This window comes from Heteronotia binoei, chromosome 7 (genome assembly GCF_032191835.1).
Source record: "Heteronotia binoei isolate CCM8104 ecotype False Entrance Well chromosome 7, APGP_CSIRO_Hbin_v1, whole genome shotgun sequence".
In the NCBI taxonomy this organism is placed as follows: Eukaryota; Metazoa; Chordata; class Lepidosauria; order Squamata; family Gekkonidae; genus Heteronotia; species Heteronotia binoei.
Genome location: NC_083229.1, coordinates 26,007,439 through 26,151,617, shown reverse-complemented (window position 1 = coordinate 26,151,617; position 144,179 = coordinate 26,007,439). Strand labels below are relative to the sequence as shown.

At 44.9% G+C, this 144,179-nt stretch overlaps 2 protein-coding genes across 6 annotated transcripts in view; one reads left to right on the top strand and one right to left on the bottom strand.

Moving 5' to 3' along the window:
* The window catches only part of CCN3 (cellular communication network factor 3), a 16,605-nt gene extending 6,354 nt beyond the window's left edge, over positions 1 to 10,251 (top strand). The window contains exons 4-5 of one of the 2 annotated variants that reach the window (XM_060243277.1): positions 4,391 to 4,599; positions 7,740 to 10,251. In XM_060243277.1, the coding sequence (XP_060099260.1) occupies positions 4,391 to 4,599; positions 7,740 to 8,009 (479 nt within the window). In that variant the 3' untranslated portion in view covers positions 8,010 to 10,251. Of the gene's footprint in view, positions 1 to 4,390; positions 4,600 to 7,736 lie in introns of both variants that reach the window. The other variant, XM_060243275.1, reaches the window with a different exon arrangement.
* Positions 10,252 to 33,685: 23,434 nt separating this feature from the next.
* On the bottom strand, positions 33,686 to 141,382 carry ENPP2 (ectonucleotide pyrophosphatase/phosphodiesterase 2). Of its 4 annotated transcripts, XM_060243271.1 has the most exons (27): positions 141,146 to 141,382; positions 140,691 to 140,793; positions 125,302 to 125,457; positions 112,020 to 112,145; positions 108,395 to 108,455; positions 102,050 to 102,147; positions 100,245 to 100,324; positions 98,029 to 98,148; positions 93,564 to 93,619; positions 90,778 to 90,843; positions 90,129 to 90,201; positions 78,697 to 78,852; positions 74,962 to 75,070; positions 74,146 to 74,271; positions 71,116 to 71,147; positions 66,621 to 66,748; positions 65,034 to 65,121; positions 63,829 to 63,916; positions 61,732 to 61,904; positions 57,849 to 57,897; positions 56,772 to 56,861; positions 54,511 to 54,647; positions 50,751 to 50,886; positions 48,991 to 49,068; positions 43,843 to 43,975; positions 41,672 to 41,828; positions 33,686 to 34,324 (listed from the first exon to the last, which is right to left on the bottom strand). In XM_060243271.1, the coding sequence occupies exons 1-27, from the start codon at positions 141,176 to 141,178 to the stop codon at positions 34,154 to 34,156; spliced, it is 2,823 nt and encodes a 940-aa protein (XP_060099254.1). In that variant the 5' UTR covers positions 141,179 to 141,382; the 3' UTR covers positions 33,686 to 34,153. The 4 variants fall into 4 exon arrangements, with proteins under 4 accessions (XP_060099254.1, XP_060099255.1, XP_060099256.1 ...); XM_060243272.1 differs by lacking the exon at positions 56,772 to 56,861 and having other exon boundaries at positions 141,146 to 141,381; XM_060243273.1 differs by lacking the exon at positions 78,697 to 78,852 and having other exon boundaries at positions 141,146 to 141,378.
* Between the last annotated feature and the right edge of the window lie 2,797 nt (positions 141,383 to 144,179).

The window sequence follows — 144,179 nt, the reverse complement described above, 5'->3', positions numbered from 1 at the left end:
CTTCCTTCCGAGGTGGGTAAAATGAGTACCCAGTTTGCTGGGGGGAAGTGTAGACGACTGGGGAAGGCAATGGCAAACCACCCCATTAAAAGTCTGCCGTGAAAATTTTGTGAAAGCAACGTCACCCCAGCGTCGGAAACGACTGGTGCTTGCACAGGGGGCTACCTTTACCTTTTTTTTTAGCAGAGATATAAACTTTTTAAAGGCAAACAAAGTTAATTTTTAAGCTTAAAATAAAACATGCTTAAAACATTAACACTTGTTGGTCTAAAAGGGACGTTCTTTGTATTTCTCCCTTGAGATCCAGGCAACTGGGCAAAGGAAGCTCTGGCTCTTTACCTCTCTTCTCAGAGAACCAGAAGGGGGAGGAGCCTCAGCCAGTGGAGAAAACAGATGTTTTGCTCTGTAGCTCCTGTGCGATTGAGCAAGCCTTGCAAAGCAATCTGAGATGCAGAAGGAAACAAGAGAGAGGGAGAAGGAAGCAGACAAGAGTCAGTTGCTCGGGGGCCTGATTCAGCCCCTGGGCCACATGTTCGACATCCCTGATCTAGACCTTGTAGCTAATAACCACTGATGGACTTCTGCTCCATAGTCTTGCTCTTTGTGTTCAGTGATAGAAAAGTGTGCTGATGGCCCAGTGATAACATTTGTTTGCCAGGGGTAGTCTTTAAAACCTTTGAAACCAACTTCTGGCAAATGTGTCTCACTACAATTGTCTAATGACCTGGGTGACAACCTAATTGATGGTTTCAGAGGGTAGCTGTGTTTGTCTGTGGTAGAAGAGCTAGATTTGGGCCCAGTAGCTCCTGAGGAGACCAACAGGTTTTTAGAATAGAAGCTTTCAAGAGTCTAAGCTTGTATCAGTTGAAAGGACTCTGAAAAAGATGACATTGGATTTGTATCCCTGCCCTTCACTCTGAATCTCAGAGTGGCTCACAATCTCCTTTCCCTTCCTCCCCCACAACAGACACCCTGTGAGGTGGATGGGGCTGAGAGAGCTCTCCCAGAAGCTGCCCTTTTAAGGACAGCTCTGCGAGAGCTGTGGCTGACCCAGGGCCATTCCAGCAGCTGCATGTGGAGGAGTGGGGAATCAAACCCAGCTCTCCCAGATAAGAGTCTGCACACTTAACCACCACACCTATCTGGCTTATAACCCCCCAAATCTTGGTTTCTGAGGTTCTACTGGATTTGAACCTAGCAAACTGAATTGATGGCTTTCTGCCTGGTTTCTTCTGGCAAGCAAGAACTGGCAAGGCAACTTTCTGTAAGTGAGAAGAGTTGATGGTTTGGGCCCATTAGCTCCTGAGAGACCAACAGGCTCATGGGGGCCTATAAACAGGCTGGTGTCAAGTCCCCAACAGTTCAGAGATAAGAGACAGACCATTGCAATAATAGCTGTTTATTGATTCACGCCAGGTCAGGGCAGGCAACCTTTGCAGAAACTGACTTGCCGGGCTTTTTGCCCCTCTCTTATAGCCTTGGAGCAAACGGTTACACTTGCAAAGCCAGTTTGGTGGTGTGGTTAAGTGTACAGACTCTTATCTGATTCCTTACTTCTCCATTTGTACCCGCTGGAATGGGCTTGTGTCAGCCATAGCTCCGGCAGGGTTGTCCTTGAAAGGGCAGCTGCGGTGAGAACCCTCTCAGCCCTACCCACCTCACAGGGTGTCTGGTGTGGGGGAGGAAGGTAAAGGAGATTGTGAGCCACTCTGAGTGGAGGGCAGGATATAAATCCAATATCTTCTTCTTCTTCTTCTTCAAAGGAAAGCGGGAAGCAAGCGGCCCTTCCCTCCAGAGTTTTTCCCAGACCCTGTTCGCAGGTGCAACATAGCCAGCCAAGGATGGCCTCCAAGGCCAGGCAGAAAGGAATGCTTTAACTGTTGCATGAGATAACAGGCGCGAAGCAGAGACAGTGCAAAGCGAAAGCTCCCTAGAGAAATAGCAAGATGCATCTTGACAGCTGGTCACTCTTGTGGTCTTGATGTCAAGGCATGCTCTCAGGATATTAGCCATAAAGTAATTTTCATATAAAGTAAAGTCCGTATAGTCAAAGCGATGGTATTCCCGGTAGTAATCTATGGCTGTGAGAGTTGGACCATAAGGCCGAGCACAGAAGAATCAATGCTTTTGAGCTGTGGTGCTGGAGAAGACTCTTGAGAGTCCCTTGGACTGCAAGAAGATGAAATCAGTCAGTCCTAAGGGAAATCAATCCTGGCTGCTCCCTGAAAGGTCAGATGCTGAAGCTGAAGCTCAAATACTTTGGCCACCAAATGAGAAGGGAGCACTCCCTGGAGAAGATCCTGATGCTGGGAAAGACAGAAGGCAAAAGAAGCAGGGGACGGCAAAAGATGAGATGGCTGGACAGTGTTACTGATGTAACTAACACGAATTTGAGCAGACTTTGGAGGATGGTGGGAGACAGGAGGGTCTGGTATGACTTGGTCCATGAGATCGCACAGAGTTGGACTCGACTGTTCAACTGAACAACAACAGTTTCCATCTGGCAGGTTCAACTATTACAAATATTTCCATTTTCATTGAGGGGGGAATCATAAAACAAGTTTTTAAATCCGACTTTCCACTGGTCATTTGGATGTGAGTATCGCTCGGCTAAGGGTGGTCCATTCCACCGGAGGAAGAGCTTCTCCTGTTAGCTTCGTGCTGCTGGAACATGCCGTTCTTGGTTGAGTGGGGTGGAAGGATGCGACCCTTTTAAGTCCAAAAGCCACTTGAAATTACACATACCTACAATCTCAAACACATTCCAAGGTCCCTTCTCATTCTTGCTCCTTCCCGTGTGTTTCATAACACTACTCTCCTCTGCTCATAAAGTTGGGGTAATGTTTACATTTTACAGCATCAGCGTATGCAGTGATGTCACCGGACGGGATCATAAACCCCCTCTGAGTGTCTTGGCAGCATGCGTTTCTCAGGATCGGCCTGAGCGATGTTTTGTAAAACTGTTCAACAATAGGCTGTTTAATGAAATGATTTTATGGCTCTGGACATAAAGCAATTAAGGTTGTGGGTGGTTTTTTTTTTGCTCACTGGCATGTCACACATTTGCATAAAAAAGCTGATCGAGAAACTGAGTAAACAAGTTGGGTAGATGGAGCAGGGCAGGAGATGCATTGTTATGCCAAATGAAGGTTGTTGCGCTTGTAAGTTGCCTTGGTGAAGTGGAGGTAGAAGAGAGCATTTGGATGTCACATGTGAACTTCTTGTCTGTCTGTCAGAAGAAGAAGACTGCAGATTTATATCCCGCCCTTCTCTCTAAATCAAAGACTCAGAGCGGCTTACAATTTCCTATATCTTCTCCCCCTCAGACACCCTGTGCGATGGGTGGGGCTGAGGGCTCTCACAGCAGCTGCCCTTTCAAGGACAACTCCTGCAATAGCTATGGCTGACCCAAGGCCATTCCAGCAGCTGCAAGTGGAGTGGAGAATCAAACCCGGTTCTCCCAGATAAGAATCTGCACACTTAACCACTACACCAAACTTACATTATGACTGTTTGCTGTGGATTTTTCCATTTAACATAAAATCTAATAGCAAATTTCATTAAATCAGATTGTTTAGTGTATGTGAACACACAGATTGATGGCTTCCTGGTTTCAGAAGTCTTCTACCAGAGAAGTAACTCCCAGTTTGTCCGGGTAATAGCATTTGGATGGCACAACAAACGGGACCAGGCACACTAGAAAGTTGAGTGTTGATAAGCCTGTTCTAGGGACACCAGCCATGGCTGCTCCAAGAACTTGCTTGCCTCATGGCGGGATCATCCAATTGGCACACCTGGGCAATTGCCTCGGGTACCACAGGTGGAGGGCTCAAAATAGCCTTGTCACTGACAGCATCAGAAGATGATGATATTGGGTTTATATCCCACCCTCCACTCCGAATCTGAGTCTCAGAGCAGCTCACAATCTCCTTTATCTTCCTCCCGCACAGACACCCTGTGAGGTGGGTGGGGCAGAAAGGGCTCTCACAGCAGCTGCCCTTTCAAGGACAACCTCTGCCAGAGCTATGGCTGACCCAAGGCCATGCTAGCAGGTGCAAGTGGAGGAGTGGGGAATCGAACCCGGTTCTCCCAGATAAGAGTCCGCACACTTAACCACTACACCAAACTGGCTCTCCGGGGTCTGCTGGGAGGTGCCCTGGCAGGCTCTCTTCCTCCTTTTCACTGCCCAGTGGTGTGGGTGGTGAGCAGGATCACCTCTGTCTCCCCACAGTGTAACCCTGGCTCGTAGCAGTTCTCCTGAACCAGGTGTGAATTTGGGGGGCTTTCTCAAGGGCTATTTGTCACCAGCGTAATAAAGGCTAGACTAATCCTGAAGGTTGTGAACTGGGATTCTTCCACTTTAATCTCAGGTGTGTTGTTTTGCCTTCAGCCTACAGGCCGGAAGCCACTCTGGGCAATGACGGGTCTGATTCGGGCTCTAACTGCATTGAGCAGACGACGGAATGGAGCGCCTGTTCCATGACATGCGGGATGGGCATCTCCACTCGCGTCACCAACAAGAATCCGACGTGCGAGATGGTGAAGCAGACCAGGCTGTGCGAAGTGCGGCCCTGTGAAAACGGCCTGCTGCCAGAAAAGGTAGGCCTCGGCTTATGGCAGGTACCTCACACATGGCAGGCTTGCGTGGATTGCTTAAAGAGAACCTAGGAACATAAGGGAAGCCATCTTGGATCAGGCTAGTGGCCCATCCAGCCCAACATTCCGTAACACAAGGGTCAAAAACCAGGTGCTGTCAGGAGGTCTACCAGCAAGTCTTACACAAGGAAGAAAATACTCTGAACACAGACTTCGGCTAGATAGCAGTGGCTGTCATGAGCGGTGGTTTCATAGGGTCTGGCTTCCCCGGGCCCAGAATAGTGGCTTCTGCAAAATAGTTATTGCGCTCTCCTTTAAGCCCAAAGGCATCTTCTGCACAGTCTTGAAAGGGTGTGACAAGGGCCTCCCTAGAAATCCAAAGTGGGTTTAAGAGCCACTGCATTATTCATTGGTGAAGGAAGAGCGGGATAGAAGCAGGTCAAAGGTGGGAAATGTCATGTTGGTCAGGGAATGCCATCTGGGAAGTGGGTGCAAATATTACCACAGTGAGCAGTGCTGTAGAAATTCTTCCAATCTCTGTGGTATTTACCATAGAAGAAGATATTGGATTTATATCCCACCTTCCACTCAGTCTAAGAGTGGCACACAATCTCCTTTACCTTCCTCCCCCACAACAGACACCCAGTGAGGTGGGTGGGGCTGAGAGGGCTCTCACAGCAGCTGCCCTTTCAAGGACAACTCCTGCAAGAGCTACGGCTAACACAAGGCCATTCCAGCAGGTGCAAGTGGAGGAGTGGGGAATCAAACCCGGTTCTCCCAGATAAGAGTCTGTGCACTTAACCACTACCCCAAACTGGTTACACCAAACACCAAAGAGGCATCCTAGAGTGTTGCTAAACAACTGTGATATGACTTTAGGTTTTCATCTGGAAGTGATGTCTTCATCTGGAAATGATGTTTTTGCATCACAGCCTGTGATGCTCCGCATGCCCCCCCCTCCAGATTCCCAAAGATCCTAGTTTCTATGCTGCAGTTGTAAAATTCCTTATGAGGAAGAAACATCTGGAGCAGGTAGAGGCCTTTCCTACAAAGAATCCTGCTTGCAGCTGTTAACCATGTAGAGTGCATTCTCAGCCATGAAGCAGCTTCTGAGCTCAGATAACTGAAGGCATGTGGTTCTTCTCCACCAGTGGAGTGAAGCAGGCATCAGCCTCATCAGTGGGAGGATGGGAGACCATCTGCATTTAAGCAGCTCTGAATTTCCTGAAGGAAGAGCGGGATAGAAGCATAATCAGTGAATCCCAGTCTATAGCATGGGAAACAACAAAGGATCTAGACTCTGTGTAAGAACCATTGCTATACAAATGAGCTCTGTATAGAGACGTATGATGGTATTAAGAAATTGTAGACACGGCCACTAAGAATAGCCATTTTGCTGCTGTGTAATTCAAAGGGGCTACTTGTTGCTCACGCTTAGACTTTTTCTGTGATCACTTATTCTTACTGTGCTGGTGGTGGAAAGTTCCGTGGTGACTGTACAGTTTTCAAAGCAAGAGACATTCAGAGGCACTTGTCCTTGTCTGCCTCTATATTGGGCACTCTATTAACGTCTCCCAAAAATTTATTGGAAGTTATAAAAACAGCGTGAGGATGCTCAGAGACATTACGTCCTACTGGGCCCACTAGAAGGAGAGGAAATTGGATTTATATCCTGCCCTATACTCTGAATCTCAGAGTCTCAGAGCAGTCACAGTCTCCTTTACCTTACCCCTCCCCCACAACACCCTGTGAGGTGGGTGGGGCTGAGAGAGCACTTGCAGGAGCTGCCCTTTCAAGGACAACTCCTATGAGAGCTATGGCTGACCCAGCAGGTGCAAGTGGAGGAGTGGGGAATCAAACCCGGTTCTCCCAGATAAGAGTCCGCAGTCCGCACACTTAACCACTACACCAAACCTGCCTCCATTTTTTTTCTGCTGCAGGCCAAGTCAAGTTTCTATCCTGCTACTAGGCTGTGCTCACACATGCTAAATAATGCAGTTTCAATCCACTTTCAATGTGCTTTCCAACTGGATTTTACTGTGTGAACTGGTAAAATCCAGCTTGAAAGCACATTGAATGTGGATTGAAACTGCATTATTTAGCATGTGTGATCAGTCTTAGGCTCCTAAGTAACATAACCTTACTCCAAAGCCAGAATGGATTTTTACCCCTTGCCTCCATCTTTTGCTACTTTAAATTCAGGGGCCTGTTTATATCAGGTAATCATTTATTGAACATCTTTTTAAAACAAAAACACTTCTTTTCCCTTTCATGGGTTCTGCTGTGGGGACACTGGGATGGCTTCCTGATTGCCACTCAGCTCCCTGCACAGACCCACAGTAGGCTCCCCAATTGCTGATATTTTTCCCTCAATGCACCATTTTAGTAGGCTGTTCCCAAGGACTGGACCTACCATGGAACCAGACCCTTGGTCCATCATAAGTCAGTGTCTATTCAGACTGGCAGTGGCTCTCCAAGGATCTTAGGCAGAAGTACTAGAACTAATGGGCTGAAATTAAATCAAACGTGTTGCCGGCTCAACATTAGGAAGAACTCCTTGACCATTAGAGCAGTTCCTCAGTGGAACAGGCTTCTTCAGGGGGTGGTGGGCTCTCCTTCCTTGGAGGTTTTTAAACAGAGGCTAGATGGCCATCTGACGGCAATGAAGATCCTGTGAATTTAGGGGGAGGTATTTGTGAGTTTCCTGCATTATGCAGGGGGCTGGACTAGATGACCCTGGAGGTCCCTTCCAACTCTATGCTTCTATGATTCTAAGTCTTTCACAGTTTGGTGTAAATGGTTAAGAGCGCAGACTCTAATTGAGAGATTCAGTTTTGATTCCCTGCTCTTTCACATGCAGCTGCTGGGTGACCCTCGGCCAGTCTCTGTTCTCTCAGAACTGTTCTCTCAAGAGCAGTTATCTCAGAGCTCTCTCAGCCACACCTACCTCAGGGTTATGGGGAGAGGAAGGGAATGGAGTTTGTAAGTCACTCTGAGTGAAGGGCAGGGTGTGAATTTAATTTTTTCTTCACATTACCTACTGCCTGGTCCTTTTAACTTGGGGCTTTCTTCATGAGAAACTGAGGTTCTGCCACTAAGCTATGGCGTGATTGTAGTGTAACACCCTGTCCTTTTCTCAGAAGGGCAAGAAGTGCATCCGAACCAAGAAATCCCTCACAGCCATCCGCTTGGAGTACAAGAACTGCACCAGTGTCCAGATGTACAAGCCCCGTTACTGCGGCGTCTGCAGCGATGGACGGTGTTGCACTCCTCACAGCACAAAAACCATTCACCTCGATTTCCGCTGTCCGCACGGAGGCACTGTCAAGCATCCTGTAATGGCGATCACGACCTGCGTTTGCCATGGCAACTGTCCTCGAGATGACAACGCTTTCTTCAGGAAGCTACACTGAGGAGGGGCCAAATGGAAACTGGAACTTGAAAATAACTTCCGGGGGGGATGGGATATTTAAATTTTAAAAGCTTTGGTTTTATGTAATGTGCTGGAGTGAGTAATACTGTTGCCCATTTCCTTCTAATGCTTGGTTCTTTTGTGGTGTGGCGGAGACCCCATTCCGCTTCAATGGAAATGACCCAGTTCAGTACCTGTGGAGTTCCTTGAAATCATTTCTCCTGCATAGCCAGGCATCTTTCTGCATAAACATATTACCATTGCTGGGCACAGTGGGGGACAGGGGGAGAATATAGTGATTCATTGTGGGTTTTGAGGAATAAGATTCCTAGAAACTGCAGGCGCTAGAAATTCCTGCATGTACCAGTTTATCTCTGCTCAGAATTCCACATTTTTCTGGTTACTGTTGGAGTCAGATCGTTATAAATGCCACGGGCATGTGGTTTTCTTTTCCTCCTGCCGTATCATCACCCTAGATACCCACAAAGAAGAGTTAAGCACAAGATATGGGGGTGGAGCGACAGGACCAAGGCTTTTTTTTTGTAGCAGGAACTCCTTTGCATATTAGGCCACACACCCTGATGTAGCTTATAGGGCCTACTGTAAGCTCCAGGAGGATTGGCTACATCAGGGGTGTGTGGCCTAATATGCAAAGGAGTTCCTGCTACAAAAAAGGGCCCTGAACAGGACTGTGCTCTTAAGTCTGGTAGAAAGCTAACTTTGGCAGGTTTCCTCAGGATCTGATTCTTCATGGTAGGAATCCAAAAAGTAGTTCCCAGAAAGAACAAAACTCAACAAGTGCATCAGCAGTAAGAATCATATCGGCCTGCCAAATACTTACCTATTCCTTATTCCCTTCTCTGGGCAGTAGTCATTACCCATATAGCTTTACCCATATTCCCCTTTCCACTCCTGTGTTGTTCTTTCTCTTCTGGCCACGGGATGGCGCCAGTATTGTGGAGTAGGTGGTAAGGCTTAAATTATAGCGTTGCCAACTTCCAGGTGGTGGGTGGAGATCAGTTCACCTGGAGAAAACTGGCACATTGGAAGGGGGACTCTGGGTTTTACGCCCCATTGAAGTCCCCCCTTCCCAAACCCCATCTTCCTCAGGCTCCATCCCCAAAATCTCCAGGTATTTCCTCACCCAGAACTGGCAGCGCTAAGTATGGTGCCATTTTGAAGATATTTTGGTCGATGGGAGAAGGAATGTTGGTGATGGTGAGATCCTGCTCTACCTTTTCATCCTCTCCTGCAACTTAAAATGATCAGTTGCCCTGATAGGGTCAGTTAAAACATTTAGGACTGCTTAGCCTAGAAGAAAGGTGACATCAAGAGTTGTAAAATTATGCAGAGAAAAACACTTATCCCTCCCCCATAAGACTAGAACCCAGGGTCATTCGCTGAAGAGTAGGAGATTCAGGTCAGACAAAAGGAAGTATTTCCTCAAACAGCATATTGTTAATTTGTGGAACTCACTGCCACAAGATGTGGTGATAGCTGCCAATCTGGTAGGCTTGGGGAGGGGACAAGTTAATGGGTTACTGGGCTATCAATGGCTACTAATCATGATGGATATCTGCTCCCTCTAGTATCAAAGGTAGTATGCCTCTTTAAACCAGTTGTTGAGGAACACAGGCGGGATGATGCTGTTGTGGGCTTTCAGGATGCTGCTGTTGTGGCTGATGTGTGAACAGAATGCTGGGCTAGATGGACCTTTGGTCTGATCCAGCAGTGCTCTTCTCGTGTTTCCTTAAGCCAGCTCTGAAAATTTGAGGCCAACCCGAAACATGGTTACATTTCCCAGTTGATCTTGGCATGTTGATCTGGTTTTGTGACTGCTTCGTTGTGACCCAACCACATTCAAAATCAGGTTGGAACAGGAGTTGGACGAACCCTATATGTGCTGCAGTGGTCAACTTGCCGAGGCTGACTCGTGGACTTGTCTTGTGAATTAAGCTATTTGAAGCATGAATCCTCTAGATCTTTCCACGGGGCGTTTCAACTCAAACTTGGCTGCTGATGCCCCAGTTGCTGAACTACTGGCAGTCACTTTGTGTTGAACTGTGAAGCATGCGGATTGGACTGTGTCATGGGTGAGAAAGCAAACTTGTAAAAATCTCTTCGGTGTAGGTCTACGTTTTATGGAAATGGCAATGTAAATAGAAAGCATACGTAGTGTGACCTTATTTTTCTCAAAAGCTCAACCATTACTGATTAAAATGTTCTTTTAACTTGTGACCAGACTCTAGTTGTGAAGCTGAGAAGTCTTTAATGTTTGTTGTCAAGCTGGAAAAAAGGGACAAGTTGGGTCACTGTGGACTGTTGAGCAAAGGATTTTTCAAGCCTTTGAGCAGACAGCTGAGGCATTTAGGCGCATTACTGATAAGCCGATTCAGAACCTTCCAGAGAAATATGGTTGTGTGTGTCACATTATTTTGTGGGATTGGAGCATTTGTGCATCTTTGTCTACTTTTGGGTGGGGGACATAAGGAAACTGGAAGGAAGGGATGTGAAGTTATTGACACAATAGGCTCTTGCAGCAACTGGTATCCTGGTAGTAGATCTTTATGGATTCACAATGGATTTGAGGATGGCTGCTCTTGGGATTTGGGAAGAAGGGAGCTCAAGGAAGCCAATGTGATGTAGTGGTTTCCATACTGAAGACTGCAGATTTCTACCCGCCCTTCTCTCTGAATCAGACTCAGCGGCTTACAATCTCCTTTATCTTCTTCCCCCACAACAGGCACCCTGTGAGGTGGCTGGGGGCTGAGAGCTCTCACAGAAGCTGCTCTTTCAAGGACAACTCATACAAAAGCTGTGGCTAACCCAAGGCCGTTCCAGCAGCTGCTAGTGCAGGAGTGGAGAATCAAACCCAGTTCTGCCAGATAAGAGTCCACACACTTAACCACTACACCAAACTGGCTCTCAGATATCTTTGTCTTGTTGGACTCGACTTCAAATCCACCTCACTCCCCATGGGAGTTTGCTGGGGACCTTGAACCAGTCACATTCTCTTAGCCTATGGTGCCAGGCAGGGTGGATATGAGGGTGAAGACGGAGAAGAGGGAAATGATGTAGGCCACTTTGTGTCCCTGTTGGGGGTATAAATGAAGTAAATGCATTAGAAAAAAAAATTATCTAGGAAAGTCTGAGAGATCCTCTTCTAATACTTGTGTAGGGATTAGTGCTCCTATTAACGGATTCTGTATTTGTTTGATTGACAAACTGTCCTCCCCCCCCTAAATGGGGCTCAGGGTGGTGTACAGCATCTCTAAGCATACAATAAATATTTAAGATTATATTATAGTAGTTATAAATCCATCTAACAGATGGTGTTAAAAAACAAGACTCTGTCTAGAGCACAGCTGTCAAGCATGTGGGCCGAATCAAGCCCCCGAAGGGCTCCTATCCGGTCCACGAGCAACTCACCGGTGTCTGCTTCCTTCTCCCTCTCTTGCTTCCTTCTGCATCACAACTTGCTTTGCCAGGCTTGCTCAATCACACAGGGGGAAGGAGAACTAGCTTTTCCAGGCTCTCTCAATTGCACAGCAGAGCTACTGAGTCAAGCCTCCCTTCTGTTGGCTGAGGCTCAACAAGCCAGTGAGGTGGATTTGGCTCAGTGTGTGCATTTGTCTGTGTCTTTTATAAAGTTTATATCTTCCCTACCTGGCACTACATTTTATGACACACATGGGCCAGCACACAAGGTCACATTTATGTCAGATGTGGCCCTTAAAACAAATGAGTTCAACACCCCTGGTCTAGAGGAATGATGACAGATGGAGGATAGGAGGGCCAGATTAGAAGAAGACCACAGATTTATAACCTGCCCTTCTCTCTGAATCAGAATCTCAGCAGTTTACAATCTTTATCTCCTTCCCCCACAACAGACACCCTGTGAGGTGGGTGGGGGCTGAGAGAGCTCTCACAGAAGCTGCCCTTTCAAGGACAACTACGAAAGTTATGACTAACCCAAGGCCATTCTAGCAGCTGCAAGTGGATGAGTGGAGAATCAAACCTGATTCTCCCAGATAAGAGTCACCACACTTAACCACTACACCAAACTGGCTCTCAGATGGTAAGAACTGTTGTCCTCGACTGCTATTTGTCAGTGCTGGATTGACGTGTGCAAGTGTAATGCATGGAACAAGGCTGAGAAACTGGTCTACTCTGTCCTACAATAACCCTCCAAAGCCCCAGCTAGAGACCTTTGCAAGCACTGCTACCTGAAACTTTTTAAGAGATGCGCTTTAGAGGTATACATTTTTCACCTAGAACCTTAAATTCAGACTAAGCACCTTGGATAGGGTAGAATCAGGGCTTTTTTGTAGCAGGAACTCCTCTGCATATTAGGCCACACACCCCTGATGTAGCCAATCCTCCAAGAGCTTACAGGGCTCTTATTACAGGACCTTCTGTAAACTTCAGGAGGATTGGCTACATCAGGGGGTGTGTGGCCTAATATGCAAAAGAGCTCCAGCTAAAAAAAAAAAGCCCTGGGTAGAATCTGTGTCACAAATTAGGTTCATAGCCACCCATTTTTCCCAAAGGACTTTAAAAAGCGGGGAAGGGGGGTGGGAACGTGCTGTGAAGTTGCTAGGGTTGCCAAGTCCAATTCAAGAAATATCTGGGGACTTTGGGGGCGGAGCCAAAATCAAGGCCGTGACAAGCATCATAGAACTCCAAAGGAAGTTCTGGCCATCACATTGAAAGGGATGGCACACCTTTTCAATGCCTTCCTTCCATAGGAAATAATGAAGGGGATCATAGAATTGGACCCCCGGGTCCAATCTTTTTGAAACTTGGGGGTATTTTGGGGAGAGGCACTAGATGCTATACTGTTAATTTGGTGCCTCTACCCCCAAAAAACAGCCTCTCCAGAGCCCCAGATACCCACGGATCAATTCTCCATGATTTTCTATGGGAATAAATCTCCATAGGGAATAATAGAGTTCCCAGGAGACATTTCCCTCCCCTCCCCCCGCTTTCTGACGACCCTGAAGCGGGGGGAGGGTCTCCAAACCAGGGGATCCCCTGCCCCCACCTGGGGATTGGCAACCCTAGAAGTTGCAGCTGATTTATGGCAACCTTCAAGGCAAGGTAACCTTCAAAGGTGGTTTACCCTTGCCTGCCTCAAGCGGGCAGAGGTTACCAGCATTGAGGCACTGCTGTTGAAGACGCAGCTGCGCTGGGCAGGGCATATTTCTAGGATGGAAAACCACCGCCTTCCCAAGATTGCCCTGTATGGCGAACTCTCCACCGGCCATCGAAATAGAGGGGCACCAAAGAAGAGGTACAAGGACTCCTTGAAGAAATCCCTTAGCACCTGTCACATCAACCATCACCAGTGGTCTGACCTAGCCTCAGATCGCAAAGCATGGAGGCACACCATCCACCAGGCTGTCTCTTCCTTTGAGAACACACGCATAGCTGGTCTTGAGGACAAAAGGAGATTGAGGAAGAATCGCACTGCTACAGGACCAACCCTAAATCAGACTTTTCCCTGCAGCCGCTGTGGCCGGACCTGCCTGTCCCACATTGGTCTTGTCAGCCACCAGCGAGCCTGCAGCAAACGTGAACTATTGCACCCTTCTTAAATCTTCGTTCGCGAAGCCAAGCCGAGAGAGAGAGAGAGAGAGAGCCTCTGCATAGGAACCCTGGGCTTCCTTGGTGGTCTCCCATCCAAATACTGACCGACCCTGCTAAGCTTCTGAGATGTGATGTGATTGAACTAGCCTGGGCCATCTGGGTTGGGGCCTGCAAAGTGCAGTTCTCGGAAAGAAAAGGTAGGGCATAAGCAGAGCAGAAGTTTCTGCACCCTCGCCAAAACTACAGTTCTCAAGTGTCTTCAGAGGAACCTAGGAAAGTAAACAGCAAAAAAGGGGTGGGTGGGTGGGTGGGTGGGTGTAAAAACTGATGTAAGGTTATAGTGAGACTGTTCCTTTTTACCAAGGACTCAGTGGTGTTAAGATAGCTATGGGCTAACATTGCTTGTAGAACTAGGGAAGGAGAGAACTCTAAAGTTGTAGGGGGGGTTAGAATTGCATTTGTGATGGAATTTCTGCACAGAATGGTTAAACCGGCCTGTTTATCTGAGTCCTGAGGAAGAGAGTGGGGGAAAGGTTTGTGCTGCCCCCATCAGGAGCAAGCTGTCACTGCAGGGAGCAACCACCACCACTTAAGCACATGTCACAAGTTGACTGGCGTCATTAATGTTCATAATAGATGGGGGAAGGCAGCTGCCTGCAGTTTATGGAGCTGCCCTTCTGCTTGCTGTGTATCCCATGCTGTGTATCCCATCCCACAACTAGATGTGGTCTTGCCAGGGAGTACAAATGCCATGCCATGCTTCTGATGGGGGGAATTTAAGGACAATGCAATGAATTCCTTTATTTTGTCAAATTTGACTGTCCTGGTTCTGAGCTTAAGGCACTCTTGAAAGAAATCCCTTAACTGGTGTGGGGCAGGCTGGGTAATGCAGACAAAATCTTATTGGGTTAAATGTTTTTTTAAAAAATTATCTCGGAAGCACAGAAGCACAGAAACTCTTTGCAGTATCCCCGATCCTCCATGTTTCCTGGTTAAGGAGAAAATGCTGTTCAAACAAATTACAAAGATAATCTGACTCCAACAGTAACCAGAATAATAAATTTTACTTACAAGACCAGAAGAACATCTTTCATGGCATGTTCATGTAGGTACATTTATTGTCAACAGATAAACTTCAAAAAGGTTAATTTACTACAGCTCCAAGCCCAGGTAAGAAGAAGAAAGGATCTGTATAAAAAGAACCAAAAGGCAATTAACGGCCAAAAAGGCTCAATATCTGTCCCATGAGAGGGTGGGGCCAACTGCCAAGTGTACCCAATGAAAGAATTCCCTTAAACTCTTTCCTTCCAGATTCTCATGCATGTTACAATACCCAACAGACTCTGCCTCCATATTCACCTCACTTGAGAGCCAGTTTGATGTAGTGGTTAAGAGCGGCAGACTCTAATCTGGAGAACCCAGTTTGATTCCCCACTCCTCCACAGGAAGCCAGCTGGGTGACCTTGGACCAGTCCCCGTTCTTTCAGAGCTGTTCTCTCAAAAGCAGTTCTCTCAGAGCTCTCTCAGCCCCACCTACCTCACAGAGCGTCTGTTGTGGGGAGAGGAAGGGAAGGAGATTGTCAGCCACTCCAACGCTGGGATGGATGGGGTGTAAGGAGCGAAGGATGGGGTGTAAAACCAGCTCCCTGTTTCTCCTCCATTTGTATGGGTTTTATCCTCACTATGGATGCCAACCTCCAGGTAGAACCTGGAGCTCTCCCACTATGACAGTTGATCTCTGGATCACCAGTTCCCCTAGAGAAAATGGCTACTTTAGAGGTAGGCTCGATGGCATTAAACCCTGCTGCAGTCCTTCCCCAACCCTGCTCTCTCCAGAGCTCTCCCAACCCAGTGCTGACAACCCTATTTCTCACCCCCATGTCCTCCCACCACCAGCTTGTTTCTCTGCATTCTAATACTTTTCCACCACATTACAAAAGCACATAGGAAGACTCCTGTTGCATTGGGCCAAGGGCCCATCTAGTCCCGGAACCTGTTTCACACAGTGGCCAGCCAGTCGCCCTGCAGTTCCAACAAACCAGCATAGAGGCTTCCCTTGATGCTGCCTCCCAGCACTGTTCTGTTGAGGTCTGCTGCCTCTGTAGCTGGAGGCTCCTTGCAGCTGCCACGGCTAGCAGCCACCGATGGACCTCTTCTTCAGGAACCTGTCTGTCCCTGTTTTAAAGCTGTCTGTGCTTGCGACCATGGCTGCCTTCACTAGCTGTGAGTTCTGCAGTTTAATGACTGGTTGAGTAGAGGAGTATTTCTTTTTGCCTGTCCTGACTGTATGGTCCGGCACAACAAAGTGTCTGACAAAACACCTTGAGTTAAACTTTGTTTGTCTTAAGGGGCCACTGGACTCTAACTTTGTTCTATTGCTCCAGACCAACTAATCTAAGATTAGTTTATATGGTTACCATTTGTTTGGGTTTAATCCCGGGGGGGAACATAGTGAGGGAAATAAATGTGTCAAAACTGGAGACTGATGGGCAAATGTATCCTTAATTGCGGAATTAAGGAATGTATCCTTAATTGTGGAGAGATTCAGTTTGGTGTAGTGGTTAAGTGTATGGACTCTTATCTGGGAGAACCGGGTTTGATTCCCCACTCCTCCACTTGCAGCTGCTGGAATGTCCTTGGGTCAGCCAGAGCTCTCACAAGAGTTGTCCTTGAAAGGGCAGCTTCTGTAAGAGTTCTCTCAGTCCCACCCACCTCACAGGGTGTCTGCTGTGGGGGAGGAAGATAAAGGAGATTGTGAGCTGCTCTGAGACTCTGTGTTTCGGAGTGGAGGGTGGGATATAAATCCAATATCATCATCATCATCATCATGCTGAGAGTACTTAACTGAGACCCTGCCATTACTCTCCATCCGTCTCCTTTCATTTGTGTGCATTTGGAGTTACCACTAGATGGTGCTGAACGAAAATTAATTGCCAGTTTTGCAGCTAATGTTTCATTTCCCTCCTGAACTGACCTGGATAGCCTGATCTCATCAGAACTCAGAAGCTAAGCAGAGTTGGTCCTGATTAGTATTTGAATGAGAGATCTCTGAGGAAGTCTGGGGTTGCAATGCAGAGGCAGGGAATGGCAAACCACCTCCGAACGTCTCTTGCCGTGAAAACCTTACGGGGTTGCCATATGTTGGCTGCAACTTGAAGGTGAGCATACATGACACACAGGAGTGGAATTCTAGCAGGAGCTCCTTTGCATATTAGACCACACACCCCTCGTGTAGCCAATCCTCCAACAGCTTACAAAAAAGGGTCTTGTAAGCTCTTGGAGGATTGGCTACATTAGGGGTGTGTGGCCTAATATGCAAAGGAGCTCCTGCTAGAATTCCACCCCTGCATACACACAAAGTCTGCAGACTACAAACAGGGCACTTTTCTTTTCTGACTTCATCCTTGCAATGTTAGTGCTTCTGCTGCTGCTGATGATGATTAAATGTATTCAGACTGTCCTACATTTCCACTGCTGGAATTACAAACGCCGCATTCCCATACGGACTATAAAATTAAACTGAAAGTCTTCCTGTGTTTCTGTAAATATTCTTCAGACCTCAGATTCAGTGGGAGCTCAAAGGAGCCCAGCTCCTGAACCTTTCTGAGAGTTCCACCTCCTCACCTCCTTGTCCATTGAATAGTATTGCAGCCGCATAACAATCCCTGGATGAGCTCCACCACCTATTTTTCTACAAAACGACCCCTGATATTCTTAGTATAGATTCATTGATCAGAAAGTTCCAGGGAGTAAAAAGGTAAAGGTAGTCCCCTGTGTGAGCACCAAGTCATTACCGACCCATGGAGTGATGTCACATCATGACGTTTTCTTGGTAGTATAATTTCACCAACCTGGCTCTCTGCAGAGGCTAAAAGTTTTGCTTACGGATACTACAATGGAGGATACAGTACTTTATGATAAACATTTGGACAAGAGGCGTGTTTTCCCTCTTGTTCTTATTACAATAAACAGTAGAAGGACCAAAAAAAAAACCCCTTCCAAAGAGAATGTCAAGCATCGATATTTCTCAATAACCAAGTTTTTGTTCTTTAATCAAAAGTTGCTTTATTGTTGAAATTCCAGAGCTTGCCCAAGGATGGACTCCTTGGAAGTAACGACGTACATAGCATTGCATAGTAACTTATAGGCATGCTTCAAAGAGATAGGTTATGGATAACTTCAAAAGAATAACATAAAGATGCAATTTGAGTTGAGGGTTCAAAGGCTACTCACTAGTATCTCTATATGACTAAGGAATGTCAGCTAATAAAAACATCTCCCTTTCTCACACATTCTCTGTGAACCGATAAGACCTGGCGGTGTGAATCTGGGGGAGAGGCACTCTACACCGTTAATGCAAGGTTACTCGAAACATCCTGGGTCCAGATGGATTTATTATGCACCCTTTGGTTAGAAAGAGAAAACAAGGGGGGGGGGAAAGTGCCTGAGGGTTGTTCTGCTTTGCATCTGGTTTGTCTGCTAAACACTATTAGAAATAGCATAGAGAAATGGCATGCTTGACAGAGAATTCCATTTGTCAAAGCATAATTCTACAACTCTGTATTGGCTGACATTTTATACAATGTCTCTCCCCATTCCTACCGACATTTTTGTCCTCTCCCACCACCTACACACATGTCTATGTAGTTACATTGTGCTGAAGAAAACACCACAACAGAAGCATACTATTTCTGTTCAGTCTGGCCAGGTACCCATAACCCCCTTTCTCCAAATACACCAGAATGTTCTAGAAGAAAGCCAGTTTGGTGTATGGGTTACGTGCACGGACTCTTATCTAAGAGACCAGGTTTGGTTCCCCACTCCTCCACTTGCACCTGCTGGAATGGCCTTGGGTCAGCCTTAGTTCTGGCGGAGGTTGTCCTTGAAAGGGCAGCTGCTGTGAGAGTCCTCTCAGCCCCACCCACCTCACAGGGTGTCTGTTGTGGGAGAGGAAGATAAAGGAGATTGTGAGCTGCTCTGAGATTCAGAGTGGAGGGTGGGATATAAATCCAGTATCATCATCTCCTAGAAAGGATAAGACCATCTTGTTTCCTTCAGCTGGATTTGAGTCCAGTAGCACCTTAGCAGAGCTACCCTCTGAGGTTTGTTTCCTTGCAGTGACCAACTTGATAGCCCAGAAAATCCACCAGCCTGGTTACAAAGGTCAAAACTGCCTATTTTCCACACTGTGTCCCAGCAACTGGCATTCAGCATCATGGACAACCATCATAGATCATTCCACTGTGTGTAGAAACTGCCATCAAGTATGGTGACCCTGTAGGGTTTTCAAAGCAAGAGACATTCAGAGGTGGTTTGCTCTTACCTGCCTCTGCACAGCAACCTTGGATTTCCTTGGTGGTCTCCCATCCAACTACTAACATGAATCATCCTGTTTGTTTCTGAGATCTGACTGAGATTAGGCTAGCCTGGATCATCTAAGTCAGGAGTATTCCTCCATACATTTGTCTGATTCCCTCATAAATTACCGTATCAAAAATCTAGTCAAAATGATACACTTACCCCAGAGAGTTTTCCCTGCTTCCACATGACATTATTATTTGGTAAAGGGTAAAATGTGCATTTGAAGAAGAAGATCTTGGATATATACTCTGCCCTTCACTCTGAATCTCAGAACTGCTCACAATCTCCTTTCCCTTCCTCCCCCACAACAGACACCCTGTGAGAGAGGTGGAACTGAGAGAGCTCTGACAGAAGCTGCCCTTGCAAGGTGGAACTGTGAGAGCTATGGCTCACCCAAGGGCATTCCAGCAGATGCAAGTGGAGGAGTGGGGAATCAAATCCGGTTCTCCCAGATAAGAGTCCAGTCACTTAACCACTACACCAAGCTGCCCATTTGGGGTGTTGAGTTGTTTGCTTGCCACCTCACTCTATGATGATTTGACATGATTTTTTTTTTACCAGTGACATTTTGAACATTTGCATTATGCTCCTGAGGGACAAGGATTTTAGAGTCTCCCAGGCATTGTGTTCTGATTCCAAACCCTCAGCAACAATCACCCAGCAGTCTGTGGTTCTCTGTCAATGGACTAGCTTTGGATATGACTTCAACAGCTTCCTGTAGAAAGTCAACAATGACTCATGGGACACGAATTCTCCAGAATTCCAAGATAAGGGAAGGAAAGAAACGCATCTCTAGGGGCAAAGGGGTGGGTTATGCAGTGCATGTTACTGGTTGTAGCAATCAACAATCCTGGCAAGCATTAACACCGCCCATCACATCAATAACCAAGAGCATAGTAAATGTATTGTTTAAAGTAGGCTGAAGCTAGAAGCTGTCATCGTATTCTTGGGCAGTGAATGCCATAAGTCAGAGGTCCCCAACCCCTGAGCCATGGACCGATACCAGTCTGTGGCCTGTTAGCTATATGTGAGTTGTATAATTATTCCATTATATATTACGATGTAGTAGTAGTAATACACTGGATTTATAGCCTGCCCTCCACTCTGAATCTCAGAGCAGCTCACAATCTCCTTTCCCTTCCTCCCCCACAACAGACACCCTGTGAGGTGGGTGGGGCTGAGAGAGCTCTCCCAGCAGCTGCCCTTTCAAGGACAATTCTGTGAGAGCTATGGCTGACCCAAGGCCATTCCAGCAGCTGCAAGTGGAGGAGAGGGGAATCAAACCCCGTTCTCCCAGATAAGAGTCCATGCACTTAACCACTACACCAAACTAATAAAAATTAAAGTGCACAACTGTATCATCCTGAAACCATTGCCACCCTCCCCCTCCCATCCGTGGAAAAATTGTCTTCCACAAAACCGGTCCCTGGTGCCAAAAAGGTTGAGGACCGCTGCCATAAGTGAATGATGTGTGAAGAAGTTCTCAACATAACTGTCTATCCTGAACATAAGTGCTCATCGGTTTTATTGGGTGCCCTCCCAAAATTCTAGCATTTGGAGGCAAGGCAGAACAGTTTCTTCTATCCACTTTCTCCACATCACGCATAAATGTATATACTTCTATCATGTTTCTCTCCCCTTAGTCATCTTTTAATCTAAACCGTAGAGCCCCAAATTCTTTAGCTTTTGCGTCAATATGGATCACGGCCATTATGAAGGGGGAAATGGGGGTTAATTTTCTCTCCTCTGTACCTTTCCACAATCCCAAATCCCTTCCCCATAATTGTTGGACAAAAAAACAGAGGATAGACAAAGCAAACAGAGAGGTGAGCGTCTTCCCATCTCTCATCCATTGTACGTGGCAGACTTTGAAGGTCCAATAACATGTCCAGTGTTTCAGTGTCTTATTATTTTGGCCTAAAGGTTGCATACGAAGGAAGGTCAAGGCTATTCAGGGAAGGAACAATACAGAGCTGAGAAGCCCCAGTGGGTGCTTATCCCTGTCCCTGCCCTCCTCCTGCTCTCCAAATTCCCTCCACTGATGTGGTTAGACTTTCAGAAAAAGTTCAAGAGGATTTTATTGCATGGTGCCACAGCTATGGTAGCTCTTATTAGAATCTCCAGTGTGCAGCTTTTAAAACAAAGGAGAGAAAAGAAGAAAAGTCATTTTATACTCCACTTTTCTCTACCTCAAGGAGTCAAAGTGGTTTCCAATCGCCTTCTCTTCCTCTCCCCACAAGAGGCACCTTGTGAAGCAGGCGGGGCTGAGAGAGTTCTGAGAGAACTGCGACTGGCCCAGGGTCACCCAGCAGGCTTCATGTGGAGGAGGAGCCGGGGATCAAACCCGGTTCTCCAGATTAGTCTGCTGTGCTTAACCCCTACACCACGCTGGCTCTCAGTTTTTATTGATTTATTTAATTAATTTATATCCCGCCCTCCCCACCAAAGGCAGGCTCAGGGCGGCTCACAGGTTAGGGTCAAAGATGGCCAAACAAGATAAAAACATCCATAAGACATAAAAACAATTTTAAAATATCAGTTAAAAACAATATAACAACAGATGCCAGTACAATAATTCATGATGCAATTAGATTCCGATGGTAGCAGTATAACTGGATAGTCAATATTTGATGTTCCAAGGGACCCCAAATCGCCATAGCGTCGTAGGAAGTCCAGGATGACGTTAAGTTCCAGTTTATGGGCCTAGTTCATTGCTGTAAATTGTCATTATGAAAAAGCAAGGTGGAAGAGTGCCGTTTTACAGGCCCTTTTCAACCAGGATGTTCATCACCAAATGATATGCCATCTCAACAGGCCACTGTGAGCTCATGCAGAATGACACGGCTCCCCTCTTTCACTTTGCCAGCATTCCATTTAAATTGAGTTTAAGAAAACCACAGAGGCTTGTCCATCAGATCATCCGGATTTGCATCCTAATCCGGAGTTATCCTTGCTGACCTTTTCAGGCATCCAGGTGAAAACAGCAAGTCTTTTATAAAACCCTACCGGATCAGCTAGCAGCCCTTTAAGACCAGCTACTGCTTTAGGTCCCTCTAATATGTTGTTGAGTCACAAATGACTCAGGGCAACTCCTTCCACAGGGCACTCCAGATGTGAGAACGAGGAGACACATTTTGCCATTGCCTTCTCCCATGTAGCAACCCCAATCTTCCTTGGTGGTCTCCCGTCCAGGGCTGTTTTGGAGCAGGAACACACAGGAGCGCAGTTCCGGCTGGCTTGGCACCAGGGGGTGTGACCTAATATGCAAATTAGTTCCCACTGGGCTTTTTCTACAAAAAAAAGCCCTGCTCCCATTCAAGTACTGACTGTGGCCAAACAAGCTCCGCTCTCAGACTCAGGCCAAACAAGGCTAATTGTCCTCAGTGACCTCTTCTTATTTTGCTGAGAGAGTGGGGCTGAGAGAGTTCTGAGAGAACTGTGACTGGCCCAGGGTCACCCAGCAGGCTTCATGTGGAGGATAGCCTGGGCTTTCCAGGTCAGTGACAGATTCCAGGGCCTCCCTGTTTTTGTTTTCTTCCTTTGCGTTATCAGTCAGTCAGTCAGTCGTCAGTCAGTCAGTACTTCACCTATGGATGATCAGACAAACTGACAAAACTGACAGGCAAAGGCAAATTGCAGAAATGTACAATCTGGGCTTTTTTTGTAGCGGGAACTCCTTTGCATATTAGGCCACACACCCCTGATATAGGCAGTCCTCCTGGAGCTTACAGTAGGCCCTGCACTAAGAGCCCTGTAAGCTTTTGGAGGGTTGGCTACATCAGGAGTGTGTGGCCTAATATGCAAAGGAGTTCCTGCTACCAAAAAAAAAAAAAGCCCTGTGTACAATTAATTTTGCAGACAGCAGATAAAACAAAAGATGAGTAATTTCTGTATATCCCGTGCCATAGCAGGCTCCGGGCCTATTTCTGAAGATCAAAGGCTGTTTTCAGCTGTTTCTGGAAAATCAATCGACCTTATTTTTAGTGCAGGTTAGGAACTGGGAGCAACGGACGGGAGGGTTTGCCAAGAACATGGTGAGACAGACAGACTTTGAAAACTGGAAACTGTGGTTCCTTTCCAAAGCCAAAGTGTATCGTACTCATGGCTGGCAACTCTCTGAGAAGTGCTCTGTGCTTTTAATCCCCGGTTGGGGAGAATCAATGCACACTTGAAGATGAAGCCTATAATCACTGCCCCACTGGGACATATCCTTTTTAATAAGGATTTAGCCAGACCACTGAATGTCCTCAGAAATTAAGAATATTTGCTCTACACCCTATAAAAGAGATAGACTGAAAAAGTTTGTTTAGTAATGTAGCTGGGACTTCAGAAAGGCAAATCCTTCACTGTCCCACTAAATTACACCTAGGCTTGCCAGCCTCCAGGTGGGGCATGGATAGGGTTGCCAGGTCTGTGTTGGAAAATACCTGGAGACTTTGGGGGTGGATCCAGGAGAGGGTGGGGTTTAGGGAGGGGAGCGGCCTCAGCATGGCACAGTGGCATAGAGTCTACCCTTCAAAGCAGCCATTTTCTTTAGGGGAGCTGATCTCTGCCAGCTGGAGATCAGTTGTAATAGTGGGAGATCTCCAGGTCCCACCTGGAGGCTGGCAACCCTATTGCAGCTGATGTCTAGACTTCAGAGGACAATTCCCCCGCAGAAAATGGCAGCTTTGGACAGAGCTGGATTAACAATTAGGCCAAGTAGGCACTGGCCTAGGGCACCCATGCCTTTAAGGCCCCCAGGCTGACTCCCTCCCCCTCGCCAGTTTCCCCCCTGCTTGCAGCCTTCCCAGCCTGCACAAGTAGCCAGCAACTCAGCTGCTCTTTACCCAACTTGCCTGGTGCGGCTGCTGCCGACGTTGTCACCAAGCTTGCCTCTCTCTGCCTCTCCCCCGCAGCTTGGTAAAAGGGGCTTTTAAAGAAGGTGCCTACAGCAGGAGCCATGGGCAGTGGGGTGGGCACTCAGATTCTGCCTAGGGGCCTCCGCAGGGTTTAATCCAGCACTGGCTTTGGAGGACAGATTCTTTGTTGTTACACTCCACTGAACTCCCTGCCCTTCTAAGCTGCCACCTCCAAATCTCCAGGAGTTTCCCAACATAGAGCTGGCAAGGCTCATTACACCTTGTCCTGTCTTGCCTTCTTTTAGCCATTTTACACATTACATGGAAGTACACAGGGCTTTTTTTGAGCAGGAACACATACGAACGCAGTTCCCGCTGGCTTGGCATCAGGGGTGTGGCCTAATATACAAATGAGTTCCCACTGGGCTTTTTCTACCAAAAAAACTCTGTGAAACAATGATGGCATCAGGGGTGTGGCCTAATATGCAAATGAGTTGCTGCTGGGCTTTTCCTACAAAAATAGCCCTGGAAGTATGCTTGGGTTTGCCACCACCTGCAACCACTCCTGTGTTTCTGATTATTGTATTTGTATTATCTGCTTGCAAAGACACTTGGGCCATATTTAAATATTCATGGTTTTAGAAAACTGTGTGGGAGGAGCCAGAAGAGGGGCTAGACAGGATATGAGGTCATATCCTGTTTGCAGGGCTTTTTGTAGCAGGAACTCCTTTGCATATTAGGCCACACACCCCTGATGTAGCCCATCCTCCAAGAGCTTACAGGGCTCTTAGTACAGGGCCTACTACAAGCTCCAGGAGGATTGGCTACATCAGGGGGTGTGGCCTAATGTGAAAAGGCGTTCCTGCTACATAAAAAGCCTGGCCTGTATGGAAGTCGCAGGCTTGCAGTTCATTGATCTATAACAATATGTTTGTTTCTTTCATTTCTACCCCACCCTTTCTCCATGGAACTAATCAAGGCAGCATAGATACGGTTCCTCAGGAGAGTTGCCAGCTCCAGGCTGGAAAATACCTGACAATTTGGAATGCAGAGTCTGAAGGGGGCTGGGTTTGGGAGGGACTCCAGTGTAGGGTTGCCAAGTCCAATTAAAGAAAAATCTGGGGACTTTGGGGGCGGAGCCAGGAGACTTTGGGGGTGGAGCCAGGAAGAAGAAGAAGAAGATATTGGATTTATATCCTGCCCTCCACTCCGAAGAGTCTCGGAGCGGCTCACAATCTCCTTTACCTTCCTCCCCCACAACAGACACCCTGTGAGGTGGGTGGGGCTGGAGAGGGCTCTCACAGCAGCTGCCCTTTCAAGGACAACCTCTGCCATAGCTACGGCTGACCCAAGGCCATTCCAGCAGGTGCAAGTGGAGGAGTGGGGAATCAAACCCGGTTCTCCCAGGTAAGAGTCCGCACACTTAACCACTACACCAAACTGGCTCTCAAGGATGTGACAAGGAACAAGGATGTGACAAGCATAATTGAACTCCAAGGGAGTTCTGGCCATCACATTTAAAGGGACAGCACGCATTTTAAATGCCTTTCTTCCATAGGAAATAATTAAGGATAGGGGCACCATCTTTTGGGGCTCATAGAATTGGACCCTCTGTTCCAATATTTTTGAAATTTGGGGGGTATTTTGGGGAGAGGGACTAGCTGCTATACTAAAAATCTGGTGCCTCTACCTCAAAAAATAGCCCCCCCCAGAGCCCCCAATACCCATGGATCAATTCCCTATTATTCTCTATGGGAATCGTTCTCCATAGGGAATAATAGAGTGCCTAGTAGACATTTCCCTCCCCCCCCCCACATGCTTTTTAAAGGGGGAGGAGGGCCTCCATACCAGGGAATCCCCCCTCCCTGCCCCCTCCCTCCCTCTCTCTCTCTCACACACACACAAATACTTACCGTACTTGGTCTTCTTCCAGCAGAATTTGCTCGAAAGCAAGGCTGCACAGGAAAAGAAAGGGAGGGGCTGTTCCTGTTTCCTGTTTCCTGTGCAGCCTTAAAGCAACACATTTTAAAAACGGATCCCAAGCTGTATGATGCCTACAGGTATGTTCTCTCTCCCCCCGCCCCCAGATTTTTTAAGAGCGGGGGTGGGGAGGAGGCTGAAAATTCAGGGGTCCCCTGCCAGGGCGGGAGGGTTGGGAAGCCAACTCCAGTGGGATATAATTCCATGGAGTCCACCTTCCAAAGTAGCCATTTTCTCCAGGTGAACTGATCTCTGTTACCTGTAATAGTGGGAGTTATCCAGCCCCCAACTGGAGGTTGGCAACCTTCTCTCAAGCCATTGCCCATTCAGGTCCTGATCAGATACAGGCACACTTGGGGTCTGTTGCACCTGTTGTGATGTCCAAATCATGTCCCAAGACTTCCTTGATCCAAACAGACTGAACAGCTTCCTCAAAAAGAAGAAGATATTGGATTTTTATCCCTCTCTATACTCTGAATCTCAGTGTCTCAGAGCGGTCACAATCTCCTTTACCTTCCCCCCTCCCACCACAACAGACACCCTCCCTGTGAGGTGGGTGGAGCTGAGAGAGCTCTTACAGCAACTGCCCTTTCAAGGACAACTCTTATGAGAGCTATGGCTGACCCAAGGCCATTCCAGCAGGTATATGTGGAGGAGTGGGGAATCAAACTCAGTTCTCCCAGATAAGAGTCTACGCACTTAACCAATACACCAAACTGGCTCTCAATGTATCACTCACCTCGTCAGGAGGACAGGAGTTCCCGCCAAAAACCAAACCACTGGATATCATCCCATTAAAATTCAGCCATGAGTTGAAGTGGGCCACTTAGGAGAGGACAATCATAATAAGAGACACAGCAGATAGTTTTTACAAGTTTAGGAAGTTGCAGAAACTAACAATGATAATTAAATGTCTGGGAAACGATATGAATAAAAAGGAAATGCCTCAATAATAAAGTACGTGTCATGATGAGCATTAAAAATTACCCTTAACAACATGGAAATGGTTTCAAATTTCAGAAGGAATATTAGCCTTTGCCATCGGTCGGGCAAATGGGAGGTTTGGCTTCCAGACAGAAGATCTTAGAAAAGGCTGGCTGCATAACACGCATATTTATTGGCTAGAACCACAAGCCTTTGTCCTGGCTGAAGTGGGAAGTCATTAGTTAATTTACAAGAAAAAGACCTAATTTTAGGTTGGTGACATCATTGTCCCTTGGTTCCAGAGAATTTCCTTGTATGGTGATAATGCCTGGAACACCAGTGTCACCTTTTTTTTGGCCTATGCAACTGTTGCAAAATTACTTTGCCACACAGTTTTATATACTTTTTAAATGTTTGTCCTTAGCTTTTGTAATATGTTGTAATATGCTGATGGGGAGTGAATGGTCTTACTCGAACTTGTAAACCAACAGTTTATTGGTTCAAAAATAGAGCTGAAATAGGATTGATTAAATGAGGAGTCTTGCAATTAGGTAAGGAGATCCCTTTCGGAATCTTGAACAAGCAAGAGAGAAAGATATGGAACGGAGAGACATTTCTTTCATTTTGTTTTTGCCCAAAATGGCAAACAGCAGGGTATAACATCATGGAATTTACCCCCCAAAGCAGCCATTTTCTCCAGAGGGAAGTGGTTGGTGTGGTCTGGAGGTTAGTTGTAATGCCAGGAGATCTCATAAAGCCATGCCGAAGGTCCATCAAGTCCAGCAATCTGTTCACATGGTGACCAACCGCCAGCTACCTCTAGAGGGCCCACAAACAGAAGACTGCAGTAGCACCATCCTGCCTGTACTCCCCAGCAACTGGTTTAAAGAGGCATACTACCTCTGGTACTGGAGGGAGGAGATATTCATCATGATTTGTAGACATGGCTAGCCCAGTCCTCCAAGAATTTGTCCACTTCCCTTTTAAAGCCTTCCAAGTTGACAGCCATGACCACCTCAGGCAGCCACAAGTTCTAATATGAATATATGAAGCTGCTTCCTACTGAATCAGACCATCTTTGGTCCATCAAAGTCAATATTGTCTACTCAGACTGGCAGCAGCTCTCCAGGGTCTCAAGCTCCAGGGTCTCAAGCTGAGGCAGCCACAAGTTCTAATATGAATATATGAAGCTGCTTCCTACTGAATCAGACCATCTTTGGTCCATCAAAGTCAATATTGTCTACTCAGACTGGCAGCAGCTCTCCAGGGTCTCAAGCTGAGGTTTTTCACACCTACTTGCCTGGACCCTTTTCAGTTGGAGATACCGGGGATTGAACCTGGGACCTTCTGCTTACCAAGCAGATGCTCTACCACTGAGCCACCGTCCCTTCCATAAATACTGTGTGAGGAAGTACTTCCTTTTGTCTATCCTATCTCTCTAGAGCCAGTTTGGTGTAGTGGTTAAGTGTGTGGACTCTTATCTGGGAGAACTGGGTTTGATTCCTCACTCCTCCACTTGCAGCTGCTGGAATGTCCTTGGGTCAATCATAGCTCTCGTAGGAGTTGTCCTTGAAAGGGCAGCTTCTGGGAGAGCTCTCTCAGCCCCACCCACTTCACAGGGTGTCTGTTGTGGGGGAAGAAGCTAAAAAGAGATTGTGACCACTCTGAGACTCTAAGGTTCAGAGTATAGGGCAGGATATAAATCCAGTATCTTCTTCTTCCTACCCTTCTTCTTCTTCATCATCATTCTATGGAGCACAGGACCACCAGTGGCTATCAGCCACAAGGCAAAGATGGACCACTATGTCTGGGGCAGTGGTGCTCTGTATTCTTGGTGCTTGGGGGACAACAGTGAGAAGGCTTTTGGAGTTCTGGCTCCTGATGGCATCTGGGTTTGGGCCACTATGTGACGCAAGAGTGTTGGCCTCATCCAACGTGGCTTCTCTTATGTTCTTATGTTCAGTGGATGACCCTCGGTTCCTGTATCATGGGAGAGAAAGAAGAGTTTCTCCCTGTCCACTCTCTCCAGGTCCCACCTGGAAGCTGGCAACTGTAAGGAAGTGAGGTAGTAGAAGACTGGAGGAAAAGGGATGAGCCACTTGTGGGGATTGCGTTTGCACTCAGCCCCCAGAGCTCTCCTGTCCCACACAAGAGCAAACTCAGCCTTGATGCCTGCCAGCCCTACCCCCCATGGTGCAATAAACCTCTGGCCACTGGCTCCATCCCCTAAGCTCCAGATGCTGCCCTATTGCCAGGCCTTTTGAAAAACTGGGAATTCTGACCTCTTGATCAGATACATATTTCTGGTGCTTAAAATCAGATACCATTAAGAGTGGGGGCAAGAAGGTGGGGGCACATGGGGTTGCCAAGTCCAATTCATGAAATATCTGGGGACTTTGGGGGTGGAGCCAGGAGACTTTGGGGGTGCAGCCAGGAGCAAGATTGTGACAAGCATAATTGAACTCCAAAGGGAGTTCTGGCCATCACATTTAAAGGGACCCCATGCCTTTTAAATGCCTTCCCTCCATTGGAAATAATGGATAGGGGCACCTTCTTTTGGGATTCATAGAATTGGACCCCCTAGTCGAATCTTTTTGAAACTTGGAGGGTATTTTGGGAAGAGGCACTGGATGCTATGCTGTAAATGTGGTGCATCTACCTCAAAAACCAGCCCCTCCCCCCCCCGAGCCTCAGATACTTGTGGATCAATTCTCCATTATATCCTATGGGAATTGCGAATAATGGAGTGCCCAGCAGACATTTCCCTCCCCCCCCCCCCCGCTTCCTGATGACCCTGAAGCAGGGGGAGGGTCCCCAAACTGGGGGATCCCCTGCCCCATCTGGGGATTGGCAACCCTAGTGACACATGATTAGGTCAATATTTATTTATGCTCTCTTCGAAGACAATCCTGAAAGAAGCCAGAAAGAATAATCGAAACGACCTCGAAAGCCGAAACTAGCAAAATGAAATCTGCAGAGATAAGTTCTGCATTTAGGCAAAAAAGGATCACGTGCGCAGGTATAACATGACTTGGCAGTAAATGTGTGAAAAGGATCTCAGGATTACTGTAGGTCATAAGGCAGCTTCCAAAAAAGACTGTGGTTTGCAGCTGCTATAATAGTAGCCCAGTATCCAATGCTACTTCCACACAGAGACAACCTTGTTACTGATGACAATGCAGAGGTATTTGAGGCAGGAACAAAGCATCCAAACAGATTTTTGGTAACGTTTACTTAGTCTCAGGCCTCGGATTCAGCGGGAGCTCACAGGAGCACAGCTCCAGAATCTTTCCGAGAGTTCCAACTCCTCCTTCCCACCTTGTCCATTGAATAGTAGGTGCAGCTGCATAACAATCCCTGGATGAGCTCCACCACCTATTTTTCTACAAAATGACCCCTGCTTCATCTCAACAGCCCTGCAAGTCACCCTTTCCCACTCTTCATTAGAGGCTTTTTTTAAAAAAAAAAATGGGATTTGCAATTTGTTTTAGTGTTATAACATTTCAACAGTGTACAGCAACATGTACTAATTATCAGCTTTCATTTTTTTTTAAAAAAAGTTAAGTCTCTAGACCTTTTGGTTGCTGACCTATATGAAGCCAGTACCTTTCCTCTTATAACTCTGCAACCAAAAGGGCTAGAGACTTGCTTTTTAAAAAATGAAAACTGAGAAGTAATACCTTATAGCATTAGACCAGTATAAGTTATACCACCATAGCAATATCGCTATTACTTATTTTTTACAAAAGTCCCAAAAAGCTCTTTTGTGGAGAGGAGAAATCATTGCTGCTGTGACCGAGGCAAGGAAAATGTGCAGGACCTGAGGAAATGCATACCTGCCCATCCACACATCCGAAAGAACTTGGACTGTGATCTTTACCAAAAGATTGGGAAAAATTATAGACACACAGGAGGAGACATGGAAACTGGATGGATAGAACATAAGAGAAGCCATGTTGGATCAGGCCAATGGTCCATCTAGTCCAACACTTTGTGTCACACAGTGGCCAAAAAACCAAGTGCCATCAGGAGGTCCACAAGTGGGGCCAGGACACTAGAAGCCCTCCTGCTGTGCCCCCCCCAAGCACCAAGAATACAGAGCATCACCCCAGACAGAGAGTTCCAACAATACACTGTGGCTAATAGCCACTGATGGACCTCTGCTTATCCAATCCTCTCTTGAAGCTGTCTATGCTTATTATCCAATCCCCTCTTGAAGCTGTCTATGCTTATAGCCACTGCCACCTCCTGTGGCAGAGAATGATATCATGTGGCTGCGCCCCTAAATAGTGCTGCAATAAAAAGCCAACTGAAATAAAGAAAATGAACTGTGCAAGCCAATATTCAAATTGTTGAAATATACACACTCATCATAGAAATTCATATAATATACAATAGCTCATAAAGGATTTTGCTTCGGCAGCCTACGGAAGAACATTGCTACATTGCATTCTAAGCAACCTAGATTTTATTTCTTATAAGAGCTACTGAAGTGGATTTCCTACTGGGCTTATGGATACAATATCTGAAGTTGGACTGCATTTTTGAGCTGGGAGGGGGGAAAAAGACCTGGAGGAAAGTTATTTATATACACGTGATTTATGTTGAGTGCTGGATGTTCATGCATTGTGTGTAAATCTTGTTGATCATGTGGTCTGAATTGTATTGTATATTATACGAATTTCTATGATGAGTGTGTCTGTTTCAACAATTTGAATATTGGTTTGCACAGTTCATTTTCTTTACTTCAGTTGTTCCTGTGCGTCCCTTACTTCTTCGCAACAAAAAGCCAAAGCAGAGCAAAACCACAACGGGGAAACTGCTTGATTTACATGCAGAAAATGTTCCACCTCAACTCCCTGCTAGCCAGATCTCATCTGAAATGCTGCATCTAGTTCCAGGCACCATACTTTAAGGATTTTTTCCCTCTTTTTTTGCCGTCAAGCCACAGTTAAGGAGACCCTGGGCCAGGGGTGTCAACCATGCAGCTCGGGGGCCATATCAGGCCCCTGGAGGGCTCCTATCAGGCCTTGAGCAACTGGCTGTTGTCCGCTTCCTTTCCCCTCTCTCTTGCTTCCTTCTGCATCTCAACTTACATTGCAAGGCTTGCTCAATCACACAGGAGCTATAGAGCAAAACCTCAATTTTCTCCATTGGTTGAGGCTCCTCCCCCTCCTGGTCCCCTGGGGAATGAGGGGAGAGCCAGAGCTTCCTTTGCCCAGTTCCCTGGATCCCATGGGAGAAATACAAAGAAAGCACCTTTAAGACCAATGAGTGCTAATGTTTTAAGCATGTTTTATTTTAGGCTTAAAAAAAAAAATCTTTAGTCTTGTTTGTCTGTGTCCTTTTAAAAGTTTTATCCCTATTACCTGATCTTTAATAGGTACACACATGGCCCGGCCCGACATGGCCTGGCCCAACAAGGTCTCATTTATGTCAGATCCGGCCCTCATATGAAATGAGTTCGACACCCCTGCCCTGGGCTTTTAAGGCAAGTGACGAACAGAGGTGGGTTGTCGTTGCCTGCTTCTGCATAGCAAACCTAGACCAGGATCATCGACCTTTTTTAGCTTCGGCTATCCAGATCAAGGCAAGAGGGATACAGGCCTTTGGAAACAGGTTCAAAGGACAGTGGCGAAGATAGTAATGGGTATGGAAAATAAGTCCTACATAGAAGACTGCAAGAAAGGGGTGTGTTTGGACTGCAGATCACTGTGGGTGGGGGAGGCATGATTGTATTGGTCAAGTACATGAAAGTCTGGCCATGTGGAGGGGGACAAAGACTTGTTCCCCACTGCTTCAGAGGGCAAGATGCGATCTAATAGGTTTAAGGTACAGGAGGTTTCAGTGGGACATGAGAAGGATCCAGGGCTTTTTTTGTAGCAGGAACTCCTTTGCATATGAGGCCACACACCCCTGGTGCAGCCAATCCTCCAAGAACTTACAGGGCTCTTCGTACAGGGCCTACTGCAAGCTCCAGGAGGATTGGCTACATCAGGGGGCGTGGCCTCCTATGCAAAGGAGCTCCTGCTACAAAAAAAGCCCTGGGAAGATCTTCCTGACGATTTGAGCCATTTGACAACAGAACCGATTACCTATAGGGCTTTCCCTTGCTGGAAATCTTCAAGCAGGCTGCTGGACAACCATCTGCCAAGGGGTGCCCTAGCTTTTGATTCCCTGCCGTGAGCACAGGGGCTGAACTAAATGGCCTATAACAGGGGTGGCCAAACGGTGGCTCGGGAGCCGCATGTGGCTCTTTTGCACATATTGTGTGGCTCTTGAAGCCCCCACTGTCCCCATCGGCCGGCTTGGAGAAGGCATTTCTCTCTTCAAATCAAGCCAGCCAGCTGGGGGCTTGGAAAATGCATTTAAAGTTGCTTTCTTTCCCCATCTATTTGTTTTCCTGCCTTCCTGTCTGGCAGCTCTCAAGCATTTGGTGTTCATGTTTTGCGGCTCTCAGACATCTGACATTTATTCCATGTGGCTCTTACGTTAAACAGGTTTGGCCACCCCTGGCCTATAAGGCCCCTCCCGACTCTTGGATTCAGTCTTCCCTGGCTTCATTGCAGCATTGCCAGAAGTCCTGTGAGTGGGCTTCCTGAAAGCGTGCACTATTATTCATTGATTGTATTCATTTGTACCCCACTGTTCTCCCCAGTGGGAACTTAAAGTGGCTCACATCCTTCTCCTCTCCTCCATTTTATTGTCACAACAACCCTGTGAGGTAGGTGAGGCTGAGAGAGAGGGAGTGGCTCAAGGTCACCCAGCAAGCTTCCATGGCAGAGTGGGGATTCGAACCCGGGTCTCTCATATACTAGCTCTCTAAGGGAAAAGGGAACAGGAGGCTGGCCTAGACAGACATCAGTCTGATCATCTTAAGTACTACTGCCTGGTTTGCACACCCTAAAGAACAAGTTAGGAATGCCGGAGGGGGGGGGGGTTGATACCCGAATACTGTCCAAGAAAGAAACACAAAGTGAAAAAAACTGAATGTGTGGTTTTATTGTATTTAGATTTCTATTCTCTATGGAGCTTAAATATGTCTATCACATAATTAACAGTAATTGTCATTTTACATGTTTGATACACAGTTCAGGACTAAAAACCAGACAAGGGAGAGCTGGGGCGGGGGGGAATTAATGTTTTTGCAATGTGAATATCAATGCTGCAGCACCATCTGAAAGCTTCAATCAAAAACACTAAAGAGCTTCGGCACTACAAAAAAACCAAAAACCAGAGAGATTTCTGCCTATTAAAACAGCCCCCAAAACACACCCTCCATTAAAGAAATCAAAAGAGAAAAACGACTGACGCGAGACTTTAAACGTTTTAAGACTTGATGCGAGAGATTAAAACACACTAATAATTTTAATGTCCTGTTTTCAAATTAATAAATATAATATAAAAATATACACCACTTGAGAGGATGTGCCGGATTTACGATACGAAGTTAGATTTCACTTTCGAACGTATGCAGGTATGTCTTTAACGAAAGCACTTCGGCGTAGCTTCGGCTGGTCTTCCGGTAAAAGTTCATGCCGGTCAGGAGCTCGATGTCACGGACTCGTGCCGTGTGCATCTTTAAGAGATCTTCCACCCATCGGGAATCTTCTTCGGAACTCTGAAATGGAAACACACAATGGACTGAGACAGAACATAGAGCCAGGTGGGCAGCCGTGTGGGTCAGAAGTAGCAGAACAATGTCTGAATTCAGTGGCACCTTTAAGACAAACAAAAGTTGATTCCAGGGTTTTTTTTGTAGAAAAGCCCAGCAGGGACTCATCTGCATATTAGGCCACACTCCGTGATGTCACCGCTGTTTCACACAGGGCTTTTTTAATAGAAAAAGGAGGAACTCATAAGCATATTAGGCCACACCCCCTGATGCCAAGCCAGCCAGAACTGTGTTCCTGTGCGTTCCTGCTAAATTTATTCAAGGTATAAGCTTTTGTGTGCACGCACGCTCCTTCAGATAACTCGATTCCTGATGACAACAGCCCCGCCTTCGTCTGCCTCTAATTATAATATTATATTAGAACAATAATACCTGGATTGTTCCTGAGACTGTCTATCTGAAGAACTTTGAGTCCAGTGGCACCTTTAAGACCAATTAAGTTTTAGTCAAGGTATAAACTTTTGTGCGCAACACACTTCTTCAGACACACACGAAAGCTCATACCTTGAATAAAACGTTGCTGGTCTTAAAGGTGCCACTGGACTCAAACTTTGTTCTGAGACAGAACATGTGACCTTTTTTTCCTGTCCTCCCCATTTTTATTAAGCATTTCAACGGGTCTGTTACAAAATGCATTAATCCATTTTTGTACATTTTTTTGTTTGCTTTTTGCTGTCCAGTCACCACTGACTTATGGCAGCCCAGTACGGTTTTCAGGGCATGAGACGTTCAGAGGTAGTTTGCCATTGTCTGCCTCTGCGCAGCAACTCTGATATTCTTTTGTGGGCACCCATCAAAATACTGACCAGGCCCAACCCTGCCTAGCTTCTGAAATCTGATGAGGTTGGGCTAGTCTGAGCCAGCTACCTCAGAGCTTTCTCCTCTGACTTTTTAATAAAAGCCCAGCAGGCACTCCTTTGAATATTAGGCCACACCCCTTGAATGCCACCATTGTTTCACACAGGGCTTTTTTTTGTAGAATAAGCCCGGAAGGGACTCATTTGAATATTAGGCCACACCCCCTGAGCATCACTACTGTTTCACACAGGGCTTTTTTTGTAGAAAAAGCCCGGAAGGGACTCATTTGAATATTAGGCCACTCTCCCTGAATATCGCCCTTTCACAAAGGGCTTTTTTTGTAGAAAAAGCTCAGCAGGGACTTGTTTGCATATTAGGCCACACCCCTTGAACATCACCATGGTTTCACACAGAGCTTTTTTGTAGAAAAAGCCCAGCAGGGACTCATTTGCATATTAGGCCACACCCTCGTCACCAAGCCAGCCGGAACTCAAAAGGTGTGAACTCAAAAGGTGGAACTTCTCCACCTCCCTCCTCTCCGCCTGCTCAAAAAAAAGCCCTGAATATATGAGAGACTCTTTTTTCAGTACATATGAGCTGGAAACTGACTGTTCCGCATTTGTTCCAGGTTTTCAAGATCAACATAGTATGGAAATGTTTAATATAAGATGTTTACTGCTGAAAAAAAGAACAAACCCTTTTACTCTGCTTTTAACGTATCCTGCTGAATTGAAAACCGTATTTCACACTCGATAAGTGGAGTACCAGACGGCACCTCACACCAGAGGACAGCTGCTGATGGCAACGAGATGAAGCCAACCGTACCATAACCTTGTTACTACTGTCAAGAGGGTAGTAAAGGCAGGCTCTCTACTTCCTGGCCACTCTAAAGACAACTAGTTCCCCAGGTGGATGCAGCAACTGTGCTGGGAGATTATTAAGTGGTCACCAGGTGGTGCTGTATCACCTGAAACTCTCTTTTACCTGTGGAGCCCTTCTAGATGCAAGAAAATAGACACAGAAATAAGGTTGCCAGGAAATACCTGAGGGTTTGGGGGGTGGAGTCAGGAGACTTTGGGAGTGGAGCCAGGACACTTTGGAGATGGAACCAGGAGCAAGGTTGTGACAAGCACGACTGAACTCCAAAGGGAGTCCTGGCCATCATATTTTAAAGGGACAGCACTAATTTTAAATGCCTCCCCTTCTTTGGAAATAATGGAGGATAGGGGCACCTTCTTTGGGGTCTCATAGAATTGGACCCCCGGTCCAATCTTTTTGAAACTTGGGGAGATTTTTGAGGAGATGCATCAGATATGGTGCTGAAAATTTGGTGCCTCAACCTCAAAAAACAGCCCCTCCAGATATCCACGGATTGATTCTCCATTATGCCCTATGGAGATCAGTCTCCATAGGGAATAATGGCGTGCCCAGCAGACATTTCCCTCCCCCCACCCCTTCTGATGACCCTGAAACGGGAGGAGGGCCTCCAAACCGGGGGATTCCCTGCCCCCACCTGGGGATTGAAAATACAGAGAGAGGTCACTCTAGGTTGTAAAATGGAAACAACCCACATGGAAACAACCCACGGCCTCAAGCCGTTTTCTGAGCAGTTGCCTATTAGGAGAGAGATAAGACTTTGATGTCGGTTGCAAATGTACTATATGAAGAATTAATCATAATTGAAGGAGGAAGAATTTGAAGTTGTCTTTCATTTGGATTGTGCTTGAAATTACTGGAGTGGTCTCCGTGAAAAAAGACTGTGGAGTGTACCTTGCTGGAAGGAACTTCGAAGCAGGATATAAAGGCCGTTTTCCCACTTACCTTACCCCAGAGCGACGTCCCTCTTCACCGCGCTGCATCTGCGTGGATTTCGCACAATCTGCTGCGCAGCACCAAGAAGAGCCGCATAGTCCCGGGGCTTTTGCGTCGCAAATGTAAACTGCTTTTTGGCGGTTTACATTTGCGATGCAAAAGCCCCGGGACTACGTGGCTCTTCCCAGTGCTGCGCAGCAGTTTGTGCGAAATCCGCGCAGACGCAGCGTGGTGAAGAGGGACGTCACTCCGGGGTAAGGTAAGTGGGAAAACGGCCAAAGTCGACCTCCTGTGACAATGGGACTAAGATATTTTTGAGAGAGTTCCATAATTTAATGTATGTATGTATTGCATTTCACCTATAAAATTGGTATCATAGTACATGAAATATCAGTAAATGTGGCCACTATAACCCTGTGGGTTGTTTCCATGTCACACCTGGGGATTGGCAACCCTACACAGAGACCAGAAGCTCCCCTTCAGTTACTGCTCATGGGATGGCTGGGGATTTACTGTCAAGAACGATAGTGTTATTTGGTGTGGCTCAGCCTCAGACCTCGGGCCAGACTCTGTCACAGAGCGTGTGTGTGTTTGGAGTTCCTGGAAATAAGCGGGGCAGTTTCTCCATCTAGAAAACGCTCGTAACATTTGTACCTTTGCACGGCGTAAGAACCTTAATTAGCGCAGCCTTGCAAATAAATCCACAAAGTTACTAGACCGTAAAAACTGTTTACTAGCCTGTCTGCCTAACCGTAGCTATATTAGTCACTTGGGGGAGGGGGGGAAGGTAAAAAACGGGATAATTTAAAGCTTCCATGTTGCCTGCAAACAAATCACACCTATTACGAGCAAGTGGCTATTCATAATGCGTGAAATGCTGCCATTCTGAGAAAGGGTTTTCTCCGTGCAGACTGGCACCCTGTGTTATGCTGGAAGAAGCCTGGAAGGATATCATCATTTCTCCCTGCTAGCTATTTCTCAGCCACCCCCTCCCATAAAAACCCCCAACCCTGCTTCCCCCTTCTATGAAGAAGCACAGTTTCCCAATTACCTTGACCAACAAGCATCTGGAGCCCTTAAGGAGGAAACAGGTTTGATGGGGCAGCCAATGGGGAAAGGCTTAGCACTCTTCCTTCACCCCTGTTAAATAGTGGGTTCAATATACAGAGAGGCTTGGTTGCAGTGATCAAAGCTCTTTATTTGGGTTACAGCATAACTAACGGATAAATGAAGACTGGCCAATGGGGCCAACTATATGCACACTCGAAGTTCCCACCCTAAAGCTTCATTGGGTCGTTTGAACCAGCCGGGGGCTACCGATTAGTCTGGGGAAGCAGAGATTTGGATCCTGCTTCCCGTTGTTCTCCCATCCCCAAGCTCAGTCTTAAAGGCTCCAATGAGCCAGGCAGGAACTAGCACCTCAGAGAAGCACAGAAGCACATACACAACACCCATTTAGTGCTGCCTGGTCCCCCCCTCCCGCGGCCACCGGCAGAGGGTGAGGGGTAAGGCAGCCATTTCTAGGTTGGGAAACTCCTGGAGATTGGGGGATGGAGCCAGGGGAGGGCAGGGACCTCACTCAGTGAGGTTCAATGCCATAAAGTCCATCCTCCAAAGTAGGGGTGGCCAAACTTGCTTAATGTAAGAGCCACATGGAACAAACATCAGATGTTTGAGAGTCGCAGGACATGAATGTCAGATGTTTGAGGGAAGGGAGGGAAGATGGCAGGAGGGAGGGAGAGGTGGAAAGAAAGCAACTTTAATTTTAAATGTATTATTCAAGCTGCCAACTGGCTTGACTTGGAGAAGTGCTTTAAAGAGAGAAATGCCTTCTCCAAGCAAGCCGACAGGGCAGTGAGCCATTTGAGAGCCGCACAATATATGTGAAAGAGTCCCAGGTGGCTCCTGAGTCAAAGTTTGGCCACCCCTGCTCCAAAGCACCCCCTTTTCTGCAGGGGAATTGATCTCTGTAGTCTGGAGATGAGCTGTAATTCAGGGGGGATTCTCAGATCCCACTTGGAGGCTGGCATCCCTATCCCAGCTGTTTCTCTGCTGAGAACAGCTGTCTCCAGGGGCTGCTTTGTCACTCACATCTGCCCCATTAGCTTCCACTCATCCCTTTTTATCTCAGTCTTCCCCACACCCCTTCTCTTTCCTTTGCAGCCATTCAATGGTGGCCCAGTAAAATTAGAGTTAATGGAGTTAATTATAATGATGATTAATTATTATGGAGCATCTCCCCTGCTGAGTGCTGAGGCCTTTCCTTTTAAATGGCTCCCATAAAACTGCTGAACGTTTGAGGTTAGACTCACACCAATTACTTCCATCTGAAAGAAGCAGGGTATGGATCTCTAGATTTGTCTAAAGTCAACAGAGAAGCAGATGGCAAAACAGCTTTTTGCTCAGTTTCCAGCAATCGTGTGCTTTTTGCTGGGTAAAGGTAACAACACACACAACCAACAAAATGCAGGTGAGATATCCTAAAGATCTATGCAAAACAAACTACATGCATAAATACACCCCTGGAGACCAACAGGCTAGCACAACGTCAAAAGAGCTTTATGTTCTAAGGAATGCTAATGCTATATTTATTTAGGATGTCAGAAAATCTTGGTCTGATCTTTTGGGGGCATTTAGTTATCACTCTTTTGCAATACAATACGGTTCAAGGTACCCTGGAGGAATCGCATCAGGAGACAGAATTCTCAGCCACTATATCTGATAGTAAATTGGTTGGCACCCAGGCAAATAATAAAATCAGGACCTACAAACAAGGGAATGGGTCTCCCCAACTGGGGTGGTGGGGTAGTTTTCAAGTATACAGCAAAACGCACTATATGAATTAACCAGCAAAGGGAGGGGGGGCAAATTAGTGTAATGAGTACTAAATATGCTCCAGGAGGCACTGAATGTCGAGAGGAGTTTAGAACGAAAAGCGAGCGCAGGTCAGCCTTCTCAAGTCCTTGAAAGTTTATGGCATCTTTGAGGAGGAGATGGGGGATTTCTAGGTTATCCCAGTGTTGTGAATGCTGACGCCATGGGAGAAGACCAACCACTGATGTGCCTTCCTTTTTCTTTTGCCACCACCACCTAGGGTTGCCAAACCTCCACCAGGGGTGGGGGAACCCCTGCTTTTGTGGGGCACTTCCTCACCACTGGAGAGTGGGGGGAAATCCAACCCCCAACTGGCCCAGAAGGTGATGTGATGGTGTCACCTGGAAGTGACATCATCACGTCACCAATGTCACATGGTGACGCTCTAGGTTTCGGGCAAAACTCTATGGTAAAGATCAGCTACAAACCATAGCATTTTGCCCAAAAAACTAGAGCATCACCCCAAGATTGGTGACGTGATGATATCACTTCCTCCAGGTGATGTCATCCTGGAAAGGACCCAAGATCCCCCCCCCCATCAGCTGCAAGGCAGGACCTGGCAACCTACCACCACCTCAGGTAAAAATTCAGTCTCTCTGTCTCTCTCATGGGGTTGATGTCATAGAGGTGTCTTACTTTGCCATGCCAAGTAGCCATTGTAAAGAGGACTCTCTCTAAGGAACCAACTGTATTTCTACAAGACACAAACTCAGGGTATACAGGTAAAGGTAGTCCCCTGTGCAAGCACCAGTCGTTTTTGACTCTGGGGCGACGTTGCTTTCACAACGTTTTTACGGCAGACTTTTCACGGGGTGGTTTGCCATTGCCTTCCCCAGTCATCTACACTTCCCCCTCCCCAGCAAGCTGGGTACTCATTGTACCGATCTCGGAAGGATGGAAGGCTGAGTCAACCTGGAGCCGGCTACCTGAACCAGCTTCCACTGGGATCAAACTCAGGTTGTGAGCAGAGGGCTCCGACTGCAGTACTGCAGCTTTACCACTCTGTGCCACGGGGCTCTTCAGGGTATACAAGGCAGGTCTAAATACAACAACAAAAGGAAAGTTAGTAACTAGGTACTTACAATCCATGGCATATCTGGTCTTTGTTGGTTGCATGGTGCCCCCTCCCCTAGGCGCACTTACAACCTTCTTTAGCATCATTCCACTCTGCCATCCTTCATGGCAAACTCATGGCCAAAACTGCTTGCGAATAAAGTCACTGTTTACTATCCTCAGTTAAATAACCCACATATATATAACCAACACATGAAGCTGCCTAATACTGAATCAGACTCTTGGTCCATTGAAGTCAGTATTGTCTACTCAGACTGGCAGTGGCTCTCCAGGGTCTCAAGCTGAGGATTTTCATGCCTATTTGCCTGGACCCTTTTAAGCTGGAGATGCCAGGGATTGAACCTGGGACCTTCTGCTTACCGAGCAGATGCTCCACCACCGAACCACCGTTCCTTCCCTTGATTAGTAGCAAGAACAACAGTCAGCAATGGAAACTAGTAAGGCAGCCTATTAAAACATACATATGTATTTTTATTGTACCCTTCCTTGATGGGATTGTACCTGATGTGGTAGGTGAGTGTGCCCATCTTAACATTTGAACGGATGGCTTATTTCTGATTCCCTTTCCTTACATTTCCTTAGAATACCTGATTATAGTATAGACTGGTATTGCATGGAGCAAAGGCCAAATATCAGTGCAGAGAAACAAGACAGAACCCACATTGTTGCTTCTGTTCCTATTGGCTGGTTTCACAGGACCGAAAAAGCCCGCAACACAAAATTGTCCCAACTTACAAGGCAGCTCTCATCGTTGTCAGGCCGGTGTGGGATGATATAAGACAGAACAGAAAGTGGTCCGTCACACTTGTCAGCCGGTTGGTTGAAATCTAAACAGCTTGTTATGATGCTGTAGTAATGGGTTGGAACTGGGATCGAGCTGCCTTCCACGTACCTGGGGGAGAGGAGAGGAAAAAAACCAAGTTTATAACAGGTTTATAGTTGACACGGGTGGTGGTGTTGGGGGGGTGGGATTCTGATTGAAAGATGATGACCAGGTTTGCTACTAAGGGCTAAAGAGCCAGTTTGGTGTAGTGGTTAAGTGTGCGGACTCTTATCTGGAACAACTGGGTTTGATTCCCCACTCCTCCACTTGCAGCTGCTGGAATGGCCTTGGATCAGCCATAGCTCTGGCAGAGGTTGTCCTTGAAAGGGCAGCTGCTGTGAGAGCCCTCTCCAGCCCCACCCACCTCACAGGGTGTCTGTTGTGGGGGAGGAAGGTAAAGGAGATTGTGAGCCGCTCTGAGACTCTTCGGAGTGGAGGACGGGATATAAATCCAATATCTTCTTCATCTTCATCTTCTTCTACCATATGCTTTTTAACAAGTTGGCTTTGGGCAGTTCAGGTTCCCTCATTCAGCTCAGGACCGCGGTGTCAGGGAAGCGCCTTCCTCCTCCCCCAGTGCCTTTTCCCCACACTGTAACAACTCCATGGTGTACTGGAATCCACTGCTGCAGGTGGTGGCAGCTACAAGCAAAGCCAGTTTCAAGAGGGAATTGGATAAACATTTGGAGCAAAGGTCCATCAGTGGCTATTAGCCACAAGGTATAGATGGAACTCTCTTTCTGGGGCAGTGATGCTCTTTATTTTTGGTGCTTGGGGAGGCAACAGGGGGAGGGCTTCTAGTGTTCTGGTGGACCTAATGATGACACCTGGGGGTTTTTTTGGCCACTGTGTGACACAGAGTGTTGGACTGGATGGGCTACTGGTCTGATGCAACATGGCTTCTCTTATCTTATGTACTGAATACAGTTCCAAAATGGGACAGATAATTCCTCCCAGGGCCATTTCAGTGTGGGGAAAACAGTGTGAAAGGAAGGTAGGACCCCCGCCCCCCCCCCCACCCAATGCTGTGGTCCTGTCAACCAGGCCTCTGCAGATGACATTCTCCATAACTGCTGTGAGAAAAACTACTTGGGGCCAGAGAACCGAGTCCTGACCCATTAGCATGTTGTGAAGTTTGGCCCTGATTAAAAGGTAATACTACTTGTAGTTAGCATTTATACACTGTTTGAGAGTATTCAAAGTGTTCCAAACAGTGCAATCTTAAAAACACTTTTCTGGGAATAAGCACCAATAAAGAGGAATCAGAACAAGTGTACTTAGAATTGATTTCTTAGCCACTGAACTATGCCTGCTTTGGTGTAATGGTAAAGTGCGCGGACTCTTATCTGGGAGAAGCAGGTTTGATTCCCCACTCGTCCACATGCACCTGCTGATGTGACCTTGGGTCAGCCACAAGTTCTCTCAAGGCTGTTCTGCTCAAAAGTAGTTCTGGGAGAGCTCTCTCAGCCTCACCTACTTCAGAGGGCGTCTGATGTGGGGAGGGGAAGGGAAAGGAGATTGTAAGCCACTCTGGTACTCCTTCAGGTAGCGATGGGCGGGGTATAAACCCAATCGCTTCTTCTTCTCCTCTTTTTTTTTTAAGATATTCTGCCCTGGCCCAGAATACAGAAGAAAGTCTCCTCGCTGAGCCATCAGTAACCAGTTTAAACTTGTGTGTGTGTGTGTGCGTGCGTGCGCATGCAAACCTGTTTTCCAGCAAACCTTGCTTTGGTATATAGATGCGGCCCCATATATCATTATCACAGCTCCCCTGTCCTGGAAAACAGCTCCTGAAAGTGATTTTCCCAGAACATGTTGAGTCATGATTTTAAAAATGCAAACACACAGTCAAGCGGAGAAGAGCTATAGCAAGGTTCAGAAGTAGCAAATCCCAAGCTAGAAACATTGCAGAGCTCTGCAGTTCTGCCTTCAGCTCTTCCGGATTCTGAGTGCTCGAGGTGTGCAGAAGCTCCACAGGTCTAACCAAGGACGGGACAGCCATTTAACTTACAGGGAAAGTACCTGGTGGGCTGCTGCCACTGGAGGTCTGCTGGTAATCACAACCGTACAGAGCCATACTTACTGTTTTACTTTGTCTGGTGTGTCAAATAAGCCATCGAAGTCGTAATCAAAAATCGGTCCAGTTATGACATTGACTCCGTTCCGCTCAGTGGCATATCTCTTCACCAAAACCCGTTGAAAGTAATTCCACACTCCTGTATCAAGAAGGCACAAGATTATCCTTAAATGAGCAACGAAGTGAGCTCTAATTCATCAATGTATAAAGGTAAAGGTAATCTCCTGTGCAAGCACCAGTCATTTTCGACTCTGGGGCGACGTTGCTTTCACAATGTTTTCACGGCAGACTTTTTTTTACGGGGTGGTTTGCCATTGCCTGCCTCCGTGGCGCAGAGTGGTAAAGCAGAAGTACTGCAGTACTGTGATCTGAACTCTCTGCTCACGACTTGAGTTCTATCCCAGCGAAAGCTGATTCAGGTAGGCGGCCCAAGGTTGACTCAGCCTTCCATCCTTCCGAGGTCGGTAAAATGAGTACGCAGCTTGCTGGGGGGGAAAGTGTAGATGACTGAGGAAGGCAATGGCAAACCACCCCGTAAAAAGTCTGCCATGAAAACGTTGTGAAAGCAGTGTCACCCCAGAATCGGAAACGACTGGTGCTTACACAGGGGGCCTTTCCTTTCCTTTCCCTTCTTGCCATTGCCTTCCCCAGTCATCTACACTTTACTCCCAGCAAGCTGGGTACTCATTTGACCGACCTCGGAAGGATGGAAGACTGAGTCAACCTCGAGCCGGCTACCAGAACCAGCTTTCACTGGGATCATCAATGCATACCTCTATAAAATATCAGCCTATCAATAAAAAGATGGGCAAGAGATTTTGTCAAGACAGACAAAAAGAAGCACTTCTTTATTCAAGAAATCATCAAACGATGGGTTTCACTGCCAGGGAACACAGGGAAGGCAGCAAACACAGAGGGCTTTAAAGGGGGACTAGACTAAGGCTGCAATCACACAAACTAAATAATGGTAAGGTAAGGTAAGGTAAAATTTTATTTGTATCCCGCCCTCCCCGCCTAAGCAGGCTCAGGGCGGCTAACAACATCTTATACAAATACAGTAATAAATATAAAAACTTTAAATTTAACAATAAAACTTAAACTTAACATCATAAAAACCCGTTAATGTATTTAAAAATTCATTAATTTAATTTCATCTGGCAGCAATGGTGGCATTCTGACGCTGATTTCTGCCGACTATGTTAACATAGGTCCTTGAAAGGACCATGTTGGCGGATCCTTAATTAACAACAGCAGTCGTTATATGCTTGTTTGAAGAGGGCAGTCTTGCAGGCCCTGCGGAACTTTCAATCTGCTCTCAATGCACTTTCAATCTGCTTTCAATGCACTTTCCAACTGCAAAATCAAGTTGTAAAGTTCCAAATGTAAAACTGTACTATCAAGAGGCAGGCCTGGTTTGGACTGTGGGTTGGATTAAAAATCCAAGACAAAGAATAGTAAAACTTGAGGCAGCAGACTTATGGATAAAGAAATCAACTAAAACAATCACAATACAAGAAAGAAAGAAGTCATATAATTGGAGATAGACTTGTGAGACTACGGTTTTCACACCGGTATTTGTTGAACCCTCCAAACTCTCAGTTTATGTCCCCGATAGAAGCTCAATACAACAAGAATACAAGAAATAAAAGTGATTTTCTAATGTATGGCAATATGGTAAATGCTCAGGGGAAAACCAAATCCTGGCAAGACATTAGAGATGAAGGAGTTAATATTCAGTGGTTGTTATATCACCAATGAGTTTCAAGATTAAAGAAGATTATCAGCAAGGAGGGTGGAGTTTTAAGAGATATGACTGAGTTTGAACAGCTGATTACAAAACAACAAGGCTTTTTTTGTAGCAGGAACTCCTTTGCATATTAGGCCACACACCCCTGATGTAGCCAATCCTCCAAGAGCTTACAGGGCTCTTAGAACAGGGCCAATCCTCTCAGAGGATTGGCTACATCAGGGGGCTTGGCCTAATATGCAAAGGAGTTCCTGCTTCAAAAAAAGCCCTGAAAAACAAAAAGATCATCAGTTACAAGGGATATACATGGTATTACTTTTAGAAACAGAAGACGTGAAAAATGTATGATTAAATGGATGCAGAGTTTCAGATAGCAGCTGCCAATGCATCAGTGGGAATGATTATGGCGAAAAGAAATTTTCACACTCAGCCAGACATAAAGAGAAAACTGGTATAAAATGTTCTTCAGATGGTCTATCACTCCAAAGGATATTGAGAAAGTAGACAAAAATTACAAAGGAAAATCCTGGAAATGTCAATATATAGGTAGAACCTTTTGCTATATGTGGTGGACTTGTAAAAAAGGGGGGGGGGGAAAGATACTCAAAGGAAATACATGGAAAAATGAAGAATATATTACAATTTAAAATCCCTATGGAAGCTAAGAACATGCTATTAGGAATATTGCCCAACAAACTACCAAAAGTTTTGAAAAGGATATTCAAATATATAGTGATAGCCGCTAAAATCATTGATGCCGCAAAATGGAAATCAGACATCTGTCCAAGTTTAGAATAACAGGAAAATAAACTTGCCAATAATGCTGTGATGGCAAAATTAACAACCTATTTGCAAAATGGATCAGTTTTGAATTTTGAGGAGAGATGGAGCGTTTACTATGCAAGCAGGAGGCAAATTTAGAATGGGAAATAGTTTCAAAATGGTATATAGATGTATTGCTATGTTATGACTCAGAAATGTGTTATGATTCAGATTAAATGACTCATTTAGATGTTATGACTCAGAAATGTGTTATGGTTCAGATTGAAAGTTATAGCTAGTATGTAGAAATGATGAAATATATAACATAGAGTATGAAATAATTAGGAAATTAATAAGAGTTGCAAAATAGATTAGTTATAAAATTTGAAATTCAAAATGTTTCAAGTAAGGACCATTGTATTCTTTAGAAGATGCAGACTAATTTAGTTTCTGCAAAAGAACACTATTGACCTTTTTTTGTTGTTTCTTATTCTCATCTGCTTGCCTCAAGCTCCAAAACAAAAGAAACAGGCAATGCCATTCTGAGACTGGCATTGCGAATGGGCACTCGACAAGAGGACCCATTGTTTTTTTCTCTACAAAGAGGGCGGGTTTCTCTCACGGACTTACATGCAAGTAGGCATGCACACAAACACGTATTTGTGACTGCAGTTTTTTGAGACAGCATCCTTAGTGATCCAGCTAGGGTGACCGTACCATTTACCCTCACTTTGTTGTTCAGTCACACAGTCGAGTCCGACTCTTTGCGACCCCATGGACAAAGTCACGCCAGGCCCTCCTGTCTTCCACCATCCTCACTACTCATTTTCAAAAACTAATTTCAAGCGTCCACAATATTTTTGCTTAGGCAGCAAGCAGCCAGGGCTCAAACACTGCCCTCTGATCTGGAACCCCCTCTCCTCAGCTTTCAAGGGTGCAGAGACCCTCTGAAGTCACTTGGTGGGTGAAAGAAATGCACCCTGCACCAGCTATGGGACATTTTTAAAAATCCACTATTGTTTCATACAATCCAGGATTAATCCCTGGCATTGATGTTCCAAACTAAATCCCAGCAAATTAGGCCCATTTAATAAAATCAATAGAAATGCAAGCAGTCTGTGGTTTAGACAGCTCTGTCAATGGGTATGGCAATTTATAAAAGTACAAGGCACCAGACCCCTGCCTGCCCCAAGGATCTCACAATCTACAGTTTGAGACAAGGAAGGTAAAGACAAGGGAAGGGACTAGAGAAAGAGGCAAGAACGTACATTAATTTCATTTATACAAGCTTTGATTTAGTATCAGCAGGGAAGAGTAATTATTGATACTAAACATCCCCATCTTTTCCCCTTGGGTGATTTAAAGTGCAATCCTAAAGAGAGTTACTCCAGTCTAAGCTCATTAAACTGAATGGGCTTAGACTGGAGTAACTTTCCTTAGGATTGCACTGTTATCTCCACAAAGATGGATGCTAGACTAGATCTTCTTCACCTCTTTATCAACACAGTATAATTACATCGGTTCTTCCTATTTTTTTCCCTTCTTTGTTTCCCACTTAGAATTCTTAAGTTTACAAAGCACAGTAAAGGGACGCCCCACGCCCACACACATATAAGAACTTAAGAACAGAAGAAGAGCCCTGCTGCATCAGATCAATGGTCCATCTAGTCCCCTATCCGCTCTCACACAGTAGCCAACCAGTTCCTCTGGAGGGCCAAGAACAGGGCACAGAGGCCGAAGCCTTCCCCTGATGCTACCTCCTGTCTCTGGGATTCAGAGGCTTAGTGCCTCTGAAGGTTCCCATCAGCCACTGTGGCTAGTAGCCACCGATAGACTTATCCTCCATGAATTTATCTAACCCCCCCCCCTTTAAAGCTGCTTATTCCTGTGGCCATCACTACATCCTCTGGCAGCAAATTCCACATCTTAATCACACTCACATCCGTCCTCCATCTTGCAATAATTTAATATGGCAAAGGAAAGATTAGCAACTTTTAGAGGACTATTTGCTCACAGTAGAACAAACAAGATTTTTCACACGGGCAACGGGCATTTTCACACGTGCAACTGAAAAAACTTTGAGCAGACTTCGGAGGATGGTGGAAGACAGGAGGGCCTGGCGTGACTTTGTCCGTGGGGTCGCAAAGAGTCGGAATCGACTGTGCGACTGAACAATAAGAAAACTGAAAAAACAAAATTTCCTCTGAGCCCCCGTGGCATTAGGGAAGAATCCAAGCACAACAATGAGATCTTTGTAGTGCAGGCAAGCATTCAATGCATGTTACAAAACCCAGAGGTCATTTGCTGTTGCTTGCCTCTGTGTCGAGACCCGGGACTTCCTTGGTGGTCTCCCATCCAAGTACTAACCAGGGCCAACCCTGCTTAGCTTCTGATATTCTTTGAGAGGAGGCTCGCCTGTGCCAACCAAGTCAAGGCATGCAACAACCCATTCTCCAAATTTTGCCATGCATTAATTATCGTTGCTCTGACCTGGGGCCACCGTAAATTGGCGAAACTTTAGGGCAAGAACAAAAAATTATTCAGCATTATTTCAAAATACAAATACTGATGAGCCAAAAGCTGCTTTCACAAAGGCAAAAAAAAAAAGAAAAAGAAAAAGAAAAATCGGGACAAAAGGTACTTACTTTTGAAGGCAGGATACATGGGGACAACATTTGTTATTAGGAAAGCATCATATTTTGCTTCTGCCGAGGAACTTAGTTCTGGAAATAGAGGAGTTAAAATATTCCATCAGAACGGCATGCAATAGTTTCGCAAACCTCTGTGTATATACAGACAGGGCTAGAAGAAAACTAGGGGAGGCTGCTGAATTAGTGAGGGTTTCTGCTCATGCTAGAGATTCTTTCAGAAAAGGTGTTAGAGGCTCAGAATAGCCCTCTGCCTTACCTCAAGAAGTCACTATCTCGAGAAGGATGGAGATGAATGCTTCTAGTTCAGGGGGTCCTCAACCTTTTTGGCACCTTTGGAATTCTGAAACAGCATGGTGGGCATGGCTTTTTTTGTAGCAGGAACTCCTTTGCATATAAGGCCACACACTCCTGATGTAGCCTTACAGGGCTCTTAGTTCAGGGCCTACTGTAACCTCCAGGAGGATTGGCTACATCAGGGAGGTAGGTGAGGCTCAGGGTGGGCACAGAGCAGGGTGGGCACAGGGTGGGCACAGAGCACCAGGGAGGGAGGGAAGCAAACTAGGTGGTGTCGTGGGCAGCAGGAGGGGGGAAGCCCAATTTGGCACCCCCTCCTCCCGGCACCCTAGACAATATGCAAAGGAGTTCTTGCTCCCCACAAGCCCTGATAATGAGTGCAGCCACCAGTGGCAGCCTGAGGGTGAAAAGCACCCCAGGCAAGCTTCCTGCCTGCCTCCTCCACTGCTGCCGCCCCCCCCCCCCCCCCACTGGCCCTCGTGGTGCCGCAACATGCTCCGTCGCTCGCCGCCCCCCCCCCCCGCACGCCACCCACCTTCCCTCCCTCCCCAGTGCTGCAATGTAGTGCCGAGCCGTGCTGATGCTGGGCCCTACCGGCTTCGATGCGACCAGCGTGCCATCTAACACTTTGAAGTACGCGAGAGAGAGAAGGCTTCTCCCCTCCTTCCTGGAACCAGAAGCAAGGGGAAACAAAGCCTTCTTTTGTGCATACTTCAAAGCGTTAGATGGTGCGCCGGCTGCATCGAAGCCGGTAGGGCCCAGTTTTGGCACGGCTCGGCACTACATTGCAGCACTGGGGAGGGAGGGAAGGTGGGTGGCGTGCGGGGGGGGGGGCAAGCGACGGTGAGGCTCAGGGTGGGCATGGAGCACCAGGGAGGGAGGGAAGCAAACTAGGTGGTGTTGTGGGCAGCAGGAGGGGGGAAGCCCAATTTGGCACCCCCTCCTCCCGGCACCCTAGACAACCGCCTAGTTTGCCTAGTGGGCAACCCGGCCCTGGCAGCCACCAAGTGGCCATCACAAAATGGCTGCTGCAGGAGGAGGAGCCAAAGTATCTGACAAAGGGAGCTTTGCCTCTGGAAAGGTCATACTCCAAAAATTCTGTTAGTGGTCTCTAAGGTGCTACTGCACTCAAATCTAGCTGCTCTACATGTTTGTTAGGAGACTGTCCTGAGAGCCTATAAGAGCTTAGAGAAGGTGAGAAAAGCAGAAAGGAGGTTGTTTGTGTATAGAAATGGCAGGAATGGAACAGAACTAGACAGAGGCTACTGTCGATTGGTTGAAGCACCTCAGGATGCAGGCTTTCTCTCCAGAGATGTAATATGAAGTAATATGTTCTCTCCCACACAGTCACACATCCCTACTTCAGAACTCAGTCCAAATCTCCAGAATATTTACATGTTTACACAGACACGTGGACGTGCACATCAAAAATCTATAGACTTTGTGCCCACACAGCTTACGGGGAGGAAAAAGGAATCCATAGGACATCTGCCTATCCACTCTGTAAGGTGTACAGCTCTGGCTATTGCTTGGAGAAATGCGCAAATCCGGTCGTACACAGTTTACCAGCTGCTCTGGAACACCAGACACTTCTGCCTGAAAGGTGAAGGAGAAAAAAAAATAAACTAAATACAAGGGTGGAAAATCACTTGAAACATATTGCTTGTTCGATAGCCCTGTGTTTTACCTGGGGACAGCTGATGTGGTCTAGCAGTGAGACTGAAAACTGAATGTCAGCCTGACAAATGCAAGCTCCGCTTATGGATTTGTTGGCTTGCCTTGGGCAAATCAATATCTGTGAAGCTGAAACTACAAAAGTCTTGTGGCATCTTATATTGCTTAGACTGCAATAAATTCTGTAGTCTTTATGGTACTGCAAAACTTTGTTTTGGCTGCTCCAGGCTATTATGGTGATCCCTCTGGAATTTATATAGAAAGTAGATACCACAAGGACTTACAGAATAAGATTTTATGATAGCAAGTTAAAGGGTAACAGTTTGCAGTTTGCACGCCACTAAGTGCTGTGCTACATTTTTTTACAATATAGGAGATGTACATTTCGTTATGATAAAAAAAGTGGAGACACAACACTAGAGAGTATTTTTTAAAAAAAATGATTCTGCAGTACTCTGTCTCCAGCAAGAGTGGGTAGCAAAAAATGGTACCAATTGGCCCATTCTCCTTTGACTATGCTCACCTTTGACAGAATTTAGCAAGCCTCTGGCAGCCCAATTAATGTGCTGTATTTGAGGAAGCAGATGTTGCTTTGTTTTGTCAGCTTGTTGCTATCAAGTCACCATTGACTTATGGTGATTCCATAGGGTTTTCAGGACAAGAAGAAGAAGATGAAGATATTGGATTTATATCCCGCCCTCCACTCCGAAGAGTCTCAGAGCGGCTCACAATCTCCATTACCTTCCTCCCCCACAACAGACACCCTGTGAGGTGGGTGGGGCTGGAGAGGGCTCTCACAGCAGCTGCCCTTTCAAGGACAATCTCTGCCAGAGCTATGGCTGACCCAAGGCCATTCCAGCAGGTGCAAGTGGAGGAGTGGGGAATCAAACCCGGCTCTCCCAGATAAGAGTCCTCACACTTAACCACTACACCAAACTGACAAGAGATAAACAGAAATGTTTTGCCATTTCCTGACTCTGCACAGAAGCCCTGAATTTCCTTCATGGTCTCCCATCCAAATTCTAGCCAGAGCTGATTCTGCTCAGCTTTGGAAATTTAGCCTGGGCTATCCAGGTAAGGGCTCAGTACACATATCTAAATACAGAGCTTTTTCTGAGCAGGAATGCATAGGAACACAGTTCCAGATGGATTGGCATTTTTGGGGGGAGGGGGATGGCCTAATATGCAAATGAGTTCCTCCTGGGTTTTTTCCTACAAAAAAAGTCCCATGTGAAACAATGGTGCAATCAGGGTGTGTGGCCTAATATGCAAATGAGTTCCTGTTGGGCTTTTTCTGGGGGGGAAAGCCCTGCCCAAATACAAAAGTCACATCGAGTATGAAGGGCACACACTTGCATTTTTGGCTTTTGCTCCATACATGCTCACAGCAGTCAGGAAGTACAAAAGGAGAGTGAGAGAGTCATACCCTTGGCCTTAACAGTTGATAAGTACAGAGGCGGGTAACCAAGATGACTAGAGAGTTGGAGAACCTTTCCTGTGAGGAAAAGCTGAAGAGTCTGGGATTCTTCAGTTTAGAAGACAGATAGCTAATTGATAAGAGGTTTATGAAATTGTGCACAGGGTAGGGAGACTGGCCAGATAGAACTTTTTTCTTCCTCTCCCCAAACACTAGACAGAGCATCCAATGAAGTTGACGAGCAGGATGGACAAAAAGAAATACTGTTATGAGTGAATGTGGCAGGGCTTTTTTTTGTAGTAGGAACTCCTTTGCATATTAGGCTGCATCTCACAGATGTAGCCAATCCTCCTGGAGCTTACAGTAGGCCCTGCACTAAGAGACCTGAAAGCTCTTGGAGGATTGGCTACATCAGGGGTGTGTGGCCTAAGATGCAAAGGAGTTCCTGCTACAAAAAAAAGCTCTGGAATGTGGAATTCACTGCCAGAGGATGTAGTGGTGTGGTGATGGCCACAGGCACAGACAGCTTTAAAAGGGGATTTGAATTGGCAAGGATAACTTTTTCTCCCTCTCCCAACATACTAGAACCTGAAGGCATCCCATGAAGCTGATGGGCAGATATAGGGCAGATAAAAGGAAATACTTCTTTACACAAAGAAGTGTTGTGGAATTCACTGCCAGAGGATGTCACAGGCATTTATGGCTTTAAAAGAGGATTAGATCGATTTATAAAAGGATAAAGTCTATCAATGGCTGCTCACCCTGGTGAGTAAAGGGAATTCCCACATTCCAAGGTAGTAAACCTCTGAATCCCAGTGCCAGGAGGCAACCTCAGGGGGAAGCTTTGGCCTCTATTCTCCGTTGTTGGTCCTTGAGAGGAACTGGTCTACTCTAGCAGGGATCTTCTTATGTTCTTATGAAATGTAGGTATGTTTTGTAGGGCTGCAATCACACACACTAAATAATGGACTTTCAATCCACTTCCAATGCACTTTCCAACTGGATTTTGCCAGTTCACACAGTAAAATCCAGTTGGAAAGTGCATCAAAAGTGGATTGAAAGTGCATTATTTTAGTGTGTGTGATCACAGCCTATGTGTGCCTACCCAAGTGGAAAAGGTCAAGTAGGAATTGGCCCACCCAACCGATTTATATCTAGTACCACCTGCTACCCTTGGTTCTTCCTTCATCCTCTTTTCCACCATCGCAGTTCAGAACTGTAAACACCTCAGGGCAAGGATCAATATTTCAGTGCTCCTCTTGTGTGCTAATTGATTCTTGCATTCATATTTCCAGCTATTCTGTTTTTGTTTAGTTTTTATGACAGCTGTTGTATAATAGGAAATACTTTAAATGGATTCTTAATCCCCCCCCCCTTGTTTTACAGTTAATAGTTTTCACAGCATCACTATAAACTGCCTGAAGCATATTTTTAAAAAACAGGACACTACAGGTTCTAAATATTTTAAATAATACTCTTTTTTTGCTTCTGTGAGTCTTTAAAACACCGTACAAATCAGTAGTGATATGCAGATTAATCATACCGCATAATCTCTCTAAATCTGAATGCAAATTCATTACCTGGCCAGTTGCAATATGTGCCTTCATGGTAAAAGAGGACTACAAATTAACAGATGTTTTTCTACGTTTCAAAGGATTCTCTTGTTATGTGAAAGTCTTCACTAGTCAGTTGGACACAGTGCATAATTTTATACTCCTTCCAAAGCTTATATATATATAAAAGGTAGTCCCCTGTGCAAGCAAAAGTCGTTTCCGACTCTGGAGTGACGTTACTTTCACAACATTTTCATGGCAGATTTTTTACGGAGTGTTTGCCATTGCCTTCCCCAGTGATCTACACTTCCCCCTCAGCAAGCTGGGTACTCATTTTACCGACCTTGGAAGGATGGAAGGCTGAGTCAACTTCAAGCTGGCTACCAAACCCAGCTTCCGCCGGGATCGAACTCAGGTCATGAGCAGAGCATAGGACTGCAGTACTGCAGCTTTACCACTCTGTGCCACGGGGCTCTTTTTACCAAAGCTTATACCCCATATGAATTTAGCACTAATACTTTATGGGTCGCCTTCCCCCCAACCCCATCCCAAATGGAATCAGGCAAACAGAGTGACCTGTTTTGAAATGGTATAAGAGGTCCAAAGAGGCATCAGGAATGTTTCGCTGTAGCCACTTTCAAAGTCATGATGATGCAAGATGCTATATTTTGTACGATAAAGAACAGCAGGACGGCCATAAAGGAGGTGTTTATCTGCAAGGTAATAAGAAGGAGGCATGGAACAAAGAGTTAAATACATCCATAATAGCTATTTTGTAAAGGTGGTGGGCGGGGGGAGATAAAGTCCTTAGGCTCCACACCCGTATATTCAGAGAAACTTTATTGCGTTGGTGTTCAGAGCCGGTGTAACACAGAAGTTAAGAGTAAGCTAGGAAGTCCTTCATTCAAGTCTCACCATACTTATCAAATCACTATCTGGCCCCTGGGACATTTCATTAATTAGGCCAGGTATGCAACTGAATGCATGCAGAGTGCGGTGGCTCAGTGGTAGAGCATCTGCTAGGAATGCAGGAGGTCCTAGGTTCAGGCCCTGGCATCTCCAGTTAAAAGGATCATGCAGCAGGTGATGCATAAGTCCTCCATATGAGACCCTGGACAATGACTGCCTGTCTAAGCAGACAATACCGACTGTGATGGATCAAGGGTCTGATTCATATCATGCAGATCCACGTGTCCAATCTCAAGTCCCTGATAAGGTTATCCGTATAATACACCTGCTTATGTTTTAGACGCACATATAAACCATCTTAGGTACAGATCTGAAAACGTCATGAACAAAGCTGCTCTCGGAGAAGTCACAGGGTGCTTTCACAAGGGGACTGTTTGCAAGTGGATTTTGCTATTCTTACACAGTAAAAATTGCAAAGTTGCAAAGCATATTATTTAGTGTGTGTGAACACACCCACTGTCTCAGCCTCCCATCTACAACATGAAGATAATAACATTCACCCACTTTCAGGGTTGCAAGGACAGTGTACAGAAGGCTATGGGAACAAAGTGCTGCATAAATACAAAGAAAGACTTATTAGAGAGCCAGGGTGGCATACGGGTTAGAGTGTCAGTCTAGAACCTGGGAGATCTTGGTTTGAATCCCCATTCTACCATGGAAGCTCAATGGGTGGTCTTAAGCCAGTCATAGACTCTCAACCTAACCTACCGCACAGGGCTGTTGTGAGAATAAACAGGGGGAAACATTGTGAGCCACTTGGGATCTCCACTGAGACCCAAATAGTGGGGCTTAAATAAAGTAAGTAAGTAAATAAGTACCTTCACCCAATTAATGGCATTTGAATTGATGAAGCTGCATTTTCTCCTGGTCGATTAAATCTAAATCTATTTGCTTGCAAATAAGCACCTTTTTCAAATACTGAAGTAAACATAACACACCATTTAAGGTACAACAGATCACAGTTCAAAGCAGTCCGGTTAATAGTCTAGCAAATGCAATCCTAAAAAGGGTTACTCCCCTTCTAAACTCATTGACTTGAATGGATTTAGAAGGGTGAAACTCAGTTTAGGATTGCACTGTAAATATACTTAAACAGGTAATACACTCAGCCAGGAATTCTAGCAGGAGCTCCTTTGCATATTAGGCCACACCCTCTGGTGTAGCCAATCCTCCAAGAGTTTTTTGTAAGCTCTTGGAGGATTGGCTACATCAGGGGTGTGTGGCCTAATATGCAAAGGAGCCCCTGCTAGAATTCCACCCCTGCACTCAGCCTTCTGAATGGGAGACTAATTGGGAATCATGAGCAAGTATAATAATGCTTTTTAATATCTTCTAATTTGATACTTCAGCTAACACACCAAAACCACACATACTTTCAAAGAGCACACTTAATGCCTGGTCATTTACCTGATGGGTAAATCTATTCGGATTGGGGCAACATGCCATTTCCCCTATATAAATCCTTCCCAAAGTGCAATGAGCCTCATAATTAGAAAGGATTCAATATGACTGGGGCAACAGGAGTGGGGATAGGATTCAAACCCTCTCCAGTATCAAGACTCCAATCCAGATTGGGTCTCTTTCTGTTCCTTTGAAATGTTAACTCTGCATTGCATTGACTTCCACAGTGTACTCTGCCTTGAGGCTTGGTGAGAAAGGCCGATGATAAATCAAGTAAATAAAATAAAGAATCAAATCATCTAATCACAGATCTCCCACATATCATATAATTTGATTCCAAGGTTTGCAGGACGAATCATTATATGATTGTTGCTGCATAAAAGGAAAGGAAGGGATAAGGAACAAATCTGTATTGTTTCCTCCCCACCTCAGTTCAGAAACTCCCTAAGGGGGAAAAAAAGACAGACCTGATGCACATAGTGGGTTGGATCCTGGTGCAAAAGGGAGCGGGCGGTCCCCTTTGGCCACCAAAATGGTTATGCTGGGGATGTTGGGACCTGCACAGACAAAAGACATGTGAGATGGGGGATGCAGCATGGAGGGAAATCTGGAGAGATAGAGTAAGAAAGCTGGCTGGATCCAACCCGTATTGTACATAACCCTGCTCTGTTCCGTACCCAGCAGGGCACATTCGACCTGAGCTTTCCTGCCAAGGCAGAAGAAGGCAGCCTGATGCATCTTGTAGGAGAAGGCAAAGTGGGCTTGCCCTAGGAGGGGTCTACCAGGAGAACAAATCACCCAGACAGCCAGGATTAAGTGCTAAGGCTATTCCTATAGATCGCAATAGTTCCTCCAGGTTAATAGCATAATTCTAATATTTGCTAGATCACAGTCTGATTCTATGGCAGCACATATTTAGGGGGGAAATGTATGATTGACATGTATATCACAAATCAGGACAGCACGTGGTAGCAATGTTCTGAAAGAACAAAGACAATTAACATCAGCATAATTCACAATCCCAATGTTATCGAGTAAAGACTAATATTGGCGGATTCTTATTAAATGCCATATTTACAAAAGAACAAATTATGAGTAGCCATAAAACCCAGGAAGGTGCTTTAGCAAACAAAAACTGGTGATTTGAATATGATTTCCATATTAAACATTTAAACCTAAACATCTGGGGATGATCTGGGATTCAAATATAACCTCAGTATTAAACTCACTTGAGCAGCCTTGAGCACACAGCACACTCTCTGCCTCAATTCCCCAATTGTAAAATGGGAACAAGTGTTCTGCCTCACTGTGAGAATGGAAAAGACTACTGGTCTCATTGAAAGAATACACGCACACACTTCTGGGAATTTTCTAGTCTACTCTGAGTATGCAATATTTTTTTAAAAAAAAAATATCAAAATTTCAAGTTAAAAAGAAGTCTGAAGATTTGGTTGGTATATTAATTTTCTTGCCACTTGCCATGTACTCAGATGTGCATGAGAAAATAAAGACTTTATGTATGACATTTGCCTCTGTGGCCTTACCTTCCGTTCCTTTGACATGAAGACGCCTATTGAGTTCGTCCAACTTGTTCTATGAAAAAGAAAAAGACTGTAGCAGATCAGGAGCTGAACTAAAACTCTTATTAAGTAATAAATAAAAATAAATAATGTTCCATTTCAGCAGTTTATCTAGCAAATCAATGCTACTCCTGAGAAAACAATTCTTGATAATGATTCCTAATTCGTGAAAGCTATGTTATACTACTCAGTACAGAGGTCTGCTACATTTCTAGCACAATAAAGAATCAGAAGAGATGCCCAAACTTCTCTAAGGGTGTAATGTACTGAAGTTGGAGACGTTCAGATGGCAACATGCTTTATTAGCAAGTACATCACAAAAAAAAGAACATGGCGGGGCCGGGTCCCCTGTTATATACCATATTTTTCGCACCATAAGACGCACTTCCCCCCCAAAAAAAAGTGGGGGGGAAAGTGTGTGCGTCTTATGGAGCAAAGGTACCGTACGTACCTTCCTCCGGGGGGGGGGGGCGATCCGCTGCCTCCGTCCCGGCGCTTCCCCACGCCTGCCTGCCTGGCTCCAGCTCTGATGCTTACAGCAAGCGCCAGGATCTCTCCCTCCGCCCTTCGATCCCAGCGCTTGCTTTAAGCATCAGCGCTGAAGCCATGCAAACAGGCAGGGAGAAAGCACACCGCCCCCTCCACAGCCGGCGCTGCGAAGTGCTGGGTTTGCAAAGGGGGCGGGTGCTTCCTCTGTGCCTGTCTGCCTGGCTTCAGCTGCTGCTTATAGCAAGCACTGGGATTGGAGGGCGGAGGGAGCGATCCTGCTGTAAGCAGCAGCTGAAGCCAGGCAGACAGGCACGGGGAAAGCACCCACCCCCTCCGTAAACCCAGCACTTCGTGAGTGCTGGCTGTGGAGGGGGCGGCGTACTTTCTCCGTGCCTGCGTGCCTGGCTGGGAGACAAGCGGTGAGATCGCTCCCTCCGCCCCCATTGCAAACCCAGCACTTCGCAGGGAGCGATCTCGCCGCTTGTCTCCCAGCCAGGCACCAGCGTCTAATGGTCCGGAGCGTCCAATGGACCGAAAAATGTACATTTCCCGTAACAACCTTCTTCCTGGTCAGGTCCAATCCTGGCCAGTTAAACTTCCCGCCGCTGATCACCATAGGTGGGCTGCGTTCGTCCCTTCCAGGCACCGCCCACAGGTGCGCTGTGCTGTACTTTCCAGGATGAACGCGAGACACAACACTCCTCCCCTCCTAGTTAAAGATACATAGTCTTTCGAATGAGCGGGCGGCTGTTGCTCTCTGAGCGACCGCCAAGGTTCGATCTGGGGAGCTGGGGCTGCTGCCTGGGGTTCTGTAACTGCTGGTTCCCGCTTTGGGCCATGGTCGGCAGACTGACTGACAGAAACCAAGGACTGAAATATTGTTACAGTTTCCTAGCAAACCCCGCCCCCCCCCCAAAAGCCACCAAGATTGCAGAATGCTGTCTCTCGAGATCCCAGGGAACATACACTTCTTAAAGCTACAGATGTTGCTTCTATTTTTTTAAAAAAAGATTTAATTCTTTTTTGCAAACCTTCAGCTTTCCTCAGGTATATATCCCCCAACCTCAGTCTGTTCCTTGTCCCACTCTCTGGATTTTGCAGGCAAGCAGATTGAGAATGAGGTGCAATGATAATAGAGTCATGTGAAAACTGGACCTGTTTGCCATTTCAGCAGCAAAAGACAAAGGTTTACATTTTAAAAAACCTTTATTGTGGGTTGTTATGCTGATGTTCTGCCTCGATGTTTCTACTTGCTTTTCATGTAAACGTCTTATGGACTTCACAGCCATCACTAACATGATATAATCATTCTCACTCTTATTAGCCTGAGACACTCCTTATTTAAGGTCATGCTAGCAATGAATAGGGCTGTCAAGCCCCCGGTCTGGGCAGGGGTTCTTCCACCCGTGAGGTTCCCAACCTGCTGGCCCACATTGGGCCAGAGGGGGGAACTTCCCCCAATGTCACTGGCCGCTCTAGGCATTTCCAGGAAAACTCTATGATTTTTCTGGATGCTCTAGCATTATGGGAGGGGAAACTCTATGGTACAACAGGTACAACAGTTTTTCCCTCCCAAAATGCTACAGCATACAGGAAAACCATAGAGTTTTCCTGGAAATCCCTAGAGCAGCCAGCATACAATGTCACCAGCATGATGATGTCACTTGCAGGTGACATCATCATGCCCCGTGAGAGAGAAAGGTCCCCCGCCAGAGTCTGAAGGGGATTTGGCAACCCTAGCAATGAATGATAACAAACTTGTTGGAAATTTGCTTAATAAAACAGCAGCTGCCACTACTGTCCAAGTGGTGACTGTAAGGGAAGCTTTGAAGTTTCTAGTTTCACCCTGTTGGAGGCAGGGGTGACAGAAATGGTCTCCATGTAGGTGGACAGCTGCTGTTTTATCTCCTATATCTTCTTCCCCCACAACAGACACCCTGTGAGGTGGGTGGCGCTGAGAGGGTTCTCACAGCAGCTGCCCTTTCAAGGTCAACTCCTGAGATAGCTATGGCTGACCCAAGGCCATTCCAGCAGCTGTAAGTGAAGGAGCAGGGAATCAAACCTGGTTCCCCCAGAAAAGAGTCTGCACACTTAACCACTACAAACTGGCTCTGTCATATTGCAAGAAGACAGATTCAGATGGGCAGCCATATTGGTATGAAGCAGTAGAACAGAGCAGAGTCAAGTAGCACCTTTAAGACCAACAAAGTTTTATTCAGAATATAAGTTTTTGTGTGCTAGAAGCACACTTCATCGTGCAGTAGAATGAAATGGCACACAGTCCTAAATATAGGACTTTCTCTATATTTAGGACTGCTTGCCATTCCATCCTACTGTCTGATGAAGTGTACTTAGAGAACACGAAAGCTTACATCCTGAATAAAACTTTGTTGGACTTAAAGGTGCTACTTAACTCTGTTATATTGCAAAAAGAGTTAGTCCAAGTCCCAGTAATATTAGGCATATTCAGTCTTGGCCATATTGTTATGAATTGTGTTTATTGGTCTACTTTTAAAAAGATTTTAATTGATGTGCATGTTTTTATGCTGTTTCCCGCCTTGAGCCTGCCTTGGTGGGATGGGCAGGATATAAATCCTATTCATAAAATATAAATAAATAATAAATAAATCTGCAATTCAGAAGATCTACTGAGTTTTCCATTGGACAATGGCTTATAGCAATGCCTGGTACCATCACGCATTTCAAGGGTTTTCTTAGGCGGCATTAAAAGGTAGTCACACGGGCTGCAAAGTACTAAGGCAGGGGTGTCAAACATCTGGCCCAGGGGCTAAATCAGGCCCCCGAAGGGCTCCTATCAGGCCCTCGAGCAACTGGCTGTCATCTGCTTCTTTCTCCCTCTCTCTTGCTTCCTTCTGTGTAACAGCTTGCTTTGCAAGGCTTGCTCAATCACACAGGAGCTACAGAGCAAAACCTCTATTTTCTCCATTGGCTAAGGGTCCTCCCTTGGGGAGGAAAAGCTTGCTTTGCCAGGCTCTCTCAATTGCACAGCAGAGCTACTGAGCCAAGCCTCTCTTCCTTCTACTGGCTGAGGCTCCTCCCCCTCCTGGTCCCCTGGGGAAGGAAGGAAAGAGCCAGAGCTTCCTTTGCCCAGTTCCCTGGATCCCATGAGAGAAATACAAAGCACCTTTAAGACCAATGAGTGCTAATGTTTTAAGCATGTTTTAAGTTTTTTTTTAAAAAATCTTTGTGTTTGTGTCCTTTATAATGTTTATCTCTGCTATCTAATCTTAAATAGGTACACATATGACCCAGCCAACATGACCTCATTTATGTCAGATTCAGCCCTCATAACAAATGAGTTTGACACCCCTGTACTAAGGGTTCGCCATGAATTTACCTTGTCATCACACGTACATCCCAGGTCATAGTCAGATGAAGCTGTTGTAGCTACAGGATAGAGTGGCCTAGCAACTTCATCTGGCAGGGTTGGCTTAAACGTATTGCTCCGAAGTAGATGATTTAAACTTCCATGAGTCCCATTGTTAGGGGCAGGCTTTAATCCAAGAAGATCTGGCAAGGGATTAAAAACAGGGGGGTAAATGGCTGCACATAAGATCTGCTTTGGATGGATGGATGGATGGATGGATGGATGGATGGATGGATGGATGGATGGATGGATGAATAAGAACATAAGAGAAGCCATGTTGGATCTGGCCAATGGCCCATCCAGTCCAACACTCTGTCACACAGTGGCCAAAAAAACCAGGTGCCATCAGGAGGTCCATCAGTGGGTCCAGGACACTAGAAGCCCTCCCACTGTGCCCCCCTCAGTTTATCCAAAGTGGGTGGATGGATGGAAGCTTGTTGCTATTATCTGGACTGCAAAATATAGTACATTCACCCTATCAATATGCATCTGACCAGCTTGATTCTACATATCCATGCACTCCATCTTATGGGTTCGATCTAGGGTGAAGGGAAGTGGGTTTTACTTCTATGGCACCATTGACACAACAAAGGTCAGCACTCAATTGTTTTCTGCAGGAATGAATGCTATACATTCATCTAGGATGGTCTCAATGAGAGACCATCCTGCACTATACTATTTCATCCTGCACTATACTATTTTATTTATTTACAAAATTTATATCCCACCAAGGTGGCTACAGCTCATTTACCCTGTGCTATAACAAGTCATTGACCCTGTCCCCATCTATGCCCGGCCCCATGCCATAGGCATTTTCTCTCAGCAGAACTAGAATATAATGTTAGAATGGAAAAGAATTAAGGAACCTAATGCAGTTAATCAATTCCTACAGGGAAGGGGGGAGTGGGACCAGTTCCTGAGGACAAAATTGCCCTAGAATTCAGACAATGGATCTCACATTTGCACAGAGCCCCACAAATACAAATGCTTCAGGCCCTATCTGTGTATATCAGTTTTGCATACAGATCATATATATAGGCCATATTGGTTCAACAGGAACTACTTGTGTAGGCTACGTGTGCTGGCAACTGTGCATACCTGAACTTGGGTGTATTTCAGTTGGATGGGGACAGGGCAGTTTAGGTAGTCCATAGCGCACAACATACTGGATATTTAACTTTTGTGCAATTTATCATGTGAAAATTTTACGATTGATCTCTGTGCAATCTGCTTTATCTCTCAGTGAGAAAGGCAGACTATCAATATCGTAAATAATAACTAAATGTATTAACCGCTTCGAATAAACCGAGACCGATTTCCCACTAGGGCTTGTTCCGAGCGGAGAGCCCTTTTGATCCCGGTGCTTCGCTCTGTTTTGTACAAGTTGCCCCGGAGCTGCTAGCTGGTGTGCCATTCTCCCGCAGCAAGCAGAAACCGCTTGGAAGAAGATCCTGCTTGCTGCGGAAGAGTGCCGTGCCAACTCGCAGCTCCGGGGCAACTTGTGCAGAAACGGAGCAAAGTCCTGGGAGCAAAAGGGCTCTCCACCCGGAGCAAGCCTCGTGTGAAATCGGTCTGATTTAACCAATATGGTATTTACAGATACGGCATACTCTACAAGATGCTCCGATGCAGTATTACAGCAGAGTGAAATTTCTTCTATTTCCCTGCCCCCCTCCCCCCCCCAAAAAAAAGTATACAAAAGGAAAGGAGGCATTTTCTGTACTCTGTGCCCCCTCCCAATTCACAGGGCAACAAAAACCAAAAAAAAAGTGAAAGTGCAAGAGTGTGGAAGTGTGATCATTATAAGTCCTTTGATGCCTTTTTCCATTTGCTTCAGGGAATTAATAGATGGTCCGTTGTTTTCCAGGCTGAAAGGTGACTGACAACTGCAAACAGACCTCAGACCAAGCATTCAGCCCTTCAGCCAAAATTTGCAACAGAGCCATGCTCAGAGACAAAAAAACCCAATAAAAATTACAGACCGGTGATGCCAGCAGAAGTGGAAATTTAGGTACAAGTACATGGTATCATGTTATGGAATGTAATTTTAAAAAAGATGCTACTTACCACACATAACATTGTAAAGTTCTATATTTTCAAACGGGGGGACTTTTGTTCTGTATTTAAATGAAGGGCCATACCCTACAAAGACAGTCTAAGAGATAAAATGAAGAAAAGAAATTAAGCTAAAAAAATAGGGTTATCTCTGTGTGTGCACTACAATTCCATATAAGCACAGGAAAACCCACAGTGTATTTGGTATCAAATTTATTATCCTGAAAATCAAGTATGTAATATTTTTAAAGCAAGATTTGAGCCCTTATGAGTACAAAGACAGGTTTAAAAGTATGTTGATAGCTGGTAGAAATATCTGAAGCCAGAGAAAAGATTGCCTTAAGGGCCTCTTTATGCATTATGCAGGACACAGGCTGGAAACAGGGTCCTCACCTTGTGTCCTAACCAGGGCTTTTTTTGTAGCAGGGATTCCTTTGCATATTGGGCCATACCCCTGATGTAGCCAATCGTCCAAGAGCTTACAGGGCTCTTCTTACAGGGCCTACTGTAACTTCAGAAGGATTGGCTACATCAGGGGTGTGTGGCCCAATATGCAAAGGAGTTCCTGCTACAAAAAAAGCCTTGTCCCAACATTCAGACACGAGTTTTGGGTTCTTTTCGATTCCCACAATTCAGATCTTGACTGTGGTACACATAGAGAATGGGCTTCGGTCCTTTGCCTGTGCCATTTTCCTGACCTGAAAAAGGTCCCAGTGGGCATCATTTCTCAAGTATTGCTCCCAACCAGAAGTTGCTAAACGCACCATGTGTAGATTGCAAAATCCAGCTCTTCTTGGTGCAAAATGTGCATTAATATAGAACGGTGACTTTTAAAAGTATATCATTCATTCTGACAGCCTTGAATAAGAGTTTGCTGAAACTTTACAAACTTTGAAACAATATTTTCACACAGAGAGGCTGAAATCCAAATAAACTACTTTACTTATATGTGGAAAGAGGTTCTTGTGAGATCATACACAGGCATTATACACCGCCCACAAAGCTCTTCCCATGTAAAAACATTACACAAAGCAGACACTTCAAAATACTTCCTCATGCAGTTTTAGAACAGGTTTATTTTAATGCAGTTACAGGGGAGTGCTGGACTGCATCTTATGTAGCTACGATTCATTACTATAAAGTTCTGTTTGTGCTAACAACAATGCCCATTTTAGATTCCCTTATACTACCACCACCATGTATTCTGCAGCCCCTACCTGCATGCTATTAATCTTGTTGTCATATCCATGGTCTCCTTGGAAAAGGCACTTTCCATTTATTTTCTTAAAGACATCTCCAGGCCTCCTAAGTATAAAAGAAGACTTTCTGTAAAATTGTCCCTGAGCTCAAATAAAGCTAGATACAAATTCTGCAACATATTCTAATGAAATAGTGAAATAAGGTCCTTTGTATTCTTAGGCTAGGGATGGCAAACTTTGGCATTCAGAGGCATTCACTCCAGACATAAGAACATAAGAGAAGCCATGTTGGATCAGGCCAATGGCCCATCCAGTCCAACTAGGGTTGCCAATCCCCAGGTGGGGGCAGGGGATCCCCCGGTTTGGAGGCCCTCCCCCCGCTTCAGGGTCATCAGAAAGCGGGGGGAGGGGAGGGAAATGTCTGCTGGGAACTCTGTTATTCCCTATGGAGATTTATTCCCATAGAAAATCATGGAGAATTGATCTGCGGGTATCTGAAGCTCTGGGGGGGGGCTGTTTTTTGGGGTAGAGGCACCAAATTTTCAGTATAGCATCTAGTGCCTCTCCCCAAAATACCCCCCAAGTTTCAAAAAGATTGAACCAGGGGGGACCAATTCTATGAGCCCCCAAAGAAGGTGCCCCTATCCTTCATTATTTCCTATGGAAGGAAGGAATTGAAAAGGTGTGCCGTCCCTTTAAATGTGAGGGCTAGAACTCCCTTTGGAGTTCAATTATGCTTGTCACAGCCTTGATCTTGGCTACACCCCTAGTGTCTCCTGGCTCCACCCCCAAAGTCCCCAGATATTTCTTGAATTGGACTTGGCAACCCTAAGTCCAACACTCTGTGTCACACAGTGGCCAATATATGTATGTGCATGTGTATACACACACACACACACACATATACATACATACATATATACACACACACACACATATATATATATACTGTGGCTAATAGCCACTGATGGACCTCTGCTCCATATTTTTATCCAATCCCCTCTTAAAGCTGGCTATGCCTGTAGCCGCCACCACCTCCTGTGGCAGTGAATTCCACATGTTAATCACCCTTTGGGAGCTGGAAGCACCTTTTGCAGGTCAACCTGACCTCTTCGTGATGGCTTGTGCAGAAGGGCGGGACTTGGAATAAAGCACTCTTACATACATTGAATAATGCACTTTAAAGTCAATTTCAGTGCACTTTGCAATCAGATTTCAGTATGTAAAATGGCTAAATACACTTGCAAAAGATCATTAAAGTGCATTGAGAGTGAACTGAAATTGCATTATTCAGTGCTTGCTATTGTACTGTAGAAAACTAAGTTGGCACATACGGTACATTTTCTAAATAAATTAAAACCGAAAGTGAAAAAGCACACTGCTCTCCCAATATTCTTGACTCTACCCTGTCAATCATTATCTTTTTTTTTAGGACAATGAGTAACTGTAAAGGATGAGTATAGAAATAACACAGGTGATTTCCAAACCATGGTTGAGGAGATATCTAAGAACATTTTTCACAGGTTTGCAAGCATAATTTTGGTAAAAAAAGAAAGATCTAAACAGAAATATAAACCATAAAAGAGAATAAGACATCTTACTTACTTGGCCACATGCCATTTTCTTTCCACTAATAAGTGAACGTCCTCAATTCTCCGGTTATTAGCATAATGCAACCGCTTGGGGAGATGGTGCTTCAGATAGGGCTTAAAGTGCTGGTCTGGTCTCTTGCACTGAAACGAGAGGAGAGTAAGTGAGAAGGGGCCTTGTGGGGCATTGACAGGGGATTGTGCATGCCTTTGGAAAACCAAATGAAGAATTAGAATGAGTCCTTAGTCATTTCTAGGGGAGAAACTAAAGGAGGTGGGAGAAGGCATTAAACAAAGAAAAGGTCCTCATTTGTTTTGGCAGTGCAAATCCAAAATCTCTTCTTAAGAGTGCAGTTCTGGTCTCTAAAAAAGCAGTTCTGCCAGACAACAAGACCATTCTCTAAACTCCGGGATTGCTTCATAGAGACCACGCTTGTGATGCAAAACACCAGGGGGTTTTTGGGGGGGCAATACCACACAGGAGTGGAGTTCCACCTGGGCTGGCCTGGGCTCTGGCTGGCAAGCTGGGGAAGGCAACTTTAAATGCCCCTTGCCAATGGCTTCAGCCTTCCCCAGCAAGCCTGTTATGGCAGGCGTGTTGGGGAAGGCATGGGAGAGCTCCTGCTGGCCTTTTTCTACCCCGCCAAAAACCCCTGCACAACACCAATAATTAACTAAAATACGCAGCAAAAATGAATGAACTAACAACTAAGAGAATAAAAAATGAATGGGTCTTCAAAAGTTGAAGGTACAATCAACAACCACTCATACATACACACACACACCAATTATATCCTTTTTTCATCAGATCCATGCCACCAACTAGTAGCAGGAATTTTAACCTAAAGATGTTCAGGGTTAAGGATTGTACAGTTTCTTGTTTCCATAATACTTGGGGGATGGAATTCACCTAAAAGCCACTTTGATGTTCTCCTATCAGTCCTTGCATACTAAACAATGCTCCCAGCTAAACTAATCCAACCAAATAGAAGAAGAAGAGTTGGTTTTTATACTCTGCTCTTCATTACCTGAAGGAGTCTTGGAGCAGCTTACAATCACTTTCCCTTCCTCTCCCCGCAACAGACACCCTGTGAGGCAGGTGGGGCTGAAAGAGCTCTGAGAAAACTCACTGGTACAAGGTCACCTTCAGGCTTTTATGTGGAGAAGTGGGAAATTAAACCCAGTTCTCCAGATTAGAGTTCGCCACTGTCAACCACGACACCAAACTGGCTCTCTAATAGTTGTTTAACTTTGTCTTTGGTCTCATCCAGAAACTTACCAGGACAGGTATGCAGGAAATGGAATAGGGTTGCCAATCCCGAGGTGGGGGCAGGGGATCCTCTGGTTTGGACAGTATAGCATGCAGTGCCTCTCCTCAAAATACCCCCTAAGTTTCAAAATGATTGGACCAGGGGGTCCAATTCTGTGAACCCCAAAAGAAGGTGCCCCTATCCTTCATTATTTCCTATGGAAGGAAGGCATTTAAAAGGTGTGTGGTCCCTTTAAATGTGATGGTCAAAACTGGAGTTCAATTATGCTTGTCACACCCTTGCTCCTTGCTCCGCCTCCAATGTCTCCTGGCTCCACCCCCAAAGTCCCCAGATGTTTCTTGAATTGGACTTGGCAACCCTAAAATGGAATGGGATCCCTCCCACCTGCTCTCTACCACACAAAAAATGTCACAGATGAAGTGGGCAGCAAATACAGTGGCCAGTAGAAACGTGGGAATTAACTGCACAGAATGTACCCACACAAGACATTCACTTCACACATTTCTTTAAGTAAGGGGGAAGACTGTAGCTGCAGATTGCATTGCTGGCCTACAAATGTTTACAGAAGACCTGAGTTTGATGATATCTTGTACAACAATGTAAGCATGAACTACAAAAAACAAGCGTGTTCAATGTATTCAAGCACATTACACACATTACAGTTTCACACATTACACACATTACAATTTCAGATACATAGCAGCAGGGCTTTTTTTTTTTGTAGCAGGAACTCCTTTGCATCTTAGGCCACAAACCCCTGATGTAGCCAGTCCTCCTGGAGCTTCCAGTAGGCCCTGTACTAAGAGCCCTGTAAACTCTTGGAGGATTGGCTACATCAGGGGTGTGTGACCTAATATGCAAAGGAGTTCCTGATACAAAAAAAAACCCTGCATAGCAGCTATTCCAAAGCGCCATAAGGGATAAAATTGTATCCATAACCTATTCACAAAGAACTCTTCCAGTCCTTTCCTGAACTCAGGAGTTGGAGGCCATTCCATGTATAAAATATGCTGCATGAAATAACTTCTGATTGGGGACCCATCCACTGATCTTGAAGCCCAGCTCCATCTCAGATCTTTGCATTCTAAGCCCACACATTTATACACAGCTAGTCTAGATCCAGATACCATGACTTTGAATAGCCCTGGATAGACTAGACTAGCCTGACCTTGTCAGATCTCCAAAGCTAAGCAGGGCTGGCCCTGGTTTGTACTTGGATGAGAGACCTCCAAGGAAGTCCAGGTTTGCTACACAGAGGCAGGCAGTGGCAACCCACCTCTCAATGTCTCATGCCTTGAAAACACCATGAACGTTAATGCCATTGTGAATCTACCTGGGGCCATGTTCCAATTAAGTTATAAACTAGCAAGTAGAGTTTGTCAGCTCCAGGTCCTGGTGGGGATGCCCCCCCCCACAAACAGTGATGTTGTTGTGCAATATTCCAGGTGATGTCATCACACTGGGGACGTCACATGGTGACGCTCTGGTTTTTGGGCAAACGCTATGATTTTGAACAAAGTAGGAGTCAAGTTGCACCTTTAAGACCAACGAAGTTTTATTCAGAACATAAGCTTTTGAGTGCTCTAAGCACACTTCATCAGATGAGGAATCATGTACTGTGGGCTGAAATACATGTATTTCAGCCCACAGTGCATGATTCCTCGTCTGATGAAGTGTGCTTAGAGCACACGAAAGCTTACGTTCTGAATAAAACTTTGTTTGTCTTAAAGGTGAGACTTGACACCTACTTTGTTCTACTGCTTCAGACCAACGGCTGCCTACTTGGTTCTATCTATAACCGTTTTCCCACACAGCTTACCTCGGAGTGATGTCCCTCTTCACCGCGCAGCGTCTGCTCGGATTTCCCACCATCTGCTCCAGAGAAGCAGGAAGTGTCGGGGCTTCTGCATCGCAAATGTAAATCGCTAAAACCCAGTTTACGTTAGTGATGCAAAAGCCGCGGCTCTTCCTGCTTCTCCAGAGCAGATGGTGTGAAATCCGAGCAGACGCTGCGCGGTGAAGAGGGACGTCACTCCGAGGTAAGCTGTGTGGGAAAACGGTTGATGATTTTGAAGCCAAAAAACCCACAGCATTTTGTCCAAAAACCAGAGCATCACCTCCGACTTCACCACCAATGCAATGATATCACTGCTGGGTGATGTCATCATGTTGGGGACATTGCACCCAGCATCCCCCCCCTCCCAGAACACTCCCCATATTCCCCCAACCACTATAAAGTGGGGACCTGGCAACCCTATGAACAAGAGCTATCTAGTTTAGAGTTAAGACAGATGATCAACAGCCTCTTATGATTTATCAATGGGCTATACCTCTTCAAGATCACAGACAAGGCCTGTGTATTACTTCACATAAATAAAAAACATACTCCCTGCACATTCAAAACTAGTATCTAATGAGAAAGATCAAGCTAGAAACTTCCTGTTAATACATCAGTTTTATAAGTTCTACCTTGGTTTCAACTTCATTGTCTATTGCTTTAAATATTTTTAAAGGAAAAACAGCACCAAGAGGGGAGGCACCTGAGGGAGCATTCAGACATTTTATAGCCTGAAACAGCATAGTCCTGAAACAGATGTGTTATGTCAAGCATGGACCGATTCCGATGACTGCACAAACTTTTAGTTTCTAACTCTTCTATCCGACTAATGATCCATCACTAAGACTGTTTTTACGGCAGTGACTACTGACTGCATGGAATTATACCCTTGACTGCTATCTTCACTTTCCTCACAAATTATTCATTTTAAAAGGACAGATGGATGAAGAGTCAGTAGAAACCTGACTCAAAGATGCGCAAACTGATTCAAGTTCCCTTTTCCAAAGAGTCAAATTTCAAGTCTAAGCTTGTTATGGGGGATTTTTTGGGGGGGAGGGGTGTAATTGGAAACACAGGCTTATCAGCCAGATTTTTAAACAGAGCTCTGGGAAAATATTTACTCATAAGAACATTTTCCATTTCAAAAGAAAGGAAGAAATAAACCCAGTTCACAGAGTCAAGAAAGCCAGGCATACGTGATCCAGAAGAGTTATAAAATCTTCCACCAGCCACAAACAGTGGAAATCATGACAAGCCTTCTCCCTTACTCACTGTGACACCTATTTAGAGGGCTTTATATGATCTAATGAGCATCCTGCCTAAACCATAAGCCAGTAACAGTGATCAGAGAACCCATAATTAGTAGATGTGTGCTTAGAGATGCATGCTACTCAAGTACTTACTGTGAGATTGGTGACAACAACCTTTGGGTCATCTGTTACAGAGACAGGGAAAGAAGAAAGGAAATGTTCACAGAAAGCTCTACTATTTTTGTTGTTTTGTAGACCTCCTTCTATTACCTCTCCTACTACCTCACCTACTACTTCTCTGTATATCACACCCAGGGCTGGAGTTCTAGCAGAAGCTCCTTTGCATATTAGGCCACACACCCCGGATGTAGCCAATCTCCAAGAGTTTACAAAAAAAGAGCCTTGTAAACTCATGGAAGATTGGCTACATCAGGGGTGTGTGGCCTAATATGCAAAGGAGCTCCTGCTAGAATTCCACCCCTGATCACACCTAATCCAATCACATCTGCTATTGTCATTTGTCTACTAGTGTCATCTGTCATCTAAAATAACTCTAACTTTCCAATTATAGGACAGATTTAGGGTCGCCAGCCTCCACGGGATGAATGGGGGCCTGGAGATCTCTGCCCGATCTCCATCGGGCAAAAATGAGCTCCCCTGGAGAAAATGGCTGCTTTGAAAGATGGACTCTGTCACTGTACCATGATGAGGCTCCTTCCCTTTCCAAACACCACCCTTTCCTGGATCCACCCCCAAAGCCTCCAGCTATTTTCCAACACAGACCTAGCAACCCTAGGACAGATGGACTCACATTCTAGCTGAAGAAGATGACTGCAGATTTATACCCCGCCCTTCTCTCTGAATCAGAGACTCAGAGCGGCTCACAATCTCCTTTACCTTCCTCTCCCACAACAGACACCCTGTGAGGTGGGTGGGGCTGGAGAGGGCTCTCACAGCAGCTGCCCTTTCAAGGACAACCTCTGCCAGAGCTATGGCTGACCCGAGGCCATTCCAAGCAGGTGCAAGTGGCAGAGTGGGGAATCAAATTAAGAGTCCACACACTTAAACACTGCACCAAACTGGCTCTCTTCAGGCTGTATCTGAAGAAGTGAGCAGTGACTCATGAAAGTTCATATCCTACCACAAATTTTGTTAGTCTTTAATCAATTGAATCAAAAATTGTTAGATTCAAATTTTGTTGAATCAACAGGCTACTGGATTCTTGTGTTTCTTTGTCCCACCTTTCCATCAAGCAACCCAGGATGACACGCCAGTTGTCCTCTCTTCTATTTTATCCTTACAATCACAGCCCCAAGAGGAAGATTAGGCTGAGCAAAAAATACCTGGCCCAAAATCATACAAAGAGTTTCATGGCTATCAACCTGGGGTTGGGAAATTCCTGGAGATTTTGGAGGTGGAGCCTGTGGAAGGAGGGGTTCAGGGAGCGGAGGGAGCTCACCAGGGTATAATGCCCTAGAGAGTTCACCTTCTGAAGCACCCATCTTCACTAGGTGAACTGATCTCTGTTGCCTGGATATCTGTTGTAATTCCAGGAGATCTCCAAGCCCAAGTTGGCAAACCTACAGAGAGAGGACTTGAATCCTGGCCTCCCCCAGTCCCAGTCTAACTACTTTATTCCATGCTGCCTCTAACAAGAGGGATTACAATGCTTTCTAAATGCTTCTGTTCTAGATGGGACAGTGATATTATTTTTAGCCCTTTAAAACTGCATACATTAGGATCTATGATGATCATCCTATATGTCATTTCTCTAGGCCAGGAGTGTCAAACATGCGGTCCGGGGACCGAATCAGGCCCCTAGAGGGCTCCTATCAGGCCCCCAAACAACTGGCTATCATCTGCTTCATTCTCCATATATATTGCTTCCTTCATAACAGTCTGCTTTGCAAGGCTTGTTCAATTGCACAGGAGCTACAGAGCAAAACCTCTATTTTCTCCATTGGCTAGGGTTGTCAAGTCCAATTCAAGAAATATCTGGGGACTTTGGGGGTGGAGCAAGGAGACATTGGGGCGGAGCCAGGAGCAAGGGTGTGACAAGCATAGTTGAACTCCAAGGGAGTTCTGGCCATCACATTTAAAGGGACAGCACACCTTTTTAAATGCCTTCCTTCCATAGGAAATAATGAAGGATAGGGGCACCTTCTTCTGGGGCTCATAGTATTGGACCCCCTTCTCCAATCGTTTTGAAACTTGGGGGATATTTTGTGGAGAGGCACTAGATTCTATACTGAAAATTTGGTGCCTCTACCTCAAAAACAACGCCCCCAGAGCCCCCGATACCTCCAGATCAAGTCCCCATTATACCCTATGAGAATCAATCTCCACACAGGGAATAATGAAGTGCCCAGCAGACATTTCCTCTCCCCCGCTCCGTTTCTGGTGACTCTGAAGTGAGGGATTGGAGTCTCTATTCATGAGTTGCTGCCAACTTCTTCAAAGTAACACAGACACACCATCCCAAGAAGAAGCCTTTCCAATCGGAGACTGAAGCCTCCCGAGGTGGAAAGTCACATGGTGGCTGTAGGGGCGGGGCTTCCCCCCCGCCAGCCAGCTGACTGGGGGTGGGAAGGTGCCTGGGAAAGCGGAAGAACCCCCACTGGAACCTGGGGATTGGCTGAGACTCTTCCCTTGGAGAAAAAGGGAGGAGGCAGAGCTCGTTTTTCAAGGCTCTCTCAATCACAAGCAGAGCTACTGAGCCAAGCTCTCCTTCTATTGGCTGAGGCTCCCCCTCCCCACAGTCCCCTGGGGTAGGAAGGAAAGAGCCAGAGCTTCTTTTGCCCTGTTCCCTGGATCCCATGAGAAAAATACGAAGAAAGCACCTTTACAACCAACAAGTGCTAATGTTGTAAGCATGTTTTAAGTTTTTTTAAAAATATTTAATTGTGTTTGTCTTTGTCTTTTATAAAGTTTACGTATATCTTTGCTACCTAATCTTAAATAGGTACACCCCAAATAGGTACACACATGGTCTCATTCATGTCAGATCCGGCCCTCATGAGTCTGACACCCCTGCTTCTAGACAGCAGCACTATCCCAAGCCCCCTTCTAAGAGGAAAAACCTATAAGTACTCCTTCAGAGGAGGGTGCTCTTTTCTTCTCACTCTCGGCAGTAATGTTGGGAAGCACCCCAAGGTATAACGAAGGTGTTCGAAATCAACTTACATCTGACGTTACTGTTAGCTCTGGCACGAATGCGCCCTAAAGTTCCAGGTACCAAATATATGTCATCCACGTTAAGATGAAAATTGCTCAAATACTCTGTTCTTTCACAAGTGGCATCTTCCATGCCTGCAGCAAAAAACATTTATCAAAAATGAAGCAAAGTTGTTTTCAAAAGAAGCAAGGTGTGCAATTTTCTGTTAGCAGGGAAATAGTTGCAAACAAACAAAAGCTTTAATTTAGACAGTTCAAAAGCTTCCCAAAGATTTTAGAAGCAAGCAAGTGCAGCCCAGTTTCCTTCAACCTTATTTCTTTCCACTGAGTCCTTTGGGGGACAGCAATTTATGAACTTAATCAATCAATCAACTAAAATTATAATCTCCATTTATTATTTTATAAAATGAAGCAAGAAAAGTCAATAATTGCTGTGGGCTTGCATTGAGGGTTCCAGGGGTTTTTTTGTAGCAGGAGCTCCTTTGCATATTAGGCCACATCCCTCTGATGTAGCCAATCCTCAAAGAGCTTATAAGGCTCTTAAGTACAGGGCCTACTGTAAGCTCCAGGAGGATTGGCTACATCAGGGGTGTGTGGGCTAATATGCCAAGGAGCTCCTGCTACAAAAAAAGTTCTGGAGGGTTCCATCCCTCAGCATTCCTGGGCAAGGTTCAAATGTCAGCTATGGCTTATTTAAACCAGATTGTTGCACATGCACTGCTTAGAGAAGTAGAAACATATACAGACAACAGTTTCTTAGTAAAACCCGCTTCCACTATACCAAAATCTTAACATCTGAACTAAAGCATTGTTTCATTTAATTACCGTGGTCACCCACGAAGATAATGTTGACACATCGATGTAGGTTCAGCTGCTTCAGTCCATCCATTAGCTGGCCCAGGATCTTGTCGATGTCTCTTAATGGATGTGACATCTATAGAGGCACATATTTTAACGCAGTGAAAATTAGTTATCCATGCAGTTTCTACATCTTAGGGCTAACTAAAGGTTTGAAGGGAAAAAGCATAGGAAGGGAGGAAGCATGAACAGGATTGGAGGTGCAGCTTTGGAAAGGAGCTTAGTACTTTCCCTCATTCTATTTCCCACTTGGGGTGGAACAATTTGCATATGTAGTTTTTCTACCACAGTGGAAATATATAACATTTTAACCTGATGTTTCCTTCAATGATAGGGCTGCCATATTTTGAAAAGCAGGGCTTTTGGGAAGAAAAAGCCCAGCAGGAATTCATTTGCATATTAGGCCACACACCCTGACATCACCATTGTTTCACACAGGGCTTCTTTGCAGAAAAAGCCAACCAGAACTCATTTGCTTATTAGGCCACTCCCCCTGGCACCAAGCCAGCCAGAACTGCATTACTGTGTGTTCCTGCAAAAAAAGGCCTTTTGAAAAGTAAAAAAGAGAACATATTTCCTGACTGACTATTTCAAACAAGTGATCACTGTGACAAATCTCATTTTAAAACACCCCTACTATTTAAGCTGCGATAACTGCTACTAACTAGGAAAATTCCTAACCTTCCAACCCAAGAGAGGACATTTTCATCAATTTTTTTAAAGAGCCCAAAAGAAGATGGACACCCCAAAAGAGGACATCTGCTAAAGCAGGGGTGGGGAACCTCTGTCCCGAGGGCCGTATACGGCCCTCGAGGTCTCTTGGTGTGACCCTCGGGGATCGCTGGGCCTAACTGAGCCGTGTGGCAGCCTCCCTGAGGCCTGGCTGGCCAGCGAGGATTGTGGGGCCCAGCCGTGCTGTGCAGCAGCCTCTTCAGGGCCAGGCAGTGATCACAGGACCCAGATGTACTGAGCGGCAGCCTCCCTGGGGCCTGGCTGGCCAACCAGAATTGCTGCAAAGCCTGGAAAAGTTACTGTCACAGTTCAGTTTGCACTTAATTATCCCAGATGGTGTGGCCTAATATGCTAATGAGTGTGTGACCTAATATGCTAATATTAGGGGACGTGGTCTAATATGCTACTGAGTTCCTGCTGGGATTTGAACAGGCACCACCTCCTACTTGATCCTTTTAACTAGGAATACCAGGGACTGAACAAAGCAGATGCTCTTCCGCTGAATCATGTCTCTTCTCCCTACATGAAAATGTAGCTTGCAGCTTGGGGTTAAAACAGGGGAAACTTTCCTTTCTGAGTGCTGCAGCCCCGGCCTGACCCTCTGGCTCTATCACAATAGCAGCACAGCAACAATGTCTTGCTCCTTCTGAAAAGCAAAATGCAAACGTCTATGAAAGCCCTATGCCAAAAGGTCTTCTGTTTATGTAGAGACCTCATGAGTCAGGCCAGAAGGACCACGCTTGTTCATCTCCAGCAATGAGTTCAGTCAATTTAGGCAGTTCAGTTAACTTTACCTTACTAAATTAAAAAGTGGACAGCAGGGTGAGGGAAGAACATGTTTCTCCGGTGAGTAGGACATCTAACCTAGCCCTTCTATGCTCATTATCAGAACATAGCCAAATTAAGATAACTTGAAATAATAATTCAGATTAGGGTTGCCAAGACAACCCAACAGAGGACTTACCAGGACGTCACTTCCGGGTGACATAGGCATGCAGGGACTTTGGGGGTGAAACTCTAGTTTTTGGGCAAAACTCTATGGTTTGAAGCTATTTCTACCATAGAGTTTTGTCCAAAAAACAGAGTTTCAACCCTCCAATGTCACTGAAGTGCCTATGTCACTTCTGGTTGGTGTAGGCACATCACATTTTTGGATTCTTGTCTGTAGAGGGGGGCAGTGAGGAGTACCCAGCAGCCATTTCCCCCCACTTTCTGATAGCCCTGAAATGGGGATAGGGGATCCAAGCTGGGGGATCCTCCACCCCCAACTGGGGATTGGCAACCCTAATTCACATTCACAACATAGTGTTAAATAGCTGATCTCACAGTATGAAGATGGACGTATGGGTACCCAAAATCAGCTTATACGTTAGAATGAAGAAACTGTTTTGGAGAACATTAAAGACAAGTGGATTGTATTAAACAAGACTTCTGAAGTTTAAATAAGGTTATGATAAGTAAGACCATTAGCCTGTTTAATCATTCCTCCAGCTAAACAAAATAAGAAATTGCTGACAGCCCTACTTTAATAGAAGATGAGAGAGATATAAGCAATTTAAATCTATGACACTGAACTAACCATCACAAAGATCCAGTTTGGAAATCTTTTGGCCAGAGCTTATATCTGTACTCACATGCTAGAACTCATTATCTACTAATCCTGAAAAGACTAGGACCGTACAACGTACAAATTACCCAGTCTTTGCCTAACAAGTACATTTCCAATAAACATAAAATATCATCTATTTAGGAATGAAAAGTCATTCAATGGGCAAATGCTTCCTATCAATTATTGTATTTGCCTACCTAGTAGTAAACTGTTATGTAGAAACTATTCCCTCTCCCACCAACTTTCAATGCACAAGACTGAAGCCTGGAGTCTGAACATGGAGTACTCATGAATTTCAAATGAGTGGTTTGGGGCTGTTTTGCTTTGTGTGTGTGTGTGTGTGTGTGGAAGTATTAGATTCACTTTGGGGGAAAGTGCCATATTTTCTGTTGCTATGAAAAGTCATATTCAGTTACATCATATGTCCAAATTCACTAGTGTATCTGAACAGACATTTCTGATACTGCGGGAAAGAAAATACTGAGACACAAACATCAAATCAGTCTATTTCTGAAGGGCCCCCCCAGGCAATCTTGGCCAAGCTTTAACACCCTCTATTAAATTATTCTACCCTTTTCCCTGCCAGTTCTTAAGCTTACATCACAGTCCTCACATTTGAATGAAGACATCTTATGGATGTGCTACGCCCCCAAAACTATGTTCCTGCACAGCAACCTGTAAAATCTGGAGCATGCAATTGCTTGAATAAACAGCTTCCTGGTGTAAACCATTCATAAATATTACTTGCTGGTTTTCAGTGCCTTAAAATTTTCATAACATCCCAAGGAAGACTTTGGTTTTCCAAAACAGCCGCTGCCATTATTATAAAGCTGTTGGCCATGAAATCAAAGACTTGCAAAAAAGACCAATACTTGCAAAAATAGCTCTGAATTTAATGTTCCAGAAAGGAAATTCATAACATAGCACAAAGATGTTCTTAGTAAGTAAATGACCCAGTTCTTTTTCAGACACTTCTAGATATTACAAAAAAGTATATTCCACATGGGAAAATGCCTGATTCTAGAGATTACATTTTGACAAAAAAAAATACAGCATGATATTAAGATTTTGAAGGCCGATCAATACGTTTTCCACCTGTTGATGATAAACACAAGAAGGACTTTTGCTGTAGCATTCAATGCCCTTACTGTGATAATTTTTTTAAGACGGATATTGCTAGAACAAATGAATACGGAGGTAGCACAACTCCCCAAAAAAGAATCTCAGGCTGTCCTAGTTGCTAAACTTGTAGCAGTCTATGGACATAATTTGCAAAATGGCTACATTAGAAGCTTCGCTTTGGGATTCTCTTCTTCAGAATTGCAAAAACGGCTTGAAACGTGACAGTTATGGAAACTTACTTTGTTCCGACGGGATTCCGCTGCGTAGTGTTCTGCCCTGTGCACTTTTCTTCTTTTCTTTGAAGGATCAACACGTCTTTTCTGCCTTTTCCTAGGAGTGATCTTTCTCTTCGGTCTTTTAGACGGAGCAGTAAGAGAGGAGCCATAATTACTCTCCTGTACTGGCGGAGAGAGATGCCTGGACTCAGAAAAGGCTTGATTTAGCCAACATCAGATAGGTCAACTGGCTGTGTCAGCAGATCAAGGAATCTTTAAACCGAGTCTTGGTTAACTCCAGGGGGAAGGGGGTGTTTTCCAACGGCTATTAACAGCGAAAGTAAGGTGGTGGATATTTGTAAGAATAGTACTAGAGAACCTAAGAAAACGCTCTCAAGATGATAAGATCAATGTTCAACTATAAAGCATTAAACTTGGCTTTTGAGTTGTTTTTAGAGGGGCATTCAACAAACAGTGGAACGGGATCCAGTGTTTTTCTTCCACTAGATGAGGAATTTCTGGCAGAAGGAGGAAGGCTCCTTCTGCTGCATGAAGTGCTCTTTCCTCTCTCCAATAGAACATTCTTCTCTTTGGGAAGGGAACCATTGAATAAAATGAATTATACATACAACTTCAGAAATAAAAGAAGATGGTAGCTCACAATTCCGATATGTTTATTGCAAAAACTTTCACGAGGTCGAGAAGCTGTTAAACATTTCATTGCCAGGTAGCCAGCTACATGCCAGTCCCGTGTAGCAAGAGGCGTACCATAACAACAAAAAGTTCATATGGGACACAGTTATTTCCATCCAGCGATCTTGGGAGAAGATAGACTACCCCATTCGCATGTTAGTCTTTAACGCAAAACGTATTTTCAAAGGAGAGGGAATCCCACTATTGCTATCTGCAGCATATGGACTTCAGCCTTCATCTCCTGTTGCTACGAACATCTGCAATTACTTTTAATGTTCAAAGTCACTGTGGCATCTGAGTGGGGGACCAAATGCTTCAATTGTCCATTTGACCAAGTGTTGGGGAAACAATTTTTGAAGAAGAGCCGCGCAGCCAAGCAGAGTACAAAGGGCTGGATAACACTTCAAACTGATCTAAAAAGCAGCCAAGTTTCATGCAACTCCGATTGACTATTCCAATGAGAGCTCTTGGCCTCTTTTTTAGGATCATTCTCAGAAGAGAGCAAGCTGATGCATACAGGAAGATAGCGCAGCATAACTCAGAACGGGGAAGAAAAGGAAGCAGAGTAAAGGGGGCAAAGACCCCATGGTGATTTATAATGCCATTTGTTTCTATCCGGCTAGCCATTCTCTGTCTTTGTTGTTCAGTCGCAGGGCTGCTGCGTTCTTGTAAGGAAAGACAGCGTTACCATCTGCCATGCTGTTTCATTGCTTCCTAGGCAAGCGGCTGGAAGGGAAATGCTAATCCAATTCCGTTTGTCTCTCTCCAAAAAGCAGCTTCAGGGTTTTCTTTTCAGAAGAAGAAGAAGAAGAAGAAAGGAGAGTTCAAGCTTCGTGCAGTCTTGACGAGCGCAGCAGCAGGGGATGGGGGGAAAAGGATTGTCGCAGTTTACTCACTCTTTCCAACAGAAGCATAGCCAGAGCTGGAACTGTCCCGCCAAGTGGTTCTAATAATCAGAATCACCATCCCAGGGCAGCATGTTAGAGGAGAGGCAAGAAGAGTCCTTAAGCGCATGACTCTGTTGTCCGACTCATAGCTTGTACGGTAGGCTGAGCTTTTCGTTACAGACATTCACAAAGTTATAGTTTCTCTTTCAAAAGAAGTTAGAGCAAGGGAGAAAGCCAAGTCTTTATCAACCAGCCAAATTTCAGCTTCACTTTGAAAGAACAAGAACAGTTAAGAGAAGGAAAGAAGGATGCTGTTGACCTCTTGATTTGCAGAAATGTGAAATCACAGAATTGCTCAGTTGGAAGTCCACCTTCAAGGGCAGCCTCCTAGACCAGGAGAGAACGCTGATGAAAAAAGCAAGCACTTGTTCTAAGGGTGCTTCCAAAACTTGGGGTTTTTCAAGTAATGGTCACATTTATTACACATAGCACCTGCAAGTCATATGGGGCCTACATCAGTCTCCATAATAATAATACTTTTGTGTTGTTAAGCCACAGCCAACTCATGGTGACCCCGTGACCATAAATAGAGGTTTTGGTCATTGCTATCCTCTGCATAGCAATGCCGGACTTCCTTTGTGGCATCCCATTCAAGTACTCAAGACCTTTTTTTGCAGAAAAAAGCCCAACAGGGACTCATTTGCATATTAGGCCACACCCCCTGGCATCACCATTGTTCCACACAGAGCTTTTTGTAGGAAAAGTCCTGCAAGAGCTCATCTGCATATTAAGCCACACACCCTGATGCCAAGCCAGCTGGAGATGCTTTCCTGTGCATTCCTGTTCAAAAATTATAATGGCAATCTCTCTCCCTCCAAGCTCTTCCATCTCAGTGTCTTAAGATACCAGCACAAGCAAATCCGCACATGCTTTCTAATGACCCCAGCTCAGCCACAGTTATTTGGATTTTTTTTCAAGTCCAGGAAAACCAGAACGCTCCTGTTTCCATCTCAATAACAATCTTGCCAACTATGAACGCCAACCATGAACCTGCATCCAACTTTCACACACAACCATACAGACCTAAGCAGGGCTTTTTTGTAGCAGGAACTCCTTTGCATATTAGGCCACACACTCCTGATGTAGCCAATCCTCCTGGAGCTTACAGGGCTCTTAGTACAGGGCCTACTGTAAGTTCCAGGAGGATTGGCTACATCAAGGAGGTGTGGCCTAATATGCAAAGAAGTGCTACAAAAAAAGCCCTTCGCCTAAGTACCGTGGCATTACGCTGGACAGGGTCTTGAGCTATAAACACCATTTTACCAATGTAGCAGCGAAAATACACACACGAAATAACATCCTCCAGTAATCAATGTGGTACCACTTGGGGTGAGTCTGGAACAACGCTTAGATGCTCAGCTTTGGGGTGGGTGTACAGTATTGCGCTTCAGTGTGGCTCAAACTTGATGTTCCACTTAATACAGTGAGAACCATCAGCAGATGCATTAAGCCCACTCTGACCTATTGACTTCCTACATTGTTCCACTTTGCTCCCTCACATCCCCAAAGACAAGATGCTCTTCTTTGTGAGTATAGGAAGATAACTGAAAACAGAGAACTGCCCATTCACAAAGACATGGCTGGTGCGGGTCTATCCAGACTAAGGTCTCAAAAACACCCAGCAATAAGATCTGCATATATCCTGCAATCACAGAATTTCAATCTAAGGAACGAATGGTCACGAACATGGATGCAAATCAGTCCCACTCGATATCCATGACCTGATAAACACCAACGAGAAGTCTACAGGATTTGATTTGTCACATAGAAGATGGCTAATAGAATTTGAACAGGCTTTAGCAGGTTCTCAGACCTGTTGTTTAAATGGGGCAAAATAGCAGGACCCAAATGAGTTGGCAGCCCGGCAGACTATTTTCCATCTGTCACAGGAATGTGAGCCGCATGTTTTCCAAGGTGATATGAGAGAGTTTTTTGAACTTTCCCCAGCTGCGATTGAGTGGATTGAAAATGTAGATAGTAATATTTAGTGGGATTGTTCAATCTGTCTATATACCCGTTGTACCAACTTGGTTATCTAGGTTACATTATGATATGCTTCCTGTGTGTAATTCTGCCATATGGTAAATAAAATTTAAAAAATGCTCCAGTTTAACATTTCAGAAATAGGATTTGTTTATGGAGCTTGGGTTTTAGTACCAAGGTAGAAATATACAGGAGGTTAGCTGGAGTCAATAATGGCTGCAGTGTTAATAAACACACAGTGCAAAGGAGTTTCATATTCTAGGAACACAGGGAACCGTAGACATTACATCATCGTCGTCATCATAACAACAATACTGCAACAAACTAAATATATAGCAAAAGAGAAAATTTATAAACAGTGAATTATAATAAGTAAACTGTAACCTCTTTGAGTCATATTCTCCCAGAGGTGACCTTCTTTTGGTTGCAACCTTCCTATTAACAACCTTTCTCGACCCTCTTTTTGAGTGTATTCTCCTGAGCTTCCTTATTTATTACTAAATAGCCTGACTGACTGCTTTTACTACAAAACATTCAAAGTGGTTTACCTGAGACTGACTTTTCAATCAATATCGAAAATTCATAAAACACCCAAAAAGTTTCCATAACTTACATTTAAAAGCCTCTGTTTTAGAGAAATAACTAAAAGGCCAATACTAACAGGCCTGGAGGGAAAAGAACATTTCTACACTAGAGTCCCCCACGGCCTCTGGTACAATAGAGTTTTCCTCCTAAATTGCTAGAGAATCCAGGAAAACCAAAGAGTTTTCCTGGAAGCTCCTAGAGCAGCCGATGGCGACATTGCCGGTGCGAAGACATCACTTCCAAGTGATTTCATAGCACTGGTGACGTTGGGGGAGGATCCACCTGCTGGCCCAATGCGTGCCAGCGAGTTGGGAACCTCCAGGACAGGAGAACCCCTGCCCAGCCTGGGAACGTGGCAGCCCTATTCTACCCCCCTCCCAAAAAAAACCCCTACGCATGACAAAGCCTCTAAGGGGAGAAAAACCCACTTCCTTCGCAGTCCATCACTTTATAAGCTTTTATTGTGTCCCCTCTTGGTGGCCTTTTTTCTAAACTGAAAAGTCCCGTCCTCTTTAGCTTTTCATCATAGGAAAGGTGCTCTATCCTCTTTCTGGCTGCCCTGTTCTGCCCTTTTTGCATCCCTGAAACATCCCTTTTGAGAAACAGCAACCAAACTGTAGATAGCATTCTAAATGGGACCACACCATAGTTCTATACATGAGGTTTACGATACTGGCTGTTTTATTTTCAATCTCTTTCCTAATATTCCACAGCACAGAGTCTGGCTCCCCCCCGTCCCCTGCCCTACTGTGGGTTGATATTTTCATCAAGCTTTCCACTGCAGCCCAAGAGCTCTTTCAATCTCAGCCTTGGGCCATTCACAGAAGACAGGTCTGGCAGGCAGATTTTCTTGGAGCACCAGGCTTCCCATTATAAAAAGTCAATACTGACAGACTATCATTTCCTTAAGAATGTCAAGAGTTCTGATGATCGATAGTCCAGCCAGTCCAGCCAGCATCCCATTTTTCAGCAGCTAACCAAACGTCCCAGATATCTCACCGCAGGGTCACAGAACTAAAGTCTCCCCAGCAACTAGCCTTCAGAAACCTACCAACTTGAAATGTGAAGCTCCCAATCAGTAATTACTGCTAATAAGCATTGGTGGGCCATGGATTTGTTTTACTCCCTTTTAAAGCCCCCTAAGATACTGTATTGTTAAAGCCACATCCCGCAACAGCAAGCTGAACTTAATCACATGTTGTGCCAAATATGTACTTCCATCCTAAATCTCAACCTGTTAGTTGAAATGCTGCTGTCAGCACACACAGGCTATTGTATTGCTAACTAATAATTTCTAGTTATACTCCCGAGCCTCATTGTTGTGTATGTGGACTAATGTATATTATTACTAGTGTTCCTGCCTGGCTCATTGGAGCTTGGGGACTCAGGAACCATGGGCAGTAGGATCCAAATCTCCGCTGCCCTGCTCCAATCACGGGCCCCCTGCTGGTTTGAATGATCCAATGGTGTCCTAGAGTGGGAACCTTGAAGTGTATATAGTTGGCCCCTTTGGCCCAGTTCAGCAGTCTTCTAGTTCAGCCATTCCCATGCTGTAACTAATAAAGAGAGCTGTTATCACCGCAACCGTGTCTCCTCCTTGCATTGAACCCACTATATTATACTCATCTATGCATTTTTAAAGCAGTTAAAATTACCTATTTCTGCATGAAGAAAACAAATAACTCCTTTATAACTAGCATTTGCTATGCCACACCATGCAATACCATGCTACATCAGCTGTCTAAAATCTGGAGGTAAAACAACAAAACCTGAAGATGAAGTGATAATACCAAACATGAATGTCAAAACAGAACAATTACTGTGTTATGCAGAAGCTGTTGCTATTTGGGTTCCTTTAGACCTCCAGAATATTTAACTTGCAATGCTTCTCCCCCTCTCCCATTTCAGCTTGGGTATAACTGATTCTTTTCAAGAACCTCTCAGCAATGTTCCCTTTAAGCTGTGAAGCCTTGTGAGCAAAAATTCTACTTTGTGAGCTACTGGCATTAAAAGTTGCATAAATTAGCTTGCTCTAGGGCAGGAGTGGCCAACGATAGCTTTCCAGATGTTTTTTGCCTACAACTCCCATCAGCCCCAGTCACTGGCCGTGCTGGCTGGGGCTGATGGGAGTTGTAGGCAAAAAACATCTGGAGAGCTACCGTTGGCCACCCCTGCTCTAGGGCTATTTTTCCTGAGCTGAGACAAAAATGTGTGAGCTGGAGGCTAAAAAATTGTTAGCTAGCTCACACTAACTCAGCTTAAAGGGAACACTGCCTCTCAGATGTCATTTGTACACAATATGGGAGAGGGGATGGAAATGCCTTAGGCCACCTGATTCCTTTTATAATAATAATAATACTTTTTATTTGTATCCCGCCCTCCCCGCAAGCAGGCTCAGGGCAGCTCACAACACGTAAATACAGTGTACAATAAAACCATATACAATAATTACAATTCCAGTTATAAAATCATCCTTAAAATCATTAAAATTACATTAAGGTTAAGATGATGGTGCTATGGTTAAGATCTTCCATAAAATCCAGTGACTAAAACATAAAACATATCCAGCAGGACTTTCTTAAAACATATCCAGCAGGACTTTCTTTTCATAAAAGAGAATACACAGAATATGAAGTCGAAGAAGTAGGGGATAAAAGCCAGTTTTTCTTATCTCTGTACCTGTTTGGGGTTAGTTATAACCATAATCATGTTGTATTCAAGTGGGCAGCCATGTTGGTCTGAAGTTCAAGTTGCTAGACCTCCGGTCCAGTCAGGGCATCCCCCAGTCTTTGGGGCTTCAATCTGCTGGCCTTCAGCTGGCCAGTGGAGAAAACCCTACCCCCAAACAGGGATGTCATCGCTTTTTTTGGTTTTGCAGCAAAAAAATCCCCATAGAGTTTTTGCCCAAAACCTAGAGCATTGCATGCAATGTCAGTGACATGATGATGTCGCTTCCAAGTGATGTCACTGCACCCTATGCACTATGCACACACAGCAGAAGGCTCCCAGACTGGTCCAAGATCCCCCCACTGGCAGTGAGATAGGACCTGTTTGAGTTCAGTGACACTTTTAAGACCAACAAAGTTTTATTCAAGGTATAAGCTCTTGTGTGTATCTGTGTGTATCTGAAGAAGTGTGCATGCACACAAAAGCTTATACCTTGAATAAAATTTTACATAAATGTGTAGGAAGGTTATAAAAAAAGAAAGCTATTTTCCCCCCTCTAATGTTTGCTTTCAAGCTCAAATAGGTTGCTCAAGTATGATATGGAGCCCTTCCTTCTAGCTGATTTATGAGACATTCATACTTCCTTAAAAAGAAAAAAAAAATAAGAGAAACATTAAATACTTCCTATCCATCCTTTAAAAATATCCTGCCCTTAATCAGTCAACATCTGTGCACTTTTGCACAGCTGTAGTTGCTTATTAAAACGTTCATGTATGGAATAAATCACATGGTCTCCAAGTGTGCAGTCAGAGTGACAAATATGTGCTCATATTAAAATGTCACCTTAAAACAAAGTGTTTAATTATCTGTGGACAACAACCTGATTTATTTTTATTGCTGTTTTGTTTTTCAAAATTTGTTTTACGCTGTCTGCAGAACAAATACCACACTTAAAAACCAGTTATCCAAAACAACAACAAAAAATTATCCATAAAACCTAAAACGCAACACCAATTTAAAGACATGACGTTCTAAAACCATCACATCTAAAAAAGCTAAAGCCAATGCCAAACTATCTGGAGGAAAGATTGATGATCTAAACATGTCTTTACTTGTCCTAGAAAAAAAAAATAAGATGACTAAAACCAAAGAACTTTTAATTTAAGCTGATTTCCGGTGCAATCCAGAAGTGACATCATCACGTACAGACAATGCCATCTGCCCAATAATAATCCATTTCCGCCAGTTGCGGTGGTGGGCAGAGCTGGCAGGGGGTGGGTGGTCTTTCACAGAAGTGGGAGAACAGGCCTCTGTACTGCAAAGATTAGTTCTCCTACAGGAAATGACAGCTTCATAGGGCAGACTCTATATCACACCCCCACTGAGCTCCCTCCCCAATTAACTGGAAACTCAAAAGATTTGGGGGTGGAGCCTTTGGAGAGTAAAAGGAGGGGCCTCGGGAGCAGCCATTTTGTCGGGAGGAACCAATCTCTATAGTCTGGAGGTCAGTTGTACTTCTGAGAGATCTCCAGGCTCCATCTGGAGGTTGGCAGCCCTGTATCACCTTTAAGTGATCTTATAATACAGAAGGCTTGGGGTATCATTCTATGGGAAAGAGCTTCAGTCACATTAAGATATTTTACCAACACAGCAGGAGCCTCCTGGAAGCCATTCATGCACACCAGTGATAAAAGATGCCCAGTTTAAAACTTCCCAATTTAAATCTTAAAAGATATGATTAAATCTGAAAATCTATTTAAACCTTTCCATTAAGGAGGTCATCCTGGATTGTGAGTAAGATTTTTGTGAACTCACAGATATAATTACATGACTCAGAATTATTCAGAAGCTAGCTCACTACTTCAACAATTTGCAAGCTATGTGTATCTTCAATAGCCTGTTGCAACACAACACGAAAAATCAGGCACAGGGATACAAATTTCTGACAATTTGCAATTGCACAACAAAATGGCTGCTGGGGAAGATATTTGCCAGAAATGTAAACCAAGATGAAAATTTGATGTTCAATATAGTTATTCAAAATAATTCCTAATTGAATAGGAATGCTTTAAAGAGCTTTATTAGGCATTTTCCAGTATGCCACACACAATGAATGCCTGTCTAAAAGCAGGCAGGGAGGTGTAGAGGAAAACTTTTTATTCCCTGTGGGTTGTGCTGTAAAATGATTTACTCATCAAACCTTGTCTATAATCAATTACAAATTTAACTAGCTTTCCCATCCACCCTGTGCACATAATACTGGGTTCAAAAATCACCTCAGCTGTGATTTCAGCTGGAAAATGTGTCAACCTTTGTTCCCAATATATTGTAACGGTGGCTTATCATACAGGGGCTTTGTTACTGAACAAGTATTTGAAGAAATCAGAATGTTATATATTATCATTTGTATCCCAGACATGACATTATCAAACACTACTTTTGAAACTCCTGAATTTCAAAAGAGGTTTGTCATGCAGATAGGGAAGTATATGTGGTGATGTACTGAAAATCCCTGCCAGAGTGATAGTAGGATATTACTTCCAGGGCAAATGCAAAAGCGATGTCACTGTGTCAACAGGATGCCCTAAAATTCACCCAATGATAAAAATCTAAAATCCTAGAGCACTGTGATGATACAATGATATCACTTCCACATTCACTCTGGAAGCGATGTCACATTTTTGCTCCAACAGTGCCTCCCATGGCCTGCCCTCCAGTCTCCCACCAAATGTTACCTGCCACCTGGCAACCCTACATCACACATAGCAGTGACCGACATGTGACAAATACAATACTGGAAGCCTAGAACTCACTGCTAGTCTTGTGGATCATTGCCAGACAAGAGCTTCAAAGGACATCATTGAGGGACACTGGAATTGAGCAGTGAGAACGGCACAAGAGATGCACCTGTGCTTAATTACAAGGTATTTATTACCCCAAAGAAATGATCAACAAAATCAAGGAAAAAATTTGGTTCGTATGAAGAGAACCCAAATATACATCCAGATAGATTTGGGGCCTCTTGTACTCTGGAGTACTGCAAAGGACTGTATTACACTGACCAATACAAGAAATCTGTCTCCGCCTTTTCTCTAACTGCTGCAAAAACCTCCACAGAATGACTACTAATATCACAAGGCGTAACGGTAGAGAAGAGCAAGAGGCCAGTAGAACCTTAAAGATTAACAAAATTTGTGGCAGGGTATGAGCCTTCGTGAGTCAGATGCCTGAAAAAATGAGAAGTGACTCATGAAAACTCTTACCGGGCCACAAATGTTAGTCTTTAATGTGCTTGTTATGTATGTGGACTCAAGGGAAGACTTTGGGTGTTCCTGCCTGGCTCCTGGAGCCATATGGACTGAGCTTGGGGACTTGGGAACAAAGGGCTGCTGGATCCAAATCCCTGCAACCATGAACTAATCACAAGCCCCCACCGGTTTGAATGACCCAATAATGTGCTTGTGCGGGAACCCAGAGATGTATATAAGTTTGGCCCTGTTGGCCCCGGTCCCAGTCTGGTAATGTAGCCTTATACTATGCTACTTTTATTAAAGAGCTTGTTATCACTCATCCTGCAACTCTTCCATGCATAGAACCCACTATATACAACAGTGTTACTACTAGACTTTTGCTCTTTTCTACGACTAGAGACTCATATGCCTATCCATCCTGATCTATCTACAAGGCATTAACAGGTGGAGAGACCTTTCTGCCTTCTTTCTCCCTCTCCAACCACATTTTAGACCACTTACAGTCAATAAAATAATACACTGTCACTCACATTCTTTTACATTGTGAGTTCTATTCGAAAGAGAGACATCAGTTAATATTTCCATTACTCTCTAAATTTAAACCTCTGGATAATTATCTGAAATTTGCAGATGTCATGCTACTGAATTACTTATTGGAAGATACTAAGAAGTCTGTAACTCAGACAGTAGCAAAATATTGTTTTTTAGCCATAAATAAGCGGAAGTTTTTAACAAAGTAGAGATGGTTAATAATGTCATTTTTAAGGTTTAACAATAGTGGAATATGAGAATGCTTTTATGTACTCAGAAATTATGGTCTGTGACTATGAGATTTTGTATACTGTTATTGCTGGTCAATTGACTGTAAAAAATTGGAAATTGGAATTGGAAAATAATACAGCCATGTACTCTGTACCCATGCCAACCACACAAATCAATTTCTTTAAAAGAGATATCTGTGAGTGAGAGAAATGCATCTACATTAATAAGATTATAATTATAAAGTATAAAACGGGAGGCCACAACAAATCCACCTAACATGCACAATTTATTGGAATGAGATTTTTTTTTCAGCATATTCAAGAGCGAGCCGTATAAACTTTGCTGATAAACTGAGATGGTTCCCATGAAGACCCATAACAGTCCCTTCAGTAGGAATGTTTCTCCTGCCCATTCATAATATATACCCCTGGAGTTTGTGCTTACAATGCTTACAAAAGAGGAGAACAGTGAATCCACAGATGCAGGAATTAGCATTTCAGCAGGTTATACTCTCACGACAAGTCAGCAAGGATGGGTGTTCCATTTACATAAGAAGAACTATACTAACCTCTGAGCTAAAAGGACCGTATCTGTGGCCAGCAATATCTGGTTGTTCAGAATAGAAAGCATATACATAAGGTCTGAAAGAAAGGGAAAAAAACCAATTCCACAACAGTTCTTCAAAGCATGACTCAAGTCAACCATAGCTTTCATTATGAAAGGGGGTAGGGGACAGACTTCAACTTAGTTGTGAGTTTTCTGCAGCCTGATTAAACAATTAGTTGTTCCATAACTTTCTGAAATATTAGCAGGCATACAGAGAAGTACACAGGGTCAAAACACACAGATGGAGAAAAAGTTTCATAAGAGAGAACGGAGAGGGCAGCGGAACAAGCAACAATTTCCAACGTCTGTGCCCCCTGGCATGTTACAGTGCCATGTATACGCTGTTAAAAATCTTGACACTGGCCCAAACCTCAGCATGCAATGCTTACATGAGGCTAAACTGGATTAAGATGCGGGGGGCGCTCATTAACCAGCACAACGTTAACCCATGCAATTAAATGTTTGCCAATAATCAAAGGACATTCAAGTCATGAACTTGCTAGGACACAAAAGGTAGTTGATCATATCTAAACATCTATCAAGGTAACTGGCAACACTGGCATTGTATTCTTTTACAAAGCTACGGTAGGAAAAGTGGGGGGAACCCCTACCTTTCAGGGTCTGGAAGTGCTAGCCATTGCAATATAGTTAATATTCTGCGTTCATGAGGAATCATACTAGACCGCAATAAAGGAAACAGGATAAAGCATCAGCTAGACCACTGAGTTCAACGGGCTTAGAAAGATGCAACTCTGGTTAGGATCGCATTAATTAGATTCTCATCATTATTCACAAGTGTCCATTGCTCACTCAATAGATTGGAACAACCATGCAAATTTAGCCTGTGTTTGGGAGGGATTTACTTCTAATGGTAAAAATGGAGTAAATCAACCCCTATTCAACTCAAGATAAGCAGAGTTTTAAAAGTTCTCCAAAAGACCCCAAGGGGGCTATAGGCACCAAACCCACCTTTTTAATACAGCTGTTTTAAACATTAATGAGATAAATTCAGCTGGGTAGCTGTGTTGGTCAGTGAACTTAGAGAAGGCTGGTATATAAATCTAAATTATAAACAAACAAACAAATAAAATAAATAAATAAAGCAACAGAACATTTGAGTCCAGTGGCACCTTTAAGACCAACAAGGTTGAATTCTGGGTATACGTTTTTGTGTGTATGCTCACTTCTTTAGATACCTATTAATGAAAGATGGAGAAGAAGAAGATGATTATGATGATGATTGATATATATCCCACCTTCCACTCTGAACCTCAGAGTGGCTCACCATCTCCTTTATCTTCCTCCCCCACAATAGACACCATGTGAGGTGGGTGGGGCTGACAGAGCCAGTTTTGTGTAGTGGTTAAGTGTGAGGACTCCTATCTGGAAGAACCGGATTTGATTCCCCACTCCTCCACTTGCAGTTGCTGGAATGACCGTGGGTCAGCCATAGCTCTGGCAGAGGCTGTCCTTGAAAGGGCAGCTGCTGTAAGTCCTCTCAGCCTCACCCACCTCATAGGGTGTCTGTTGTGGGGGAGGAAGATAAAGGAGATTGTGAGCCGCTCTGAGATTTGGAATGGAAGGCAGGACATAAGTTCAATATCTTCTTCTTCTACTACTACTTCTCACAGCAGCTACCCTTTCAAGGACAACTCTGTGAGAACCATGGCTGACCCAAGGCCATTCCAGCAGCTGCAAGTGGAGGAGTGGGGAATCAAGGGCAAGTAGCCAAGTAGCACCTTAGAGACCAAGATTTTTGTGGTATAAACTTTTGAGAGCCAAAGCTCCCTTCATCAGATAAGGTAACAGGCAACGGAACATTTTGGAAAAGCACCATATACTAGTCATTTTTGAGTCAATACAAAGGGCACATTTTTAATGACACAAATTATGAAGGGGCGAGGGGGAAAAGAAAACTTTATACTACCTAGGGTTGCCAGGTTCCCTCACCCATCTGGTAGGGGAATTTGGGGGGAGCATTCCAGGGGTGGCCAGGGACATCATGTGTTATCCCTGACATGATAAAGTCATCCAGAAGTGATGTCATCGTGCCGTTGATGCTCTAGTATTTGAGCAAAACTCTGTGGGTTTTTTGCCATCAAAACCATAGAGTTTGCCCAAATACCAGAGAGTCTCCAATACAATGACGTCACTTCTGGGTAGTGTCATCACACTGGGGATGTCACACAGCGATGCCCCTGTTTAGGGTTAGGCGCTTCCCCCAACGGCCAGCTGGTCCATGGCAGACAAGAGTTCCCAAAACTAGGGGATCCCCCACTGGGGGCTGGCAACCCTAAATCTCCCTGACTTGAAAGCTATTGAACTGATGGAGCCCAGGGTGCCAATTTTATAGCCTAACGTTTGAGTCCAGCGGCACTTTTAAGACCAACAAAGTTTAATTCTAGGTATAAGTATTAAATACTATACCCCAAATTAAACTTTGTTGGTCTTAAAAGTGCCACTGGACCCCAACTTTGCCCTGTTGATTCAGACCAACACAGCCATCCACCTGAATCTAAATTTATAGCCTGTTACTGTGGAAGCTGAACCTCAGTCATTTCAATAGCATTCTATATCCAACTTTGCCTGCCTTCTGCCATTATGACAAACTGTAGTCAGGCACAAACAGCTTGTTTCCAAGCTCCCCTTCCTCCTCCCCTTTTGCGTTCAGTGTTTGACTTAAACTTGTGGAGAAGATCAAGCTACAATTTGCTGTAACATCTCAGTGCAGGGACCTTAGCAAACTGAAGTCTCATATCCCCAGCTGCAACACAAACGGGGATTCTAACCCTTTGCTAAATTCCAGTTTAATTCCCGCTCTGTGGAATGCCCTCCCCGAAAACATCAGCGCCTTGCAGAACCTGCCACAGTTCTGCCAGGCCTGTAAGACCAAACTATTTAAGCTTGCCTTCAATAGTTAAGGGGAAGTAGCAAATGTCCCACAGCACTGACAGTCCCACTGGAAAATACAGATATTGAGAAACACCAACGTGCATCTTGGATTTTATGGTTAAAATGTGTAGAACTGATTTTACTGTATATTGTTTTTTAGTATTCTATGTGGTTTTTAACTTTTGTTAGCCCCCCTGAGCTCATTAGGGGAGGGCAGGATATAAATTTGATAAAATAAATAAATAAAATTTTAAAAATTCTGGGACTACATTAAAACTCCCAATTTGCTGAGGCAGCTGCATTCAGATGGTCTGGAATATTAGAGCTTGGTCAACCAGAGGAGGGAGATAGGAAAACAGCAACACAACTATGGCTACAAACCATGTCCATGCTCGATCATGGCTTAATTATACTTTCTTGTAACATCTGAATTCAGCCGGTGTTTAATATTGTGGCTGTGCACTGCATTCTCTCTCACACTGTTCAGAAAACAAAGAATACTTACGTAGACCAAAAGAATGTACCAGCTTTCACCCCTTGCTTGGCAGCGGTAATCCATATCTAATGAGGAAAATATAAGCAGATTACAGAGGGCTCAAGACTTTTGGTCACAAGAGAGAACAATTATTAATACTAAATGTCATTAACACATTCTCCCCCCCCCCCAAAGTTGGATTCAATTTCTGCCACTTAAAATTGGAGCATTCATATTGCAAAGGAGTTAAAAAGTTTGATCAACAGAGTACCGAATCTATGTATAGGACCAATACTTTGTTTTAAATTGTTTTAAATTATAATTGTTTGTCCTATTGCTTTATACCTGAAATTGAGATGTTGGTTTTATTATGATTGTTAGCCGCCATTTGGAATGGGCGGGATATAAATCGAAAATAAATAAAAATAAAATAAATATAACAAATCGGTGTTATAAGGACGAAGCTAAAATCCTGATAGGGCCCTCTAAATTTATTGCACCATGATTCCAACATGTAAAATTCCCATAGAATCAATTAGACTCTTCACCTAACCATCTGTCCTGTGAAGGCCACAGGACAAGCCTGGAAACGTTGGCTCCCTGCCCGCAGCAATCTTGGTTTGCGCAATTTTGCATTTAGCACACATTGACAAGTGTAATTTTCACCGCACCTCAAAAAGGATATTATAGCATTGGAAAAAGTGCAGAAAAGGGCAACTAGAATGATTACAGGTTTGGAACACTTTCCCTATGAAGAAAGGTTAAAACGCTTGGGGCTCTTTAGCTTGGAGAAACGTCAACTGTGGGGTGACATGATAGAGGTTGACAAGATTATGCATGGGATGGAGAAGGTAGAAAAAGAAGTACTTTTCTCCCTTTCTCACAATACAAGAACTAGTGGGCATTCGATGAAATTGCTGAGCAGTCGGGTTAGAATGGATAAAAGGAAGTACTTCTTCACCCAAAGGGTGATTAACATGTGGAATTCACTGCCAAAGGAGGTGGTGGCGGCTACAAGCATAGCCAGCTTCAAGAGGGGGTTAGATAAAAATATGGAGCAGAGGTCCATCAGTGGCTATTAGCCACAGTGTGTGTGTGTATGTATGTGTGTGTGTGTGTGTATATATATATAAATTTTTGGCCACTGTGTGATACAGAGTGTTGGACTGGATGGGCCATTGGCCTGATCCAACATGGCTTCTCTTATGTTCTTACGTTCCTGGCCAGGCAGAAGGTCAGTTTGGCACAGGCAAGGTCACCACAAGAAAACTTTAAAGGTCTCTTCACACAGCCTCCAGGTGTTCAAGTATTATGTAACAGACATTTATATGCATGCAGTTTACATTCAGGACCCTCCATCTTTCTACATAAAACACCAGTGTGCATTTGTCAAGTTTCAAAAACATAAACATACAGGTTAGCAACATACAGACTCTTTGCAGTTTAACGTATGCTAGGCCGTTAACATATGCTAGGCAAAGAACTATCAAGGGCTCTGCGCTTTGTAGATTACTCTAGCTACTTAATCTTCTATGGCAGGAGTCTGCAATGTACTACGGTTGTATAACTGATGGAAGGTTTTAATTATTGTAAGCCGCCCTGAGCTTTGGATGCAGGGAAGGGTGGGATAAAAATCTAACAGAATAAAGACTGACACCCATAAATAAAATAAAGACTAACAGAGAATGCCTCCCTGCCACTTAGCTGTTATTTGGGCTGTCTTCTGCAGTCCCTTTAGAGTTTTAAGAGGCTGCACAAAGTACGGAACAGCTGAGTGGTGAGAAGCATCTCCCGTCCCCACCACTAAGCTGTTTTTGTGGCTTTTCAGGGGTAATAGAAAGCAAGTGTTTAAAGGGACTGCTTTCTGCTCTATCCATGAACTGCACAAACTGCTTTAAAAGTTCATGGAAGTTCATGACGGTAGAACCATCACAAACTTCAGCTTGCGAACCAAGAACAGGGCAAAATTCATGACAAATTTTGTTTCGTGGTTCACTTTGCGGTCATCTCTAGTAAAGACTGTAGCCTGCTTTGCCAGTTTCCAAACTTGTGGTTCACTTTTGCAGTCCCCAAGGATATACTACCTGTCTGCCTCAGTGAATTCCACATGGCCTTGACCTGATGCTTCAGAGGATGCAAGATGAGCAAAATATTCTACTACTGCCACAGCATATATGCTGATCCTCTGTTATTTTCAGATCTCAGCCTAAATCACTGATTCTGACTTAACATTTTCAACTCCTACAGTCACCCTGTGCCTCTGTGCAGCCAAGGCCTTCTTCTCCTTTCCAGGGATGGCAAGATCACCAAGAAGTGTTTCTCAGTAGTTGCTTCACAGCTGTGCAATCCTCTTTGCTTTGAGCATCATCAAAGCCTGAGCATCCTTTGACATGGATGCTATCCTGTCTTAAATAATCTGGCTTTGGACAAGTAGGCTAAGGCTGCCACGGATTTGTTTGGGCTGGATGGAGCTTTGTAGTGTGCATAACTGGTGCACAGATGCGTTTAGTTAGATGGGAAAGATTTGGGATGCGGGGTGATAAATTTAGTAAACGAATGAGAAAAAGAAGATGATGATGATAATGGATTTATATCCTGCCCTTCACTCTGAATCTCAGAGTCTTAGAGCAGTCACAATCCCCTTTACCTTCCTCCCCCACAACAGACACCCTGTGAGGTGGGTGGGGCTGAGAGGGCTCTCACAGAAGCTGCCCTTTCAAGGACAACTCCTACAAGAGCTAGGGCTGACCGAAGGCCATTCCAGCAGCTGCAAGTGGAGGAGTGGGGAATCAAACCTGGTTCTCCCAGATAAGAGACCACGCACTTAACCACTACACCAAACTGATTCTTAGAAGTTTTGACTCTGGAGACAAGGCTCAGACTAGCAGCAAAAATGGCATGTGCCTAGAAATTAAACATTGTTTTCTAGAAGCTCAAGCACAGAGAGTCTTAGAGGATGCATTTTAGGGAATCACAAGTCTTAAAGAATGAATTATAAGGAACCAGGTCCTGCTTATCACTGACAGGGGTCAGTGGGTACAGGGGTCCAAACATACATGAGGAAGTGTCCATAGCAAAAGGGGGGGGGGGAACATTTGAAAGAAACGTTGATGGAGGCTTAATCAGTCACAAACGTTACATAACTAACATCAGGGCTTTTTTTTGCAGGAGCTCCTTTGCATATTAGGCCACACACCCCTGATGTAGCCAATCCTCCAAGAGCTTACAGGGCTGGTAATACAGGGCCTACTGTAAGCTCCAGAAGGATTGGCTACGTCAGGAAGGTGAGGTCTAATATACAAAGGAGTTCCTGCTACAAAGAAGCCCTGACTAACATCATAATCACCCACTTTCCTTCCATTGCCTGGATATTTGCTATTTCAGCTGCAATTAAAACTTCACACTGCCCACCCTGTTGCTGTTCTTATCTAGAATGTGGGGCAATATCAAAGTCCTTATTGCTCTTTTCCCCCCAGGGGCCTGGAAAATAGATGTGTTAATGGGAGCTCCATGTCCCTTTTGTCCAGAAAAAAATGCATCACTTGCTTTGACCACTTGTAGAAACACCATGTTCCTTGCTGGACATTGTGATGACAAGAATCGTACATTAATCTTCCAAGGTGAACAGACCCTTTGAGTTAGCTTTGGCTTTTGAAAGGAAAAGAAATGTGGTCTTGTTTCCAGTCCCCCTTTCTGCAACTGATAAAGCCATAGTCACATGGATACCTCCCTGGTGTAATGTTATGTTCTTCCAAAAGCTGATAGCCTTCGATGCTCTTGGCATTGCTGTGCTGTATTTTAATTTAAAGTTAGAACTTGAAAAGGGGGCTGAAAAACAACAACCCTAACAGGATATTTTCTTCTTGACAGGACAGAATTAGGAGGAGGAGGAGGAGTTGGTTTCTATACCCCACTTTTCTCTACCTGAAAGAGTCTCAAAGCAGCTTACAATGGCCTTCCTTTCCTTTCCCCACAACAGATACCCTGTGAGGTAGGTGAGGTTGAGGGAGTTTTGAAAAAACTTTGACAGGCCCAAGGTCACCCAGCAGGCTTCATATGGAGGAGTGGGGAATCAAACCTAGTTCTCCCCAGATTAGAGTCTGCCATTCGTGACCACTACACCATGCTGGCTCTCACTTCCCTAACTTTTCTCCCTAACATAAAACTGCAGTCCTAGTCACAGCTAACCTTGGCCCTATAACATGTAGTCAAGAAACAACAGAAGAGGCTGCTAGGGTTGCCAGCTCAGGGTAGGGAAATACTTGAGGAGTTTTTGGGGGGTGGAGCTTGGGGAGGACAGGGTCCAGGGATGGGAGAGAGCTCAGAAGAGATGTGATGCTAATGGCTCAAAAGTAGCCATTTTCTCCAGGGGAACTGAATGGTGTCATTTGGAGATCAATAGGGACCTCTCCAGGCCTCACCTGAAGGCTGCCTACCCTACAAAGACAAACACAACTGTTATTTTTGGCTACATTTCATAAACTTTGAAACTTACTGGTTGTCCTCCCCACCATCTGTGGTTGAACTTCTCCCGGCCTCGGAGATTAAAGGTTGCATCAAATACAGGGTCATACATTGAATTGCCAATGATTCCATGAGATTCAGGGTAGAGTCCCTTTGTACAAAAGGAAAATTAGAATTAGTAAAACTTGGTATACTCTGTGTCCCCAACATTTCGTTGACATTTTAATAGCATAAGTGCTGTAATCAAAAGGGACTTTAAAAAGTGTTGATACTGTTAGGTAATGAAGTAGATTATTAACTAGGCAACATGACTTCAGTACAAAAATTACTAGGTTTAAAAGGAGAATACAATCACTTCAGCTGATTGTATAACAAGGAGGATTTTTCCCCCAAGTTTCATCTTATAAAATACTTCATGAAGTGAAATCCAAAATAAATATTAGATCTCTTTCCCTGTAAGTACTGTCTGACATCTTTATGACAATTTATAGACAAGCCTGTGGAGTAGTGAATAACAGTTTAAACATTTATCGGTGTATACATAGTGGTTTAACATTAATGGATATATCTATCTTTTTTGGTACATTATTCCTGCCTAGTAGCACAACTATCAATTAACACAAGTGCCTACTAAAAGAACATTCAATAAATGTTCTGTCCCTCATCTAAAATGTGAGAATCACTTTACACATGAGAAGCACTTCACCTACATAGATGTATATAGTTACAGGTGAAGATTAAATATTTTTATAATTTACACACATGCCAGAATACTCATTGTGGTGGAAAGTGCCATCAAGTCACAGCTGACCTATGGTGAATAGGATTGCCAGGTCCTTACCTGACACTGGCAGAGGGTTGGAGGGGGGAGCTGTCCAGGAATGTGGGGGGCATGGCAACATTGCTACATGCAACATCCTTGACATGGAGGTATCATGTGGAAGTGACATCATCATGCCAGGGACGTTCTGTGGGCTCACAGCTGTTGAGGGTGGAGCTTTCCTCTGCTAGGCCAGCAGCAGGCAAGAGCCCTCAAAATCAGGGGATCCCCTACTCCCACCTGGGAGCTGGCAACCTTCATGGTGACCCCATAAGATTTTCAAGGCAAGAGACGTTTAGAGGTAGTTTGCCAGTGCCTGCAAAGCAACCCTGGACCTCTTTAGTGGTCTCCCATCCAAACACTAACTAGGGCTGACCCTGCTTAGCTTCTGAGATCTGATGAAATCGGGCTAGAACAAAAAGCATGAGTACAGAAGTCTTGCTAAGACATCCTGTGTGACATATCTCTGAAAGTTAATAGCAGAGAGCAGGAGGGAAAATGCTTTGATCAGTTTCTTGACTGTTGCTTAGCAAAGTGGCTAAGGCCATAAGCTAGGGGGGAAATCTACTTCAGTTTACACTAGGGCTGCCAAGTTCCTGCCAGGATGGGGAATCCCCTGGTTTGGGTGTCCCCAACCCACCAGTATGGAGCAGGCCACTGGGGGGATCCCCACCCCCAAAGAGCCCTATTGTCATGCAATGTGTCAGAAGTGATGTCATCGCACCAGGCACATCACACCAGGGGCACTCTAGGATTCGCTGAAAAACTCTATGGTACCATAGAGTTTTTACCGTGAATCCTAGAGTGCTCCTGGCACAAGAGCCCTCAAAATCAGGGGATGACGTCAATTCTGGGTTATGTCATTGTGCCCCATGCACTTTGCTCGCATGAGAGGAGTTCCCCACCATAGCAGTAGAGGGACTTCGTAACCCTAGTTTACACCAACACAGACCAAGGTGCAGTTCATACACAATGGTGCCACTCTGCAGGCTTTAGCATGTCTGTTTACCCCTAGTAATTACAAACTTTGCCATGGGACAGATAGGTGGAGAAACAAACCTTTCTCATTCCTGCTTCAAAGTATGGTAAAAATACCATTTGCTGATTTACATATGCACATGCAAGAAGCCGCCTTATATTGAATCAGACTTTTGATCCATCAAGGTCATTATCGCCTATTTAGACTTGCATTGGTTCTCCATGATCTCAAGTTGAGGTTTTTCACACCACCTCCTTTCCGATCCTTTTAACAGAAGATGCCAGGGATAGAACCTAGGACCTTCTGCATGCCAAGCAGATGCTCCACTGTCACAGCCCCTCCCCAGAAAGGTTTACATTCAGAAGTTTTCTTTTTTCCCCTTCTTCTCATTTTATGATTGACAGAAAGATAAGATCATGTATCCATAAAGCAAATAAAAATAACTTACTGTTGCCAAGGTATACAAGTTAGGGAAGGTTTTTGTAGGATAAACAGGTCTCATATATGGAGCATGAGTTCCACAGGATCCTGGAAACAATATATAGGATGGTATATTACAAGGGTGGCCAAACTGTGGCTCTATCACAAGCAGGGGATCAGGAAGGGCCTCTACTGGCTGCCACCGCTCTGGTACGGGTCAGTCTGGGAGGGCCCAGAGCACCCACTTAACCCCTGTGTCTTCCTTAATTAACACCTTCTATCTGTGACTGAAGAGATGTGGGCACCCAGGCAGTATAACAATAATAAGTTTATTGTAAGTGCTCAAGGACAACAAGTGATTTTAATTATTAGTGCAACAGTGAAAGCGAAAAAACAGTAAAGGTGGTACAAAGAAAATAAAAGCCCTGACACAACTAACTGTATGCTCCCTTCCTCTAATTCTGACTGACTCACCACTCTTTGGATGAGGGAACTCTCATGACTGCAGCCTTCTCTCCAGCTCAGGCTTTTCCAGAGAGAACCCTCCTGACTGCAGCCTCTCCAGAGAGAACAACCCTCCCTCTCTAGCTGAGCCTTTTATTGTTTCAACCCAGGTCTCATCCCTTTTTTCTTCACTGGGCAAGTTTTCCCTCCTAAATGTCTGCCCACCCAATCAGAGATACAGAAGGGATCCTGGGAAATGCAGGCCTGGTTGCTACTCTAACATAGGCTTCCCTGGAGCCTGTAGGCTGCTCTAGGCCTGGGATCATGACAGGCTGTTTCACACATTTTGTGTGGCTCTTGAAGCCCCCATTGTCCTGTCAGCCAGCTTGGTGAAGGTATTTGTCTCTTTAAATCACTTCTCCAAGCCAGCCAGTGGCTTGGACAATGCATTTAAAGTTGCTTTATTTCCACCTCTCCCTCCCTCATCTATCTTCCTTCCTCCCTTCCTTCCTTCCACCTTGCAACTCTCAAACGTCTGATGTTCCTGTCTTGCAACTCTCAAACATCTTACATTTATTCTATGTTGCTCTTACATTAAGCAAGTTTGGCCACCCCTGGTATATTATAAAGCAGAATGGGTCTAAACAAAAGTAAACACCAAAAGGTGTCACAGTTAAATATCATTTAAACATATACAGGACTCCTGTACCAAACTCACTACAGCAAAATTTAACTGCTGGAAACTGTATACATTTACAACATGAACTATATAAAAGAACCCATTGTATAGAGCAAGGCAGTGTGTTTCTTCTAAATGCATTGCCTTTTTTAAAATCTACAAGTCTCTATCTGGAGAGCAATAAAACAATAGATTTAAATACAGTTTTGATAGTGCATATGCCCCACTGAGGAAACTTTTGTTGGCTTTCTGAGCAAGCTGCAAACATCACATTCCTCTATTACTGGTTTAACCATTCAGAAAATAACAAAGGTTTAAGCATATTGAGCTGCATGAGATATTTAAGTGATGTAACCAGACTGAGCATGCAACATTTTTATAGGCTGATTCTGCACTAGATCTTGCTCTGTGCCAGGCTTCCGTTTCTCTGCCGAGCAATCTGGCAATTTCACACCAGTTGCTCTGCGCTGCCATTTTGCGCAGGGCAAACCCGCAATTTGCTGCGCCGCAGTGTAAACCCAGGTTTACACTGCGGCACAGCAAATCACAGGTTTGTCCTGATTTGCTCAGGAATCCATGAATTCTTTGCAGGAAGCCGTGACAGTTAAGCTAGTATAGATGCTCCACAAAGCTGTAGCATAGACATATATCCACATTGCTATATAAACACTAAAAGCAGTGTAGAAAAGAAAGAGAGATAGTATGCTTACTTAGTTTTTCAATGTTGCGCATCACTTTATCACCTTTCTTCATATAGGATGCTCGGAAGCCATCAACAGAGAAGATGATCAAAGGAGGGCGAAGAAAACTGAAGTGTAAAAATACATTTGTGAATTATAGGCTGAAGACCACATGGCAGAAAGAGAGAATGATCGGAAATACAAAGCCAGCTGAGACTTCTGGAGGATTCTTGGGCAACTCAACCTGGAAAGATCCCATGAGGAAAGCTGCTAGGGACATCCAGACAGTATGTTGCAGTGGTTAGAGTGTCAGGTTCAAATCTCCACTCTGTCACAAAACTCACTTCACTGTGCGAACATGAGCTATGTGAATACTTGTGAACACCGTCAGGGCTTTTTTTGAGCTGAAATGCACCGGAATGCTGTTTCGGCTGGGCAGGGCAGCGTTCCGCCTGCCTATGTCAGCATTCCAGCTCAGCCCTGGCAGCTCCCCGGCTGGCTGGCAGGGCTCCAAGGACCCAGCTGCACTTGCACAGAGATCCTGATGTTCCACTGGCCAACAGGGCTCCGGGGGCCCTGCTGCGCTTGGTGGGGCTTCCTTACATCATGCAGGCCAGCAGGGCTCTGTGGGCCCTGCTGCGCTTGTGCAGGGGCCTCCTGACATCGCGCTGGCCGGTGGGGCTCTGGGGCCCCAGCTGTGCCTGCACAAAGGCCCCCCAATCTCGCGCTGTCTGATGGGGCTCCGGGGGCCCAGCCACGCCTGCATGGGGGCCTCCCGACCTCGCTCTGTCTGGCAAGGCTCCGGGGGCCCAGACGTGCCTGCATGGGGCCTCCCAACCTCGCACTGTCTGGCAGGGCTCTGGGGGCCCAGCCGTGCCTGCATGGGGGTCTCCTGAACTCGCGCTGTCTGGAGGGGCTCCAGGGGCCCAGCCGCGCTGCACAGCAGGCTTCCACTTTCTTTCCATTTATTTCTTTTCCTGTTTCTCTTTCTTTCTTCCTTTTCCCCCTCCTTCCCTCCCTTTTCCTTCCTATTTCCCTTCTTTTTTCTTTTTCTGTTTCCAACTCTCTCCCCCTTGCTATCTTTCATTCATTCGTCCTTTCTTTGTGTCAGTCTTTCTTTTTCCCTATTAGTGTTATTTCCCTCTCACCCCCTTCTCTCTGTCAATCAGTCAGTCAGCTGGTTCTCCCCCCCTCCCCACATCACATGTGTATCTTTATTTTGAACAGGGATTTTAGAAACAATTCTGTCCTCAGCAAGCACATTAATAGAGCGTCTGTACAGCAGTACCATGTGAATGCAGCTTAAATGGCATCTTTTATAGGCTCCATTTTTTAAAAAAAGAATGCATTTTCTAGGACAGACCATGCAGTCATTAACAACTAATATTATATAAATCTGAGATTAAATTTCAAATCAGCGCCTATTGCTACTTGTGCCTCAAAACCATAATTTGCAAAGTATTCCCGTTTCATGATAGGTGCATAGGAACTTGATGAATAAGAAGCAACCTCTTCCCCAAAGCACCTTGGCTGTGGAATATATCTGGAGTGTTGGAATTTGATTTTTTTTTTTTCTGGGATGGCTATGTATGTGAAGTTAAATACAAGAAATTTTCCACAGCTTTTCTTTCCTGGCCATTGAATATAAAGTCACCCTAAGTCAGCTGTGATTTGACAACACTTTCCTCTATTAATGTGAATCTCAAAGGGACTTTCTGTGTGGACTATAGACAAATTTATTTCAGTATCCTTTGTGAATTTAAGTTATTCTAAGCTTTTAAAAAAGATGACTGTAGCTTTAAATGTAATTTTTAGCAGCTTTTTGGATAAGACGTAAAGCAAAGACAGAGTGGGTTCTTATCTTCTGTAATAAAAAGAAACCAGGAAACAAAACAGAGACTTGCTTCACTTCAGCTGCATCCCAAAAAATTTCACATGGAAAAAGTGTTAGGTCCAGAATTCAATTAGAAGTTAGTATTACTGTAAATGAATCAGAATGGTGATAAAAATACACAGTAACCTTGAATTTCTGTTTAGTACAGAATATTATAGACTTTTAAGAAAATACTTTAAGGTAGTCTTTTTCAGATTTTGGATTTGGGAAATTTCCCCCTCTATAGATACAATTTGTTTAAAAACAGATGTACCAATTCTCACATCACTGGGCGGTTATCTTTCCTATAAATGTAGTACAGCTGAGTTAAGGTGCAGGAATGGCTCTATGCTTTCCAGGCAATGATCCTTCTTCAGCCTGTTGGCTAGGTTTAAAGGCCCAGAGGGAAAATACAGGAGGGAAAGGAACTTGATGAATAAGATCCAGGTGGGTAGCTGTGTTGGTCTGAAGCAATGAGATGAAGTTAGAGTCCAAAAGCACCTTTAAAACCAATGAAGTTTGATTCAGGCTGTCAGCTTTCATGTGCATGCATAATTTGTCAAAGAAAAGATGTTTTCCCATTTTTCCCAAGGGCTTTGTTCCAGTAGAAAATTCAAGGGAGCAATGGAGGGAAACACTCTTTTGAAATATTTTCTTTTACAATAAGTGAAATGCTTTTTTTCCAGACTTACAATGTATAGTATGAAAAAGTCCTTAAACTTTTTCAGTGGAAAAAATATGAAATTTGAAGAAATGCAGGAAAAAAAACCCTATTATTCTTCCCCTCCAAATAAGTGAAATGATAGCCAAGGCTTTACTCAAAATGTGTAGCATGAAATTTTTTTATTTAAGAGAATGTTGGGCTGTTATCAATAAGATGTTTTGGAGGTCATTAATTAGTAAGGATGCCATAGGCCAAAAGCAACCTGACAGCACAACACACACAAACAGCATTAGGTAATGATAATTCCTATGTATGCTATAAACAGATACAACTTTATCAAGAATTTGTTATCTAAATAATGTTAGCGACATTTCATATGCTATAATGTGTTCCCTGGTAAAACATTATAGAACTCAGTGTTTTCAGTGCTATAAAGCTTAGCTTACTATTCAAACATGCTGGGAGATCTACCTATTGTGACTGTGGAAGAGAATGATCAATTGGACAAAACTGCAGTCCCTGTGGAATCCAGTGCTTTTTTTTGCAGGAGGAATCCTTTGTATATTAGGCCACACACCCCTGATGTAGCCAGTCCTTCAAGAGCTTACAGTGGGCCCTGTAAGAAGAGCCCTGTATGCTCTTGGAGGATTGGCTACATCCGGGGTGTGTGGCCTACAGGGCCGGCCCTCCCGCTAGGCAAACTAGGTGGTTGCCTAGGGCACCAAGAGGCGGGGGCGGCAAATTGGGCTCTTGCCCCCCCTTGGTGCCCCAGGCAAGCGTTTAGCTTGCCCCCCTCCTCCCGGTGCCGCCACCAGCTCCCTCTGGGCCTCTGCCACCCACTCACCCCCCCACACGTGGCGTCCCACCCACCCCCGGTGGTCCGCTTGCCTGCCCACCGCCGCACTCTTTCTTCCCTTCCTTTCTTCTCGACACCCCCACCATCGCCGCCACCACTGCACTTTCCTTTCCCTTCCCTCCCTGCCCGCCCCCCATCGCCGCCGCTGCTCTTTTCCTTCCCTTCCCGCTGCCCCCCTCATCACCGCCGCTGCCACACTTTTCCTTCCCTTCCTTCCCTTTCTTCTCAACTCCCCCCCCCCATCGCTGCTGCTGCCGCACTTTTCCTTCCCTTCCCTCCCTTTCTGCCCTACCCCGCCCCTCCCAGTCACCGCCGCCCCTTTCCTTCCCTCAGGGCCGGTCCAAGCCCTTATAGCATATCCCCATGGCTGCCGCCTACTTGTGAGTAGGCAGCAGCCGCGGGGCTACTCATGAGTAGGCAGCAGGCCCAGTGACTGGGATGGGGGCGGAGCTCTGGTGCCTAGGGCGCCAGAAGGGCTAGGGCCGGCCCTGGAGGCTTAATATGCAAAGGAGCTCCTGCTAGGAAGAAAGCCCTGGGAATAGCATTAGATTCTCGAATGTTATTCAGCAGAGTTCCATCAGGTTGGTGACTGGGCAGAAAATGCCCTGGCCCTGTTCAAAGACAGCCAGATGTTGCTGGGGCCGGGGACCACCAAGAGGTTCTTATCAGCTAAGCATAAAGCTGTCCAGGGGTATTCCAGGAGAGGCAGTCCTGAATGTATATGGCCTGGGGACCGCCAGCAGATTCTTCTCTGCTGAGCATAATGCTCTCGGGAGGGGGGGGGGAGTTATACCACAAAAGGCAGCCTTGAAGATATATAGGACTCAGATCATTTAGGGTCTTAAAAGTCATGAGACAAACTGAAAGTCAGGCAGTTATGAATTGTGAGTAAAACTAGGCAAGATGTCAGAAAATTTGTAAAAGAATCCCAAGCAGAACTGCTTTTTGCTTAGTTGGAAGATGCATGTAGACACGGGCCTCCATCCCGGTCTGTAACTGCCCTTAAGCGGCTGCTAAAATCAACTGGAAATAGGGATGCCAACCTCCAGGTAGGCTCTGGAGATCTCCTCAGGATTACAACTCAATTACAGAGATCCATTCCACTGGAGGAAATGGCTGCTTTGTAGAGTGAATTCTATAGAATTATATCCCACTGAGGCCCCTCTGCTCTCCAAAACCCACCCTCCTCAGGCTTCCACCCCCAAATCTCCAAGAGTTTTCCAACCTGGAGTCAGCAACCCTAACTGGAAATCTGTTCTTCAGTCTTCCATTACTTCATTCAATTCAACTCTGGGATAATTTCAAAACGAGCATTCAACTAAAAGCCGATGAAGAATTCAGACTACAGGTTGCTCTCGACACCAGTTATTCAAAAATGAAAGAGGAACTCATCTGTATCTGTTTTCTGACACCTCAAGGATCACTGCTTGATGCAGTTCTCCACTTTATTACAGATTCCTCAGGATTCTGCTACATTCCATATGCCCCGTCTTTGAAGCTTCAGCAAGTCTATCTTTTTCTTTTTAAATGCCAATCTTTGATTGCATCTTTCCCAAGCGCCCTTAATCTTGTGTGTGCATTTTGTAGCAATTCTGCATATCCTTAAATGGTCTGTATTTACCAAGGATAATCCTAATTATCTAGTAGCTGTCTCTGGAAAATTACTGTCCCTATTTTGCCTGTGGGGAAATTGCTTGTTTTGTTTTTACAAAAAAACTTGTCTGAGAGTGTTCCGTGTTTCAGGCCCTTTTCTCAGCTCTTTAGAATTTAAATCCCTGAAGGACTTTGGGAGGTGAGTGCAACTTAACATTAATTGTAGGTGTGCATGAAAAAATGCATTCATATGGAAGCAAAGTGCAAGTCAGATTGCCAATGGGACAGTTTTCCACTTGGTTGTATACCTGCCCACTTACAATAATGACTGAGCCTCCTTCAGCAGGGAGGGCGGGATATAAATACAAAAAATAAATAAATTAATTAACTAGATATGGAAGGTGCCAGCACCTCAACTATGCTTTGCATTTATTAGATAGTTAACCCTGCAAATGTGACACCACTAAATACCTCTTGAACCTCAGGATTTGAGTTTCTGGAAACCTAGCAACCCCAAGTTATACATTGTTTTTACAGCTCTCCAGTTGCCATTCATTTTGTTAGTCCCCTCGTAAGATGCTGCAAGACCCAGTTGCAATTATTTATTTTCATAGTTTATATTTTACCTGCTGACTCACTCTAGGATAGCGCATAAATCCTCCAAGAGCAGAGTTGCCACATTTTGGGTGGCAGAGCTCAGGGATTAGGGGAGAGTTGCAGATGCCATGAGCACCTGGAAGTGACATCTGGAAGTGACACCACATGCTGCTCAACGGATAAAACACAGGTGGGAGTTTTCACAGGTGGCCAAATGGTAAGCAATTTCAAAGCCATCAGGGCTTTTTTTGTAGCAGGATCTCCTTTGCATCTTACACCCCTGATGTAGCCAATCTTCCAAGAGTTTACAGGGCTCTTAGTACAGGGCCTACTGTAAGCTCTAGGAGGATTGGCTACATCAGGGGTGTTTGGCCTCATATGCAAAGGAGGTCCTGCTGCAAAAAAAAAGCCCTGCCGAGGACTACTTATCCTGTATCTGAGCAATTTCAAAGCCATCCAGGGACTGCTTATCCAAAAAGACTCAGAGAGTCTTGAACGTGTTACTGAACTATTATAAAATAAATGAGCAGCAGATCCCATCTGCTGGCCCAGTCTCCGACTTGGGCATCCTAAGCATAATACTAACACAGAGCCCGTATGCCTTCCTACTGTGTTTATTGTTTGACTGGGTCACCGGCTTTTTGTTGCAAAATGTGGGTCTGACTGTATTGTTGCATTGCTTTGAGTAGCTGTTCGATAAAGCAATTCAGGAATTCAGGAAAGGGAGCTTTCTTTGTCAAGAATCCAGATAAGCCTGTATATATCAATTATCTGCTATAACAATGTACTTACCCTGCTGGGCATTCTGGAGCTCGTATTTCCTCGCAATCATCCTGAACCCAGTGAGTTTCTCCTAAAGTGAGAAGATACAAAATATTGTGTACTGTACAATTAAGGATTATCACTACAGCCAAACCAACGGCATGCAATCCAAAACTATGCATGTTGACCTGAAATTCCCACTGTGATCACTGGAAATTACTCCCAACTAAGAGCACAAATAAGTGCACCCACAATATCCATTCATCTTTCAATATAGGTTAACTGATCATGGATATAGATAGATCCAGGTGGGTAGCCGCATTGGTCTGAAGCAATAGAACAAAGTAGGAGTCCAGTAGCACCTTTAAGACCAACAAAGTTTTATTCAGAATGTGAGCTTTTGCATGCATGCATGCATACTTCATCAGACAAAATGTTAATCAGTATTTTAAGAACATAAGAGAAGCCATGTTGGATCAGGCCAATGGCCCATCCAGTCCAACACTCTGTGTCACACAGTGGCCAAAAATATTTATATATATATATATATATATATATATATATATATACATACACACACACACACACACACACACACAGAGTGGCTAATAGCCACTGATGGACCTCTGCTCCATATCTTTATCTAAACCCCTCTTGAAGGTGGCTATGCTTGTGGCCGCCACCACCTCCCGTGGCAGTGAATTCCACATGTTAATCACCCTTTGGGTGAAGAAGTACTTCCTTTTATCTATTTTAACCTGTCTGCTCAGCAATTTCATCGAATGCCCACGAGTTCTTGTATTGTGAGAAAGGGAGAAAAGTACTTCTTTCTCTACTTTCTCCATCCCATGCATTATCTTGTAAACCTCTATCATGTCACCCCGCAGTCAACGTTTCTCCAAGCTAAAGAGTCCCAAGCGTTTCAACCTTTCTTCATAGGGAAATTGGATTATTCATAGGGAAATTTGCCATTGGATTCTTTGTACCACTTTGTATTCTTAATCACTGCCCACCAGCTATATGTAACTCTGCTCACTGTACCTCATTCCATTGTCTGATGAAGTATGCATGCATACGAAAGCTTACATTCTGAATAAAACTTTGATGGCCTTAAAAGTGCTACTGGACTCCGACTTTGATCATGGATACATTTAAAGACACACTGAACCCAGGCTCCCAGTGTCTTTTATGTTCTATATAAAATCAGCCATGGAAGAGAGGGGCCAATTTCCAATAATGTCATGGCTCTTGGACAGAAGTGCTTCACCTTTTAACACCTGCACTAGCAGGTGCAGTGAACAGAAGGAACTGGACAAAATCCTCCCTCCTATTCAGCATAACCAGCGGTACAGTCCTCGGCACACAGCACTTCTTTTATCCCTGTCAACCACAAACATGCAAATCAAGCCAAGGGGAGTCAAGAGGGATAACAAGGGACTGCTCTGCCAAGATTTCTGATTGATGTTCATACTGGAGAAACAAAGGGTTAGAGCACTGTTTCCCCCTGTCATCTCATATAGGGGTGAATCAGAAGGCAGAATCACCATCGCTGGCCTTTCAAACCCTTTCTCAATTAAAAAATATGCCCTCTGTTAAAAATTAGACACTAACAAGGGCTCTGCATTGTACAGTGTTTGCTCACTGTAGCACAGCGGGAATTTCAGTATAAGGCAGCTTCATATGCTCCAATTACCAGCTTCCTTGGATACCAAACCTCAAGATCCCATGGAATTCACAGTGCAATCTTATACAGGCTCTGAAGAACCAGGTTTGATTCCCCACTCCTCCTCCACATGCTGGGTGACCTTGGATCAGTCATATTTCTCTCAGAGCTGTTCTCTCAATAACAGTTCTCTCAGAAGTCTCTCTCAGAGACTCTCAGAGCCCCACCTACCTCACAGGTTGTCTGGTGTGGAGAGAGGAAGGGAAGGAGATTGTAAGCCACTCTGAGACTCCAAGTGAAGGGTGGGTAATGAATCTTCCTCCTCCCCTTAGAGATTTCCCAGAATTACAAATGATCTCTAGTCAACAGAGATCAGTTCCCCTGGAGAAAATGGCTGCTTTGGAAGCTGGACTGTATGACATTATACCCTTCTGAGGTCCCTCTGCTTTCCAAAGCCTGCTTTTCTCAGGGTTGTGAAATCTCCACATATTTGCCAACCCAGAATTGGCAACCCTAGTTGCACCAGTGGGCATAGAATGGCATAACTCTGCTTACAGCTGCACTGCAATGCATATATTGAATAGTTCATGGTGTTTAATATTAAAGTCTTGCCAACAAGTGTCTTTCATGGGGTTGCTACATGAGCACCTGGAACCCCCTGTAAAAATGCAGGGGCAGGGCATGAGGAAAATGATACCATTGATACATCTAGTTAAAACCCGGAAGTGACATCACTGATGCCAATCACTGTAGAGATCAGACAGAATCCAAGTTTAAGCGGGAAGTGTCATCAACATAGGCTGGAGGTGATGTGAGAGAACTCCAGCTAAAACCCTGGAGTGCTGTGGCCAGTCTGAGTAGACAATACTGACTTTGATGGACCAAGAGTGTAATTCAGTATAAGGCAGATTCATATGTTCCAATTACCAGCTATTAGCCCAAGTCAAGTCAGAATAACAGTAGCATTCTAAGTGCTGAAAGGAAGATGCCCACAACTGATCCCTTTGAAGCTGAATTTAGAGTCATTCTGGCCTAGAGCCCAGGTCACCAAAACCTTTTGCTACTGGCTACTCCAAGGGAGGCAGGTTGAGAAATTCTGCTTCTCTTTAAAGGGAATATTGAAGGGGAGGAGTATCTCTGAAGCCACTGCTTGGAAAAAATATATACCCAGGACATAAGGGAATTTCTTTATAGAGGCACATTTCCAAAGTACGCCTGAATAACTTTCTGATCAGAGTTCTGAGAAAGGACATAAACTGAGAATACATTTAGGTTATTATTTTACAGACTCTGCTTTATTTTAAATAAAACAATAAAAGCCTTTCAAGCTGTAGAGTGTTAAGAGCAATTGGCCTACCTGATAAGCTATCTAGGGAAACTGTGGAAATTCCTTTCTTGGAGATTTAGACAAGATGGGACAAACATATATCAGATTCACCTTAAGGTATAGTTCCATGATTATTATTTTTTTAAAAAAAGTATGGGGAAATAAGTGATAATAGCCACAGATCTTGCATTTTAAAGGTGAAGACACAGGGTTATTTAACTCTTTCTTGCACTTTCCCCCCAATTAGGGTAAAATTAGCTTAGGAATGGATATGTAGCAACCAATGTTCCCTCTAAGCTGTGAATCTTGTGAGCAAAATTTCTTCTCCATGAGCTCCTGGCATTAAAGTTCTGAATTACTGCATAAACTAATTTGCTCTGGGGCCATCCTTCCTGAGCTAAGACAAAAACATGTGAGTCTGAGGCTAAAAAACTGTGAGCTAGCTCACACTAACTCAGCTTAGAGGGAACACTGGTAACAACCCCCACCCCGTACTTCCTTTTAATATTGATTACAATCGCACATTGAATTCCTGGGGAGAAATATTCAAACTTTAGCATCATTTTTATTATGACAAGGAGGGTGGTTTAAATGACCAACTTCTCCGTACCGAAACTGTAGTGCTTGTTTCTATTTCATGATAGGAAAAGAACAGAAACAGCTACCTTTGCAAACAACCTGGAAGTTAGTACAGCAGTCTCCTCTGCTCAGGCAGTCGTCAGAGCACTGGCAAGCGTTGTCTTCATTCCGTGCCTCCCCACAGCGCTCTTTCGTACATTCCCAGCCTCCAGCTAGCATTAATACAAAAGCAAAAAACACAAGATATTTTTACACTATCTCAGGAGGAAAAAATAACAGCTGTTGCACCTGCAGTTATTTTGCTGCTTCTAGTGTGCAGAGAGGAACAAAACGTTGAACCGTTTAAGATTGTGTGTGTGTGTGTGTTTGTGTGTGTACTGCTTTCAAGAGGCAACCAACTTATATTGAACCCACAGGGTTTCCAAGGCAAGAGATTTGCCATATCCTGCCTCTGCATAGCCACCTTTGACTTCTTTGGCAGTCTCCCATCCAAGTTCTTACAAGGCTTGACTCTACTATAGTTTCCAAGGTCTGACAAGGAGTGATTTCATATACACTAAATAACGCACTTTCAATCCACTTTGCAGCTGGATTTTATTGTATGAAATGGCAAAATCTACTTGCAAGTGGTTACTGAAGTGGATTGAACCTGCGTTATTTAGCAAGTGTGAAAGCACCGCAAGGTCAGGTTATCGTTTACTAGCTAGGTCAGGGTATGGTTGTTTACCCCGTGACATAAGGCACAGATACATTATCACTCTGCATTGGTTTTTATACTAGTTTGACCATTCATGCTTCCTTAAGGAATGCTGGGAATTTTAGTTAGCCTAGGGTGCTCAGAATTCTTGAAGAGCCTTAGCCCCTTCCCATTATAGAACAGTTTCAAGGATTCTTTTTTTTTAATTGAGAGGGGAAAGCTATTGAAACAGTTATCTTTAAATAGCTTGGATCCTGCAAACTGAATACAAATTATGTTGCCGAAGGCTTTCATGGCCTGAGTCCATTGGCTGTTGTAGATTTTCCAGGCTGTGTGGCCATGGTCTTGGCATTGTGAGACCTGCCAGCAACTGTGACTGGCATCTTCAGAGGTGTAACCCAGAAAACTGGAATTCTCTCTGGGTCAAATTGAGAAGAAGTTGGTAGGCACATAATTTATGAATTAAATGAATAGGGCATGACTTCTAGTCCTGAAAAACACAAAATGCCCTACAGTTTACAACAGCACTATAGATATTAGAATTTCAATAGCCAATCCATATACAAAAGAACCCCCTCAAGTAAGCTCCTCTATCAGCATGTCACAGCCCAGGAAGCTCTCACAAGATAATGATTCAGCCCTACCCCACCTACCTGAGTAGATATAAATTACATGCTTACCAACTTTTTCTCAATTTGACCCGGTTTTCTGGGTTACACCTCTGAGGATGCCAGTCACAGTTGCTGGCAAAATGTCAGGTCTCACAATGCCAAGACCACGGCCACACAGCCTGGAAAATCTACAATAGCCAATGAATACAAATTGCTCACCTGACAGTCCCACAACCTCTGAAATGCCAAATGCAGAGGTCAAGGGACAGTACAGGAGAGACTGTAGGGACTGTAGCAAGGAGAGACAACCAGTTAGATGTCCCTTTTCCCACTAGCATGGGCCGTTTTCCCACTCACCTTTTACTGGCGCCACGACCATCCTGACGCCGGCGAATCTGCCTGGATTTCGCAACAGAAGCGCCGGCGCTCCCAGAAGCGCCGGCGCTTTCCGTCGCTAAGCCAGCGCAAACGTTTTCCTGCATCTTTGCGATTTCCGTTTGCGCTGGCTTAGCGACGGAAGTAGCCGGCGCTTCTGGGAGCGCCGGAGCTTCTGATGCGAAATCCAGGCAGATTCGCCGGCGTCAGGATGGTCGTGGCGCCAGTAAAAGGTGAGTGGGAAAAAATGGTGTTTTTCAAACTGCAGTTTGAAGATTTCTGGGAGGAAGCTTTGTGAGTCTGTTTTAAGGACAAAGTGAAAGCATTGCTCAAGGTTATTTCTGGCCAATGTTAAAAATAAAGACCTCTCCGATTTCCAAGCACATGGCTAGGGACTCTCCATTTCAGGAAAATGCAATGGAATCGACTTCTCACTTTCAAAAGGTGAGAGCTCATAGAGTTGTCATTATTGGCAATCACCTATTTTTCAGGTCATCTCAGAGAACTACTAGACCAGAAAATGTACTGATTAGTTGCTGTGAGCCAATAGCTCACCTCTAGAAACTCTTAATTGGTTGAGAGGCACCAAGGAGATACTCTCGTAATATAGTGATCATAGTTACTCCCAATACAAAGCTGAACTGGATATGTGTGTGTGTTTTCAGTTCAAAGGGACAATCGTTTCCAAGTGAATAACCAAAAATTCAGGTTGTGACATTGATTTTTTCATATACCTGTGAGCAGCTGTTTCCAAACCCGTTCCCAACCTGGTCCTCCAGTTTCTCACTAGAAGTTACCAGCTAACTCCGCAAGACCCAATACCAAACAGAACAGACTCACATGTTTCAGAACAGAATGTCACCAAATTCACAAATTCTCACAATATAAAACCAACCAATAATGAAGTTTATTATCTCTTATACATCACCTCTTCCAATCAAGGGGTAAGGCTGATTAGAAGTTTGGCTTTGATTAGCTGCACATCAGGTCTTTTGAACTGTGGCCCTATAGAGTCAGCTACCCTCTGAGACCTGGTCTTGTAGGCTTATGTACAAAGAATTTAAAAACCTTAAACTTGCTTCTGAAGTGTGGTTCTCACAGTTCAGATGATACCACAGGTCAGAGGTCTCTGTAGAAGCATACACACAATGCATTTGAGCAGGACTTATTTTGTGGGAAAAGCCCAGCAGGAACTCTTTTGCATATTAGGCCACACCTCTGACATCACCATGGTTTTACATATGGCTTTTTTGTAGAAAAAGCTCAGTATGGGATCATTTGCATATTAGGCCACACCCCTGAAGCCAAGCCAACCAGAACTGGTTCTGTGTATTCCTGCTCAAAAATAGCCCTGAATTTTCCTAACCTTGCAACTCCAAAAGAGGACATTTTCAGTAGTTGTTTAAAAGGAGCCCAAAAGAGGATGGACTCTTAAAAAAGATGTGTTGTCTAAAGAGAGGACATCTGGTAACCTTAATGTAACCACATTATCTAAATTTTAAAACTGGGATAATTCTATTGAAATTTTTGTTCAGCCATACCTTTGGAGGCACCTCTCTTGACTTCAGTGTTTCCATCAACAAAAATGGACTTTTAGGTGACCAAAAGAAATTAAGGTTGTAAAGTGATCTGAACACTCGTACATAGAAATGTACTTAACAAAGACCTTAACTACACAGAAGGTTTTCCCTGGGTACATTTTGCACCATTGGCTTCAACCTTATCTCTTAGTGACTTCTGCAGCCCTTTTATTTTCTCCTTGGCCAATGACCTACATTTCCACAAGAGAACACATAGCATCTCCCCCTACACATACCACTGTTTCCAGTTGGGAAAACAGTTCTTGGGGATGGGGAGGGAGAGATCTAAGAGCCCCTTCTCTCTGTATTACATGAACCCAGTATGAATTAGCCCACACAGGACTTAAGAACACACCTCTCCACCTCATCAAAGAACTTCATAGCGGAAATATTAGCTAGGGAGGATGAACTCCATGACATTGTACCCCACTGAGGTCCCTGTCTTCATCCAGGATCCATCCCCAAATCTCCAGAACGTGGATCTGGCAACTCTACCCCCCCCATTCCCCTTTGGGGGTTGGGGCACCTGACAACCCTACTCACATTGTTGTTAGTTCTCTTTTGCGCATGACCAAATGCTGCTTCATAAGATCCTGAATCCACAAGTCTGAACAGGTACAGCTTAGACACATGCTTACACCTTTGTGAGAACTAGGCTAGAGAGCAAACCATTATCAGAATTTTAAAATCCTGGCCTTCAGTGTCTTCTCCTGCCCCCAACACAACTTTCCAATATCCTAAACGCTGGTCGAATAAGGTATGAAGTTGCTGATAGAGCTGTAGCATCAAGCTGCCCCAGAAGTATGCCATCTGGAAAAGGAGCAACCATGAGCCTCTGGATGTCACACAGCCTGCCCGTGGAACAGGGGCAGGCTGCATGTGCCTTGGAGGAGCTCCCAGAGTGCTTGTGCGCCTGTTGGCTGCTCCCTGGGTGTTTCTCGGCCATCCAGACAGCTGGGGAAGAATCCCCAGTGGTACCTTTCTGAGGTGGCTTCAATCCAGTTCCAGACAGGCTGCATGCAGGATGGGTACGGCAGGCAAATGGGCATGTGTGTACGTGCTTTTTTGATCCACCTGCCTCCCATTCCCGGGGTGGCTTAAACTGCCCATCTGTTATCACCCTTTAGGACTCTCTTAACTGACCAAAATGGTTAAAAGTGGATTTTGTGTGGTTATGGAGGATGGAGTCTTTTCTGGACTCATAGGGATGCCAGCCTCCAGCTAGCACCTGAGGAATTCTTGAAATTACAGCTCTGGAGACCAAGTCCTATGAGGAAAGGTTGAAGGAGCTGGGGATGTTTAGCCTGGAGAGGAGGTGGCTGAGAGGTGCTATGATCACCATCTTCAAGTACTTGAAGGGCTGTCATATAGAGAAGGGTGTGGAATTGTTTTCTGTGGCCCCAGAAGGTAGGACCAGAGCCAGTGGGTTGAAATTAGATCAAAAGAGTTTCCGGCTCAACTTTAGGAAGAACGTCCTGACCATTAGAGCGGTTCCTCAGTGGAACAGGCTTCCTCGGGAGGTGGTGGGCTCTCCTTCCTTGGAGGTTTTTAAACAGAGGTTAGATGGCCATCTGACAGCGATGAAGATTCTGTGAATTTGGGGTAGGTATTTGTGGGTTTCCTGCATTGTGCAGGGAGTTGGACTAGATGATCCTGGAGGTCCCTTCCAACTCTATGATTCTATACAGAAATTGGTTCCCCTGGAGAAAATGGCTGCTTTGGCGGGTGGACTCCACGGCATTGTATCCCACTGAGGTCCCTGTCCTCTCCAAGCTCCATTCACAAATCTCAAGGACTTTTCTAACCTAGAGCTGGCAACTCTACCCTGCTGTCCCCTGCCAGGGGCCAGGCGGGACCTGGCAACTCTGTTCTGGAGGTTATTGGTCAGACATTGCCATATTCTTGGATATATGATTCAAAGCTAACATTGTGGCAATATTGACGGTTGTTTTAAAGTTTGATCTGTTTTCTGGTATCCTTCCTACAAACTAATAATGTGTTGGCAGTTGTAGAGTTAAATGCTTCATTCTTTATATAGGCTTCTCTCCAAAGTCCTTACTGTAACTTACATTAAATAACTACTGAAGGGATTTAACGTTTTGGCTTTTGATGAGGATGTTATAAATATTCTGGAAGGGAATCAGTTAGTGGTTCTACTTAAACCCTTATTAAAGGAGCTGCCTTTTATTATTTCCTCCTAAAACATATCTTTTGGATGGCTGGTCAAAAAATAAATTGATCCCAATATAATAAAAAATGAAAGACTACTGGAAGCTCATTGCTGTCTTCATTGTTGTAACCTTCCAATAGCCTCCTGAGATAATGAACAATTTGTCAGAAATGTGATTTGGCTTTAGAAGCCACCCGTGCCGATTTTATGCCCTGCCAAGAAGAAATCCAACACTTACCACAGTCAAACCATAATAGAAAAAAGAAAGTTAGAATCATTGAGAAACCCAGCACAGAAGAAACTTTGTCCAGTGAGATTTCCTCAGATCAAAAGGACCTTGCAGATTTTTACATGCATATCTCTTTCTCACACAAACTCATCTTTTCTTCCCCCTTTTCAATTTTATCATATAATATTTATTGTTTTACAAAAATATATAGTATACAACAACCCTTATTTTCAATGTTAACCATGTTATAGCATCCCCTGAGCTTCCCATTTCCTCTTATCTCCCTAACAACAAAGGATACAATCCTCCAGGTGGGACCTGGGGATCCCCCAGAAATACAACTCACTTCCAAACTACAGAGATCAGGTCTCCTAGAGAAAATTGGATGCTGTGGAGGGCAGGATCGAATCTCTATGTTTTTTGAGTGGGGGACAAAATTAAAAAATGACACCCCTTATGGGCCCATTCTATCTTATGGGCCCATTGAATAGAATGGTCTCCATACCCAATTTGGCAGGCCACCCCTCCGGCGGTGCCTAGGGCAAGCATCCCCTCTGCTCCCCCTTAGATCCACCCAGTGGATTGTAATGGCATTGTACCCCACTGAATTTCCTGACCTGGATCCGGCAACCCTAACCTCCCCCATCCCTCCATGATAGACAAGGGGGGATCTGGCAACTCTAGGCTAGAGACATACTTTTTAAAAAATGAAATCTGGGCCTTCAGATGTATATAAGATTATAACAATATTAAAAATGGGAAAAGCCCTGGTGGTAAGGGGTGGCATGGCCACTGCCATGGGTTTGTGCCAGGAAAAGTTTGGGGAAGCCACATTTCCACTGAGGTTATACTGACAACTGCAGTGGGTGTTGTGATAGAATTTATAATTTTGAAATATTCCCTTATGCTAGTCGAGGGTGTTAATTTGAAGACCTTCCCTAAGGTCACATGTTCAAAAGGCAGTTAGCTACTTGAAAGTCCTTGCATACAGCTGTTGCTCAGATTAAAACTTTGAACTGGTCCTCATTCTTCTGGTCTTTGCTTTGGAACCCAGAAACATCACAATGGGGAAACCATCAATGGGGAAAACTAGAGTTGCCAGGTCCTACCTCGGTGCCGGCAGGGGGAGTCTGGACCAGATCTGGGAGTCTTCAAGTACACACAGTGTGACAATGTCACTCAGAAGTGATATCATCGTACTGCTAATGTCACATGTGCCACTCTGGGTTTTGGGCAAAATCTCTATGGGGATTTTTTTGCTACAAAACTATAGAGTTTGCCCAAGACCCAGAGCATTGCTGCATGATGTTGATGGTGCTGTGATGCCACTTCTAAGTGACATTGTCACATCAGGGACATTGTATGATGCCATCCCTGTTTGGGGGTGGGGTCCCCCCACCAGCCAGCTGGGGAGGTGGATTGGAACACCCCAGACCCAGGGGTCTGGCAACCTTAAAAACAACAAGATGTTCTGCATAGGCTTCCCAAATCCCCCGCCTGGGCGGGGAACCCCCGATTTGGAGCCTCCTCCCCCCGCTCGCCAAAAATCCAGAAAGCAGGGGGGGGAGGATGGCGGCCCTTCCCACCCATCCCCGATCCCAGCAGCTTCTCCTGGCCCCTTCCCTTCCCAACGATAACTGATGCTTCTCCTCGTCCCTTCCCTTCCCACCCAGGATCGCAGCAGCTTCTCTTTGCCCTTCCCTTCCCAACCAGCCCCGATCGCAGCAGCCATTTTTCCGCTTTCCCAGGCTACTTCCCGCCCCCAGTCAGCTGGCTGGTGGGGGGGAGCCCCACCCCCAAAGGACCATGTGCCCTTGCACCTCCAGAGGCTTGATTGAAAGGCTTCAACTTGGGATGGTGTGTCTGTGTTACTGTGAAGAAGCTCGCAGCAACTCATGAGTAGAGAGGCCAATCCCCTGCATCAGATTTGCCAGAAACGGGAGGGGGAAGGGGAGGGAAACGTCTTCATTATTCCCTATGTGGAGATCAATTCTCATAGGGTATAATGGGGAATTGATCTGGAGGTTTCGGGGGCTCTGGGGGAGCTGTTTTTTGAGATAAAGGCACCAAATTTTCAATATAGTATCTAGTGCCTCTCCCCAAAATACCCCCCAAGTTTCAAAACGATTGGACCAAAGGGTCCAATTCTATGAGCCCCAAAAGAAGGTGCCCCATCCTTCATTATTTCCTATGGAAGGAAGACATTTAAAAAGGTGTGCTGTCCCTTTAAATGTGATGGCCAGAATTCTCTTGGAGTTCAATTATGCTTGTCACACCCTTGTTCCTGGCTCCGCCCCCAATGTCTCCTGGCTCCACCCCCAAAGTCCCCAGATATTTCTTGAATTGGACTTGGTAACCCTAATTCTGCATGTTCATGGAGGCACATGTTCTTTCACAAATGCAGGTCAAAAGAAGGCGGCTCATGTTTACCAGATTTTTTTTTCTAGCAGGAACTCCTTTGCATATTAGGCCACACATCCCTGATGTAGCCAATCCTCCTGGAGCTTACAGTAGGCCCTGTACAAAGAGCCCTGAAAACTCTTGGAGGATTGGCTGCATCAGGCCTAATATGCAATGGAGTTCCCACTACAAAAAAAAGCCCAGGTGGTTACTAATTTAAAAAGCACCCCACTGTGAAACTGGGTGTTCATATCTCAGCTTCTCCCCTCCCTCCCATGGCTCTCTCTATTCCTGAGGAAAATTCCCTGCTATATAAATCTCACTCCTGTTTTCTGCCCAGTGTTCTCATTTGCCCTCAGAAGACCTTTAGAGAGGTGAAAATCATGTAGGGTTGCCAAATCCAGGTTGTGGAATTCCTGGAGATTTGGGGGTGGAGCCTGGAGAAGGCAGGGTTTAGGGAGGTGAAAGACCTCAATGAGGCATAATGCCACCCTCCAAAGCTGACATTTTCTGCAGGGGAACTCATCTCTATAGTACAGACTTAAACTATAATACTGGGAGATTTTCAGGCCACACCTGGAAGCTGGCAAACTTTCAACTCACAGTTTTTCCACTTCTATTCCCTCCTAGGTCACCTGGGCAAAAATTACTTGATTATTTGCTTTGCTTCCCTAAAAAAGAGCTAGAGGTTTCTTTGTTTTTTTTTAATGTATCAGGGAACTCAGAGACGAGCCATGGCATATATCTGAAGAGCACCTTATATCCCCTGGTGAGACCTGTCTGTACATTAACTTTATATACCTTCCACAGCATTAAGAAGGTATTTTATATCCCTGTTCTTGCTGATTTTGTTCTATGAATAGAAATTTCCAGACTTCCTTGTGACTTCGTAATGCAAGCCTTTGTCATATATGTTAACCTCCCACACTTCCACAACACAAGTCATATCCAATACTCCCTCTAAACTCTGGAGTCTTGTGAGCAAAAATTCTACTTTGTGTGAACTACTAGCATTAAAGTTGTGAGCTACTGCATAAATTAGTTTGCTCCGAGGCCATTTTTCCTGACCTAAGACAAAAATATGTAAGCTGGAGGCTAAAAAACTGTGAACTCACACTAACTCAGCTTAGAGGGAACACTGGTCATATCCTGTATAATAGAACACATTTTTCAAACAATTATATTTTCTATTATAAGCTTTCTGAAGGGATTCTCCCTGCAGATATTACATCTCTCCTTTCCAGCATTTAGAAATGTTCACATTTTGTAGGAATTGACAGAAGTCATTATTTGCACCCTTCTTGGGGGGGAAATGTTTTTTTTCTACATTATTAAATTGATAATTGGCTTCCTATAACCTGACGCATGTTGTGCTGGAGATTCTGAGAGGAGCTGCTGAGAAGGACCATTATGAACTAGTCTAGAACTTACTTGGAGCAGCCAGTGTAGCTTCCAAGTGGCAAAGTCTCACATTGCCATCTCTTAAGGCAGGCTGTGGCGGCCACAGGGGTGAAAAAGAAACAATTGCCTTCTGGACTGAAGAATATCTAGTCCCTACTGGCCTCTCATGTAGATTCTTTATACACCAACTAACCACAATCAAATAAAATGGGGGACACAGGCTTTAAAATAAAGATAGATAGCATGTAAGCTATGTGCTCCCTAAAGGACTCTTATCTGCAAACGTGCTAGACTAAGGGTGTATTTAGATCAAGATGGGTAGCTGAGGTAGTCTGTCTGTAGCAGTAGAAGAGCAAGAGGCCAGTAACACCTTAAAGACTGACAAAATTTGTAGCAGGGTAAGACCTGGCGTGACTTTGTCCACGGGGTCGCAAAGGGTCAGACGCGGCTGTGCGACTGAACAACAAACAAAGGAACTGCTCACTTCTTCAGATACTTCATGGTAGCTCATACTCTGCCACAGATACTTCATGATAGCTGGACTCTTGTTCTGTTCTAAGGTGGTCCTTGTATGTGAGGTAAATAGAGACCCCTGTTTCTTAGCTTTTTTACAGACAAGACACAGATGGAGATGAAGAACAAAGGATTATTTCACAGAAATAAAGTATATAGTAAGGTAATATGATGTGTGGATAACATAGATATACAAAGTAAAGCTGGCTCTCAAAGAAAATACCCTCTGAGGGGAGATTTGATTCCTCTTTCTCTGGACAGGGTACTTCAGCTGGTTAAAGGCTGCTTTTTTCTCTCACAAAGCACCTTAGCACACAAGCTACAGATACCAGTTAGGAATAATGGTCCCCTAACAGGATGCTTATTTGTCACACTAAGCTTTCTTTCCTACGCCGACCCAAGAACCTCGACTAGAAAGCCAAATAAAACCCTGGCTAAGCATACAGTTCTTCCCAGAGCCGTAAAATCTCTATCCAAAAGGGGAGGGGGGGCTTTTTCCTTACCCTTCTTAAACCAAGTCTGGCTCACTCCCCTCCCATCCAGTGGAGTTCCATGGACTCTGACTGGTCAACAATCTCTTAGATTTGCATGAAGCCTAAATCACAAACAGGGTTGTTGTTTTTTAGCAGGAAGGCAGTTCCAGCTGGCTTGATGTCAGGTGGGTGTGGTCTAACATGCAAATAAGTTCCTACTGAGCCTTTTCTGCAAAAAAAAAAAAAAAAGGTAATCCCCTGTGCAAGCACCAGTCATTTTCAACTCTGGGATGGCACTGCTTTCACAATGTTTTCATGGCAGACTTTTTATGGGGTGGTTTGCCACTGCCTAAGAACCCTGTGATGCAGAGTGTTAAAGCTGCAGTACTGCAGTCCTAAACTCTGCTCACGACCTGAGTTCGATCCCTGCCGAAAGCTGGGTTTTCAGGTAGCTGGCTTGAGGTTGACTCAGCCTTCCACCCTTCTGAGGTGGGTAAAATGAGTGCCCAGCTTGCTGGGGGGAAAGTGTAGATGACTGGGGAAGGCAATAGCAAACCACCCCATAAAAAGTCTGCCGTGAAAATGTTGTGAAAGCAACGTCACCCCAGAGTTGGAAACGACTGATGCTTGCACAGGGGACCTTTCCTTTCCTTTGCCCTTCCCTTCCCCAGTTATTTACATTTTACCCCCCAGCAAGCTGGGTATTCATTTTGCCCTGTGCAAAACAAAGGTGATGTCAAGGGGTGGGGCCTAATATGCAAATGAGCCCCAGCTGGGCTGTTTCTAAGAAACAGGATTAATCACAAGGAGGTGATTAATCAGAGAGGTTGAACTTTTCAGGATGATTGCCATACAGATTTTCTTTTGCTTCACAAGCCATCCCCCAAATTTAGGATAGCTCATTTGGAATCAGTGCAACAAGCTTTGTTTGTAAAAAAGAAACTGTATATTTGTCATAAAAACTATGGATAGGACAAAACAACGTCACTGGCTAGAACTAGTATATATAAGCTATTGACTTGCTATAGGGCTGTCCAACACAGGTTATGTGCAGATTTGCTTTCTGAACCTCTGAAACTCATATGAAACTCTTAGAAAGGACATACCCCAAGAATTAAATGCCACATTGCAGGCTTGCAGCCAAGGTACGGTGGCTTCTAAATGTTGCAGCCTTGTATTTCTACTGGCTCTCTATCACCATAAGTTTTAATGCAGCAAACACAGAGAACATGAATTAATTGTATTGCAACTCTCCTACTTCCTGAGTAATTTCATGGATTATCTTGATGGGGAGGAAGAGAAAACTCACAATGCAGTGATGGCTCATAATGAGTACCATCATACACTTTTCTTTCCGAACTTTACTAGAGGAGAGAGGAGGAAGCGCTTAGTTGGTTCTTTTAGTAGCAGCAACATTTTGGCCAAAATATTTAGGGGCAGACTGAATAGCTCAGACCAGCCTAAGCTCATTACAGCTTATAAATTAAACAGGATCAACCATGGCTATTATTTGGATGAGGAACCACCAAAGAACAGGGTTGCTACGCAGAAGAAGGCAATGGCCAGGGCTTTTTTTGCATCAGGAACTCCTTTGCATATTAGGCCACACATCCCTGATGTAGCCAATCCTCCAAACGCAATACCTGTAAGAAGAGCCCTGTAAGCTTTTGGAGGACTGGCTACATCAGAGGGGTGTGGTCCAATATGTAAAGGAGTTCCTGATCCAAAAAAGTGCCCTGGCAATGGCAAACTGCCTTTACCCGTCTCTTGCCTAGAAAAACCCATTAGGGGTTGCCATGAGTCAGTTGCAAATTGTTAGCACTTTAGGGATGCCAGCCTCAAGGTGGAACCTGGGGATCCATGGGAATTACAGCTCATCTCCAGACTACAGAGATCAGCTCCCCTGGGGGGGGGGGGGAGATGCCTTGAAGAGTGGACTCTGTAGCGTTGTACCCTACTGAGGTCTGTTTTCCACAAGCTCCATCCCCAAATCTCCAGGAGTTTCCCAGCCTGGATCAGGCAACCCTACCCCTCCATCAGTGGCCAGGGGAAACTTGGCAACCCTATATCCTTACCTAGTTGGGGTCTAACCAATGGAATGGCCCACTTAGCTGTGTGCAGGGCTCTTTTTGTAGCAGGAACTCCTTTGCATATTAGGCCACACAGCCCTGATGTAGCCAATCCTCCTGGAGTTTACAGGGCCTACTGCAAGGTCCAGGAGGATTGGCTACATCAGAGGGGTGTGACCTAATATGCAAAGGAGTTCCTGACACACAAAAAAGCCCTGGCTGTGTGTATGTGGGAAAGTGTATTTTCACCTTTTGGAATAAAAACCTAAAGCGGGAAAGAACTGCAAAGCGTAAATTAGGATCTACACAGCAGTGCCAATAGAACAAGGACAGCATTTTCCTTCAAGAGGCTCCCATCCAGGGTGATACACAGACCAAAAACACTGGACAACAGCTATGAAAATTTTAAACAAAACGTCAACAGAGCAGAGTTAATGAATTATGTTAGATTTGACCCCAGCCATATGAAAATTGGGGGAGGATGAGATTCCCATCATTTGAATTCTGTAGGGCATCAGCTACTTCACCCTGATCTGCATAGGCCGTGCTCACCTGATCTCATCAGATCTCGGCTGCTAAACAGGGTCACCCCTGGTTAGTATTTGGATAGGAGGCCACCAAGGAGGTCCAGGGTCATGATGCAGAGTCAGGCAACAGCAAAACCAGCTCTGAATGTCTCTTGCCTTGAAAACCCTACAGGGTTATCACTTTCCACCACTGTCCATTACTTCTACTTCATGACTGTTCAGGAAAGGAACCCACAAACACTCACTGAAACAGTGGGTGCATGGAAGAGGCCATGACAATTCCCATGAGGTTTCAAAGCAGGCAGCCCCCCGAGCTATCCTACCTGTCTTCAAACATAGTTCATCAAAGTCAGCACAACAACTGGTGTAGCTCTTGCACAGGTTGTCACAACGGCATCCTGGAGGCTCAGCCTCTTGAAGTTCAAAGCATCTGTTTCTGCAGGATCCAGCAGTACTGACCCAGGGGGAATCTGATAAGACTGTGTGAGGGGAGAAAAAAAGACAGAAAGAGGACACCATGATTCAGGCAACCAGCAGGTGGTTAAAGATTGCTCAAGCTATGGCAGATTTGGAGAAGATAATCAACAGTCCTAGTGCATTGTCCAATAAAAGAGGGAAAGGGAGATTCGATAGATTTGGGGGGAGGGGGCTTATGTTCTTCAATTATATTTTCTTAGTTTTGATTCCATGAAGATTAAAGCAAGAAAGGTAATTATTCCATGGCGTAAGAATCCAAGATTTGCATTGAAACCCCAATATTTAGGCCCAGAATTATGTATATTGAGATAATGATGATTAGATGCAAAAATAAAAATGTAAATGAAATAAGACAGAGAGTTGAAAATTCACTGGCAAAGACAGGAAGCCTGAAAAGAGAAAAGGGAATGGAGAATGAGTAACTAATAAGGGCAAGTTCAAATGCTGGTGAAGGGTATCAAATCCCATTGCCTTGATCTCTGCTGTAGCTTTGCCCAACCATTCCTAAATCACAGGACAGGAGTAGAGGAAAAAGTAAAAAAATAAATAAATTGGACAATGGCTCCTTATGGTGTTTGGTTTTGGTTTGCCCACAGTGAAAATGACAGTACAAGGAAGAAGCAGAGATGGGGAGCAATTCTAAGTAGGTCTACTCAGAAGTCAGTACCATTTTATTCTATGGGGTTTCGCTCAGGAAGGTACAACAGTAGGATTTTTTTTGCTCTGTTGACTGAGGCATCAACATTGGGTTGGAACAAATGTGTTACAAGCATATGAAGATCCCTACTGGATCAGACCATTGGTCCATCTAGTACAAGATCCTGTTCCACACTGTGGCCAACCAGTTGCACTGGAAGGCCAACAACAGGGCCTATGATGATGGTGCCTGTGAATATAAGGAAGTCCCCTTTAGTGGCTACTAGCCATGGTGAGTAACAGACCTGTCTTCCATTAATCTGTCTGCCCCCCCCCCCCTTTCAACTATACTCATGGCCATCAGTACATCCACTGGGAACAAATTCCACAATTTAATTACTCATTGAATAAAAATGTTATTTCTGTTGGCGTGTCATGAGCTCCATCAACTTCATTGGGTGCCCCTGAGTTCTAGTTTTATGGGGGAGGGGGTAAATAGTATCTCTCTATCAACATTTTCCATCCTATGAATAATTTTATCACCTCTATCTTGCCTACCCCTTGACTATCTTCTTATCTAAACTGAGAAGACCCAAACTCTTCAGGCTTTTCTAATAGGAACGTTGCTTCAACCCAATCACCATCTTGGTTGCCTCTTCTGTGCTTTTCCCAGCTCTGCAATATCCTTTTTGAGATACAGCAACCAAAACAGCACACAGTACTATGCAGACACACTGTTGCTTTGTACAAGGGCATTAGCTGTTTTATTCTCAATCTCTTTCCTAATTAAACCAATTATGGAATTTCCTTCCATCGCTATTACTGCCTAGTGAGTCAATATTCTCCTCATACTTTAGAGAACATGTGCAATAATTCTGTTACAGATCTGCAAGAAAAGCAACTGTTTTTGTTTAAATGTAAACAGCCAGTTTCCAAGACGGTCATTTTGTAGTGTGACCAACCTGAACCTGATGGGGGGTGGAATGAGTAAGTCAGAGTGAGAGCAAGCTAGGTCAGAGTGAGGGCAAATTGTGTCCTTAGTGACTTTGTTAGACAGAAACCAAGAAGCTGTCTGAAATCAACAAGACTGCTTGATAGAAGGGGGAAACATAACCCTCACTTCTTGAGAGATTCTGTTAATGAGGTCCATGAATGTTACTCTTCTTTAACATTTTATTATTTCCTCATAACATCGATATGCTTTTTTATGCATACAACACATTAATCATCAGAGACAAATTCTGTGCTGGATAGGAGATCTAAGATCAGATCTCTTAAGCTGCAATATGAAAACTAAAGCAGAAAACTGGGCAAGGGGACAAATCAGAGCCATAGTACCAAAGGATGAGGGTGAATTCTGCCCCCTTGACTTTTCCCTGAAAGAAATACCAAGGTATTCTCCCAAGCCTCTCTTAAGACAAACATAGTTTGATGAAGTGTGTGTACACACAAAAGCTTATACCCAGAACTAAACTTTGTCGGTCTTTATAATATAGTGGGTTCGTTGCATTGAAGAGGTGAGGTAGTAGTGATAATCAGCTCTTTATTAGATACAGCATGACAGGTGGCTGCACTACAAGGACTGAGGAATTGGGCCAACTATATATGACTCAGGGTACCAGCGCAAGCACGTTATTGGACCATTCAAGCCAGCCGGGGGTCTGTGATTGGTGCAGGACAGCGGGGATTTGGATCCTGCCGCCCATTGTTCCCAAGTTCCATTCGCATGGCTCCAATGAGCCCAGCAGGAACGCCTAATTCAGTCTTCATTTGAGTCCAGTACACAACAGTCTTAAAAGTACCGCTGGACTCAAACGTTGTTCTATCATTCATCTATGTCTTTTTGCACTAGCTGTCACGTCCTCAGGGTGCAGGCAGGCAGGAGTCCAAAGCCAGTCCAAGGTCAAAGTCCAGGAAGTCAAGCAGGAGCCAAGTCACCCGTGCAGAATCACAAACCGGAATCAGAAGTCAATGTCCAAAAGCCACAAGGTCAGGGTGCCAAGGAAATCAAGCAGGTCACGATCAGGAAGGAGCGTGGATGTAAGCCAGAGAATAGACTTGTTGCTTCCACAAGGTTACCAGGTCCTGGGTGGGAGCTATATGGGAGTCTCAATCAGCCTGCTCCCTGGGTGGCAGTGACTCTGCTAGAACTCAGGACTGAGAGATATGAAGCATCGGCGTGCCTCATGTCTTCACTCTGAAAGTTCTTTCCGGAGCCTGCGTCGAACTCTTGAAATGGGAGGAGGAGAGCTTGGAAGAGATGGATCTTTGTCAGCTGACACTGGTGTCTAGAGAGTGATTGATGGGCCAGCTGCAGTTTGTTCAGCTGAGGAACTGGCTGGCAACTCTTCCAGGTCTGTTAACCCTTCCACCTCCTCCTCGTCAGGGCTCATGACACTACCACTCTAACCTCCGGGGAGGGGATTCCTAAGGAAATGGTATTGGAGAAAGAGTCAGTCCCACTGCCTTCAAATGCTTAGAATGAGACCCAACTTGGTGTGGTGTTTAAGAGCAGCAGATTCTAATCTGGAGAACCGGGTTTGATTTCCCACTTCCTCTCAACTTGCAGCCTGCTGTGTGACCTTCTCTTGGGGCTCATAGAATTGGACCCCCTGATCCAATCTTTTTGAAACTTGAGGGGTGGTGGTGAGGAGAAACACCAGATGCTATGCTGAAAATTTGGCATCTCTACCTCAAAAACCAGCCCCAAGTCCCAGATACCCGATCAATTCTCCATTATACCATGTGGGGACTGGTCTTCATAGGGTATAACAGAGTGCCCAGCTGACATTCGATCCCCCCTTCTTTCTGGTAACCTTGAAGCAGGAGAAGGGTTTCCAAACCAGGGGATCCCAACTGGCGATTAGCAACTCTACCTCACAGGAAGGAAAGGCGATCATAAGCCACTTTGAGACTCCTTTGGGTAGTGAAGAGTGGGGTATGAAACCCAGCTCTTCTCTTCTTCTTCTGGGTTTGCCCAGCTTTACTGCAGGTTTTCCCAGTATTGCTTTGGTATGATCTTGTAGGAAAAATTATATCTAAAGCAAATTTGATGGAAGCATGGTGGAAGAGATGTCAGCATCTCTCTCACACACAGGGCTGCCAGCCTCATAATGGGGTCTGAAGGTCTCTCAGAATTACAACCAATTTCCAGATTAGACAGATCAGTTCTCCAGAAGAAAATGACTGGTTAGGAGTGTGAACTTTGTGGCATTATATACCATTGAGGTTTATCCCCTCCCCAAACCCTGTCCTCCCCAGGCTCCACCCCCAAAATCGCTAGGTATTTCCCAATCCAAATTTGGCAACTCTTGGCTAATAACAGATGGGCATTTGGGGGTGGATGGAAGGCATCCCAAATTGGGACGGCTCAAAAAGAGCCGTCCTGAAGCCTCCATACGCTCCCCCACAAGCCATCTCCATCCCATCCATGGGGCAACATGGGCATGTTCAGATGGCTGTTACGCGCCATTCCTGTCCCCATACATTTTCAGTAGTCGCATGCATGCATGCACATAAGTATGCATGCGCGTGCATGCGCACAGAACAGTTTTAATTTTAAAAGCACCAGATGCAACTTGGGGCGGCTTGGTGGTTTCACAATGCCAAGGCACCTCACTTGCGCCCTTCCGCTTCCAGACGCCAAGGAAGCGACTGGCATGCAGCTTAAAAATTTGCTACCACTGTGGAAGTGGTAGCTTTTTCAGTCACACTGTGGAGGACGGGGTGAGGACAGGACGAGGACAGGCGGCAGATGTTTGTGTGTGGAAGGATTTTTTGGGTCTATTTCAGAGGCATCTCTGAGTCGGCCCAAACTGCTGGTCTCTGTAATCACTCCTCCTCTCACATCTGTTGCTGTTTCAATGCTGGCCAGCATTCTGCTTCCCACAAACACCATTCCAACAGGGTTTTGCCAGTTTTTAAATATTATTGGTCATAAATATATTTCTATGGCCTTAACATACTGTACTATAGTAATATACAAACTACTGATTTAAAAAATAGCAAAGAGTAGGGGGTGGGGTAAAGAGGGCAAGTGTGGAGGAAAAGAATGAGGGATTGCCCCCAAAAGAAGCTCCAAGCTGTTAGGAACTCTTTTGCCTTGGCAGCAGGTATGAGAACAAACTGGAGAGATGCCCCCAAGCAGAAGCAGCTGTCAATACTATAGCCTGATCCAGATCTGAAACCCATAGCTGCTTCTTGAAGTTCAAGTACACAGATCAGAGCACGGACCCCCAAGTTACACAAAGGGTTCGATCACACACAATACATAACACACTTTCAGTGCACTTTCCAATTCGATTTGACTGTGCGAAGTGGCAAAATCCAGTTGAAAAAGGATGATCAAGTTGCCACTGACTTTGCAGACAAAATCGTCTTTGCAGACAAAAATCATCCAGACCTGCTCTGTGTTAGATGCTAGAATGGAATGGATGTAAAGAAGCTATACCGGACCTCTACATAAGGATGCATTGCAAGTCTCTGACTGAGCAGCAGCAGCAGATTCCTGTGCCTCTTCCCATGGATAAAACATTTGATTTTTAGCATTGCTTTGTTTGTAGAAAAAGCCCAGCAGGAACTCATTTGCATATTAGACCACACCCTCTGGTATTACCATTGTTTTACACAAGGTCTTTTGTAGAAAAAGCCCAGCAGAAACTCATTTGCATACTAGGTCACACCCCCTGACACCATTGCTTCAAATAGGACTTTGTAGAAAAAACCCAGCAGGAACTCATTTGCATATTAGGCCATGCCCCTGATGCCAAGCCAGCCGGAACTTCGTACCTGTGCATTCCTGCTCAAAAAAGCCCTGATTTTTATACATGAAGTCCATAAACTTTTGGGTGACATCCTAAGCTGTAAAAACCTGTCAAGTCAACAAACATGTACACTGGCACTGCAGTCCTTAATTTCTTCACTGTGTCTTCCTTGGTTTGCACCTGGCCAAAATGCCCTGTGACATTGCACAACAATTACATAATGTGCTTTTTTACTATCTTTCAGGGGTCTGCTCACTAGTTTCATTTGACTATTTCGTTTGGCCTATTTGACCTTGCACAATCTTACCAGCAACAAAGCTATCTACGAACACTGCTGAAAATGCTTGGCTTAAGATCTGCTGAAGTCCAAGTGTAATTGTTGACTTTGGAAAGTAAAATTCAGGAAGCTTCACTGCATTTTGCATAACTTAGGCCAATGCAGTTGGACCGATTGTCAGACAGCGACTGGGAAGGCCTAGTCAGTCCTCTATCAGTCTTCTAGCTCAGCTGGGTAGGGTTGCCAAGTCCAATTCAAGAAATATCTGGGGACTTTGGGGGTGGAGTCAGGAGACTTTGGCAGTGGAGCCAGGAGACATTAGGGGTGGAGGAAAGATCAAGGCTGTGACAAGCATAATTGAACTCCAAAGGGAGTTCTGGCCATCACATTTAAAGGGACGGCACACCTTTTCATTTCCTTCCTTCCATAGGATATAATGAAGGATAGGGGCACCTTCTTTTGGGGCTCATAGAATTGGACCCCCTGGTCCAATCTTTTTGAAACTTGGGGGGTATTTTGGGGAGAGGCACTAGATGCTATACTGAAAATTTGGTGCATCTAACCCAAAAAACAGCCCGCCCGAGAGCCCCAGATACCTGCGGATCAATTCTCCATGATTTTCTATGGGAATAAATCTCTATAGGGAATAATAGAGTTCCCAGCAGACATTTCCCTCCCCTCCCCCCACTTTCTGACGACCCTGATGTGGGGGGGAGGGTCTCCAAACCAGGGGATCCCCTGCCCCCACCTGGGGATTGGCAACCCTACAGCTGGGCGACCTTGGGCCAGTCACTCTCATTCATCCTATGCAGAGTTTTTGCAAAGAAAAAGCAAAAGGAGGGGGAAATCATGTGCATGACCCTGAGCTCCTTGGAGAAAAAGCAACAATTATTTTACCTTCTGATTTGAGCCCCATGGCGCAGAGTGGTAAAGCTGTAGTACTGCAGTCCTAAGCTCTGCTCATGACCTGAGTTTGATCCCAGCTGAAGCTGGGTTCAGGTAGCTGGCTCGAGGTTGACTCAGCCTCCCATCCTTCCGAGGTCGATAAAATGAGTACCCAGCTTGCTGGGGGGAAAGTATAGAAGACTGGAGAAGGCAATGGCAAACCGCCCCGTAAAAAAGTCTGTCATGAAAACGTCGTGAAAGCAACGTCACCCCAGAGTCAGAAATGACTGGTGCCTGCACAGTGGACTACCTTTACCTTTTTTTTTTTTTTTTTACAATGTCTGAAAAACAATTTTTGCCAGGGCTTTTTTTAAAAAAAAAATCCCAGCAGGAACCTATTTGCATATTAGGCTACACCCCTGACATCACCATTGTTTCTACAAAAAAGCCCAGCAGGAACTCATTTGCATATTAGGCTACACCCCCTGGTGCCAAACCAGCTGGAACTGCAATCTTGTGCGTTCGGGCTCCAAAAAAGCCATGGGTTTTTTTGCCATTTTCTTCTGAAGGGATTTAGTTACATATGCCACAGTTTATTTCACCTACAAGCGATACTTCTATTAAATGCATACTTTTCGAAAGATTCAGGTGAGTAGCCATGTTGGTCTGAAGCATCAGAACGAAGTTTAAGTCTAGTGGCACCTTTAAAACCAAAACGGTTTAATTCTGGGTGTAAGTGTGCACACACAAAAAAGCTTATACCCAGAATTAAACTTTGTGGGTCTTAAAGATGCCACTGGACACAAATTTTGTTCTATACGTTTAGAAAGTTCAAGTAGCACACTGCAGACATTATTGTTTTCTCCACCTCCCTATTGCAGATTTATTCCTAAAGTAATGGGGGCAGGGGAACCCCTACTTTTCAGGGCTGGCTGGCAGCAGGAAATCCCACCCCCAACAGGCCCCAAGACAACATGATGACATCACTCGGAAGTGACGTCATCACATCTCTGACATTGCACAGCGATGCTCTAGTTTTGGGGGCAGAACTCTATGGTGAAATCAGCTACAAACCATAGAGCTTTGCCCAAAAACTAGAGCATCACACACACACACGTTGGTGAAGTGATAACGTCACTTCTGGGTGACCCCTGAGCCAGCTGCCAGACAGAAACTGGCAGCCCCAGGCCTGCCATGAAATTTAGTTTTGCTTGACAGCCGAGTTTAGTGCTGCCTCATATTGGTTTGCTTTGCTTGACTTGCTCAGAAGAAGTCAAAACCGCAACACCAAATCCCCGTGATGTGAATAGTGCTGAGCAGCACACTGTTCTGTAACGCTGCCCAGGAGAAAATCAAGGGCGATGCTAAGTCTGAGATTTTTAGCAACAAGGATACTGCTGACAAGGTCACCCCACGCTGCATTAAAGCCGTACACATCGCCAGCTTTCCATAAATACTAAACACAAATAGAAAAGATCACTGTTTGCACACCGGCATATTTAGAAGGGACTGAGATCAGAGCTCCCATTCTGCTAGGGCAACAGAGGGGGCAGACCTGAAGGTATTTACACTGCAATCCTAAACAGAGTGACATTCTTCTGAACCCACTGGTTTCAATCAGTGTAGACGGAGGCAGCTCTACTTAGGATCGCAGTGGAGATGATAACATGGCCACTAACTCATCTGGCAACTATGAAAGCACAAGTTTAGATAACTAATGTAGAGCCCATAGGCAAGGGTCATTTCATAGAAAATGAGGTGCTGGAGCTCATTAGCACCACTCATTAGCAGATGCCACACACACCCTGACATCACTGAAAGGTGTACTAAATGATATCAGCTCAGCATCTACCTTAAAATGCTTCCTGAATTATCACTGTCATAATAAAAAACTTCACCCCCATCATATTTTTAAAATTGCTTTCTCCTATGTGGCCGCAGTGGCATGATGAAGATTTCCATCTGTCTGCTTTATATATTTTGGTTGTTAAAAAGTTTGTCAAATCTTAGAGCTCAACAAAATTCTCACAAGGAGTTTGAACAATGGAGCTCAGAAGCGAAGTTTTTTGGGGAGGGGGAGTAAGAAAGAGCACAACCAAATTTAGAAGTTCCGGAGCTCTGCTCCTTTGAGTTTCTGCCCGAAATGAGGTAAGAAGTTACAACCGTGGAGTCAAAAGTCTGTTCGTGTTTTCCTTTCTACCATCACCTCATATTAACAGTGTCACATGCAAGCCAGGAGCTCATGGTGTACAGCAGCCTGAAAAATCAGCAAAGGTACCTCACACGAACACACAAAGCTGCCTTGTACAGAACAAGACTCTCAGTCTTTCAAAGTCATTATTGTCCACTCGGACTGGCAGCAGCTATCCAGAGTCTCAGGAAGAGGTCCTTCACATCACCTACTGCCAGAGAGCCAGTTTGGCGTAGCGGTCAAGTGCACAGACTCTTATCTGGGAGAACTGAGTTTGATTCCCCACTCCTCCACTTGCACCTGCTGGCATGGCCTTGGGTCAACCATAGCTCTTGCAGAGTTGTCCTTGAAAGGGCAGCTGCTGTGAGAGCTCTCTCAGCCCCACCCACCTCACAGGGTGGGTGTTGTGGGGGAGGAAGATAAAGGAGATTGTGAGCTGCTCTGAGACTCTTGAGATTCAAAGTGGAGGGCGGGATATAAATCCAATATCAACATCATCATCTTTTGAGATGCTGGGGAATGAACCTGGGACCTTCTCCATGTCGAACAGATGCTCAACTACTGAGCCACAGCCAATCCCCAATCTAAACAGGTTGCCAGCCACTGCCCACATCTGCAGACTTCCAATATACATACTTTATTGCTCCAGAAGACCACCAAATGCATGAGCAACCAAAATAGTTGTGAACAGCCGTAGATCACATGGGGACCCCTCTTAGGGTCATGGCCTAAATAACCCAGACTAGTTCAGACTCATCAGAACTCAGAAACTAAGCAAGGTCAGCCATGGTTAGTAGTTGGATGGGAGACTGCTATGCAGAGGAAGGCAATGGTAACCTCCCCGCCCCTATCCTCGCTCTTTTCTTACACTGAAAACCCCAAGAGGGGTCACAATTAGCTAGTTGCAACTCAGCAGCACTTAATTATTTTAAGCCTTGACTTTCATAGCCCAGGCTAGCCTGATTTTAGAATCATAGAGTTGGAAGGAACCTCCAGGGTCATCTAGTCCAACCCTCTGCACAATGCAGGAAACTCACAAACACCTCCCCCTAAATACACAGGATCCTCATTGCTGTCAGATGGCCATCCAGCCTCTGTTTAAAAACCTCCAAGGAAGAAGAGCCCACCACCTCCTGAGGAAGCCTATTCTTGGAAGAGAAGAAGAAGAAGAAGGGGAGGAGATTAGATTTATACCCCACTCTTCACTTGCGAGTCTCAGAGCAGTTTACAATCTCCTTTCCTTCCTCTCCCACAAAAGTCACCCTGTGAGGTAAGTGGGGCTGAGAGACCTCTGGCAGAAACTGCTCTTGATCAGAACAGCTTTCAGAGAACCTGTAGCTGACCCAAGGTCATACCAGCAGGTGCATGTGAAGAAGTGGGAAATCAAACCCTGTTCTCCCTGATAAGAGTCCATGCACTTAACCACTACACCAAACTGGCTCTCAGAGTCAGCCCTGGTAAGTACTTAGACAGGAGACCCACCAGAGTTACTGTGCAGAGGCAGGCAATGGTGGTTATCTCTTATGGTGGCGAGCCAGTGTGGTGTAGTGGTTAAGTGTGCGGACTCTTTTCTGGGAGAACCAAGTTTGATCCCCCACTCCTCCACTTGCAGCTGCTGGAATGGCCTTGGGTCAGCCATAGCTCTGGCAGAGGTTGTCCTTGAAAGGGCAGCTGCTGTGAGGGTCCTCTCAGCCCCACCCACCTCACAAGGCGTCTCTTGTCGGGGAGGAAGATAAAGGAGATTGTGAGCCGCTCTGAGACTCTGAGTGGAGGGCGGAATATAAATCCAATGTCATCGTCGTCTTCTTCCCTTGAAAACCCCAAGGTGAGCCCTGAGTTGGCGAATAATTGACAGCCCTTCATTTGTATCAGTGTAGCTCACATTCAGAAACCAGCGTGAAGGGCGCAAGAGTAGATTTCCCAAAGCAGTCCACTCCTGACTGCAGACTGGCCCATTTAACAACTCTGACCATGTGTTTGGAATTTGTAAGTCCATCCAGCACCTGCAAGCCCATATTTCCAGCACGAGACAATGCAAGCCCATATTTCCCAACACATGGAGAAAAGATTTTCTGCATTAGCATGGAAAGCAGCTGGATCTGACGGTCGAAAGGGATGCTACGTCCTGAAATGCACAAAGCCAAAATTCAGCAGAGATGTCAGACTTCCAGTTCGCCATAGCTAGGGCACCATCTGCATCTCCCATTACTGACAACAGGGATCATATGTGCTTATCAAAGCTGAAAGCAGGCGCCTTTGATCGGAGCATTTGTTACCACTTAAACTTAAGCCATCCGGCATAACGGCACATCCTTCTTTTCCACAGCCCATCCTTCAGCGTTCCCGTTTACGACAGTGAAACACAAGGGCCTTCTCATCTCGCATTCAGTACATCCTGTTTCCATTACTTTGATGTGTTAGAAATAACTTTTGTCTTGCAAGTAATGCAACACACACACTCGCACCCACACACACATCTACGTTCTGTGGTCACTACAATATAGCCAACATCTTGGCTGCAGTTTCGATTCTCAAAATATAAACGGGCTTTGTATTATAACCAGGGGTGGAATTCTAGCCAGAGCTCCTTTGCATATTAGGCCACACACCCCTGAGGTAGCCAATCCTCCAAGAGCTTACAAGGCTCTTTTTTGTAAGCTCTTGAAGGATTGGCTACCTCAGGGGGGGGGGTGGCCTAATATGCAAGGGAGCTCCTGCTAGAATTCTACCACTGAGTATAACCATAAAAGAGATGTTACAGACTAAGCAAGGCATCTATAAGCAGAGCCATTTGTGTCCACTCCCTCCCCCTCCAAAAAACCCTCTTATTCACAAGAGACATCAATAGTTAATGGCACTGGTAGGTATCATCAAGCTGTTTATCTGTATAATTACCATGCTGTCCAAAGTGAGGCCCGATTGCTGTAACCCAGGGGTGCCAAAATCATTTGTTATGAGGGCTGGATCTGACATAAATGAGACCTTGTTGGGCCAGGCCATGTGTGTAACTATTTAAGATTAAGTAGTAGAGATATAAACTTTATAAAGGACACAGACAAACACAATTAAAGGTTTTTTTTAAAAAAAATAAAAAACGTAAAACATGCTTACAACATTAGCACTCATTGGTCTTAAAGGTGCTTTCTTTGTATTTCTCCCATGGGATCCAGGGACTTGGGCAAAGGAAGCTCTGGCTCTTTCCTTCCTCCCTCAGGGGACCAGGAGGGGGAGGAACCTCAGCCAACAGAAAGAAGAGAGGCTTGGCTCTGCTGTTAAGTTGAGAGAGGCTGGCCACACACCCATTTACAAGCAAGCTCTGCCTCCACCCCGCTTCCTCCCCAAGGGAGGAGTCTCAGCCAATGGAGAAACAGAGGCTTTGCTCTGTAGCTTCTGTGCAATTGAGCAAGCCTTGCAAAGCAAGCTGTGATGCAGAAGGAAGCAAGAGAGAGGGAGAAGGAAGTAGATGACGGCCAGTTGCTCAGGGGCCTGATTTGCCCCCTGGGCCACATGTTTGACACTCCTGCAGTGTAACCTGTATTTTTTTAAAAATAAAAACGTTCTATGCTCAACTCGTTAAGGAAAACAGATCACTCAAAGCAAGCTGCAAGTTTTCCAGCTCCATCACCGGAACACTTTTTGCATAATACTCCTTTATAATCCATTAAGCTGACTCTCAGCCTTCCTTTCTCGTCTCAGAGGAAGGAACTGCAGCACAAGCCAAGAATACAGAAGAACACAGGCTTCCCTTGCTGGATTAAACCAAAGAGGTCCGTCAAGTCCTGCACTTCAGTGCACAGAGCGTCTCCAGCCTGATGTCTCTGGAGAGTTCACAAACAGGGCATGAACCTCCATGTCAACTCGACTCCTGCTTTGTTCAACTCCATGTTCAGAGGCAGAGTTCTGCCAGATGTCAGATTCTGAGAGCAAGTCACATGGGAGAGATTCGGCCACTGCACAGCATGTAGCAGCAAATTGCACAAATAGCACACATGAAGGAGTATTCAATGCTTCCCCCTCCCTTTCTATTTCCCCCCCCCCCTGACCTGGATAGGCCAGGCAAGCCCAATCTCATCAGGTCTCCGAAGCTCAGAAGGGTTGACCCTGGTTAGTACTCAGATGGGAAACCACCAAGGAAGTCCAGGGTTGCTACGCCAAGGCAAGCAATGGCAAACCATCTCAGCTTACAAACTCTACCAGGTTTATCTAAGTCAGTTTGGTGTAGTGGTTAAGTGTGTGGACTCTTATCTGGGAGAACCGGGTTTTGATTCCCCACTCCTCTTCCAAATGCAGCTGTTGGTGTGACCTTGAGTCAGTCACAAGTTCCTCTCCAGAGCAGTTTCTGTCAGAGCTCCCGCAGCTCCACCTACCTCACAGGGTGTCTGTTGTGGGGAGGGGAAGGGGAAGGAGATTGTAAGCTCCTCTGAGACTCCTTTGGGTAGTGAAGGGCGGGGTATAAATCCAACCGCTTCTTCTTCTACTTGACAGTTTCCACCACCCACCCGTCCCGTTTTGCTCATCTGGAACATGCTTTAGACTGCATCCTGACAACATCATCCCTCTTAATTTAAAAAGGGCAAGCTGCTAAGTATCAACTAGGGAGTATCAGGGGCAAACTGGTCATTTCATTTACAGGGAAATTTCCCAGTGGGCCCTTCCCCCAAAGGTCTGCTAGTGGCCAGAAGCAAACATAACCATTAGGGTTGCCAAGTCCAATTCAAGAAATATCTGGGGACTTTGGGGGTGAAGCCAGGAGACTATGGGTGTGGAGCCAAGAGCAAGATTGCGGTCAGCCTAATTGAACTCCAAAGAAGAAGAAGAAGATATTGGATTTACATCCCGCCCTACACTCCGAAGAGTCTCAGAGCGGCTCACAATCTCCTTTACCTTCCTCCCCCACAACAGACACCCTGTGAGGTAGATGAAGATATTGGATTTATATCCCACCCTCCACTCCGAAGAGTCTCAGAGCGGCTCACAATCTCCTTTACCTTCCTCCCCCACAACAGACACCCTGTGAGGTGGGTGGGGCTGGAGAGGGCTCTCACAGCAGCTGCTCTTTCAAGGACAACCTCTGCCAGAGCTATGGCTGACCCAAGGCCATTCCAGCAGGTGCAAGTGGAGGAGTAGGGAATCAAACCCGGTTCTCCCAGATAAGAGTCTGCACACTTAACCACTACACCAAATTGGCTCTCCAAAGGAAGTTCTAGCCATCACATTTATAGGGACCACACACCTTTTAAATGTTTTCCCATTTGGAAAAAATGAAGGATGGGGCACCTTCTTTTGGGGCTCATAGAACTGGATCAATTTTCCATTATACTCTATGGGAATCAGTCTCTATAGGGAATAGTGGAGTGCCCAGGAGACATTTCCCTCCCTCCCCCCACTTTCTGATGACCCTGAAGTGGGGGGAGGGCCTCCAGACTGGGGGATCCCCTGCTCCTGCCTGGGGATTGGCAACCCTAGCTCTCACCCTTCATCGGCAGTGGTCACTGGTGTCAGTCCACCTTTTCCCACACCGCTGTCAGTTTTCAGGAGGAAGCAATGGGTAGTAACCCATTGTTTGCACCACTGGTGACCTCCTTCACTGCAGCTTGCTCCGGGGCCATTGACATAGTACTTATTTCACTCATTTCTACCCCACGCTGCTTCTCAATGGGGACCCAACAGGGCTTTACATCTTTTTCTTCCATTTTACCCTCACAACAGCCCTGTGAGGTAGGTGAGGGTGAAAGACTGTGACTGGCCCAAGGTCACCCTGAGAGCTTCCAGGGCACGAGTGGGGATTCGAAGCTGGGTCTCCCAAATAGGAATCCAACCCTCTTTAACCACGACACCACACTGGCTGTTCTCAGACCACTCGTGCATCTGCTCCATGCCAATCACAATGTTCAAATTTGCCACCTGCTTTCTCCCCCATTCTACTGGGTCCCCTTACTCTGCTAGCAGTCTGCATTCTACTGTCCAGAGGTCAAAACGGTCAGAAGAGAAAGCAGAAAAGAGAAAACTCTTTCCCAGCTGGATATCCCCCTCTGATTCACAACTGCACATTATTACATGGGGGCGGGGGGGGGGGTTCCCATAGTGGTGATGTTTTAAAAGCAAGACCTATGCATTGCTTGACTTTTCTACTGCCACTGATGTAACAGGCTAGAAGTTCTCAAGGGACAAAAGAATTGAATCTGGGTTTCAACAAAACTCAGACCCCACATCCCAAATCTCAGCCCCTGAATACCCTTGCATCTCTCTTTCCCACATGCATACCCCTGTCAGAAGTAAATAGATAACTTAATGTAATCCTTGAAGGTCAACACACTCTGGATTTTCCACATAACCTTTGCTATACTCCAGAACTGAAAAAACAAACAGTAAAGCTACATCTTTGGAGCCGTTTGTAATCCACACACCCCCCTACACCAAAACGACCGCATGCAAAAATAAAAAGTCATAAAATAGGAGAGCTTGGGGGTCGCTTCCCCGTACCTGAGAACAAGGTGTCTTCGCCATCTCCAGAACGTCGAAACCGATTGGCTGTAAATCCAATGCAGATGTTCACCCCAAGAGCAAAAGTGAATAAGGATATTAGCTGGAAACAGAGAGTCAGCGAGAGAGAGAGAAAGCAGTGGTAAGTAAATGAAAGACTCCAGGAGCCAGGATTTATTTTGTTTTTAAAAACAGGGACAACCAGCATTTATGACTAAAATAGAAAATAACCTGCTATTTAATGTTCCCTTTTTGCCACCGTTCCTATTACTGGAACACCAAATGACAGAGCCGTCACTTCAGAAGGGAGTTTATGAATAAAACATCTTGCATTCAAAACTCAAAACATCTCTTTTCATCGTGCAAAAGGGAGATCTTTTTACTCTCCAGAGACATCCGTTGCTCCTCCTCAAAAAAAAAAAAGGAGGGGGGGAAAAAGGCAAATCGGCTCCTACCTGATGTAACTGCAAGGAGTTTTTCTTTGCCATATTAAGAGAATTCTTGAAAAGCCTGCACTGTGGCTTCCCTTTGCCTTTCAACTGAGCAGAGGGCTCTCTGTTTGCTCCGCTCCCTCTATTAGCTGCAGCTAATCCCACCTGGTGAGGTTGACAGCCGCAATTTGATTTGTCCAGGGGGAGATTTCATCATGTTCCACTCTCAAATCGCAGCTCTCCTGAGCAAGAAGCCGAAGGCATCATCCTTCTGGCTTTCCCTTCCCCCCTCCAAACACACAGACACACACACATGCTTTTTTGTGGTTTCCTTTGGCAACACAAGGATTTCTTCTGTTACTGTAACCAACAAAACAGTTTGGGCTGGTTTTATTCTCCTCATTGATGTAGTACGGTTTTGAGAGAGAAACCAAATGTGTGCATTCCCCACCCCCCAAAAACATTGTGTTAAAAAAACCAAGAAAAACTTCAGGAGCTGCAGTGTTTAAAAAGAAAATGCTACATTTTCAAATATTTCTTGACACAAGAGCCCTTTGATCATTCTAGTGTGGCTACCAGACACTGGTTGTGTAATTAGCAAAATATTACAGTTCCACATGAACACACGCTAGCCCTGTTCACAAGTGACAGTGAGCGCGCATATATCCTTGCATGTGCATTTGTACATCTATTTGTAAGAATGAGCCAAGACAGATTCACTTTGCAAATGAAACCAGAAACCAGTGCCTGAATAAATGTGTAGTTTCAATCACATGTTCAGTTGTGTATGTGCTGTATGTAACATGAGAATTAATCACCGTGCATGTAAAGAAAGATCATGTATACGCTGTACACAAAATCTGTACACAAGTTACAGTGAATGAGCCTACAGCTTATCTTTGATGTTTTAAAATACGTGCATTGAGTTTTTCTCATGTTGCATTCAACAGATGTACAGCTGAACATGTGATTGAAACCATATAGATATCCAGGTACAGGTTCCCTGGTTTCATTTGTATGTGGCCAGTTTGGTGTAGTGGTTAAGTGTGCGGACTCTTATCTGGGAGAACCAGGTTTGATTCCCCACTCCTCCACTTGCACCTGCTGGAATGGCCTTGGGTCAGCCATAGCCCTGGCAGAGGTTGTCCTTGAAAGGGCAGCTGCTGTGAGAGCCCTCTCCAGCTCCACCCACCTCACAGGGTGTCTGTTGTGAGGGGAGAAGACATAGGAGATTGTAAGCCGCTCTGAATCTCTGATTCAGGGAGAAAGGCGGGATATAAATCTGCAATTCTTCTTCTTCATATATACAGATGTATGCATGTGCATGCAGGATTTGCATGTGTTCATGAATGCGCCTACAACCTGCCTGCAGACACATGCTTCTGTTTGCAAGAAAGCACATGCAGTCAAGAACCAGTATCTGGATAAATGCGGGGTTTAAAGCAAGCATTGAGCTGCACGTGCATTGAACATAGCATGAAAATGACTCAACACACACGCACACACATAAAGAAAAATCAAGTGTACACTGTACTTGGATTGTACTGTATATATAGTTACTGTAACTTGCCAACAGGGCTACTCAGACAAGAGATTCTGCTCTGACAATCAGACCCCAAGCAAATAGGGATCTAGGGATGAAGAAAAGTCATTTTATACTCCCCTTTTATCTGCCTCAAGGAGTCAAAGTGGTTTAAAATCTTCTTCCCTTCCTCTCCCCACAACAGGCGCCTTGTAAGGCAGGCGGGGCTGACAGAGTTCTGAGAGAACTGGGACTGGCCCAAGGATACCCAGCAGCTGGATGTGGAGGAGAGGGGAATCAAACCCAGTTCTCCCAGATAAGAGTCCTCTGCTCTTAACTAGTATGTGTGGCTGGCTCTCTGTCTGCCATGTAGCTACATTATCCTTGGGCTCAGACATCCAGGACGTTCTGGGAGAGTCATTCCAGTCTGCAAGCTGATGACATTACAAGATTGTATTATGGAAGTTGCAGAAGTGTTTTAAAATGATTTAAGAGACTGCTTTATGAGACAGCATGGGGACAAAGTTACAAGTCTGTACCAGACCTGTAAAAATTATGCTGAGACCCTGCCAAGAGTCATGAGGCTTCCACACAGTTCTCAACTATAGCCTGAAACATTCAAAAGTATTCAGAGGATATGGTTTCTATCCTTCAAAATTTGCAGTTTTGTACCCCTGTCCCCACTTTCATCAGTCATCCCCATTAGTGTTGCCAATCTCCAGGTGGCATCTGGAGATCTCCTGGTATTACAATACAACTGATCTCCAGGTAACAGAGATTAGTTCTCCTAGTGAAAACGGCCACTTTGGAATAGGGTCACCAGGTCTGTGTTGGAAAATACCTGGAGACTTTGGGGGTGGATCCAGGAGAGGGCGGGGTTTGGGGAGGGGAGGGGCCTCAGCACAGTCCAATGCCCTAGAGTCTACCCTTCAAAGCAGCCATTTTCTCCAGGGAGCTGATCTCTGCCAGCTGGAGATCAGTTGTAAGAGCGGGAGATCTCCAGGGCTCCCCTGGAGACTGGTAGCCCTACTTTGGAAAGTGGATTCTATGGCATTATACATCACTGAAGTCTTCCCCCTCCCCAAGAGCACTCCACCTCAGGCTTCACCTCCGAAATCTCCTGATATTCCCCATTCAGAGCCAGCCACCCTACCTCCCCTCCTGTTTCAAGGTTACTATAACACTTCTACAAATTTCTGCTAAAATCCCAACATATCCATACATAAGCAGAGCAGGATCAGCCTTTTAACTCTTGCACAGTCTTTTTCCCCCCCATATGAATTAAAGTCTTTGATAAGCAGCTCTGTTTACAAAGTAGCTTATAAAACAGTGGATGGCATTGGCAAATTAAAAAGGTATTTGCTCCTGCAAGTTATTTACCAAGGTATTTGCTAGGGAAGGGGAAAAAAAACGTTATGATGAAAACATCTTCCATTAAAATGTTTACCAACAGCCCCACTTGAAAAGGAACAGACTTGCAATTCTTAAGCGTGGACCAACAAGAAGAATAAAAAATTCTTCTCCCATGGTCCAGTG

Excerpts from the sequence above, each read along its gene's own strand:
- ENPP2 (XM_060243271.1), bottom strand. The coding sequence starts at position 141,178 with ATGGCAAAGAAAAACTCCTTGCAGTTACATCAG. Across the intron at positions 71,148-74,145 it reads AGCTAACAGTAACGTCAGAT|ATGACCCAAAGGTTGTTGTC; the intron begins GTAAGTTGATTT and ends TCTCTGTAACAG. Across the intron at positions 50,887-54,510 it reads CTTATACCATTTCAAAACAG|GCAGAAGTGTCTGGTGTTCC; the intron begins GTCACTCTGTTT and ends TTCACCTTTCAG.